At 38.1% G+C, this 144,179-nt stretch overlaps 1 non-coding gene across 1 annotated transcript; it reads left to right on the top strand.

Annotated features, from left to right (window-relative positions):
• Positions 1-77,456: 77,456 nt before the first annotated feature.
• On the top strand, positions 77,457-77,560 carry LOC128287212 (small nucleolar RNA R71). The gene has a single exon (XR_008277908.1). It is a non-coding gene; the product is annotated as a small nucleolar RNA R71 (small nucleolar RNA).
• The last annotated feature ends 66,619 nt before the right edge of the window (positions 77,561-144,179 follow it).

Here is a 144,179-nt window from a genome sequence, read left to right as displayed (position 1 = left end):
TCGGTGGCCCCATGTTTTCGAATCTCGTCGATTGGGGCTTACTTGACCTTATTTGGTCGATTCTCGGAGGTATTGTAGGTCTTGGGGTTGCATTAGTCGGGAATGGAGGTTGTGGAACAGTAGTGTTAGTTCGAATGTATTGGTTGAACCAATCATTCATCACACTATAAAAGGCTTGCCTAGCATTATCATTCGGATTGTTGGCCATAGGTTGAGAGTCCGCCGGCATTGTCCCTTGCGCGGAGCAGCACCACACTCTCCACATCATCAGCTATTGCTCGGTTGGGATCGGGATCCATTGCTATAAACAAACACAAAGTCAAATTGTCAGAAATCACCACACTATCAATTCATCATTTAATGGCATGTATAACTAGACCCCAAACATATCACGGTAGTCCTAGAATCGACTAAACCGTAGCTCTGATACCAATAAAATTGTAACACCCCGAACCCGAGACCATCGCCGGTGTCGAACACGAGGGGTTAACGAGCCAAGTCCTCTTAAAGTACCGACCAATTTGGCATTTCCAGACAGGCTGGAAAACTGCGTCACTATCGCCTTAAAAATCATATCTCGAGTTTCAAAACTCAGAAACTGATTCCGTAAATTTTCCCTGACTTTAGACTCATATATCCTTCCATGGATTTATTTCTAGAATTTTTGGTCTGGCCAATTGGTACAGTTTATTAGTTAAAGTCACCCATGTTACAGAGGTCGACTACACTGACCTTCGCGCGTTACAACTTTGATATCTCCCTGTACAGGGATTTAATACTGGTACCATTTGTTTCTAATGAAACTAGACTCAAAAAGGAATCTGCACATATATGGAATGACTCCTAATTCAATTTGGATAATTCATAGTAAATTTTCAAAGTCGCGACAGGGGACCCAGAAACCGTTCTGGCCCTGTCTCATGAGAACTTCAATATCTCTCGGTATACTGTTCATATGATCATTTCGTTACTTTCATATGGAAGTAGATTCATCAAGGTTTGATTAAATAATTCTTTCACTATTTAATACCATCCCTACAAATTTTGGTGATTTTTCACATTCACGTCACTGCAGCTGGCAGCATCTGTTTTTAAGGTAGGTCTTACCTATTTTGTAGTCTCCATGAACCAACTAGTCTTGCCACACATAGGTTCACCTATGATCATTTTTAGCCATTCCAATGGCTGATCATGTGACCAACACTCCCATTTCCAATCCATAATCACATCATGAAACCATATATATACAAATCACAAATGGTCTAAGTTTGTACTTCACTTTTACGAGCCATTTTCGCATGGCCGTACACATGTACATCACAACATATTTGAACCAACAAGGGGTAGTCCTATACATGCCATTTCAAAGTTCAACCAAAATTATACCAAAATGGGGGCTTTGATAGTGTGGATGACTTCGACTTCAATGATCCCGTATCCGATCGCTAACGAGCAAAATCTATAAAACAGAGAGCCAAAGCAACGGAGTAAGCATTTTTATGCTTAGTAAGTCTCAAGCAATGAAATCGGCTTTAACTAAAGCATTACATTCACATAGCCAAATGAATCATTTCATTAATACACATTCACATAATCATACTTACTTCACACTTCATCATTATATACTTTCACAAGATATCAACCAATTCAATAGCTGAAAATTCGTTAGTCGATTGAACGAATGTTACTCAAACATATCGACTTTTTCAATGCACATGTAAACATACCTTATCCTTTGGGCTTTTCGAGCGCACTAATTAAATTTATTACAGCAACCAACGCCACCTTCAGCCCAAGCTTCTTGAATACAACCGGATATAACCACATGCACGAATGCCTTGGTCTTAGCCCGGATACAACGACTTGCACAAATGCCTTGGTATTAGCCCGGATTTAACAACTTGCACGAATGCCTTCGGTCTTAGCCGGATGTAGTCACTAGCACAATTGCCTTCGGGTCTTAACCCGGATATAATTACTAGCATAAATGTCTTTGGGACTTAGCCCGGATATCATTCAATTGCTCATGCACACATACATCAATAATCATTACACATCCATGTTTCATTTTCACACTAAGGCTCAAACATATCACTAGCATAATCGCCTTCGGGACTTAGCCCGGGTATCATTCAAATACTCATACACACATATATCAATAATCATTACACATCCATATTTCATTTCACATAATTCGAGTAGGGTCATTTCTTGAAGACTTACTTCGGATGTTGTCGAACGGCTTCAACGGCTATTCGGTCACTTTTTCCTTCCCTTTATCCAATCGTGGCCCTCTAAGCTCTTGAGCTTTATGTTAACAAATAAATCGTTTTAGTCGTTTGAATATCAAAGGGGAATCCAAGGTACTTAGCCCTTATAAGGCCACACACACTTACATTCACATACTTGAGCTCAAAAATTTTAACATAGCATCAAGCACTCATATGGCCGATTATACTTAGTCATACTTGCACCAATCAACAATAAATTTCAAGGTTTTTCACACCATATATGTACTAGGCCGAATGTACATGCAAGTTTCTCAAACATTCTTCAACAATTTCTTCTTTAAACAAACATATTTATCACTTATTTCATAACCAAATCATCATGTGCAAACATATATACACATATAGGTGCAAGGCCAAATTCAAGGTGTTCATAACCCTTCAAAACATAAATTTTAACTATCATGCAAGAAGCATAAACCATGCTCATGTGCCTACCATGGCCGAATACATCACACATCACACCCTTTCAATTTTTGGTCATGGTTAAACAAAGGACTCAATGCCCCACTCAAGAATACTAAAAAGAAATTTCAAGAGTAGTCAATCCATCATTACATGCATCATCAACAAGCTTCACTTTTAGCATGCAATGGCTTTAATACAATATCAACTTTGGCCAAATACCATTTCCATGGCATAACAAGGATTTGAACCATGGCTAACATGAACATCAAGTTAGCAACTAAAACATGCATGAATCTCATGACACAACCTCATACATACCTTAATCTTGATGCAAGTTTAGCCAAATCTCCTTCTAGATCTCTTCTAAACAAAGAAAATGAAGCAAAAATCTCTTCTTCCTCTTAGAATTTTCGCCAAAGGAAGGAGGGAAAAGATGAACAAATTTTTTGTTTTTCTTTCTTAGTTACACGGCAATGGGGGAAAGGATGAGCAATTTTTTGATTTTTTGTTTCTCATCCAACATCATTAATTTTTTATCATTTAATACATCATGCATTAACAAAACATGTTTCAACATGTTTTCTTTGCCCATAAACCATGTCATGGCCGGCCACTAAGCTTCCTTTGGGGAAATTTGACATGCAAATCCTTTATTTTGCATGCATGATCAATTAGTCATCACACATCTCCCCATCATACTTTCAAAGTTTACTACTAGGTCCTTTCTAGTGAAATTTACCTTTATAACTCTAAATCGAAACATCAAAAATGTCACACATGAGCACACACATATTATAGGCATCAAAATAAATTTTAAATTATTTTTATGCCTCGGTTTTGTGGTCCCGAGACCACATTCCGACTAGGGTCAATTTTGGGCTGTCACAGCTTAGGCCCAATGGGCTCGAGTTGATTTGGGCTTTGGATGGGTTTTCTGTATACACTGAGTTTTCCCAAACTCACCCCTTCCTCTTCCATCCTTGCAGGTGAGCCCTAGTTGGTGGACTTGGAGCTGGGCGGGATTCAGAGTGGCCATGAAGATTGATTGCCGATTTTAAATAAGTTTAGCATTTAATTTGGATTATTTTTATTATGCTCAAAGTTGTAATAAGGCTGCTCTTTTTAATTACTTTTATTTTGGGGATTATTAAACTGGTTAGCACTAGGGTTCATTTTATAAAAACTACTTGTTTTAAAAGATCACGATGACGCGCAAAGTAAATGTTTTTTTCAAGAAAATAAATATTTTCAGCAAACGTTTTTCAACCTTAATCATTTTCTTAAAATGAGACATAACCAAACGGTTTTTTTTCCAAAACATACGAGATGTTAGAGTGTGGCAATGGCGGTGTGCATGTCTAGGATTGGATCCGAAGGGAGCTTGGTACTTAAGCAGTCCGACGGACTCACCTCCTCTCCTTCCTGGTTTCCTACCTGGTGCACAGCTTCCATTCACTTTAACCTACTTTTAAAAGTGTCTTTTACAACACCAATTAAGTTTTCCAACTAAGTAATACGGAATGTTTTGAACGCTTCGATGTGGCGCATCAGATCCGGTCATAACGTCTAGGTTGGGTTTGGGGTGTTACATGGGTGGTGTGGCTTTTCCTAGGGAGTGATCCAAGGAAGACTTGTTAGTATTTCGTAGGTGTTCATTATTTATTTACGTATTTGGGAATAAGGCAATATGGTAGACCTTTTTATAGCCATGTTAGCTCTGAACATTTTGCTGGTTAATGCTTTTGTTTATGAGGTTTATGAGTTATTAATATGCTTAGATTCATAAACATTGATGATGGCATGATGCCTCTTGCTTGGACACATTTCTGACATTTTGAACTAGTAAATTTAGCTGCTTGGATGATTTTTGTCGAAGTATTTGATGCATGATGTTTAGAAACTAAAATGGAATGGACTAAATACTTTTGTATGCCGTATTTTTATGGCTGAAGTAGAGGTATCGATAATTAGGTTTTAAAAATGACACCTTTGTCTTCTGAAACGTGTAGGAAAGTTAGAATAGAGATTTGGTATTGATACCTTTGCTCAAATGTCGATGCTTGGGGTAAATATATTGATAATCTATGACAGGTATCGATAATTTTCAACACTATGATTTTTGAGCAAGAAATAGAATGCAAGTTTGGTACCGATTGTCTGGGTCGTATCAATACCACTCAAAGAAAATATTTATACCTTAAGGTCAATAACGATACTTACGTGTTTTAATTTGAAAATTTTCTAAGTGGTCCAAATGCTTGAATTTTTAACACGGTTAATTACATTGATATATGTCAGCATGATTTAATGATTATTAATGTATGCATGACTCAAAACCAGTGCAAATGCGAAGAATAATGTGTCGGCTTTAATAAAGTGAACAGTATAATGTACAAGTAGTGAGATAGTGGTGTGGCATCCTGATATTTGGGCTCGGCGACTGGGCCAAGTATAGAGTGTTACATGAACCCTATCATTCTTAGACCTATATCCACCCACCAACTTGCGAAGGAAAGTACTACTTCTACTAACCTTCCTCTCAGCTTCATCATGATAAAATATTTTTTTTTAAAAAATAAAAATAGATAAGGGCCATTTTGTATCTTGGATCAATTATTGTCGCCACATCCATTAGACCATTAACACCAATCCAGTACTTGTTGTATTTTTCTAGCATTACTTGTGCCATTTTCTTTATATAATCATAAGGAGATGAAAGCTAATTAGATATAGCAAGTTTAAGAGTACATATTTTTGGAAAATAAATATTAGCAGTGGGAAATCTTAAATTAGAGAAGTCAAGAGTGGTAATACTAAACACATCCAATTTTTCACATATTTTCTCTACCTTTTTTACAATCTTCAATGCTTGGTGGATTCTTATAAAGGTTATCTCGACCACTCAAAACAATAAACACTTCCCTATAGTTCATAGCAACTATAAGCATTTCAAAAGTAGAATTCCACCGAGTCTTGCAAGTGCCAATTTTTTTTTCTTTTTTTGTAGTTAAGAACTAATTGCCTAGCTACTTATTCAAACTTTTAGATCCTTTTATTAGAAGCATTCCAAAATAAAACACTATCCCTAATTCTTTGGACGCCATTAGCTACAATAACACTTATCCCATCCTAAATAATTAGATTTAATATATGAGCACAACAACGCATATGAAGAAACTGATCGTGCAAAATAAGGGAACCATAAGGAAACTCTCCATGCAAAATATTTATCATTGCATCATTAGTCGTACAACTGTCAACAGTGATAGCAAACAATCTAAGATTAAGATTCTAAGATTGGATGCATTCTTTCAAAGTGTCAGCAAGTACCTCAGCAGTGTGAAGGCTGGGACATAAAAAAAACCTATCATATGCAATAAATAAAAGGTTACTAAACCAGCTAAAAAAGATCTATCCCTAACAGATTTAAAAAGAATGTAATACCTTATGATTCGACTTTGTAATCTCCAAGCATTATCAATAAAATGTGCAATGACAACCATATAGTGTTTTCTTTGGTTATTTGCACTCCACATATTAGTAGTTAGGGCAATTCGACTCTTTGCTTTTCTCAACAATGTATTGATATTTTTAGAAACATATCTTTGCATGATGTCTTTCTTAGTTGTATTTCGACTTGGTACTTTGAAGCCTAGTTGAAGTGTCTTAGAATACTTTCTAAAACCATAGTGCTCAACCATGCTAATGGGGTACTCATGCAAAATAATCATTTCTGCCAAGATTCTTCTCCCATCCTCTTGGTGGAACTCATGTTATCAAGGTCAATGTGTCACGTTTGTCAATAGGATTAGCCTTTACACCAAGCAGTCTAGTTTGTTGTATATCTTGATATATTCTTTTTGGACAATTTTTTAAATGATCTTTTAAGTGGGTTGTAACAGTCCGGTTTTGACCCTAGTTGGAATAGTGGTTTCGAGACCACATATCCGAGTTTGAAAAATATTTTAATATTATTTTATGTGTCTATGATATGAGAATTTGCATCTGTGAAATTTCTGTGATTTAATTTGTCTGTTTCTGTGCCTAATTATGAAAAAGAATTAAATCGCGAAAAGTGTAAAACTTGAGTGCTAGATGATAAAACACCTATTCGGCTTGGCTTTTAAAATAAAGGTCCTTGCATGTCAATTGTACCATTTGTTTAAATGGTGGACAATTATGGGCATTAGTGGATGGAAATTTATGTTTTATTAACAAGGGTAAAATGGTAAAATGGTTAATAATGTTAATTAAAAAAATGAAAACAAAACAAAGATGGCCTTATTCTCATGCATGTTAACCGAAAATCAGCAAATGAAAGAAAGGTTTGAAGCTTTTGTATATTCAGAACTTTGATTGATAAATTAAGGTATGAATTTTCGCCCATTTTTGATAATTTCTACGTTTCTGTGATCGTTGATTTGTGTTCTTCAAAGCCCATGTTCGAATTTCTATTTCTGTTAAAGATTTCAGGAAATGCCATTATTGATATCATGAGTTTTGTAATGTTTTTGGATGAATTATGAAGGCTTGTTAGATGGGTTATATGTTTTATTCTTGAATTTTTAATGAAATGAGCTAATTGGGCTAATTTGTGAATTAAACATGTTGTATGGGCTTATATGGAAGCCATGTATATTTGGCCAAGTTACAGTCTTGTTGAATTTGTTATATTTGTGAATTTGTGAAAAATAGACTATACTGTCAAAATTTGAATTTATAGGGGCTAAATTGTAAAGTGCCCTAAATATGTATTCATGGACTATTTTGAAAGAAATATATGATTGAATGGGTGAATTTGAATTGTATTAGATCAAAAACAAAGAAAATCAGACTTAGATCGAGGGAAGTCCAAAGTAGTAGAATAGTCGACTCATTTCGTCTGAAATCCATACGAGGTAAGTCAAACTACACTTATGTGTTAAGTTGATTAAATTTTGAGTTTATAAATTGTTATCTACATTGGATGGCCTTGAAAGCCTGATAAAAGAATGTTGGTATTAATCTGAATTATCGTGTAAGACCGTGTCTGGGACACAGGCATCGATTTGAAATTTACATGTAAGACCATGTCTGGGACATCGGCATCGTATCTGATTTCGTATAAGATGTAACACCCCAAACCCGAGACCATCGCCGGTGTCGGACCCGAGGGTTAACAAACCAAGTTCACATGTTTTTGCCCACCAATTTGACATTTCCAGTCAGGCTGGAAAACTGCGTCACTGTCGCCTTAAAAATCATATCTCGAGTTTCAAAACTCAGAAACTGGTTTCGTAAATTTTCCCTGAATTTAGACTCATATATACATCCATGGATTTATTTCTAGGATTTTGGTCGGGCCAATTGGTACAGTTTATTAGTTAAAGTTACCCAAGTTACAGGGATCGACTGCTCTGACCTTCGTGCGGTATAACTTGAATATCTCTCTGCACAGGGCTTTAATGCTGGTGTCGTTTGTATCTAATGAAACTAGACTCAAAATGGAATCTGTACATATAATGTATATCTCCTAATTCTTTTTGGATAATTTATAGTGAATTTTAAAGTTGCGACAGGGAACCCAGAAACCATTCTGGCCCTGTCTCACAATAGCTTTAATATCTCTTAACCTGTAACTCCTATGACCGTTTCGTTTCTTCCATATGAAAATAGACTCATCAAGGTTCATTTACATAGCTTATTCACTATTTGATTCCATTCCTATGAATTATGGTGATTTTTCACATTCACGCCACTGCAGCTGGCAGCATCTGTTTTAAGGTAGGACTTACCTATTTGGTAGTCTCCATGATTCAACTAATCTTGCCATACATAGGTTCATATATGATCATTTTAACCATGCCAATGGCTGATCATATGACCAACATTCCCATTTCCAAACCATAGCCACCTCATGACCCCAAATATATATACATACAACCCACAATAAGTCTAAGTTCATGCTCCCTTTTGAGCCATTTTCGCATGGCCATACAAACTTACATTACAACGTATTTAACAAACAAGAGGTAGTCCTATACATGCCATCTCAAGTTCAACCAAAATTTATACCAAAATGGAGGCTTGATAGTGTGGATGACTTCGACTTCAACGATCCCAAATCCGATTGCCTCGAGCGAAATCTAGAAAACTAAGAGCCAAAGCAACGGGTAAGCATTTTTATGCTTAGTAAGTCTCAAGGAATATAATGAACTATAATTTACAGCAATACATTCACATAGCCAAATGCATCATTTCATTAATACACATTCTTACTTCATACTTCATCATTGTATAAGTTCGCAAAGCATCAATCAATTCAATAACTGAAATTCATTAGTCGATTGAGCGAATGTTGCTCAAACACGCCGACTTTCCAATGCACATATAACGTACCTTATCCTTTGGGCTGTCCGAGTGTACTAATTAAATTCATTTCAGCAACCAACACTCACCTCCAGCCCAAGATTCTTCGAATATAACCGGATATAATCACGCACAAATGCCTTCGGTCTTAGCCCGGATAGAATAACTCGCACGAATGCCTTCGCCTTAGCCCGGATATAACCACTAGCACAATTGCCTTCGGTCTTAACCCGGATATAATTTCCAGCATAATTGTCTTGGGCTTAGCCCGATATCATTCAATTTCTCATGCACACATACATCAATAATCATTGGACATACATATTTCATTTTCAGTTACTAAGGCTCAAACACAATTAATATCATTAGCATATTCGCTTTGGGACTTAGCCCGGTGGAATTCAAATACTCATACACACATAATCAATAATCATACACATCCATATTTCATCTCACATAATTCAAGTAAGGTCACTTCTTGAGGACTTACCTCGGATGTTGTCGAACGGCTTTTTTTCGGCTATTCGATCACCTTTTCCTTCCCCTTGTCCAATTGTGGCCCTCTTAGCTCTTGAGCTAATTCAAACAAATTCAATTTATTAAAACCTCATTGTGCTTGCTTATGGCCGAATATGACAAGGATTTTAAATGGTCATATGGCCACTCTTTAGCTTGAATACACAATGGTCATGCACAATTTATACTACATCAAGCAATTCAATACAATTTATTTGAGCATCAAGGAAATGCTAAGGCCTTCAATAGGCTACCCAAGGCCGAATATTCATGTACATGTTGAGGTCAATTTTGCACTTAATACCTCACAAAAACAGCATGCAATCTACTAATTTATGCTTTGCACATTGTGGCCCAAAACTTATAATATAGCATCAAGCACTTATATGTGTGCTAGGCAATTGTGCTTGCAATTTCACAAGCATTCTTCCACATTTTCTTCTTTAAATCAATATATTCATCACTTAGTTCATAACCAAACATAATGTGCAATCATATATATGCATATATGAGCATGGCGAATTTTCAAGGTGTCCATAGCCATCCAAAACACAAACTTTTAACTAACATGCAAGAAGCATGAATCATGCTCAAGAATGCATCATGGCCAAGTATGACAATCATGCTCCTTTTCAACTTTAATCATGATAAAACAAAGAGAAAACTCAAAATCTTACTCATGAGTAGAAAATCCATCATTGCATGCATCATCATCAAGCTTCACACTTAGCATGCAATGGCTTTATCACTATAACAACTTTGGCCAAATACCATTTCCATGGCATACCAAAGATTTGAGCCATGGCTAACATGCACATCAAGTTAGCAACCAAAACATGCATGAAACTCCCAACACAACCTCATACATACCTTAATCTTGATGCAAACTTAGCCAAATCTCCTTCTAGATCTCTTCCAAACCAAGCATGAAGCAAAAAAAATCCTCCTTCTTCCTTAGTTTTGGCTCAAAGAAAGGATGAACAAAATTTTTTTCTTTCCTTCTCTACAACTCACGGCAATGGGGTATGCCACTCTCTCACACACATTTTTTTTTCATTCTTTTCTTACCCATGCTTATTTGTTTACTATTTCTCCCTAATGCCCAACAAAACATGTTTCATGACATGTTTGACCCATATTTCTTTGTCATGGCGGCCATTACTTGTAGAAAGGGGAATTTGACATGCAAGTCCATTATTTTGCATGCATGCTTTAATTAGTCATCACCTATTTCCTATCGTACTTTCAAAGTTCACTACTAAGTCCTTTCTTATAATTTAGCACCTAATTAATAAAAATCGAGACACGAAATATTTACGCGTACCAATTCCACATACAATAAGTACGGAATATAACACTTAATTATTCTTGTGACTCAGTTTAGTGGTCCCAAACCACTCTCCGACTAGGGTCACATTCGGGTGTCACAACTCTCCCCACTCAAGAGATTTTCGTCCCTAAAAGCTTACCGGTAAATAGGTTCGGATATCGCTCTCTCATTGAGTTCTCGGTCTCCCAAGTAGCTTCTTCTATCCCGTGCTTGAGCCATAACACTTTCACTAGCGGAACCCGCTTGTTTCGCAACTCTTTCACTTCTCGTGATAGGATACGAATTGGTTCTTCCTCATAACTCATATTAGCTTGAATTTCAATTTCTGATGGACTAATCACGTGCGATGGATCGGATCTATAACGTCGAAGCATCGAAACGTGGAAGACATCGTGAACCTTTTGAGTTCGGGGCAAAATCAAACGATATGCCACCGGACCGACTCGCTCGATATCTCATATGGCCCAATGAACCTCGGGCTCAACTTGCCCTTACTACCGAACTCGAGTATTTTTTCCAAGGCGATACCTTGAGGAACACTTTATCACCCACGATACTCGATATCCTTACGCTTCATATCCGCGCGACTTACTTCTCGACGATCGAAGGCTATCTTCAAACTTTCACGGATTACTTTCACTTTCGCTCGGCATCCCTAATCAAATCCACCCGAAAATCTTGCTTTCACCAAGCTCGGTCCAAAACAATGGTGTACGGCATTTACGCCTCGTACAAAGCCTCGTAGGGTGCCATCTTAATACTCGATTGAAAGTTTGTTGTTGTGTTAATTCAATCAACGGCAAATACCGCTTCCCATGAACCACTAAACTCGAGGACGCAACATCTTAACATATCCTCAAGTATCCGAATTACCCGCCGGATTGACCATCGGTTTGGGGGTGGAAGGCGGTCTTGAAATGCAACTTGGTACCCAAAGCTTCTTGCAACTTTTTCCAAAACCGCGAGGTAAATCTCGGATCTCTATCCGACACGATAGAAATAGGCACCCGTGTAATTTCACAACTGAGAAACGTACAATTCGCTAATTTGTCCATTGAAAAATCCGACGTCACGGGGACAAAGTGGGCCGACTTAGTCAATCGATCTACCACGACCCAAACCGCATCCTTCTTACTTGTCGACAATGGCGGTCCGGATACAAAGTCCATTGTGACTCGATCCCATTTCCACTCGGGTATCGTGATTGGTCAAGTAATCTCAAGGCACCGATGTTCCGCTTTCACTTGTTGACATATTAAACATCTTGAAACAAAGTCGAGATGTCTCGCTTCATACCATGCCACCAAAATCGACGTTTCAAATCATTGTACATCTTCGTACTCCCCGGGTGGATTGCCATTCGGCTACAATGGGCTTCATTCAGAATTATCGAAATGAGTTCCGAATTCTTTGGGACACACAGACGACTTTTGAACCTCAAACAATCGTCATCGTCGATTTGAAACTCCGAGTCCTTGTTCGAACACACGCAGCCGCTTTGCAACCAACTCGTCATCGACTTTCTCGAGCTTCTCGAATTTGGTGTGTCAATAATGGTTTGGCTTTCATTTCAGCCACTAACACACCGTCGGATCGGATAGACAAGTGCACATTCATCGCTCGTAAAGTGAATAACGATTTACGACTCAAGGCATCCGCAACTACATTCGCCTTTCCCGGTGATAGTCAATGATCACTCATAATCCTTTAACAGCTCGAGCCAACGTCTTTGTCGCAGATTTAAGTCTCGTTGGGTCATCAAATACTTGAGACTTTTGTGATCCGAGTATACATGGCACCTTTCACCAAATAAGTAATGTCGCCAAATCTTTAAGGCGAATACGATGGCGGCCAATTCGAGATCATGAGTCGGATAATTTTTCTCATGTGGCTTTAATTGCCTCGACGCATAGGCCACAACTCGACCTTCTTGCATTAATACGCAACCTAACCCAAGTAGAGAGGCGTCGCTATAGATGACAAACTCCTTGCGGACTCGGGTTGCACTAGAATTGGGGCTTCATCAAATAAGTTTTCGAGTTGATCGAAGCTTTTTGGCATTTCTCCGTCCATTCGAACTTAACATCCTTTTGGAGTAGCCGTCATCGGCGTGGCTATCGTTGAGAAGCCTTTACAAATCGTCGGTAGTAACCAAGCCCCAAAAAGCTTGAACCTCGGTAATATTTCTGAGGCTTCCAATTTAGTATGGCTGAAATTTTATTCGGTCGACTCGAATACCCGATCTGAATACCACATGACCCAAGAAGCTTACCTCTCTTAACCGAACTCACACTTGCTTGAACTTAGCATATAATTGCTTGTCTCGTAAAATTTGCAGACTAACCGCAGTGTTCAAGATGTTCGGTCTCATTTCTTGAATAGACCAAGATGTCATCAATGAACACGACTACGAATCGATCCAAATATGGTCTAAAGATTCGATTCATTAAATCCATAAATACCGCGAGGGCATTAGTGAGCCCAAACGGCATCACCAGAACTCATAGTGACCATATCTCGCTCAAGGCGCCTTGGGCACGCCTCAATCTCGGATTCGCAATTGATAGTAGCCCGATCTCAAATCTATTTTCGAGAACACCGAGGCTCCTTCAGCTTGATCGAACAAGTCATCAATACGTGGCAACGGATATTTGTTCTTTATCGTCGCTTTGTTAAGTCGACGATAGTCGATGCATAGTCGCATGGTTCCATCCTTCTTCTTCACGAACAACACCGCGCACCCCAAGGCGAAAAACTCGGGCGAGCAAAACCTCTATCCACCAATTCTTGCAACCGAAGTTTTCAACTCCTTCAATTCCGTTGGTGCCATACGATACGGAGCTATCGAAATTGGGGTGGTACCGGTACCAATTCGATGCCAAATTCTATTTCTCGACAGTGGTAAACCCGCAATTCTTCTGGAAAACATCCGGTATTCACAAACCACGGGCACATATTCGGGTTTCTTCTCGATTCCTTGTCATCGAGTGCGTGACGCAAGGTACGCCGCACCCTTTTCTTACATATTTCGGGCCAACATCGCGATATTACGGTGGCAACCCTTTAAGTCCGTGGACTCAACCCGAATTATTTCATTATTCGCGCACCTCAAATCGATAGTCTTGCTCTTGCAATTTACAACCGCATCGCATGGTCAACCAATCCAAACCAAGAATAACATCGAACTCATCGAATGGCAAAAGCATTAAGTCCGCCGGAAAACAAGAACCTCGGAACACTAGGGGACTTTTCTTGCACACTTTGTTAACAAGCACGTAATGACCCAAGGGGTTTGACACCGAATTACAAACTCGAGAGACTCAATGGGCAAAGTCTTCTTTGGATGCTAAGGTTTCACATATATAAGAATGGGTAGAACCAGGGTCAATCAAAGCAATTACATTTGTATTGAAAAGAGTGAAAGTACCGGTAATAACATCCGGAGAGGCATCCTCCTCGTGCGCGTATGGCATAAGTCCTAGCAGAGCACGAGCCTCGGATCGATGGTAGCATCTCTAGATCCTCTCGACCGCCACCGACATTGCCCATATTTCTAGGTGGCCTACCTCGGCGATGGTAGCACCCGGGTTTGCACTCGACTTGCATTCTGCTCATGCATCCTCGGGCAATCCTTCATAAAATGGTCGGCCGATCCACACTTATAGCGGGAGCTATCACGAAACCAACAGCTCCCGAATGCCATTTGCCACAATGTGGACACTCCGTCCTCTCTGGCGATCATTTCCGCCACCGGCAATCGAGGTGACTCGTGTGGTCACAGGGGGTCGATCGCGTCCTCGTCTAGAAAATCCCGAAACGCCTCTAGACCGGCTCGCATCATCTCGAAATCTCTTCGATGCTTGTTGAAGAGACTTTCCCGAGGACCTCTTCCGGAATTCTCCAATCCCCACATCAGCTTTTTGTTTCTCCTTTCTAAGCTCTTCGGCTTTACAAGCTCGCTCAACAAGTACTACGAACTCTCGTATCTCGAGAATGCCAACAAACATCCTTATATCATCATTCAGCCCATCCTCGAAGCGTTTGCACATAATAGCTTCGGACGAAATGCATTCTCGCAGTCTGGCTAAGCCTCACAAACTTTCGTTCAGTAGTCAGAACGGACATAGAACCTTGCTTAAGATCCAGAACTCCTCCGCTTTTGGTCGATGAATCTCGATCGATATACTTTTTTCTAACTCGGTTAGAAAGAATTCCCAAGTCACTTGCTCTCTAGGCACCACGTAGTCGAGTACTCCACCAATAGTAGGCGGACTCGCGTAGCAAGGAGATGGTACACTTTAAGCACTCATCGGTGTACTGAGATAGCTCATCAAGCACCCGGATAGTGTTATCTAACCATAATTCAGCTCGCTTCGGCATCATCATCATCCGTAGCCTTAAATTCAGTGGCCCCATGTTTTCGAATCCTATCGATTGGGGCTTACCCGACCTTATTGGGTCACCACACCGGAGGTATTGTAGGTGCGGGGTTGCATTCGCCGGGAATGGAGGTGGTGGAACAACCGTGTTGGTTCGAATGTATTGATTAAACCATTCGCTCATCACACTATAAAAGGCTTGCTTAGCCTCGTCATTAGGATTGCTGGCCATAGGTTGAGAGTCCGCCGGCCGCTGTCCCTTGCGCGGAGCAGCGCCACACTCTCCACATCATCAGCTATCGCTTTCGGTTGGGATCGGGATCCATTGCTATAAACAAACATGAAGTCAAATTGTCGAATTCATCACACTATCGATTCATCATTTAATGGCATGTATAGCTAGACCCCAAACACATCACGGTAGTCCTAGAATCGACTAAACCGTGGCTCGATACCAATAAAATTGTAACACCCCAAACCCGAGACCATCGCGGTGTCGGACCCGAGGGTTAACAAACCAAGTTCACATGTTTTTGCCCACCAATTTGACATTTCCAGTCAGGCTGGAAAACTGCGTCACTGTCGCCTTAAAATCATATCTCGAGTTTCAAAACTCGGAAACTGGTTTCGTAAATTTTCCCTGAATTTAGACTCATATATACATCCATGGATTTATTTCTAGGATTTTTGGTCGGGCCAATTGGTACAGTTTATTAGTTAAAGTTACCCAAGTTACAGGGATCGACTGCTCTGACCTTCGTGCGGTATAACTTGAATATCTCTCTGCACAGGGCTTTAATGCTGGTGTCGTTTGTATCTAATGAAACTAGACTCAAAATGGAATCTGTACATATAAGGTATATCTCCTAATTCTTTTTGGATAATTTATAGTGAATTTTAAAGTTGCGACAGGGAACCCAGAAACCATTCTGGCCCTGTCTCACAATAGCTTTAATATCTCTTAACCTGTAACTCCTATGACCGTTTCGTTTCTTCCATATGAAAATAGACTCATCAAGGTTCATTTACATAGCTTATTCACTATTTGATTCCATTCCTATGAATTATGGTGATTTTTCACATTCACGCCACTGCAGCTGGCAGCATCTGTTTTAAGGTAGGACTTACCTATTTGGTAGTCTCCATGATTCAACTAATCTTGCCATACATAGGTTCATATATGATCATTTTAACCATGCCAATGGCTGATCATATGACCAACATTCCCATTTCCAAACCATAGCCACCTCATGACCCCAAATATATATACATACAACCCACAATAAGTCTAAGTTCATGCTCCCTTTTCGAGCCATTTTCGCATGGCCATACAAACTTACATTACAACGTATTTAACAAACAAGAGGTAGTCCTATACATGCCATCTCAAGTTCAACCAAAATTTATACCAAAATGGAGGCTTGATAGTGTGGATGACTTCGACTTCAACGATCCCAAATCCGATTGCCTCGAGCGAAATCTAGAAAACTAAGAGCCAAAGCAACGGGTAAGCATTTTATGCTTAGTAAGTCTCAAGGAATATAATGAACTATAATTTACAGCAATACATTCACATAGCCAAATGCATCATTTCATTAATACACATTCTTACTTCATACTTCATCATTGTATAAGTTCGCAAAGCATCAATCAATTCAATAACTGAAATTCATTAGTCGATTGAGCGAATGTTGCTCAAACACGCCGACTTTCCAATGCACATATAACGTACCTTATCCTTTGGGCTGTCCGAGTGTACTAATTAAATTCATTTCAGCAACCAACACTCACCTCCAGCCCAAGATTCTTCGAATATAACCGGATATAATCACGTGCACAAATGCCTTCGGTCTTAGCCCGGATAGAATAACTCGCATACGAATGCCTTCGCCTTAGCCCGGATATAACCACTAGCACAATTGCCTTCGGTCTTAACCCGGATATAATTTCCAGCATAATTGCCTTCGGCTTAGCCCGGATATCATTCAATTTCTCATGCACACATACATCAATAATCATTGGACATACATATTTCATTTTCGTTACTAAGGCTCAAACACAATTAATATCATTAGCATATTCGCCTTGGGACTTAGCCCGGTGGAATTCAAATACTCATACACACATAATCAATAATCATACACATCCATATTTCATCTCACATAATTCAAGTAAGGTCACTTCTTGAGGACTTACCTCGGATGTTGTCGAACGGCTTTTTTCGGCTATTCGATCACCTTTTCCTTCCCTTGTCCAATTGTGGCCCTCTTAGCTCTTGAGCTAATTCAAACAAATTCAATTTATTAAAACCTCATTGTGCTTGCTTATGGCGAATATGACAAGGATTTTAAATGGTCATATGGCCACTCTTTAGCTTGAATACACAATGGTCATGCACAATTTATACTACATCAAGCAATTCAATACAATTTATTTGAGCATCAAGGAAATGCTAAGGCCTTCAATAGGCTACCCAAGGCGAATATTCATGTACATGTTGAGGTCAATTTTGCACTTAATACCTCACAAAAACAGCATGCAATCTACTAATTTATGCTTTGCACATTGTGGCCCAAAACTTATAATATAGCATCAAGCACTTATATGTGTGCTAGGTCGAATTGTGCTTGCAATTTCACAAGCATTCTTCCACATTTTCTTCTTTAAATCAATATATTCATCACTTAGTTCATAACCAAACATAATGTGCAATCATATATATGCATATATGAGCATGGCCAATTTTCAAGGTGTCCATAGCCATCCAAAACACAAACTTTTAACTAACATGCAAGAAGCATGAATCATGCTCAAGAATGCATCATGGCCAAGTATGACAATCATGCTCCTTTTCAACTTTAATCATGATAAAACAAAGAGAAAACTCAAAATCTTACTCATGAGTAGAAAATCCATCATTGCATGCATCATCATCAAGCTTCACACTTAGCATGCAATGGCTTTATCACTATAACAACTTTGGCCAAATACCATTTCCATGGCATACCAAAGATTTGAGCCATGGCTAACATGCACATCAAGTTAGCAACCAAAACATGCATGAAACTCCCAACACAACCTCATACATACCTTAATCTTGATGCAAACTTAGCCAAATCTCCTTCTAGATCTCTTCCAAACCAAGCATGAAGCAAAAAAAATCCTCCTTCTTCCTTAGTTTTGGCTCAAAGAAAGGATGAACAAAATTTTTTTCTTTCCTTCTCTACAACTCACGGCAATGGGGTATGCCACTCTCTCACACACATTTTTTTTTCATTCTTTTCTTACCCATGCTTATTTGTTTACTATTTCTCCCTAATGCCCAACAAAACATGTTTCATGACATGTTTGACCCATATTTCTTTGTCATGGCGGCCATTACTTGTAGAAAGGGGAATTTGACATGCAAGTCCATTATTTTGCATGCATGCTTTAATTAGTCATCACCTATTTCCCTATCGTACTTTCAAAGTTCACTACTAAGTCCTTTCTTATAATTTAGCACCTAATTAATAAAAATCGAGACACGAAATATTTACGCGTACCAATTCCACATACAATAAGTACGGAATATAACACTTAATTATTCTTGTGACTCGGTTTCGTGGTCCCGAAACCACTCTCCGACTAGGGTCACATTCGGGGTGTCACATAAGACCCTGTCTGGGACAGAGGCATCGATACTGAATTACATGTAAGACCACGTCTGGGACGTTGGCATTATACTCGTTTATGAATATTTGTATCGTTTCTGAACCGTCTGATGTCACAGTATGAGATATGAAAATGAACATGTGAAATGTGTAGTCTATACAGGTATGTTTGTATCGTACTTAATTTCTGAATATGAAAGACTCTGTTTCTGTGAAGTAGGTTCGGAATCATGGAAACGAATATAATATGCATACAAGCAAATGAGCATGGTTAAGTTTATCAACAACTCTGAGAAATGGCTATGAATTCTTATTGTTGTTTTGAAATAAATATATATGCTTTAGTAATTAGACCATTTGTGTTTGGCTTAGTAAGCTCTTCGTAGCTTACTCTGTGTGATTTTTGTCTATATTTCAGTTGTAGTAGCTATTGAAGGGTTGGGGATAGTCGAAGATCGTCACCACACTATTGAACTCATTTGGTACTCTTGAAGTGTAAATATTGCTAAGTATGACATGTATAGGCTAGAATGTCTATGCATTAAGTTTTGAATTGTATAAAAGTTTTGCCATTTGAATTGGCTAGCAAATGATATGTTTGTGTATTGTTTTGGTGTATATGGTAATGTGCCATGTTCTAATGTGTTTTGGTCATATTTGAGTATGGAATTGGTTGGAAATGTTAGTATAATTGTTGTATATTAATACTTGTAGGATTGGAACCATATGTGGTGGCAAATTGGCTTAAATCAAGCCTGCATTGTACCACACAGCTAGGGAACACAGGCGTGCCTTGTGGCCGTGTGAAAAATTCAGTAGCTACCTAAATTTTACACAGTCATTGCACACGGCCATGTTTGTTGGCCGTGTTAAAAAGTTAGTATAGGACCTCTTTTTGGCACGGTTGGAGCACATGGGCGCGCCTTGTGCCCGTGTGAGTCACACGGCCTAGTCACACGTGTCAGTTTTGAAAAGTTTGATTAAGTTATGAATATTCTGAAAGGGTTCGGTTTAGTTCCGACCTTCTTTAAATGTTTCAAGTTTCGTAGACCATTTTAATGGATGAATTATTGATGAATGCAAATGTATTAATGTTATATGATATCTGTAAAGCTGTGTTGTTCGGAAATGCTCTGTCTGTTCGGTGACACCCCTTACCTATTCCGGAGACGGTTACAGGATAGGGGTGTTACATTTTATTGGTATCAGAGCCATGGTTTAGTCGATTCTAGGACTACCATAGCGTGTGTGAGTCTAGCTATACATGCCATATGTCTGAAACTGTGATAGTGTGATGAATCTTGACATTTGAAATGTACTTTAATATAACAATGGATCCCAATAGAGCCATAGCTGACGATGTTGAGAGTAATGCGCTTGCTCCCGTGCAGGGGACGGTGTAAGATGATTCTCGACCTGCTAGAGCAGCCGTGATAGCGAGGCTAAGCAAGCCTTCTATCAGATGATGAATGATTGGTTCACCCAATATATTAGAACCAATCCGGCTGTTCAACAACCTCCACCCCTGGTTAATCCTTTTCAAATTCTTGTTATGACTTCCATGAATCCAGTTCAGTCAAGTAGACCACCAGTTGACAATATTAGGAAGTATGGGGCTGAAGAATTCTGAGCTACAACAAATGATGACGCTGAAAGAGCCGAATTCTGGTTAGAGAATACGATACAGGTGTTTGATGAAATGTCTTTGAATCCGGAGGAATGTGTTAAATGTGCCGTTTCACTTTTGAGAGATACGGCGTACCATTAGTGGAAAACTTTAATATCTATGGTTCCGAGCGAATGGGTTATCTGGGATTTCTTCCAAGCTGAATTTCGAAAGAAATACATTAGTTAGAGATTTATTGATTAGAAACGTAAAGAGTTTCTCGAGCTTAAACAGGGTCGAATGTCTGTCACTGAATATGAAAGGGAATTTGTGAAATTGAGCCAATATGCTCGGGAATGTGTATCAAATGAAGCAATAATGTGCAAAAGATATGAAGATGGATTAAACGAAGATATCTGTCTGCTAGTGGGGATTTTGGAGATTAAAAAAATGGTAGTGCTCGTTGAGCGAGCATGTAAAGATGAAGAATTAAGCCAAGAAAAAAGAAAAGCTGATTCTGAAGCTAGAGATGCTAAAAAGAGATCTTCGAGTAAATCATTTCAGTCTGGACTAAAGAAATTCCGAGATGATCAGAACCATTCAAATACTAATGTGGGACATTCTAATTGAGATCGAGCTAGATCGTATTTAAACACCAGAGCCCCTGTTACTTCTGTTGCAAGTGTTGGAAATGTTCGATCTGAGAAACCTGAGTGTAAACATTGTGGTAAAAGACATCTGAGAAATTGTAGATTGAATGACCGAGCCTGTTTTCGATATGGATCCCTGGATCATTTTGTAAGAGATTGTTCTGAACCTACTGAGCAAGAGAATGTACAGAATCCGAGATAGAGTAACACCTCAACTAGAGGTAGACTTTCCAGAAACACGAGAAATACAAGTGGTGATCAAAGAGCTACTAGGGATACTGCTGTTAGACCTGAGGCCAGAGCACCTACTAGGGCCTATACAATCCGAGCTCATGAGGAAGCCTCGTCTCCAAACATGATTATTGGTACTTTCACTCTTTATGATACTTTTGTGATTGCATTGATAGACCCTGGCTCAACGCATTCTTATATCTGTACGAATTTAGTGCGTAGTAAGACTTCGCCTGTAGAGTCTACTAAATTTGTAATTAAAGTATCGAACCCTTTAGGCAAGAGTGTTTTAGTTGATAAAGTCTGCAAGAACTGTCATTAATGATTTGAGATACCTCTTTTCCTGCTGATCTGATGCTATTGCCTTTCGATGAATTTGATATAATTTTGGGGATGGACTGGTTAACATTGCACGATGCTATTGTGAATTGTAAAAGAAAAGTCATTGACTTAAGGTGTAAAATGATGAGATAATTCGAATTGAGTCTAGTGATCTAAACGGGATACTAGCTGTGATATCTGCAATGAAAGCACAGAATTATGTAAAGAAATGTTATGAAGCCTACTTAGCTTATGTGTTAGATTTGAAAGTGGATGACAAGAAAATTGAATCGGTGCCCGTGGTCTGTGAATTCCCTGATGTGTTTCCTGAGGAACTACCTGGTTTGCCTCCGAATCGAGAAGTCGAGTTTTCATTGAATTGGTACCTGGTACTACTCTAATATCGATAGCTCCGTATAGAATGGCTCTGACTGAACTAAAAGAATTAAAATCTCAGTTGCAAGAATTAACCGGTCAAGGATTTGCTAGACTGAGTTTCTCACTTTGGGGTGCTCCTGTTCTGTTCGTGAGAAAGAAAAATGGCACAATAAGAATGTGTATTGATTACTGTTAACTTAATAAAGTGACTGTAAAGAACAAATACCCTCTACCCAGGATCGATGACTTATTCGATCAATTGAAAGTGCTAATGTTTTTTCAAAGATAGATTTGAGATCGAGTTACTATCAGTTGCGAGTAAAGGACTTTGATATTCTAAAAACTGCTTTTACAACAAGGTACGGGCATTATGAATTTTTAGTTATGCCTTTTGGATTAACGAATGCACTTGCTATCTTTATGGATTTGATTAATAGAATTTTCAAACCGTATTTAGATCAATTTGTTGTTGTATTTATTGATGACATATTGATTTATTCATGTAATGAATCTGAACACGCTGAGCATTTGAGGATAGTGCTACAGACACTATGAGATAGACAGTTGTATGTAAAGTTTAGTAAGTTTGAATTCTGGTTGCAAGAAGTTAGTTTTTTGGGTCATATTGTATCAGCCTCTGGTATCTGAGTTGATCCGAGCAAAATTTCAGCTATTATAGATTGGAAACCTCCAAGAAATTTATCTAAAGTCAGTAGTTTTCTGGGACTTGCTGGTTACTATAGAAGATTTGTGAAAGGTTTTTCGATGATTGCTACTCCATTGACGAAATTGCTCCAAAAGATGTGAAGTTTGAGTGGTCAGAAAAGTGTCAGAACAGTTTTGATCAGTTGAAAACTTTGTTGACTGAAGCTCCGGTATTAGTACAACCTGAATTGGGTAAAAAATTTATAATTTACAGCGATGCTTCGTTGATTGGTCTGGGATGTGTGCTAATGCAAGAAGGTAAAGTCATTGCTTATGCTTCAAGACAGTTGAAGCAACATGAAAAGAACTATCTGACACACGATCTTGAGTTAGTTGCTATTGTGTTTGCTCTGAAAATTTGGCGTCACTATCTGTTTGGCGAGAAATGTCATGTGTTTTCTGATCATAAAAGTCTGAAGTATTTAATGACGCTAAACGATTTGAATCTGTGATAGAGAAGATGGTTGGAATTGTTAAAAGACTACGAGCTAGTTATTGATTATCATCTAGGAAAAGTAAATGTTGTTGTTGATGCTTTAAGTCAAAAATCATTGTTTTCTTTGCGTAAAATGAACGCTCATTTGAATCTATCTGATGATGGTTCATTTTAGCAGAACTGAAAGCAAAACCCTTGTTTATACAACAGATCTGTTAGGCTCAGAAATCTGACAATGAATTGATAGTTAAACGAACTCTGTGTGATTCTGAATTCTAGGTTGATGTTAATGATTGTTTGAGATTTAGAGATAGACTCTATATTCCAAGAAATCCAAAGTTAATTCAGTTGATTTTGAGTGAGGCTCACAGTAGTAGATTCTCTGTACATCCGGGGAGTACAAAAATGTATAACGACTTAAAGCAATTATACTGGTGGCCAGGAATGAAAAGAGATATTTTTGATTTTGTTTCTAAATGTTTGATCTGTCAACAAGTTAAAGCTGAACATCAGGTACCATCAGGTCTGTTGCAACCGATTTTGATTTCGAAATGGAAATGGTATCGAGTGACCATGGATTTTGTTTCGGGTGTACCCCTGTCTCCAAAAAAGAAAGATACAATTTGGGTTGCAGTTGATCGTTTGACGAAATCAGCTCATTTTATTCCAATTCGGTTTAATTATTCACTTGATAAGTTAGCTGAGCTTTATATTTCTGATATTGTAAGACTGCATGGTGTACCATTATCGATTGTGTCAAATAGGGATCCGAGATTTACATCGCGATTCTGGAAGAAATTGCAAGATGCTCTGGGTACTATATTGCATTTCAGTATTGCTTTTCATCCGCAAACAGATGGTCAATCTGAGTGGATTATTCAGATACTCGAGGATATGTTGAGATGTTGCATTCTTAAGTTTGAAGGTGCATGGGAACAATCTCTACCTTTAATTGAATTTGCTTATAATAATAGTTTTCAATCGAGCATTAATGTAACACCACAAACCCTTCCTCGACGTTACAGCCGAATCCGGTGTGTCACATTACCTACCACTAACCAAGTTACCTAGTTTACTAAAGTTTGGGTGAGCTTTGCAAAAACAATTAAGGAAGTTTTAAGAGAAATGTTTGATTCACTAGTGTGAGTCCTATCCATTATCGATTGTTAAGGGTTTAGAAAAACATGACTTTTGTTGCACCTTGAAAAGTTTCATTTTGAAGACGTTTGATTGACGTGTCGGTTTGAAACAAGTAATTTTTGATAAACCCAGAGTTAACCAATTTCAAGGAATCAATTTAAGTGATGTGAATCTCAAGTCGAAAACGATTAAAATAATTTAAAAACCCAAAATAAAAATAATTGAGCGGCCTTATTACAACTTTAACCAAAATAGAAATAATCAAAAATAAATGCGAAATTTAAAAGGAAGCTACTTGAAACTAATTTAAAACCGAAATTTAATCTTCGTGGCCACTCAAATCCCTTGCCTCAAGCCCACCAACTAGGGCTCACCGCAAGGATGGAAGAAAAGAGGCGAGTTTGGAAAACTCAAGTATATGGAAAACCCATCCAAAGCCCAAGTCACTCAAGCCCATTGGGCCTAGGCCTTATTCAGATAACCACTGCATCGGGTCAAGCCCTTTTCGTATCATTTATAAACGGGCCTTAGCCCTTTTCAATAACAAGATGGCCCGTAGGCCCATTTCGAATCGAATGACATATTCGTGTATGCAAGCCCAACCTAGCCTATAACCAATGCTACACTCCACCTGTACCAGCCCTCCACTCCATGTGGGGAATAGCTCAACCCACCTAGCCCTACACTCCACAGTTGCAGCATAGCTACTCAAATATCAGTAAGTTGAGGTAAAGCCTCCAATACGTGGTCAAGCCACTTTCAGTACTTCCTCCATCAATAACCCAGTCCCATGCATCAGATAATAATAACATGGCATGTAGTAAATAGTAACAGTCAAACATGCATTCAGGTCAACCTTAACCCTTAGGGTATATCAGTAATTTTGCTCCTAGGGGTAAAACTGTAAACTTTCCACCTATAAAGGTATTTCAGTACTTTTATCAGTTTTAAGGGTTCTCATGAATGTTATGGTCCTTACTAGCCCATTTGTCATCGCAGTAATTTATTTATCTCGATTTCACAATTTTAGCCATTGGGCCCTAAAACCCCTAATGTGCCCCTACAGTGTCCATTAGCAATTTAAGCCCATTTAATTTAAGTTTTATGACCGCCATCGGTTTAAGCGCTTTTGATTCTACAACTAATGTAACATACTTATTGCCTATTTTTTTATATTCTATATTTTTTTATTATTACCCGTATGGGCCCGTAAGCCCATTGGGCCCAGTTTTAGCCTATCAAGGCCCAATTACTGAAGGGCGCGAAATTTCACACATGACTAACTTACCACTTTTCGATTTCAGATCTAATGATTTCTAAACGTCTTGTGAGCACTCGCACACTTACAAGCCCACGAAATGCCAGAATTTCGGTATTTCGACTTTTGCCGAATTGAACTATGAGAGGGTGTTCCATACACACCTATTTGTGACGACTGCTACTGAGATCCTTTACGATGTCCTACAATTAATTACCACAATTCTTAGATTGTAACCCACAACAACCAATCCCAATATTCAGCAACCCATATTCGAACCATGCCCTTAAAGCCTTTAGAATCTTACCTTTTTGCCGAAAACCGACGAATAGATCTAAGTCTAGTTGTTCCAAAGATCCAAGCCCCTGATCAAACCTCTAGAAGACACTAATCACCAAAAGAAATCGTCGGTTAAAGACCCTTAAAGCCCTATGCCCAAATCGACAGCCTCCCTAGATTTTAGGGACTTCGGCTTTTCTAAATTGTAAAATAAGACTAGATCTGAGGTGATGAGCACTTACCACTTATTCTTCTTTGATTTCTACGCAGATCTGATGCAGATCTATCCTCTAAACGATAGTAGAACTCGAATCTAGGAGATCTAACGTTTCGGCTAGAAGTTCCTAAATCTATGGTATTTCGGCTTTTTGAGTGATGAAGAAGATGACGATTTGAGGCTATAACTTTGAAGTAATGTTGCCTACAGATACTAAGGGTTTAGAGAAGATGAAAGTTCATCAAAAGAACAAAAATAACTGAAGGATTTTGGCTTGGAGTAATCGGCACAAGAAGTGAGTTTTTAGGATTTCGGCTTTTATGGCAATCGGCTATGGATGTTTTATGGAGGATGGGATTGACAGAGGAGGTGAGAAAGGTGGTCAGAAGGTTTCGGCTAGAAGAAAAAGAAAAAAGGAAGAAAGAAAATGGAGGAAGAAGAGAGGAAGAAAAAATCGGCACCAAGGAGAAGGAATTTGCGTTTTCGGCTTTTGTGAGAACCCAGAAAGGATGAATGACAGTGAAAGCTTTTAGGTGGCTAACCCTAATTCTCCAAGACAGAAAAAGAAAAGAACCTAACCCTAATATCAACTAAAACAATCAGCCCAACCTCCCTAAGGCCCTTACCGAAATTCACTTAAGTGATCACATGCCCGGCACAGGCCTAAAATTAAAAAGTAACAACATGCCTACCTTGCAACTTGAACCCTGGACCTTTAATTCCTTCCCAGACGCCCTTTTTGTTTTTTAGGTACTTAGTGGCTCCACCTTGACACTTTACCAAGGCCTTATTTGTGTCGTAATTTACGAAGTTCTTCTTAAAAGCCCACTTAACCAAGTCTCCTATTCACTTAAAATCCAACCTTGATATTTTACCGTGTTTAACTTAGGCTTGGGCCTTCTAAAGGCCCACTAACACATTTAAACACAATTCCAATATTCAAAACACCAAAATTTCAAAATTTACCAAAAATCGCAGAAACCCAAAAAATCCCAAAAATCAAGGCGTTACAACTCTACCCCCTTAAAAATAATTTCGGCCTCGAAATTTACCTGATCCAAAATAATTGAGGGTATTGTTGACGCATAGTCTCTTCTAACTCCCAAGTAGCCTCTTCCCTTCCATGCTTACGCCACAGTACTTTCACCAACGGAACTGACTTCCTTCTTAAAACTTTAACCTCTCGATCTAAAATTTGCACGGGTTCCTCCTCAAAGGTCAAATCAGTCTTTACTTCAATCTCCTCCACTGGCACAACATGTGAAGGACCCGAGCGATATCGTCTCAACATGGACACATGAAAGACGTCATGGATTCTGTCCAACTCCGGTGGTAACTCTAGCTGATATGCTACTGGCCCTACCCATTTAAGAACCCGATAAGGCCCTATAAACCGCGGACTCAGTTTGCCTTTCTCTTCAAGAAAATCATATCCCCAACAGCGAACTCAATCTCTTTACGCTTTAGATCTGCATACGACTTCTTTCTATCAGATGCCTCCTTTAATCGATCTCTTATCAACTTAACCTTACTTTCAGTATCTGCCACTAATTTCGGTCCAAGCACTTGTCGTTCACCCAACTCCATCCAACAGGTAGGCGTACGACATCTTCGCCTATAAAGTGCCTCATAGGGAGCCATCTGAATACTTGCTTCGTAGTTGTTGTTGTACGCAAACTCCGCCAATGGCAAGTAGTCCTCCCAACTACCATGAAAATCGATGATACAACCTCTTAACATATCCTCCAAAACTTGAATAATCCTTTCCGACTATCCATCTGTCTGAGGGTGAAAAGCAGTACTGAAACCCAATCATGTACCCAACGCCTCCTGCAACTTCTGCCAGAACCGAGATGTAAACCTAGGGTCTTGATCAGAAATAATAGACACTGGCACCCCATGTAGTCGCACTATCTCCGCCACATACAACTCGGCCAACTTTTGCAGTGAGTAATCAGTACCCACACAGAATCTTTCTTGGTGGGTGACAAAGGTAGCCCACTCACGAAGTCCACAGTTACTCTCTCCCACTTCTATAGTGGAATTTTCACCAGTTGTAGCAATCCAGAAGGCAATTGGTGCTCGGCCTTAACTTGCTAGCACATCAGACATTTCCCAACCAATTCAGTCACCTCTCGTTTTAGTCCAGGCCACTAGTACACCTCTCGTAAGTCTCGATATAACTTATTTCCTCCAGGATGCATAGCACAAAGTCTACCATGGACCTCTTTTAGAATTGACCGCCTCGATTCAGGGTCTTTCGTAATACAAACTCTTCCACGGAAGCACAGAACTCCATCAGTATTTAGTCCAAAATCCTCATTCTCACCATTCTTAACTTGCCGAAACCGAAGAACTAACGAATCATCCTTCAACTATTTTTCTTTAATCTATTCAGTCCAAGTAGGCCTCACTTGTAATCCTGCCAACAGACTTCCATCTTCGAACAGACTCAAACGTGCAAACAAGGCTCTCAAATCAGCAACAACCCTTCGACTTAAAGCACCAGCCACCACATTAGCCTTACCTGGTGGTACTCAATCGAATAGTCGTAATCTTTAAGCAACTCTATCCATCTTCATTGCCTAAGGTTTAACTCCTTCTGAGTCAACACATACTTTAGGCTCTTATGGTCTGTGTATATAATACACTTTCCTCCATATAAGTAATGTCTCCAGATTTTCAACGCGAAGATCACTGCTGCTAGCTCTAAATCGTGCGTAGGGTAGTTCGCTTCATGAGGCTTAAGCTGTCGCGAAGCATAAGCGGTCACCTTACCCTCTGGCATCAGTACGCATCCTAACCCCACATGCGACGCATCGTTGTACACAGTGAAGTCCTTCCTAGACTCTGGTTGAATCAACACTAGCGCCTCAGTCAATACCTTTTTCAACTGGTCAAAAGCTTTCTCCTGTTTTTCAGCCCAGACAAATGCTACTCCTTTCCTTAATAGTTTTGTCAATGGCGTAGCAATCAGAGAAAATCCCTCTACAAACATTCTGTAATAGCCTGGAAGACCCAGATAACTTCGAATTTTTGATACTAACTTCGGTGGTTTCCATTCCAAAACTGCCTCAATTTTCCGAGGATCCACTCTAATTCCTTCGGCAGAAACCACATGACCTAGAAAAGTCACTTCTCGCAACCAGAATTCACACTTACTAAACTTTGCATAAAGTTGCTTCTCTCTCAGCACTTGCAGCACAATACGTAGATGCTCATCATGCTTCTCCTCAGTTTCCGAATATACCAAAATATCATCAATAAAAATGACCACGAATCGGTCCAGGTAAGGTTGGAATACTCAATTTATCAAATCCATGAAAGTTGCACGTATGTTCGTCAACCCAAACGGCATAACCAGAAACTCGTAATGACCATATCGAGTTCTGAATGCTGTCTTATGAATATCCACTTCCTTTACCCTTAGCTGATGGTATCCAGATCGAAAGTCAATCTTGGAAAATACCAAAGCTCCTTTAAGTTGGTCAAATAGATCGTCAATTCTACGCAGTGGGTATTTGTTCTTTATCGTCAATTAGTTCAACTGGCGATAATCGATGCACATACGCATCGTCTCGTCCTTTTTCTTCACAAACAGGACCGGTGCTCCCCATGGAGACACACTCGGTCTAATGAAGCCTCTATCCAACAACTCTTGGATTTGAGCTTTTAGTTCCATTAACTCCTTCGGTGCCATCCTATAGGGTGTGATGGACACTGAAGCTGTTCCAGGCAGCAAATTGATTCCAAACTCGACTTCTCAATTCGGAGGTAATCTAGGAAGCTCTTCTGGGAAAACATCTCAGAATTCTCTCTATTAGCCTCGATCGTCTCCACAATGATCCTTAGTTTCACTTGGCTTACAAAAGCCAAATATGCCTCACATCCCTTACGATCGGTTTCTCAAATTTCAAAGCCGATACTACATTGGACAAGTAATCTCTTCGTTTTCCAATAATCATTACCTCTTCATCCTCGACAGTCCTTAACACCATCCTCTTAGTTGCACAATCCAGAGTTGCCCTATGCTTGGTCAACCAGTCCATCCCTAAAATCAAATCGAATTCTCCAAACGATAACTCCATCAAGTCTCCACAGAAAATCCTACCTTGAGTCTCTAAAGGCACCTCCCTAAAGAGTTTCTCTACCTTAACTGAGTGACCTAAAGGACTTATCATAGTTACCCCACACACAGTCTCCTCAAAGTGTACACCCAATGCCCCAGAAATGTCACATGCAACATATGAATGAGTTGACCCCACATCTATCAGAGCAGTATAAGGTACGCCAGAGATAAAAAACATACCAGTTATGACATCAAGTGCGTCACCCTTTTCGCGGCGATGAGCAGTATATACCAAAGTTGGCTGACGAGCCTCAGCATTAACAGCACCCCTGCTAGGTGCCCCACGTCCACAGCCATTGCCACCGTGACCTTGTCCACGACCTTTCGGTGGCGGCGGTCCACCTCGCGCTGGTTGCACAGCCCTTTGTTCAGCCACTTGAGTCTGGGCTGGCCTCCTAGGACAATCCCTGATCCTATGTTCCTTTGACCCACAATGAAGACAAGCCCGAGTATGCTTCCAGCATTCCCCCAGATGCACTCTGCCACAATCTCCACAAGCTTGTGGTCTAACTGCGTTCACCGGAACTACTCGAACTGGTTCTTCCATCCTAGCTCTCTTAACATTTTGGTTTACAGCACCAGCTGGTCCAGCATCCCTCCTGAATCGGTTTTGATCCCTATCGCGGTTCTTTCATTCAGCTTGCTTCACCTCTTCGGCTATCTTAGCCTTCTCTACCAGTGCAGCAAAATCGCGCTCTCTCTGCGAAGCTATCAGCACCCTTAATTCATCCCTGAGGCCATCCTCAAAATGAACACTGCGCTCATATTCAGTGGAGACAATGCCACTAGCGTAACGGCTTAATCGCAGAAACTCTGCCTCATATTCAACAACGGTCTTACTACCCTGGGTCAGGTTCAGGAATTCCTTTCTTCGTGCATCCACATAGCTAGCCCTGACATATTTTTCCTTGAAGGACTGCTTGAACAACTCCCATGTTACCCTCTCACTGGGTACCTCTCTCACGTTGATCCACCATCGACACGCCTCGTCCGTAAAGCAACGACATCGCTCCTTTTAACTTCGCTTCATCGAGAAGTCAAGGTCATCCATAATTCGTTCCGTGGCTTCCAGCCAGTACTCAGCCACATTTGGGGCTACTACAGATACGCCCCTAAAAACCTCCGCTCTGTTGGCCCGGAGTGGCTCAGAAATAGACCCCCTATTCACGGGCCCGACATTAGCTCCGGACATCCTTTCCAAAACTCTCAACATGGCCTGGAACAAAGCGTTGTCCCCTGCGACCCAATCATACGGCCCATTAGCATCCACCGGTGGTGGTCATGCCTCACCAGCTGGCATATGTTCAGAAGACAAAGATCCAGCTTAAGTACTACCTCAACCTCGACCACGGCCTCTTTCCCGTTTACTGTTTATGAATTTTATGACATTAGTTTACTGTTTCAATTGTTTATTACAGAATATCTTATGAACAGATAAAGTTTCAGAGTTTTTCTCGTGCAATCGCAGTTAAGCTGCTGTCTTAATTTCCTATGGCTTAGTTTTCCCTACAGTCTCAGTTTTGTAGCCTTAATACTACCTTATCTATAGTACTATATCTAAGGCTCAGTACTATCTACAGTATTATTTTTAGTACAGTACAGTATATATAGAGCAGAAAGATACTTACAGACTTGGTGCCGGGGATTCAGTGTTCCACCTTATCAGATTTCAGACAAACTCAGAAGATTTAGGCCTCTTTAAAATCTATTTTTCAAACATTTTATTTAAAGAAACCAAGTTTTGAAGATTATCTCCTTTAACCAGAAAATTTATTTTAAAAAGTTAGATTTTTCCAAAAAACACTTTTTGGGCTTAAAGTTTTGAAAACATTTTTGGACCTGATCCACAGCCGAGTTGTTGCAACCGAGCTCTAATACCACTAAATATAACACCATAAACCCATCTTAGACGTTACGGTCGAATCCGGTGTGTCACATTACCTACCACTAACCAAGTTACCTAATTTACTAAAGTTTGGGTGAGCTTTGCAAAAACCATTAATGAAGTTTTAAGAGAAATGTTCCGATTCACTAGTGTGAGTCCTATCAATTATCGATTGTTAAGGGTCTAGAAAAATGTGACTTTTGTTGCACCTTGAAAAGTTTCGTTTTGAAGACGTTTCATTGTCGTGTCGGTTTGAAACAAGTAATTTTTGATAAACCCAGAGTTAACCAATTTCAAGGAATCAATTTAAGTGATGTGAATCTCAAGTCGAAAATGATTAAAGTAATTTAAAAACCCAAAATAAAAATAATAGAGCGGCCTTATTACAACTTTAACCAAAATAGAAATAATCAAAAATAAATACGAAATTTAAAAGGAAGCTACTTGAAACTTATTTAAAACCAGAAATTTAATCTCCGTGGCCACTCTGAATCCCACCCAGCTCCAAGCCCACCAACTAGGGCTCACCTGCAAGGATGGAAGAGAAAGGGGGTGAGTGATGCGATCGCGCCCCATGGTTCAGCTAATTCGAGCAAGGATTCTATGGTGCTACCACAAGGTCCTGTCACTCGAGCTCGAGCCAAGAAGTTTAAAGAGTCTATCACAGCTTTTGTAGCTCAACTTTGGAATGAAACGCTATTAGGACACTCCGAGAAAGTCGATTCCAGCTCCTTGAACTCACCATGTAACTACTGCAAGTCCATTTCACTCATCGAGTTCACCACCAGCTCAAGCAAGTTCCCATTCAACTCAAACCAGCTCACTAGCTTGGAATCAGCTCACTTCAGCCTCCCACTGGGTCCACTCACTACCACTCATGAGTCCAAGCCCACTCGATTTTTAGTTCATGAGTTGAATTCTAGCTCATGAAGACTACTCGACTTCATTTGACTGCTATTAAATTTTTTAATAAGTTCATTAATTAGTTAATTAATAAACCACATATTAAATTTAGTTCACATTAGTTTTATTAAATATGTCTTAAAAGTGTTTATTGATGATAATTAATTTGTCATAACCAATTTAATGTTTACATTTGTGTTCACATTAGCTTGAATTAATTTTGCTCACATTTTCTTGTAGAAACTCAATGGACATATGGAGCATGAAGCAACATGTCTTTTTGGAGGTGCATGTACGGTTAAGAGCTTTGAATCTCCTAGGTGCATGTTCGGCTAAGTGCATGTATGGCCACATTCAATGTGTTCAAGGTTCATGAATGTTTCCATTCATGTATGGTGTGCTACTTCTTCATTTTCCAAGTGACTATTCGGCTAAAATGAGGCTTCCCATTACTTCCTACATGTGGCCGAATATCTCCCTCCATGAACCTTAAAATTCCGTTCACATTACGTTCACATGGCATGCCCTTTCAATTCAAAGTCCTCACACCTATGGACTCTTCAAGAATCGGCATTCACACTTAATTTGGCTCATGAAGTCTCCTCAATTAATTCCCAACTTTTCACCAAACAACATGAATTGATTGCCTCAATTACTCAAGTTGGTCGAACCTAACTAATGTCCAAGGGAGTTTCTCATTCATGATTCATTTCCTTAAGCATGAAGAACCTTCAAGACATCTCCACCATAGCCGAATCTGGTCATGAACATCAAAGGACTTCTTTCTAGAATTTTCAAGATGAATTCATGAGACTTTTACTTAATTATTAAGTATGTAAAGTGCCTATTCGGTTAGCTAGTCTTTAAGCTATAAATACTTGCTATTTTTCTTTATAAAAAAACTTTTGGACTTATGTTAATATTATGCTGCCAAAATTGTGAGGCAAAACTTTTCTCAAATTTCGTTCAAAGATTCGATTGGCTTCCTAGCGTTCTAGTTGTGTCAACCGTTGTTCTTTGTCGAAACTGAACTTATCACTACTCGTAGTGTGGCGTTCAAACATACCGAGGTTCCTATCTTGTTAGATAGTCGGTCGAGGTTTTTCCTTTACCAAACCCAAACCGAACTAAAAGAGCCTATAAACAACGGGTCGATACCAAATCGGTATTAGTTCTTGTTTACACTTTTTTTTCAACCCCATTTCTCCATTTACCAAATTGTACCTAAACCGGCCATTCCATTCGTACCATTTCATAATATGATAAACCGACCATTCCATTTGTACCTAAACCCTTTTCAGAATATGATAAACTGGGTCTTAGTCCCTTTTCAAATAACAAGATGGCTCAGAGGCCCATTCCGTAACGTAATGTACATATTCGTGTATACAAGCCCAACCACCTATAACCAACCGCTACACTCCAATTGCATCAACCTCCACTCCATGTGGGAATAGCTCAACCCACCTGTGCCTACACTCCACAGCTTGCAAAGATAGTCGCCAGATATCGATAAGTTGAGGCAAAGACTCTAGTATGTAGTCAAGCAACTTTCAGTACTTCCTCTATCAATAACCCAGTCCCATGCATCAGATAATAATAACATGGAATGTAGTAAATAGTAACAGTCAAACATGCATTCAGGTCAACCTTAACCTTAGGGGTATATCAATAATTTTGCTCCTAGGGGTAAAATTGTAAACTTTCCACCTATAAAGGTATTTCAGTACTTTTATTAGTTTTAAGGGTTCTCATGAATGTTACAGTCCATACTAGCCCATTTGTCATCACAATAATTTATTTATCCCGATTTCACAATTTTAGCCATTGGGCCCTAAAACCTCAATGGGCCCTACAGTGTCCATTAGCAATTTAAGCCTATTTAATTCAAGTTTTATGACCAGTTTACCGGTTTAAGCAATTTCGATTCTACAGTCTAACAGAACATATTATAGCCTATTTTTTTTATATTATACATTTTTTTTATTATTACCCGTATGGGCCCGTAAGCCCATTGGGCCCAATTTTAGCCTATCGAGGCTCAATTACCGAAGGGCACGAAATTTCACACACGACTAACTTACCACTTTTCAATTTCAGATCTAATGATTTCTAAACGTCTTGTGAGCACTCGCACACTCACAAGCCCACGAAATGCCAGAATTTCGACATTTCGGCTTTTGCCGAATTGAACTATAAGAGGGTGTTCGATACACACCTGTTTCATGACAACTGTTACTGAGATCCCTTATGATGTCCTACAATTGATTACCACAATTCTTAGATTGTAACCCACAACAACCAATCCCAATATTTAGCAACCCATATTCAAACCATGCCCCTAAAGCCTTTAGAATCTTACCTTTTTGTCGAAAAGCGACGACTAGATCTAATTCTAGTTGTTCCAAAGATCCAAGCCCTCGATCAAACCTCTAGAAGACACTAATCACCAAAAGAAATCGTCGGTTAAAGACCCTTAAAGCCTTATGCCCAAATCGACAGCCTCCCTAGATTTTAGGGACTTCGGCTTTTCTAAATTGTAAAATAAGACTAGATCTGAGGTGAAGAGCACTTACCATTTATTCCTCTTTGATTTATACGTAGATCTGATACAGATCTATCCTCTAAATGATAGTAGAACTTGAATCCAGGAGATCTGAAGTTTCGGCTATAAGTCCCTAAATCTATGGTATTTCAGCTTTTTGAGTGATGAAGAAGATGATGATTTAAGGCTATAACTTTGAAGTAATGTTGCCAACAGATATTAAGGGTTTAGAGAAGATGAAAGTTGATCAAAAGAACAAAAATAACAAAAGGATTTTGGCTTGGAGTAATCGGCACAAGAAGTGAGTTTTCGAGATTTCGACTTTTATGGCAATCAGCTATGGAGGTTTTGTGGAGGATGAGATTGACAGAGGAGGTGAGTAAGGTGATTAGAAGGTTTTTACTAGAAGAAAAAGCAAAAAGGAAGAAAGAAAATGGAGGAAGAAGAGAGGAAGAAAAAATCGGCACTAAGGAGAAGGAATTTGCGTTTTCGATTTTTGTGTGAATTCAGAAAGGATGAATGACAGTGAAAGCTTTCAGGTGGCTAACCCTAATTCTCCAAGATAGAAAAAGAAAAGAACCTAACCCTAATATCAACTAAAACAATCGGCTCAACCTCCCTACGGCCCTTGCCGAAATTCACTTAAGTGATCACATGCCCGACACATGCCTAAAATTAAAAAGTAACAATATGCCTACCTTGCAACTTCAACCCTAGACCTTTAATTTCTTCCCAGACACCCTTTTTCTTTTTTAGGAACTTAGTGGCGCCACCTTGCCACTTTACCAAGGCCTTATTTGTGTCGTAATTTACGAAGTTCTTCATAAAAGCCCACTTAACCAAGTCTCCTATTCACTTAAAATCCAACCTTGATATTTTACCATGTTTAACTTAGGCTTGGGCCTTCTAAAGGCCCACTAACACATTTAAACACAATTCCAATATTCAGAACACCAAAATTTCAAAATTTACCAAAAATCACAGAAACTCGAAAAATCTCGAAAATTAGGGCGTTACAATTAAAATGGCACCGTATGAAGCCTTATATGGTAGAAATTGTAGAACTCTATTATACTGGTCTAAGCTCAGTGAGAATAAGATTTATGGGGTTGATCTGATAAAAGAAACAGAACATAAAGTGAAAATAATCTGAGATAGTTTGAAAGCTGCCTCTGATCGTCAGAAATCTTATGTGGATTTAAAACGAAAGCATATTGAATATGTGATTGGTGATAAAGTGTTTCTGAAAGTATCTCTATGGAAGAAACTGTTCCGATTCGGTAAAAAGGGCAAGTTGGGCCCGAGGTTCATCGGACCGTATAAAAACATTGAGTGAGTTGGGGTGGTTGCTTATAGATTAAGATTACCGTCTGAGTTATAAAAGATTCACAATGTATTTCACGTATCGATGCTTCGACGATATAGATCTGATCCTTCGCATGTAATTTCTCCGTCTGATATTAAAATCCATTCAGATATGACATACGAAGAAAAGCTAATTCGTATTCTGTCTCGTGAGATTAAAGAATTACGTAATAAGAGAATTCCGTTAGTCAAAGTACTGTGGCATAGACACGGAGTAGAAGAGGCTACATGGGAGCATGAAAATGCAATAAAACAATAATATCCGAATTTACTTAACGGTAAGATTTTCGGGGACGAAAATCCCTAAAGGGGGAGAATTGTAATAGTCTGGTTTTGACCCTAGTCGGAATAGTGGTTTTGGGACCATAAATTTGAGTCTGAAAAATATTTTAATATTATTTTCTGTGTCTACGATATGAGAATTTGCATCTGTGAAATTTCTGTGATTTGATTTGTCTGTTTATGTGCTTAATTTTGAAAGAGGATTAAATCGCGAAAAGTGCAAAACTTGAGTGCTAGATGATAAAACACCTATTCGGCTTGGCTTTTAAAATAAAGGTCCTTGCATGTCAATTGTACCATTTGTTTAAATGGTGGACAATTATGGGCAATAGTAGATGGAAATTTATGTTCTATTAACAAGGGCAAAATGGGAAAATAGATAATAATGTTAATTAAAAAATGAAAAAAAAACAAAGATGGCCTTATTCTCATGCATGTTAACCGAAAATTAGCAAATGAAAGAAAGGTTTGAAGCTTTTGTATATTCGGCACTTTGATTGATACATTAAGGTATGAATTTTTGCCCTTTTTTATAATTTCTATGTTTCTGTGATCGTTGCTTTGTGTTCTTCAAAGCCCATGTTCGAATTTCTATTTCTGTTAAAGATTTCATGAAATTCCATTGTTGATATCATGAGTTTTGTGATGTTTTTAGATGAATTATGAAGGCTTGTTAGATGGGTTATATGTTTTATTCTTGAATTTTTGATGAAATGAGCTAATTGAGCTAATTTGTGAAAATGAGGTTTTAAAGGATTAATTTGTGAATTAAACATGTTGTATGGGCTTATATGGAAGCCATGTATATTTGGCCAAGTTATAGTCTTGGTGAATTTGGTATATTTGTGAATTTGTGAAAAATGGACTAAACTGTCAAAATCTGAATTTATAGGGGCTAAATTGTAAAGTGCCCTAAATATGTATTCATGGACTATTTTGAAAGAAATATATGATTGAATGGTTGAATTTGAACTATATTAGATCAAGAACAAAGAAAATCAGACTTAGATCGAGGGAAGTCCAAAGTAGTCGAATAGTCGACTCATTTTTGTCCGAAATCCGTACGAGGTAAGTCAAACTACACTTATGTGTTAAGTTGATTAAATTCTGTGTTTATAAATTGTTATCTACATTGGACAGCCTTGAAAGCGTGATAAAAGAATATTGGTATTAATCTGAATTATCGTGTAAGACCGTGTCTAGGATAGGCATCGATTTGAAATTTACGTGTAAGACCATGTCTGGGACATAGGCATCGTATCTGATTTCGTATAAGACCCTGTCTGGGATAGAGGCATCGATACTAAATTACATGTAAGACCATGTCTGGGACGTTGGCATTATGCTCGTTTATGAATATTTGTATCGTTTCTTAACCGTCTGAAGTCAAAGTATGAGATATGAAAATGAACATGTGAAATATGTAGTCTATATAGCTATGTTTGTATCGTACTTAATTTCTGAATATGAAAGACTCTATTTCTGGGAAGTAGGTTCAGAATCATGGAAATGAATATAATATGCATACAAGCAAATGAGCATGGTTAAGTTTATGAACAACTCTGAGAAATGGCTATGAATTCTTATTGTTGTTTTGAAATAAATATATATGCTTTAGTAATTAGACCATTTGTGTTTGGCTTAGTAAGCTCTTCGTAGCTTACTCTATGTGATTTCTGTCTATATTTCAGTTTTCGTAGCTACTGAAGGCTCAGGGATAGTCGAGGATCGTCACCACACTATCAAACTCATTTGGTACTCTTGAAGTGTAAATATTGCTAAGTATGGCATGTATAGGCTAGAATGTCTATGTATTAAGTTTTGAATTGTATAAAAGTTTTGCCATTTGAATTGGCTAGCAAATGATATGTTTGTGTATTGTTTTGGTGTATGTGGTAATGTGCCAAGTTCTAATGTGTTTTGGTCATATTTGAACATGGAATTGGTTGGAAATGTTAGTATAATTGTTGCATATTAATACTTGTAGGATTGGAACCATATGTGGTGGAAAATTGGCTTAAACCAAGCCTGCATTGTGCCACATGGCCTGGGAACACGGGTATGCCTTGTGGCCGTGTGAAAAAGTCAGTAGCTACCTAAATTTTACACAGTCATGGCACACGGCCTTGTCTGTTGGCAGTGTTAAAAAGTCAGTATAGGACCTCTTTTTGGCACAGTTGGGTACATGGGCGTGCTTTGTGCCCGTGTGAGTCACACGGCCTAGTCACACAGGCGTGTCACTTTGTCAGTTTTGAAAAGTTTGATTAAGTTCTGAAAATTCTAAAAGGGTTTGATTTAGTCCCGACCTTCCTTAAATGTATGTTTTAGGTCTCATAGACCATTTTAATGGATGAATTGTTGATGAATGCAAATGTATTAATGTTATATGATATTTGTGAAGCTGTGTTGTTCGGAAATGCTCTGTTTGTCCGGTGACACCCTTTACCTATTCTAACGATGGTCACGGGATAGGGGTGTTACATGGTTTGTTCCAGCTTTTCTTCTATCAATAAGAAGCTTGGAACAATGGTTGCACTCGGCTTTTATGGCATCACCAACTCGCTTTCTTGTGAAATCAGTTCAAACTGATGGTGTATGTCTATTAGTTAAAGGTAGAATAAAAGGATCCTTTAAATCACTATCTACTGGGCTTTCGTCATCATCCAATAAAATCAGAGTACAACTCGTCGAAGTCGATGGTTTTGAAGGGGTGGCAGCATTAGCATCTAGACCGACCAGTTCTTTGAACAAAACACCACTCAATTGAACAAAACAAAATAATAACTAACATAGAAAAAAAACAAGAACAAAACAAACAAAATCACTTAATTGAACAAAACAAAAAAATTTTAATGTAATGACTCCATATTGGAAAACCATATTTGGGAAACATGACGGAAAATAAATTTAGAGAAAAACCAAAGTTTAAAAAAGAATTCCAAAATAATAACTTTGTTGTGATATCAAATAAAAACTTAATCAAAATTATACCTTTTCGACTCATCTAGGATGAATGCTTCGACCGAGTAGGGTTTAGGGTTTATGGTTTATGTTTAGGTTTTAGGGTTTGAGGGTGTCAATTAAGAAAAAGTTTAAGGGCTCAAACCCAAAAACCCATAAACATTGAGGGTATTTACGACAATTATGGCTATTGTAAATTGCGAACTTAAGTACTATGTGAACTATTGATGTTTAGAGAACCTATATTATTGTATGCAAACTTATGTTATTTGTTTTTTGTGAACTCCTAAGTCTTTTACTGTTGACATACGAAAATTTCCTTTGATATTTTGTAAAGCTTGCATGCTTATATTTTTTGTATGAAATAATTTTACTGTAGTGTTATACTTTAACACATTATTTGTTGTTAGAAAGTGGTGTGTTAGAGGTTAGGTCAGGAGTTAATAGAAAGTCACTTTGGTGGCTAATGTGCGAATTCGGGTTGATATACTTGGTTGGATTTAGAATGTTACAATGTGTCATGCCATAGGTAGGATGTGGCTCGACACAACAATGAATTAAATCATTCCTAGGCTAAAATGGGTGTGTCATGCCCTGGAGTAGTTGTGTGACTACATGGGTTTAATTTGGTCTCTCCAAGACTTGTAGAAGTTCATCGGTTGTTCGTACATGTACCCTACAAACGTCTAGCTCCTCTGTTTTCATCGAAAACATGTTTCGTATGTATTCTGAACATGGTAAAATATAACACCCTAACCCGGCCCGGACGTTATGGCCAGATTTGACGTGTCACATTGAAGTGTTTTAGTGAAAACCGTGTTTTCATTAAAAATCCTTCTTAAAATAAAAGAAAATCTTAATTATAAAAAAAAAAACTCCTTTCAATCACTTGTTCAAAACATATGATTTGATGAAAATAAGCCACATTAAAAATTTAGTTGCAGAAACGTAGAAAAGACATACTATAGTTTAAGAAACCATGTTCAACTTCTTATAATTACATCACATAAAAATAATAATCCAAATAATAACAAAATGGAAGGCCTTATTACAATCCAGTCTGTAATCACTTTATAATCAAAGACTTATATGCTTTAAATGAAATAAACAAAAGTCCAAATTGTCTTGCTAGCTGGCCACCCAGAGTCCCTCCAAACATCGAACCTCCTACTGAGCATCACCTGAAAATAAAATAAAAGAGGGGGTGAGTTTTTGCAAACTCAGCGTGTACAACCCTTGATGAAAAACAAGCATTCAAAAATCATCATGCATCAAACATGTAATGCAATCCCATCCCAGTAATCCATCCGCTACACACCAGCTCCGTCCCCCATCACACCATGTGGGGATATAAATATTGACCCACCTAGGCCACACACCAATGGTAGCCCGATTGCGGAACTACCTTCATTTACATATTGGGCTTTAAAAGCCGTTGGTGGATCCAAGATTGTCAGGAAACCATGCGATCCTCATATACTTCCTCCATTCCATAGTTCCCACCCCATATGCAACCTAAGCAGAACATCATATGTATGCATGTCACATCCATAAAACTTACATTCAACAACTAGAGGTATTTTGGTCATTTTCGCCCTTAGGGGAATTTCAATAAATTTTTCTTAGTTATGGTTTTCACTTACCTTGACCCGCTAACAAGTCCCGTGAGCTAAGATGAACGAATACTATGCACTAGGTAGGATTCCAGAGAAGAGGAGGTGGGTCATTTAGATCGCTTAAGTACCATGCTCTCCCTAGACCCAGTCCTAGACATGCATATACCTGTTGCCACACCTTAACCCTTTGACTTGTCCACGATCGTAATATATTAATTAAGTCCTATGTAGTTATCAAATACTTGGCCCAAAACCCCTGACAATGCCCAAACAAATTCACATACCTGTATCTGGCCCATTAAGCCCAATCATATTCATATGGCCCATTAGGCCCAAATCATCTGCATATGGCCCATTAGGCCCAAATCACATTTATATGGCGCATTAGGCCCAGTCACATTCATATTCATGCTCACATACAAATTCCTATCACATAGCATCAATATTCAGTTTTTGCCTACTATGGGCCCAACAGCCCATCGAGCCCATTTTGGCCCGTATGGCCAAATCACAACCCAAGTCCATAGAATCGCCCGTGGGTCTCAGGCAACCTATTGGTGTCCCCCTTACGAGTGTTCGCGCACTCGCAAGACTATCATAGCCAAACATTCGGCTTTTCGGCATTTCGACTTTTGCCAATTCATAGTGTGTGTGCAGTGTATGTACACACCTGGTAAGCAAACGTGCTGTAATTCCCTTAGTCCCCAACCTACAAACGATATCACCCTTCAATTAATTGCATGCTTAATAAATATCTTATACTAAAACCGAAACCTCACCTTTCACCTTACCTTGCGCAACAAGTATAACAACCACTTCTTTAATCACTAACCACGAGCAACTCCTAGATCTGCAACAATCTTAACTATTAAAACCAGGATAATAGGTGACTCATATCCAACACAAGTCCCTTTACCTTAACTATGACCATTCGGCCAACTAAGATTAAGAGTACTCACCAAAGTCTCTCACCTGAAAAGCAAATCGGCAGGGATCCAAAAACTGAAATTCGATACATATTCTTACCCAAAAACCGATTAGAAGAAGTGAGAACAATAATCGATACCTTAGCAAAAACTGACTAGAATAGCAAACACTTACACTAGATTCGGTCAAAGAGTATTCGACCCTTGGAAGATTTGGCTATTCGGCTTTCAAACTTGGTATGATGAACAAGGTTTATTTGGAACCAAGGGAATAAAGAAGAAATCGGCACAAGAAAAGAAACAAGGAAGCAATGTTTTGGCTTTTTGGATCTTGAAGAGAATAGGGTTTTCGGTAACAAAGTGGAAGAGATTTTGGCATTAGCCTGACAGCCTTGCATTCGACACCTATTTATAGCCCTTATAGTCGAATTGCCTGACCCTCAATTCCCCATTTGGCTCTATCACTTCCCCCTTCTCATCTCCTCATTTTTCTCCCTGATAACCCTTTGATTCTTTCCTCAAATTTCTCTTCTGATCACTCCCCTTAGAGTCCATCTGCACGCCACTTCCAACCTTCTAGAAGGCCAAAATTAAACTTCTAAAAATACTAAGCTAGGATTCGAACCTTGGATCTCCTTGCTAGCCACTAACGCCACCTCCCTACACTCTAAGTGGTGTCACTTAGCCACTCTTCCACAAGGCTTTTTGATGTCATTTTTCCCTATCTTTATTTAAAAGCCCAACTACTTGCCAACAAGGTCCTTTTAATAATTAAACTATAATTTCATTTACTCCCTAAGTTCGAACTCAAACCTTAATTAAGACCTACTATAATTATCACTTGGCTAGGAACACAAAGCACAATTTTTATCAAAACAGAAAACAAAGAAAGTTTGGGATTTCGAGATTTTTGTATTTTGGAATTTTTGGGGCGTTACAACTCTACCCCCTAAAAGAAATTTCGTCTTCGAAATTTCCAACTACTAACACAGACTACCACACCACACTTCCACTATGCACTCTAATTCAAACTTAGGTAAATAGCACACTATGGGTAAGTACATACCATTATTCGCCTCTGGAGCGTCTCCATCCTCTTGACGACGTGCTGCATAGACCAAAGCTGGTTGCCTCACCTCAGCATGACCAGTAGCTCTGCCTGGTGCTCCACGACCCAAACCATTTCCACCCCTGGCCTGATAACGGCCACTAGGCGATAGTTGACCACCCCTCGGTGGTTGTACACCACTCGGTCCATGACTGGCACTTGAGCTGACATTCTAGGGCAATTCATGATCCTATGCTCCATAGATCCACAAGCTAGACAAGCTCCTGTCCTCTTCCAACATTCGCCTACATGACCTTTCCCACAATCAGCACAAAGTGGCACCCCTAGATTAACAGCAAGGGGACCTTCTCTATCTGGCCCATGAACTCTGGCTCTAGCCCTAGGCATCTGTCCAACACCAGGAGTCTTAGCCTCCCTTTTACTCTTACTCCTTTCTTTTTTTCGATTTAGGTGCTCTGTGCGCTTCACCTCCTCTGCTATATTTGCTTTTTCCACCAACTATGAGAAAAATTGTAACACCCCGAACCCGAGACCATTGCCGGTGTCGGACACGAGGGGTTAATAAGTCAAGTCCACATATTTTGCCCACCAATTTGACATTTCCAGTCGGGCTGGAAAACTGCATCACCGTCGCCTTAAAAATCATATCTCGAGTTTCAAAACTTGGAAACTGGTTTCGTAAATTTTCCCTGAATTTAGACTCATATATCCATCCATGGATTTATTTCTAGAATTTTTGGTCGGGCCAATTGGTACAGTTTATTAGTTAAAGTCACCCATGTTACAGGGATCGACTGCTCTGACCTTCGCGCGTTATAACTTGAATATCTCACTGTACAGGGCTGTAATACTGGTGCCGTTTGTTTCTAATGAAACTAGACTCAAAATGGAATCTGTACATATAATGAATGACTCCTAATTCTTTCTGGATAATTTATAGTAAATTTTTAAAGTTGCGACAGGGGACCCAGAAACCGTTCTGGCCCTGTCTCACAATAGCTTTAATATCTCTTAACATGTAACTCCTACGACCATTTCGTTTCTTCCATATGAAAATAGACTCATCAAGGTTCATTTACATAGCTTAGTCACTATTTAATACCATTCCTACAAATTTTGGTGATTTTTCACATTCACGTCACTGCAGCTGGCAGCATCTATTTTTAAGGTAGGTCTTACCTATTTTGTAGTCTGCATGAACCAACTAGTCTTGCCATACATAGGTTCACATATGATCATTTTAACCATGCCAATGGCTGATCATGTGACCATCATTCCCATTTCCAATCCATAGTCACATCATGACACCATATATATATAGACAAACCGCAAATAGTCTAAGTTGATACTTCACTTTTACGAGCCATTTTCGCATGGCCGTACACATATACATCACAACATATTTAAACCAACAAGGGGTAGTCCTATACATGCCATTCCAAAGTTCAACCAAAAATTTATACCAAAATAGAGGCGTTGATAGTGTGCGTGACTTCGACTTTATTGATCCCGAATCCGATTGCTATCGAGCGAAATCTATAAAACAGAGAGCCAAAGCAACGGGGTAAGCATTTTTATGCTTAGTAAGTCTCAAGGAATATAATCAGCTTTGATTAAAGCAATACATTCACATAACCAAATACATCATTCCATTAATACTCATTCACATAGTCATTCTTACTTCACACTTCATCATTATATACTTTCACAAAGTATCGATCAATTCAATAGCTGAAATTCATTAGTCGATTGAGCGAATGTTGCTCAAACATGTCGACTTTCCAATGCACATATAAACGTACCTTATTCTTTGGGCTTTTGAGCGTACTAATTGAATTTATTACAGCAACCAACACTCACCTCCAGCCCAAGATTCTTCGAATATAACTGGATATAACCACGTGCACAAATGCCTTGGTCTTAGCCCGGATAGAATGTCTCGCACGAATGCCTTGGTCTTAGCCCGGATGTAGCCACTAGCGCAATTGCCTTGGTCTTAACCGGATATAATTTCCAGCATAATTGTCTTCGGCTTAGCCCGGATATCATTCAATTTCTCATGCACACATACATCAATAATCATTGGACATACATATTTCATTTTCACACTAAGGCTCAAACACAATTGTAATCACTAGCATAATCGCCTTGGGACTTAGCCCGGTATTATTCAATACTCATACACACATAAATCAATAATCAATACATCCATATTTCATTCCACATAATTCAAGTAAGGTCACTTCTTGAGGACTTACCTCGGATGTTGTCGAACGGCTTTTACGGCTATTCGATCACTTTTTCCTTCCCTTGTCCAATTGTGGCCCTCTTAGCTCTTGAGCTAATTCAAACAAATTCAATTTATTAAAACCTCATTGTGCTAGCTTATGGCGAATATGACAAGGAGTTTAAATGGTCATATGGCCACTCTTTCGCTTGAATACAAAATGGTCATGCACATTTTATACTACATCAAGCAATTCAATACAATTTATTCGAGCATCAAGGAAAAGCTAAGGCCTTCAATAGGCTACCCAAGGCCGAATATTCATGTACATGTTGAGGCCAATTATGCACTTAATACCTCACAAAAACAGCATGCATTTTACTAGTTAATGCTTTGCATATTGTAGCTCAAAACTTATAATATAGCATCAAGCACTCATATGTGTGCTAGGCCAATGTGCTTGCAATTTCACAATCATTCTTCAACATCTTCTTCTTTAAACAAACATATTCATCACTTAATTCATAACCAAAACATCATGTGCAAACATATATATACATATATGAGCATGGCGAATTTCAAGGTGTCCATAGCCATCCAAAACACAAATTTTAACTAACATGCAAGAAGCATGAACCATGCTCATGAATGCATCATGGCGAATATGACAATCATGCCCTTTTCAACTTCAATCATGATTAAACAAAAGAAAACTCAAAATCTTACTCAAGAGTAGACAATCCATCATTGCATGCATCATCATCAAGCTTCACACTTAGCATGCAATGGCTTTATCACCATAACAACTTTGGCCAAATACCATTTCCATGGCATAACAAAGATTTGAGCCATGGCTAACATGCACATCAAGTTAGCAACCAAAACATGCATGAAACTCCTAACACAATCTCATACATACCTTAATCTTGATGCAAACTTAGCCAAATCTCCTTCTAGATCTCTTCCAAACCAAGCATGAAGCAAAAATCCTCCCCCTTTTTCCTTAGTATTTTTGGCCAAGAAGTGAAAATGGATGAAGACAACAATTTTTTTCTTCCTTCTTTCTCAACTCACGGCAAGGGGGAATGCTACTCTCTCACACACATTTTTTTTCATTCTTTTCTTACCCATGCTTATTTGTTTATTATTTCTCCCTAATGCCCAACAAAACATGTTTCATGACATGTTTAGCCCATATCTCTTTGTCATGGCCGCCATCACTTGTAAAAGGGAATTTGACATGCAAGTCCATTATTTTGCATGCATGCTTTAATTAGTCATCACACATTTCCTATCGTACTTTCAAAGTTCACTACTAAGTCCTTTCTAGTGGAATTCACCTTTATAACACTAAATCAATCATCATAAAATGTCATACATGAGCACACACATATTATAGGCATCAAAATAAATTTTTAATTATTTTTATGCCTCGGTTTTATGGTCCCGAGACCACATTCCGACTAGGGTCAATTTTGGGCTGTCACAACTCTCCCCCACTTAAGAAATTTTCGTCCCAAAATCTTACCGTAAATAGGTTTGGATATCGCTCTTTCATAGAGTTCTCGGTCTCCCAAGTAGCTTCTTCTATCCCGTGCTTGAACCATAACACTTTCACTAGCGGAACCCGCTTGTTTCGCAACTCTTTCACTTCTCGTGATAGGATACGAATCGGTTCTTCCTCATAACTCATATTAGCTTGAATTTCAATTTCGATGGACTAATCACGTGCGATGGATCGGATCTATAGCGTCAAGCATCAAACATGAAAGACATCGTGAACCTTTTTGAGTTTAGGGGCAAAATCAAACGATATGCCACCGGACCGACTTCGCTTCGGATATCTCATATGGCCCAATGAACCTCGGGCTCAGCTTGCCCTTACGGCCGAATCGAGTATCTTTTTCCAAGGCGATACCTTGAGAAACACTTTATCACCCACCGATACTCGATATCCTTACGCTTCAGATCCGCAGACGACTTCGACGATCGGAGGTCGTCTTCGACTTTCACGGATTACTTTCGTTTTCATTCAAGATCTCTAATCAAATCCACCGAAGATCTTGCTTTCACCAAGCTCAATCAAAACAATGGTGTACGGCATTTACGACCGTCTGAGCCTCGTAGGGTGCCATCTTAATACTTGATTGAAAGTCGTTGTTGTGTTTAATTCAATCAACGGCAAATACCGCTCCCATGAACCACTAAACTCGAGGACGCAACATCTCAACATATCCTCAAGTATCTCGAATTATCCGCTTGGATTGACCATCGGTTTGGGGGTGAAAGGCGGTGCTGAAATGCAACTTGGTACCCAAAGCTTCTTGCAACTTTTTCCAAAATCGCGAGGTAAATCTCGGATCTCTATCCGACACGATGGAAATAGGCACCCGTGTAATCTCACAACTGAGAAACGCATAATTCGCTAGTTTGTCCATTGAAAAATCCGTGCGACGGGGACAAAGTGAGCCGACTTAGTCGATCTATCTACCACGACCCAAACCGCATCCTTCTTACTTGTCGACAATGGCGGTCCGGATACAAAGTCCATTGTGACTCGATCCCATTTCCACTCGGGTATCGTGATTGGTCAAGTAATCCAAGGCACCGATGTTCCGCTTTCACTTGTTGACATATTAAACATCTCAAACAAAGTCGAGATGTCTCGCTTCATACCATGCCACCAAACCGACGTTTCAAATCGTTGTACATCTTCGCACTCCCGGTGGATTTCCATTCGGCTACAATGGGCTTCATTTAGAATTATCGAAATGAGTTCCGAATTCTTTGGAACACACAGACGACCTTTGAACCTCAAACAATCGTCATCATCGATTTGAAACTCCGAATCCTTGTTCGAACACACTCATCCGCTTTGCACCAACTCGTCGTCGACTTTCTCGAGCTTCTCGAATTTGATGTGTCAATACTTGGTTTGGCTTTCAATTCAGCCACTAACACATTGTCGGATCGAATGCATAAGTGCACATTCATCGCCGTAAAGTGAATAATGATTTACAACTCAAGGCATCCGCAACCACATTCGCCTTTCCCGTGATAGTCAATGACCGCCTCATAATCCTTTAACAGCTCGAGCCAACGTCTTTGTCGCAGATTTAAGTCTCTTTGGGTCATCAAATATTTGAGACTTTTGTGATCCGAGTACACATGGCACCTTTCACAAAATAAGTAATGTCGCCAAATCTTTAAGGCGAATACGATGGCGGCCAATTCGAGATCATGGGTCGGATAATTTTTCTCATGTGGCTTTAATTGCCTCAACGCATAGGCCACAACTCGACCTTCTTGCATCAATACGCAACCTAACCCAAGGAGGAGGCGCCACTATAGATGACAAACTCTTTGCCGATTCGGGTTGTACTAAAATTGGGGCTTCACCAAATAAGTTTTCATTGATTGAAACTTTTTGGCATTTCTCCGTCCATTCAACTTAACATCCTTTTGGAGTAGCCACATCGGCGTGGCTATCGTTGAGAAGCCTTTACAAATCGTCGGTAATAACCTAAGCCCCAAAAGCTTGAACCTCAAGAATACTTCTCTGAGGCTTCCAATTAAGTATGGCTAAAATTTTATTCAGTCGACTCGAATACCCGATGCAGATACCACATGACCCAAGAAGCTAACCTCTTAACCGTAACTCACACTTGCTGAACTTAGCATATAATTGCGATCCGTAAAATTTGCAGCACTAACCGCAGGTGTTCAAAGATGTTCGGTCTCATTTCTTGAATAGACCAAGATGTCATCAATGAACACGACTACGAATCGATCCAAATATGGTTTGAAGATCCGATTCATTAAATCCATAAATACCGCAGGGGCATTAGTGAGCCCAAACGGCATCACTAGGAACTCATAGTGACCATATCTCATTCTGAAGGCAGTCTTGGGTACGTCCGAATCTCGGATTCGCAATTGATTATAGCCCGATCTCAAATCTATTTTCGAGAACACCGAGGCTCCTTCGCTTGATCGAACAAGTCATCGATACGTGGCAACGGATATTTGTTCTTTATCGTCGCTTTATTAAGTTGACGATAGTCGATGCACAGCCGCATGGTTCCATCCTTCTTCTTCACGAACAACACTGGCGCACCCCAAGGCGAAAAACTCAAGCGAGCAAAACCTCTATCCACCAATTCTTGCAACCGAGCTTTCAACTCCTTTAATTCCGTTGGTGCCATACGATACGGAGCTATCAAAATTGAGTGGTACCGGTACCAACTCGATGCCAAATTCTATTTCCGAACAGTGGTAAACCCGCAATTCTTCGTGGAAAACATCCGGTATTCACAAACCACGGCATCGATTCGGTTTCTTTTCGATTCCTTTTCATCGAGCACGACGCAAGGTACGCCGCACCCTTTTCTTACATATTTCCGCCAACATTGCGATATTACAAATGGCAACCCTTTAAGTCCGTAGGCTCAACCCGAATTATCTCGTTATTCGCAAGACCTCAAATCGATAGTCTTGCTTTTGCAATTTACAACCGCATCGTGCATGGTCAACCAATCCAAACCAAGAATAACGTCAATTCATCGAATGGCAAAAGCATCAAGTCCGCCGAAAACAAGAACCTCGGAACACTAGGGGACTTTTCTTGCACACTTTGTTGACAAGCACGTAATGACCCAAGGGGTTTGACACCGAATTACAAACTCAAGAGACTCAATAGGCAAAGTCTTACTTGGATGCTAAGGTTTCACATATATAAGAATGAGTAGAACCAGGTCAATCAAAGCAATCACATTAGTATTGAAAAGAGTGAAAGTACCGTAATGACATCCGGAGAGGCAAGATCCTCACGCGCGCAGATGGCATAAGTCCTTGCAGAACACGAGCCTCGGATCGATGGTAGCATCTCTAGATCCTCTCGACCGCCACCGTCATTGCCCATATTTCTAGGTGGCCTACCTCGGCGAAGGTAGCACCCGGTTTCCACTCGACTTACATTCTGCTCATGCATCCTCGGGCAATCCTTCATAAAGTGGTCGGCCGACCCACACTTATAGCGGAGCGATCATGAAACCAACACTCCCCGAATGCCATTTGCCACAATGTGGACACTCCGCCTCTCTCGGCGATCATTTCCACCATCATGGCGATCAAGTGACTCGTGTGGTCACGGGGTCGATCGCGTCCTCGTCTAGAAAAGCCCGAAATGCCTCTAGACCGCTCACATCATCTCGAAATCTCTTCGATGCTTGTTGAAGAGACTTTCCGAGGACCTCTTTCGAATTCTCCGGTTCCCACATCAGTTTTTGTTTCTCCTTTCTAAGCTCTTCGCTTTACAAGCTCGCTCAACAAGTACTACGAACTCTCGATCTCGAGAATGCCAACGAACATCCTTATATCATCATTCAGCCCATCCTCGGCGCCATACATAATAGCTTCGGACGAAATGCATTCTTGCGCGACGGCTAAGCCTCACAAACTTTCGCTCGTAGTCAGTAACGGACATAGAACCTTGCTTAAGATCAAGAAATTCCTTCGCTTTTGGTCGATGAATCTCTGATCGATATACTTTTTTCTAACTCGGTTTGAAAGAATTCCCAAGTCACTTGCTCTCTAGGCACCACAGTCGAGTACTCCACCAATAGTAGGCGGACTCACGTAGCAAGGAGATGGTACACTTTAAGCACTCATCGGGTGTACAGGATAGCTCATCGAGCACCCGGATAGTGTTATCCAACCAAAATTCAGCTCGCCTGGCATCATCATCATCCGTAGCCTTAAATTCAAGGGCCCCATGTTTTCAATCCTATCGATTGGGGCTTACTTGACCTTATTTGGTCACCAACGGAGGTATTGTAGGTGCGGGGTTGCATTTGTCGGGAATGGAGGTTGTGGAACAGCCGTGTTAGTTCGAATGTATTGGTTAAACCATTCGCTCATCACACTATAAAAGGCTTGCCTAGCCTCATCATTCGGATTGTCGGCCATAGGTTGTGAGTCCGCCATTGTCCTTGCGCGGAGCAGCGCCACACTCTCCACATCATCACTATCGCTTCGGTTGGGATCGGATCCATTACTATAAACAACCACAAAGTCAAATTGTCGAAATCACCACACTATCGATTCATCATTTAATGGCATGTATAGCTAGACCCCAAACACATCACGGTAGTCCTAGAATCGACTAAACCGTGGCTCGATACCAATAAAATTGTAACACCCGAACCCGAGACCATTGCTTGGTTTATGGACACGAGGGTTAATAAGTCAAGTCCACATATTTTGCCCACTAATTTGACATTTCCAATGGCTGGAAAAGCTGCGTCACCGTCGCCTTAAAAATCATATCTCGAGTTTCAAAACTCGTAAACCGGTTTCAGAATTTTCCCACAATTTAGACTCATATATCCATCCATGGATTTATTTCTAGAATTTTTGGTCAGCCAATTGGTACAGTTTATTAGTTAAAGTCACCCATGTTACGTGTATCGATCGCTCGACCTTCGCGTTACAACTTGAATATCTCACTGTATATATAAGGCATGACTCCTAATTCTTTCTCGATAATTTATAGTAAATTTTTAAAGTTATGACAGGGACCCGAAACCGCTTCGCCCTGTCTCACAATAGCTTTAATATCTCTTACCATGTAACTCCTACGACCATTTCGCTTCTTCCATATGAAAATAGACTCATCAAGGTTCATTTACATAGCTTAGTCACTATTTAATACCATTCCTACAAATTTTGGTGATTTTTCACATTCACGCCATCTGCAATGGCAAGATCTGCTTTTAAGGTAGGTCTTACCTATTTTGTAGTCTGCATGAACCAACTAGTCTTGCCATACATAGGTTCACATATGATCATTTTAACCATGCCAATGGCTGATCATGTGACCATCATTCCCATTTCCAATCCATAGTCACATCATGACACCATATATATATAGACAAACCGCAAATAGTCTAAGTTGATACTTCACTTTTACGAGCCATTTTCGCATGGCCGTACACATATACATCACAACATATTTAAACCAACAAGGGGTAGTCCTATACATGCCATTCCAAAGTTCAACCAATAATTTATACCAAAATAGAGGCGTTGATAGTGTGGGTGACTTCGACTTTATTGATCCCGAATCTGATTGCTATCGAGCGAAATCTATAAAACAGAGAGCCAAAGCAACGGGGTAAGCATTTTTATGCTTAGTAAGTCTCAAGGAATATAATCAGCTTTAATTAAAGCAATACATTCACATAACCAAATACATCATTCCATTAATACTCATTCACATAGTCATTCTTACTTCACACTTCATCATTATATACTTTCACAAAGTATCGATCAATTCAATAGCTGAAATTCATTAGTCGATTGAGCGAATGTTGCTCAAACATGTCGACTTTCCAATGCACATATAAACGCACCTTATTCTTTGGGCTTTTTGAGCGCATTAATTGAATTTATTACAGCAACCAACACTCACCTCCAGCCCAAGATTCTTCGAATATAATGGATATAACCACGCACAAATGCCTTCGGTCTTAGCCCGGATAGAATGTCTCGCACGAATGCCTTGGTCTTAGCCCGGATGTAGCCACTAGCGAATTGCCTTCGGTCTTAACCCGGATATAATTTCCAGATAATTGTCTTCTGGCTTAGCCCGATATCATTCAATTTCTCATGCACACATACATCAATAATCATTGGACATACATATTTCATTTTCGTTACTAAGGCTCAAACACAATTGTAATCACTAGCATAATCGCCTTTCGGGACTTAGCCCGGTATTATTCAATACTCATACACACATAAATCAATAATCAATACATCCATATTTCATTCCACATAATTCAAGTAAGGTCACTTCTTGAGGACTTACCTCGGATGTTGTCGAACGGCTTTTACTGGCTATTCGATCACTTTTTCCTTCCCTTGTCCAATTGTGGCCCTCTTAGCTCTTGAGCTAATTCAAACAAATTCAATTTATTAAAACCTCATTGTGCTAGCTTATGGCGAATATGACAAGGAGTTTAAATGGTCATATGGCCACTCTTTAGCTTGAATACACAATGGTCATGCACATTTTATACTACATCAAGCAATTCAATACAATTTATTCGAGCATCAAGGAAAAGCTAAGGCCTTCAATAGGCTACCCAAGGCCGAATATTCATGTACATGTTGAGGCCAATTATGCACTTAATACCTCACAAAAACAGCATGCATTTTACTAGTTAATGCTTTGCATATTGTAGCTCAAAACTTATAATATAGCATCAAGCACTCATATGTGTGCTAGGCGAATGTGCTTGCAATTTCACAATCATTCTTCAACATCTTCTTCTTTAAACAAACATATTCATCACTTAATTCATAACCAAAACATCATGTGCAAACATATATATACATATATGAGCATGGCTGAATTTCAAGGTGTCCATAGCCATCCAAAACACAAATTTTAACTAACATGCAAGAAGCATGAACCATGCTCATGAATGCATCATGGCGAATATGACAATCATGCCCTTTTCAACTTCAATCATGATTAAACAAAAGAAAACTCAAAATCTTACTCAAGAGTAGACAATCCATCATTGCATGCATCATCATCAAGCTTCACACTTAGCATGCAATGGCTTTATCACCATAACAACTTTGGCCAAATACCATTTCCATGGCATAACAAAGATTTGAGCCATGGCTAACATGCACATCAAGTTAGCAACCAAAACATGCATGAAACTCCTAACACAACCTCATACATACCTTAATCTTGATGCAAACTTAGCCAAATCTCCTTCTAGATCTCTTCCAAACCAAGCATGAAGCAAAAATCCTCCCTCTTTTTCCTTAGTATTTTTGGCCAAGAAGTGAAAATGGATGAACACAACAATTTTTTTTTTCTTCCTTCTTTCTCAACTCATGGCAAGGGGGGGGAATGCCACTCTCTCACACACATTTTTTTTTCATTCTTTTCTTACCCATGCTTATTTGTTTATTATTTCTCCCTAATGCCCAACAAAACATGTTTCATGACATGTTTAGCCCATATCTCTTTGTCATGGCCGGCCATCACTTGTAAAAAGGGGAATTTGACATGCAAGTCCATTATTTTGCATGCATGCTTTAATTAGTCATCACACATTTCCCTATCGTACTTTCAAAGTTCACTACTAAGTCCTTTCTAGTGGAATTCACCTTTATAACACTAAATCAATCATCATAAAATGTCATACATGAGCACACACATATTATAGGCATCAAAATAAATTTTTAATTATTTTTATGCCTCGGTTTTATGGTCCCGAGACCACATTCCGACTAGGGTCAATTTTGGGCTGTCACAAAAATCGCTCCCTTTGTGGAGCTATCAAAACCCTGAGGCTATCTCTTAGTCCATCCACAAACCTAACGCAACGCTCATAGTCTGTTGCCACCATAACTCTTGCATACCTACTAAAGCGCAGAAATTCAACCTCATACTTTGCCACCGATTTGTTTCCCTGGGTCAAGTTCAGAAACTCCTTCCTTCTAGCATCCACATAACTCGCTCTTACATACTTCCCTTAGAATGCAGCTTTAAAAAACTCCGAAGTGACCCGCTCCGGTTGGCTGCCCTCTTTCACTGTCAGCCACCACTAGTAAGCTTCCTCCCTAAACAGTGAGACTGCCCTTTCAGCTTTTGTTCTGATGAACAGTCCAAGTCCTACATTATCCTTTCTGTGGCCTCCAACCCATATTCAGCCACGTTAGGAGCCACACCAGCCACGCCCTTAAAGATCTCAGCCCCATTTGATCGAAGTCGTTCTAGAATGGACCCCCGATTTCCCGTGCCATTATTAGGCCTAGTGACCCTCTCCAAAATCCTTAGCATTGCTTGCGATAATGCATCTTCTCCCGCGGTCCGATCATACGGCCCAGTTCCAGCTACGGGTGAGGTCAGGCCTCTTCTACTCCAACATTGGGCATATTGCCCAATACCGACGATTCAGCCCTCACACTTTCGCGGCCTCAGCCACAGCCTCTTGCACCTGTTCTAGCACTCATCGTCGATTCACATATTTTCTGGATTAAAAATTTTATGAAGTTTTAGTTAGTTTCAATAATTAACCTGATGTTTTATGGAAGTACATAAAGAGAAGATTGTTTTTGAAAATCCTCTATAGCTTCAATTTTCTGCGGGCTTTGGTTCCATTCTAACAACATCATCTAGAGTAGCCCTCTAACTGTTTACTGTATAATAATTTAAACAAATTTAAGAGTAAAAGTACTTACTTGGTTCGACGTCGGAGACTCGGTGTGCCGCTCAGCAAGATTTCCTTTTTTCCAAAACATTGTGATCCAATCAAAAATATTTTTTTTAAAACACAAAAAGAAACCAAGTAATAAGGCTCAATTCACTGCCCGAGTTTTGCAACTTGGGCTCTGATACCACTAAATGTAACACCCCAACCCGGCCCAAACGTTATGGCCGAATTCAGCGTGTTACATTGAAGTGTTTTAGCAAAAATCGTGTTTTCATTGAAAATCCTTCTTAAAATAAAAGAAAATCTTAATTATTAAAAAAAACTCCTTTCAATCACTTGTTCAAAACATATGATTTGATGAAAAAAATTTAGTTGCGAAAAAGTAGAAAAGACATACTATAGTTTAAGAAACCATATTCAACTTGTTATAATTACATCACATAAAAATAATAATCCAAATAATAACAAAATGGAAGGCCTTATTACAATCCAGCCTGTAATAACTTTATAATCAAAGACTTATATGCTTTAAAATGAAAAAAAAAACAAGTCCAAATTGTCTTGCTAGCTGGCCACCCAGAGTCCCTCCAAATATCGAACCTCCTACTGAGCATCACCTGAAAATAAAATAAAAGAGGGGGTGAGTTTTCACAAACTCAGTGTGTACAACCCTCGATGAAAAACAAGCATTCAAAAATCATCATGCATCAAACATGCAATGCAATCCCATCCCAATAATCCATCCGCTACACACCAGCTCCGTCCCCCATTACACCATGTGGGGATATAAATCCAGCCCACACACCAATGGTAGCCCCGTTGCGAAAATACCTTCATTTACATATTGGGCTTTAAAAGGCGTCGGTGGATCCACGATTGTCAAGCAACCATGTGATCCTCATATACTTCCTCCGTTCTATAGTGCCCACCCCATATGCAACCTAAACAGAACATCATATGTATGCATGTCACATCCATAAAACTTACATTCAACACCTAGGGGTATTTTGGTCATTTTTGACCTTAGGGGCATTTCGATAATTTTCCCTTAATTATGGTTTTCACTTACCTTGACCCGCTAACAAGTCTCGCGAGCTAAGATGAACAAATACTATGTACCAGATAGGATTCCAGAGAAGAGGAGGTGGGTCATTCAGACCGCTTAAGTACCAAGCTCTCCCTAGACCCAGTCCTAGACATGCATATACTCGTTGCCACACCTTAACCCTTTAACTTGTCCACGGTCACAAAATATTAATTAAGTCTTATGTAGTTATCATATTCTTGGCCCAAAACCCCTTACAACGCCCTAACAAATTCACATTCTTGTATCTGGCCCATTAAGCCCAATCATATTCATATCGCCTATTAGGCCCAAATCACCTGTATATGGCCCATTAGGCCCAAATCACATTTATATGGCCCGTTAGGCCCAGTCACATTCATATTCATGCTCACATACAAATTCCTATCACATAGCATCAATATTCAGTTTTTGCCTGTTATGGGCCCAACAGCCCATCGGGCCTATTTAGCCCATCCGGCCCTTATGGCCAAATCACAACCCAAGTTCGCGAAATCGCCCATGGATCTCAGGCAACCTATTGGTCTCCCCCTTACGAGTTTTTGCGCACTCGCATGACTACCCTGTAGCCAAACTTTTGACTTTTTGGCTTTTCGGCTTTTGCCAATTCATAATGTGTGTGCAGTGTATGTACACACTTGGTAAGAAAATGTACTGCGATTCCCTTAGTGCCCAACCTACAAACGATATCACCTTTCAATTAATTTCATGCTTCATAAATATCTTATACTAAAACTAAAACCTCACCTTTCACCTTACCTTGCGCGACAAGTATAATAACCCCTTCTTTAATCACTAACCACGAGCAACTCCTAGATCTGCATCAATCTTAACTATTAAAACCAGGATAATAGGTGACTCGTATCCAACACAAGTCCCTTTACCTTAACTATGACCATTCGACCAACTAAGATTGAGAGTACTCACCAAAGTCTTTCACCTGAAGAGCAAATTGGTAGGGATCCAAAAACTGAAATTCGATACCTATTCCTACCCAAAAAATGATTAGAAGATGTGAGGAACAATAATCGATACCTTAGCAAAAACTGATGGGAAGAGAAAACACTTACACTAGATCCGGTCAAAGAGTATTCGACCCTTGGAAGATTCAGCTTTTCGGCTTTCAAACTGGGTATGATGAACAAGGTTTATTTGGCACCAAGGGAATCATGAAGAAATCGGCACAAGAAAAGAAAGAAGGAAGCAAGGGTTTTCAGCTTTTTGGATCTTGAAGAGAATAGGGTTTTCGGTAACAAGGTGGAAGAGATTTCGGCATTAGCCTGACAGCCCTGCATTCGGCACCTATTTATAGCTCTTATAGCCAAATTGCCTAACCCTCAATTCCCCATTCGGCTCCATCACTTCCCCCTTCCCATCGCTTCATTTATCTCCCTAATAACCCCTTGATCCTTTCCTCAAATTTCTCTTCTGATCACTCCTCTTGGAGTCCATCTTCACGCCACTTCCAACCTTCTGGAAGGCCAAAATTAAACCTCTAAAAATACTAAGCTAGGATTCGAACCTTGGATTTCCTTGTTAGCCACTAACGCCACAACCCTACACTCTAAGTGGAGTCACTTAGCCACTCTTCTATAAGGCTTTTTGATGCCATTTTTCCCTATCTTTATTTAAAATCCCAACTACTTGCCAACAAGGTCCTTTTAATAACTAAACTATAATTTCATTTACCCCTTAAATTCAAACTCAGACCTCAATTAAGACCTACTATAATTATCACTTGGCTAGGAACATAAAACACAATTTTTATCAAAACCAAAAACAAAGAAAGTTCGGGATTTCGAGACTTTTTGGTTTCAGGATTTTTGGGGCATTACATAAAAAGTCTAATTCCTAAATCTAAAAAATTAAAAACAAATTAATATACAATATTTACAAATTAATCAGAATCGAAGGTTTGAAATTTATGTCACACTACCGGACTTGTCTGGTAATTCCTTGACTTTACCATATACTTCAGATGTCGGTCTCCCCCGTCTCAGCTCTTTCACTTGTTCCTTCTTCCATCAGAGTCTCCCCATTTTTTTCTATTCTTTCATAATCTGATTTCCTACACCAACACAACTAAAGTGACATCTTCGATTGAGGCCGCTAGGAATTAAATTAAGTCAAGCGTAACACTCATCCCTAGCTAATCTCTCACTATGGGAATCATGGCCATATTTGAGCACTTCATCATTGATCTTTATGATTAGCTTATTTGGCTCAAGATCAATTCCTGAATTAGAAGTGGCCAAAAATGGCCTACCCAATAGAATATAGATTTCTCGATCTCCCCTGAAGTCAAGAACTACAAAGTCGACAGGAATTATAAATCCCTGTACCCCAACCAATACATCTTCAAGTAAACCTTTTTGGTGCACTAAGGATCTGTTGACAAGTTGTAGCATTCTTGAGGCATTTTTAATATTCCCGAGTCCGAGTGTCCGATAGATCGATAGGGGCATTAAATTTATAGTATCCCCTTAATCGCAAAAGGCTATGCTAAAATATCGATCCCTTATCTCTATTGGGATTGTGAAACTTCCTGGATCTTTTAACTCTAAAGATATCTTCTTTTCAATTAGCGCGTTACACGAGGTATCAATGTCAATTTTCTTGTCTTTTTTCCTTTTCATATGCCTTTTCATAATTTCATTTAAGTACTTGGCATATTTTGAAATTTTATCAATAAGTTCTAATAGAAACAAATTGACATTGAGAGATTTAAATAAATTAAGAAAACTTATAAAATCTATCTCGTCCTTCTTTTTCTTATCATCTAGTGGCATTAGGAATGGTACCTTCGTTGTGCTCAATTCCCAACTCTCTAAGGGTTGTTCTCTGTGTTGCTTGAGGGTTCTGGCCATTTTTTTTTCAATCATCGAAATTAATTGGTTCATTTGGCCGTAGATATTATCCATTCAAGATTTGATTCATCCACATGTAGCTTGGACTTATCGAATGCTTGTCTTCATTGTTTGCATCTTGACTGCCTCCTGACGTACTAAAGTCCAGAGTATGAATACTGCAACTTAAGATATGAAATTGAGGGGTGCCCACAAGTGTACGAGTCAAGTTGTAATATAGTTTTTACATCGAAGTAGGTCAGAGGTACTCACGGAAGGGGTACACGTGGCTGCGGTAAAGGCCGTGGAAGTGCTGGGGCTAGGTCTCCAGCATCGGGCCACATGTCTAACGATGAGGCTAGGGAGGCATCGACTGCACCAGTAATTGAGACAGGGGTCAGGGTAGGTCCGCCAACTTCGAGTAGCGATAACCCAGAGCTTGGTACTGAGGCGCTAACACGGTTAGTAAGGGAAGTGCTATAGGAAGTTAAGGAGATTGGTGAAACACTTCGGGCTAGTTGTGTGGACTGTAAGAAGAAGAGAGATCGCAGTTCTCTAGGGCTGGAGCCTCGTTCTATGAAGCATGTTAAAACACGTCCAAACTTTTTGACTTGTGAGTATTACAGAAAACGTCATCCGGGTGAATGCTGAAGGAAGTCAGGAGCATGTCTCAGATGCGGGTCTAAAGAACATCGAGCTCGGGATTGCAAAATTACCTTTAATTCAGGTATGTTTTGTTTAAGTGTGATGATTTGGACAGATAAATTGTATAAGTGTAATGTTTGTCTGTTTCAGTGGTTAAGTGTTTTGTGTGTGTGTAAGAGGTTTCAAGTTCGAGTTAAAGTGTGTTAGTGTCATTGGGATCAGAGTGGGCAATGGAAGCGTAATGGTGTAGCCTGAATGGTGCAACTATTTTGATAGTTGGAAATTTCAAGGACAAATTTTCTTTAAGGAGGAGTGAATTGTAATGCCACAAATTTGGGCCTAGAAGAAATGGGCTTCGAGTATCGGAACAATTGGAATCTAGTTGTGCAAGAAAATTTCACAAATGGATTGTCTACTGTAATGGCTATGTGATTTGGGTGTATTTGGGAGTGTTTGGGAAGTCCTGTGTTCAAGCTCCAGCTTTTGCAGAATTTTTGATTTTGCTCTTAAAAGAATTTGGATATTGGCACATGGGCTTTATAAATAATTGTGTTTGTTTTATGTCACAAAAAGCCTTGTGGCTTAGTGGCAAGTAGCGTGTGGAGCATCTGAAAGGGCATGGGTTCAAATCCCAGGTAATGCAAAAGGGATTTTATTCTATGTCTTTGTGGCGTGAGAGGTGGATTTTGATTCAAACTCTGCAGAGGTGGTTGGAGACTTGGTAAAAAAAGATTTGAATGAAGGTTGGTAGGGATTTGGAGGAGGAAAAGGTGGAGAGATAAAGGGGAGAAAATCATGGAGTTTAGGTGAGAATGTGTTGGCTGAATTTGACTCTTTGGGATGTGTATTCGGCACTTTGGGGGAGCACTTTGGGAACTTCTCTTTTCCTTTGGTTGTGCCGAATTAGTATAGGAACAATAGGGTTTTTTTTCATTTTTTTTCGGTAGCATTTCTCTTGAGCTTTTGTTTCCTTATTTTGTTTTTGGTATGTTTCTAACCATTCGGGTCTTTCTTCTTTCAACTTTATTTCTCGATTGTTTTGCCAAATACAGGATAGCATGTGCCAAATTCTCTTTTGAAACCTTTCCTTTTATTCTTCACATTTTCTCTCTACGAATTTGGCAATCTTCTTCTCCTTTTTCTAAACCGAATACCTTATACCTTGAATCTCACTCTTGGTGCTTGACCGAATATGCTATCTCTGGATCATCTCTGCTTCCATCTCTCCCTCTCTTCTTAAGTAATAGCCGAATAGCTTGTTTTCTCCTCACTCCTTCTAAAACTCTGACAAGCCGATCACAACATAGACCGTCTCATACTTTCATGTTGTCACTCCATTTTTATTGCGAATCTGTCATTACCCTTTCTCTTTGTTTCCAAGCTGAATATTGGTGGTAGGAAATTAGGTTGTGTTTTTGTTACTTTACGGTTTTCCTTTCTAGGATTATCGTTACTTCTATCTAATGATCTTCTTTCGGTTTACACTCTTAGATCAAACGCAATACTCCACTCACGTGTGCCGCCCCTTAAGTCAGTATTCTGTTCTGAGGGATACGGAAAGTTGTCCTCTGTCTTGCTCAAGTTATTACTAATGGGTGTAAACTACATTCTTAATCAACCCTCTAACGAGATTTTTTATTATGCAGTTAGTGGTCAATCAACAATTGTGGGAGTCTAGCCAAGCGATTGAAGGGTTTAAGGTTACACTCCTGTTTATCAAGGTTAATGGTATGGACAGTATAGAGATTCAGGGTTTCTGAATCTTGTTATTATCGATTTAAGGGCTGATTGAATATTTGGATTGAATCTAGGTTGGTGCTTTTGGAATTTCGCAAGGGGTCACTAGAAGGTGTGTAATCGTACACCCAATTTTGCTACTGTCAAAACGTTGGATAAAGGTGTGTATTCCCACACTATGTTACAGTGAATAAGCAAAAGCCGAAAACACAAAAAGCTAAAACTTCAGCATTTGATGCCTTACCAGCGTGCGAACGCTCGTGTGGTAAACTGAGCCCACAAATCATGGGCGAAGACTGTAGAGGCCACCACGAGCGTTCTCGTGGGCTTCGGCCGTTATGGGCCTCGTTGGTCTGAGTAATGGGCCTTGGCCCATTTACACCGTTATGATCGTTTAGGTTATCGGTGTCACTCGAATCGACTGTAGACCTTCAAAGAGGTCGTTATCTGAGCTAAAACCCAAAAATAGGTAAAATGATTGCAATACCCCTTAAGGGTAAAATGACCACACTACCCCTGTAAGGTAAAATGATCGTAATGCCCCTAGAGGGTAAAATGACAGTAATTCCCTTGTAGGGTACCTGTATGGTAAAATGACGATTATGCCCTTTTGTTCCATATGACAGATGTGCTTACAATTTACATATATGATTGTACTGAGTATGACTTTGCATGCACGTAATATTCATGACATGACATACTGCATGGGGTTGGGATTTTGATATGGAGGCAGTATTGTACTGGTGACTATGTCACATTCATCACATCGGTGGCTTTGCCACATTTATCGCTTTCAGCACTATCTTTGCATTATTATCTTGGCGCTTTTGTTCTGGCCGGTGTCTTTGGTGGGTGGGTCGATTTATATCCCCACATGGTGTGTTGGTTGGTACGGGTGGTGTGCTGGCTGGATTTGGGTGGGATGCATTATTGCATTACACTGTACTGATACTGTATTAGGCTTAGGCCCACACTATTATTGTATAGGGCTAAGGCCCAGACTATACTGATACTGAATAGGGCTCGGGCCCAGACTGTTACTGCAAGCACTGTTTACTGTTTGACTGATAGGGGCCTACATACTGAGTTTTCGTAAACTCACCCTTTTCTTTTCAACTGTACAGCTAATCCCAAGCCTTAGACGATTTGGTGCTACAAGGGACTTGGAGGTGGCAACACGACTACTGTGTCTTGCATTTGACTTTATTTAATTTAGATTTCACTTTTGGGTTTTTAATTTTGTAATAAGCCCGTTCATGGGTTTTAATTTTTAATTGGTCTTTGGATTATATATTTTTAAACTGCTAGTCTAGGTAAAGACGAGTTTTTGAAACAATTACTTTTTTCTAAAACACGCGTTTAAAACTTCATCGACTTAAAAAGCTTTTGCATTTTTTAAATCAATTTAATATAACACTGATGGTTAATAAGGTAAATGTTTTGATGAGAACTTTCATTAATTAATAATAAAATGAATTAAATTCAGTAACAAATTTTTACCAAAAGGATCAATTTTCAAAAAACACTCCGACGTGACACGCCAAATTTGGCCATAACGTCTAGGCCGGGTTTGGGGTGTTACATATGGAATTCAAGAGTAGGAAGCATGAAAACAGTTTCAGGCATAAAAGTAGTTTGGCATATCGTATTGTTCTCTATTCTCCCCCTTAATAACTCTTGCCCGCTCATCACCTTATTTCTCATTTTCTCACATTTCTTATTTCTCCGTGTAGGAAGTCACAGCAAAATAAAGTAAGTATGGCTAGCTCACGAGTTTTTGTACTAATGATTGAGGTTCTAATTTTGTGACTTTGTCACATTTGACTTTTTCAATACATCTCATTCACAATGCTTTTCTTTTTCATTGCTCGAGTACTTTTTCTACTTGTTTCGTCTTTTTTTTTTTACTTTTCTTTTGTTTCACACATATTGGCTAACCGATAATCACTATATCACACTGTTTCTTCCTATTTCACTCTGATCTTTACAAAATCCGCCATGATGTATCTACTTATCATTCAATACATATGGCTAGACGTCTAAATTCGTGCAATTTTGGGACCAAAGAAAAAGGTAAGTACAAATTGATATTTTGGCTCGGTTTTTTTATAAAGGTTCATCAATAAGTGTTTTCTACTCAAAATAGGTACTAATGTTCGATGAATAGTGTTTGCTTTTTGGCTCTAAGTTATTCCAAACAATGCCTCAAGTCAGCCCTGGGTATCTCAATATTCACAAATTTAATCAATCAAATAATCACAAAATTTCACTATTTTTTATACATACTAGCATGCTCGTTTCCCTGTATTTTGCATGTCATTTGGTATATTTAATTACTTAATGCTTATTTACAGTGTAATAAATAGAACTTAGTAGTCTAATAACCAAAAATTTAAAATCATTCACTATCATACTAAATATATAGTAAATAAAATCAACCTATATACGTACTCCTAACAAATCACCTGTATTTCTATAAGCTCAAGCATACTTTAATAAAAAAAATAAAAGAAGAGGCATGAAAACAAAATAATAAAATGCAAAATTTCCTATGTTACCCTCTACACACTTTAGATAACACATTGCCCCTAATATGCGACCTTATAGTTAAGGAAATAAGTTACCCAATTGATCGTAACATCATCATAGTCTTATGGTGGGTGCTCCCTTCCTTGTTTGTTGAAAGCTCAAACATGTTGTGCTTCTTTTGTCTAAGGTTCCTGCATAGAAAACTTTTGAAAATAGAAAAAATATTAATCTATTGTTAATCCTATTTCTAAAAAAATAAAACTATCCCAATTACGATTTACAATCCAAAAATTAAAATTAAAAGTTCAATCAATCCTCCTCCTCCTCCTAAGAATCAATCTCATACCCCTCCTCTTCAGCTTCCTTATCATCACTATCTTCCCTTTCATTGTCGTCTTGGTCTTTTGCTTCATGATGGGAATGCATTGGACAAAATATATTTAGTGGATAGTTTGGTACTCTCATGTTGTTCTTCTGTGTAAATTCTTGAAGAACTAAGTCTATCTCTTGCATCTATCTTATCATCCATTCCATCACTAAAATGCCACTCTTGCCTATTTCTTTTCAAGATGTTGGTTCTGCTTTTCATTTAAGTGAAGCTAGGACGTCTATCTTTTCCTTTCGGCATTTGTTCCAATCCTTTATTTGCTTATGTTGAAGCTTCATATATTGCTTATATAATGAATCTCATATGAGACTCTTGGATGGCTTCATGAATCACTCAGTAGTTATCATTGGAACTCTGGCCTTTCTGTGCAAAGCTGTCACTAAGTGGGCGAAGAAAACCTCCACTTTTTTATCACTAATGCAACGCTTCATATAATGACAGAATCATGTCCTGATGCACACTTTTTCCTTCTACAAAATTGCATATAACAAAATTGCTCGAAAAGTATTGACATTGGAGACATTTAAAGCGGGAGTGCATAAAAATTTTATCCATATCTTTGCAGAAGGCAACATAATTGCTTAATTAAAGGACATGGGGATATCAGTAACAGTGCACTGTTTCTATTCACCCCTACCTTCTGTTAAATAGTTTATAATGTTATTCATATTAATATCTCTAAAATATTTTAAATCATTTTCTCCCACAAAATTAGATTCATAATATGAAGCGTTATAAAATTCACAAATTGCTCTAGGGGTGACAAGTATTTCATTCCCTCTTACTGGTGTGGTTTCCCATGTGGCACCCTCTAGTGTCTTAGATTCTTGATCCCTAAATGATGCATAGATTCTTGTACTACTGGAATCACAGTAGATTCTTTAAGGGTTACGCAAAAGCGTTCCCATCTATGGTATTGAACCAATGACCATATTTCCTTACATAGAATCATCTATAGCTCAAACCCTCGTTGTGGTATAAACATCTTTCCCTAATGTTCTAAAAAGAAATTTTTGATGTTTGGGTTTGGAAAGTTTGACGGGTTTCCAACCACCGATGGTTTGGGTTCACCAGTTCTTCTAGATTTTGAACTAGAAGAACTAACTAGATATCAAGTATTAAAATAAAATAGTAAAATTCTAAGTTGGAACTTTTAACCTTGACTTGAAAGCTTGTTAATCCTTTCTAAGGTTGTTCCAAATTCCTTTGTGAATGCAAAGTGTTTTAACCTTTACTTAATAAACACACAATGAGAGGGAAGAAAAAATTTTGCAACAAAATAAGAAGAAAAGATAAAAGATATTTTAGGGTTTGAGAGGTTTCGATAGATATAAGTTAAGGAGAGTTTAAAACTTAATTAGAGGAGTTTTTAGGTTAAAATTTTGGTATTTTAAAGTTAAAAATCGGGTTAAAACAAGGGTTACGTCGCCAGGTTACGCAACGGGTCGGGTTGACCTTGTAGAAATTTGTAGTGATATTGCGACATTGAGGTTCCATGTCGTGACACCTCTACAAGATACTGATGTCACGACATCGGGGTTGCATGTCGTGACACCTCTGCAAGATAATGATGTTGCAACATCGGGTTTGATGTCGCGAGACACTTTGAATTTTTTGAACTCTGGTGTAAATTAGTTTCTTTGTCATGACACAGAGGTCCTGTTTTGCGACATCGAGCTGAGTTACTCAATTCCTTAAACCTGTGAGTGGTGTCGTGACATGGAAGGTCTGTGTGGTGACACCGACTCTGTTTCAGCCCCTCTTCTCAAATTTCAAAGTGTTTGGATTAAATTTTTAGATAATTTAAACAAAATTAAATCCTAGACTACCTATAAGTCTATTAAAATACAATAATATACAAATGTTTATCTTAAAAAAATCAAGTATTGTTGTCGGATTCATCTGTTAGCTCCATCAGTGTATACATGGATGCGCTCTTGGTTGTGTTTCTGCCCATATTGGTACAGCATCCATCGTGCCACTACACCTTACTTCATTTATCCTGCTCCTTAAATTTTCTTTTTTGACCTCAACTTATGACAAAAATACATTTTCTGGTTCAATGTAATTAGGGATTTTTATAAATATCTCAAAACATTGTTTCCCTAATTTTTCCTTGTTTCTCTCATTCTGTTGATGACCACATTTGAAAATTTTAGTCTCACCATTGATTTTCATGATTACCTAGTAGTTTTTTAAGTCAATGGTAGACCCCAACATGGCTAAAAATGACCTACCTAATAGAATAGGGATGATACGATCGTGCCACATAATGTACTAGCTCGAGCAAGGATTCATTGGAGCTACCACAAGGACCCATCACATGAGCTCAAGCCAAGCAATTTAAGGAGGCCATTTCGGCCTTAGTCAACCAAGTGTGGGGTGAAGTATTGGTTGGACAAATTGAAAGAGCTTGGGCTAGCTCAACAAGGACTCCTTGCAACCTCTTGCAAGTCAATCTTAGCTCATATTCAGCTTCAAAAGCTCAACTTAGATCAATGAGCTCATTTGTTTGTTTTATAGTTTATTTTAATTCACCCATTTTAGTTGCTAGAATAAGATAAATGCATTTAGTTAATTTAGTTAGTATTAACTTAAGTAATAAATTAGTGTTAATAATTTGTCTTTAATTTGAACATATTAAATTAGAGTGTTAAATGTGTCTTGGCTGCTGCTAAATTAAATTAGTGTCATAGCTAATACTTATTTTTAATGCGTCCTAGCTTAGTACAAATTAAATTTGTCCTAGCTGAATTGAGCATATTATGGCTGCCGAATTTAATTTATCTTAACATTGACCTTGGCTGAATTTAATTATTGTAGATACATGCATGGCCGGCCATAAAAAGGGTGTGCTATTGATTGCCATTCCCCAAGCACTTGTTCGGTGAGTGCAAGAGCCAAAATTGAGCTGATTTTTCTTCTTCCAAGCTGCTGGTTCCTTTTCCTTAAGCTTGCTTAAATGAATTCATATTGCTGGAAATTCTTTTCACAACTAAAGGCTAATTAGTTTTGAGTTTTCACATTCAAAGTGGCTGCTCACCTGCTCCGTTCACACTACAAGTCTTTTGGAGTAATCTAAGCAGCCTATTTAAGCAAGTGTCTTTTTGGCAATCCAAGGCACCTCATGCATTACTTTGGTCGAACTTGTCTAGAAGAAATTAGCTCCATTCAACTTTTTCCAGCTCCCAAATTAATTTCAATTATTTCAACTGATTGGGACCAGCAAAAGACTTAACCATTGGCATCCCCAAGCTATTGGAAGCTTCAAGAATATTGCTAGAAACTTTCCAAGAAATTTTAGCTTATTTAAGCTGAAAACAGATGTCTAATTAGCTACCCTATGATGACCATTCAGCTAGCTTAAGTCCAGCACTATAAATATACAACTCATTTCTTTTTTTTAGAACTTTTGTCAGTTTGAATGAAACTATATTATATTTGTGAGATTATCTTCTCTCAAATTTCGTTCTTAGACTTTGTTGGCTTATTTGTTGTCAGTGGCGTCAACCTTAGTATTTCTTTTTTGAACTTATCACTCTACTCGAGTGTGGCGTTCAACCCAATCTATACCTTCAGTTCTTACTTTGTTAGGTAACGGGTCAAGGTCCTTTTCTTCCTTCATCAAACCACCTTAAGCCATATAAGTCCCTGGTCAACACTCTTCCTAGTATTGGTTTATTCTTTCCACTTAAGTACTAATTCTATTTCACCTATCTATCGAATTATGTATTTTAATTTGTTTGTTCGCCGAACCAAATCAATATATACTTAGCCCATTTTGAACCTAAATTCCAGCTCCCATCTTCATATTTAACAAATACCTTCAAAGCTTGCAAATTGGAATGATACTTCTACGTTCAATGATCGGGAAATTAAACGACTCAACTCATCATATCAAGGTGAGTTTGTATCATTTGGCATTAGAGCCTGCAAAAATGAGAACTACAGACGTTCTAGCCATCCCGAAATAGTTTGTAAAAAGAAGTTCAAAAAAAATTCATAAAAATTATTATTTCGTGTATTAAAAGTGCATTGTAATTATATATATTGAAAAAAAAAGAAGATTCGAAATTATTAAAAAAAAGAAGAAAGTGATTGAAAGTTTGTTTTCATTGTTTGTAATCCCAATCAACAAATCCCTTTTTATTCACTTTACTACCCTAACGCCACACTCCTACCGAATTTTATTTTTTTCAGCCTACCCTACACCTTCTTCATCAATCCCTTGCAAACTGTTTGAAGCCGACCCCAAGACTTCGATAAAGCTTCAACAAGTCTTTTAATGAAATCACGAGAGAAGAACGAGTGGAAAAAGACACGAGTGTGTGAGCACATTAAAGCAGAGGTAAAAGAAAAAAAGAGTGCAAACAGGAATGTAAGTGTCACATGTTCTTTCTTTCTGAGTGAAGTGTGAGGTTTAATAATTTTCCATGTCAAGGAGCCCAGAACGAAACATGGCAGATTGAACCAAAAGGCAACCTGTTCGAAACGTACCAAACTTAAATCTTCAAGCCTTGTTCGCGAAGTGGAACAGCTATTTGATCGAAACCTCGAACCCATTCAAGAGCGATTATAACAAGTCGAAGAGCGAGGCCAACGGGAGAGGACGCCCCAAGGTCCACAAAGAAACCGATGCCGGTAAAGAATTCAAGAAGATGAGTTATACGACCCTAGTGAAGCCAAAAGTGATCAACAGTGCAACTTAAATGACCGGCGAAGGGGGCGATAAGACTGTGGTCAAAGAGAACGAGGTCACATAAATGATGATCTTAGAAACATCAAGCTTTCAATTCCACCTTTCCAAGGCTGATCCGATCCAAAAGCCTATCTTGAGTGGGAGAAAAAGATCGAACTAGTGTTCGAGTGCCATAACTACTCTAAGACTAAAAAGGTGAAGTTGGTAGCGATTGAATTCTCTAACTATGCGATGATATGGTGGGACCAATTAACTACGAGCCAACGAAGGAACGGAGAACCCCCAATACGTACATGGGCCAAAATGAAATCAGTGATGCATCGAAGGTTCATACCCTCATATTACCATCGCGAGCTTTATCAAAAGCTCCAAAACCTTACTCAAGGCACGAGGAGCGTGGAGGATTACTATAAAGAAATGGAGATTACGATGATAAGAATGGATGTCCAAGAAGAAGATGAAGTAACCATGGCGCATTTCTTGGCGGGTCTCAACCGAGACGTTGCTAATATTGTGGAGTTGCAACACTACGTCGAGGTGGTGGACATGGTGCACATGGCCATCAAAGTAGAAAAGCAATTAAAGTGAAAAGCCATTGTTCGAGGCTACTCCACCGTGAGTACTTCAAAGTGGAGCCAAGACGTTGGGAAAAGCACTCCAACGAACCATGCTAAAGAGACGACAATGCTACCAAAATTAACCAAGCCATTGGATGAATCTAGCAAAGGCAAGGCAGTCAAGAGTTCCTCCAACCGTTCAAGGGACATCAAGTGCTTCAAATGCCTTGAGAGGGACCATATCACGAGTCAGTTCCCAAATCGAAGCACTATGGTGGTGTGCACGAATTGCGAGATCGAGTCAGAAGACAAGGTTGAAAATGAGTCTAAACCGACATCCGACGAGGAGGAAGAAGTAGAACATGCTATAGACGGTGAGCTTCTTGTTGTTAAACAAAGTCTTAGTCTCCAAAGTGTGGAAGATGAGCAACAAAGAGAAAACATCTTCCATACCTAGTGCCAAGTCCAAGGGAAGATCTGTAGCGTCATCATCGGTAGTGGAAGTTGCATGAACATGGTGAACACTCTCATGGTGGAGAAACTTGGCTTGCCAACCACCAAGCGCCCGAGCCCATATAAACTTCAATGGCTCAATGATGGCTGTGAACCAAAGGTGACAAAGCAAGTATTGTATCCTTCACCATTGGAAAATATGTGGATGAAGTACTTTACGATGTTGTCCCCATGCACACGGGTCATTTGTTGCTTGGACACCAGTGGCAGTTTGATAGACGAGTTCTCTATGATAGGTATACCAATACGTATACGTTCAAGCATACGAGAAAGAATATGACGTTAGCACTGTTAACACTGAAGCAAGTCTACAGGATCAAAAGAAATTAAAAAGTTCTATAGATTGAATGAGAGAAAGAGAAAAGAGTGAAAATGTAAAAGAAAAGAAAAATGAGAAAAAAAGAGGAAAAAAGATAAAAGAGAGTGAAAAGAAAATGACAAGAGAAAAAGAAGAAAAGGAAAATGAATGTGAGAAAGTGAGCGTGTTTGCAAAAGCGAGTGACGTACGGAAGGCTTTGATGTTAAGATATTCCCTCCTTCTGCTCATGTACAAGGAAAACTTGTTATCTACTAAGAAACTTCCTGAAAACCTACCCTCTTCTATTATGTCTCTTTTTCAAGATTTTCAAGATGTATTCCTGAAAAAAACTCAGAGTGGGCTGCCACCCCTTTGCGGAACCAAGCATCAAATCGATTTCGTGCCTGGAGCTATTATTCCGAACCGACCAATGTATAGATTGAATACTGAAGAGACTAAGGAACTCCAACGGCAAATCAATGAGTTGATGGAGAAAGGCTACATTTGCGAGAGCCTTAGCCCTTGTGTTGTGTCCGTCTTGTTGGTGTCAAAGAAAGACAGAACGTTGTGAATGTGCGTAGACTGCTGAGTCATGAACAAGCTTACTATTAAGTACCGTCATCCAATACCTTGCTTAGATGACATGCTTGATGAATTGAGTGGTGCCAAGTTATTTTCAAAAATCGATCTTAAAAGTGGCTACCATCAAATTTGCATGCGAGAAGGTGACGAATGGAAAATTGCCTTCAAGACAAAACACGGTTTGTACAAGTGGTTGGTCATGCTGTTTGGCCTAACCAACACTCTTAGCACTTTCATGAGACTTATGAATTACGTGTTAAGGTCTTTCATTGGTAAGTTCTGTGTCGTATATTTTAATAACATTCTCATATATAGCAAGACGTTGGAAGACCATATGATTCACCTTAAATTTGTGTTGGAAGTTTTATGAAAAGAAACACTTTATGATAACCTTAAGAAATGCACTTTTTGTTCTGACAAAGTTGTTTTTCTAGGTTTTGTATTTAGCTCGAAGGGACTAGAAGTGGACCAAGAAAAGGTAAAGGCTATTCAAGAGTGGCCGAGACCTACGAGCATTAGCCAAGTTTGAAGCTTCCATGGTTTGGCAAGCTCTTATCGGTGTTTTGTGCCTAACTTCATCACTATAGCTGCACCTTTGACAAGTGTGATTAAAAAGAATTTAGCTTTCCATTGGGCTAAAGAACAACAAAAAGCTTTTATTTTAATTAAAGATTGTCTTACTAAAGCTCCTTTACTTATATTACCCGATTTTACTAAAACATTTGAAATTGAATGTGATGCTTCAGGTGTCAGAATCGAGGTTATGCTAATCCAAGATGGAAGGCCTGTGGCATATTTCAGTGAGAAGTTAAATGGGGCTGCGCCTAACTACCCCATTTATGACAAAGAAATGTACGTACTCATCCGAGCTCTTGAGAAGTGACAGCACTGCCAATGGCCAAAGGGGTTCGTGATCCACTCTGATCACGAAGTGTTGAAACACATCAAGGGCCAGCATAAGCTAAATAAACATCATCCGAAGTGGGTCAAGTATCTTAAGTCATTTCCATACGTCATCAAGTATAAGAAAGGTAAAGATAATATTGTGGCTGATGCGCTTTCGAGAAGGTATGCTTTATTATAGTCTCTTGAATCTAAATTGATTGGATTTTCATACTTGAAAGATTTGTATGCCAATGATGAATATTTTGGTGAAATATATGCTGCTTGCGAGAATTCTTCTGTTGAGAAATTTTATAGGTGCAAAGGCTTCCTTTTCAAGTAAGGAAAGTTATGTACTACTCAAGGTTCCATTCGAAACTTACTCGTGCACGAGGCGCATAGTAAGGGACTCATGGGTCATTTTGGAATAAGTAAAAATCTATCAACACTCTAAGAACACTTCTATTGGCCTAAAATGCAGAGGGCTGTTGAACGAGTCTATGAGCGATGTGTGACGTGTAAGAAAGCCAAATCCAAGATTCAGCTGCAAGGCCTTTACACTCCATTTCCAATTCCCGAAGGCCCTTGGATGATATATCCATGGACTTTGTCCTTGGTTTTCCTAAAACAAACACGGGGAAGGATTCCATCTTTGTTGTTATTGATCGATTCTCGAAAACGTCTCATTTTATTGCATGTACGAAAACTGACGATGCTGTTCATGTTGCTAATCTTTTCTTTAGGGAGGTTGTTCGATTGCATGGCATCTCGTGAACCATAGTTTTCGATCAAGACGCGAAGTTCCTAAGTCATTTTTGGTGCTCGTTTTGGGCTACACTCGAAACCAAGTTGTTGTTCTCAACAACTTGCCACCCCCAAATAGAAGGTCAAATGGAGGTGGTCAACCGCATTCTATCTACACTACTTCTAGCCATCATCTGGAAGAACTTGAAGTCATGGGAGGATTGCTTACCTCATATTGAGTTTGCTTACAACCGATCCGTTCATTCAGCTTCTAAATATTCACCCTTTGAAATAGTTTATGGCTTTAATCTGTTAACTCCATTGGATTTGATACCTTTGCCTAACGATCAATTAATTCATTCTGACGCTAGGAAAAAGGCTGATTTTGTCAATGAGTTGCATCAAAAGGTTCGGGCTAATATTGAAGTAAGAACCAAGATTTATGTCCAACGGGCGAACAAAGGTCAAAAGTGAGTGATTTTTGAACTCCAAGACTGGGTTTGGGTTCACAGACGCAAGGAACAATTCCCAGCCCAATGTAGGTCCAAGTTGTTGCCTCAAGGAGATGGACCTTTTCAAGTCCTTGAACAAATTAACAAAAATTCCTACCGACTTGACTTACCGGGTGTGTATAACCTAAGTATGAGCTTTAATGTTTCTAATTTATCTCCCTTTGATACAAATTCTAACTTGAGGACAAGTCGCTTAAAAGAAGGGGATGATATGATCATGCCTCAGAATGTACCTAGCTCGAGCAAGGATTCGTTAGAGCTGCCACAACGACCCATCACACGAGCTTGAGCCAAACAATATAAGGAGGCCATTTCAGCCTTAGTCAACCAAGTGTGGGGTGAAGCATTGGCTGGACAAATTGCAAGAGTGTGGACCAGCTCAATAAGGACTTCTTGCAACCTCTTGCAAGTTAATCTCAGCTCATATTCAGCTCCAAGAGCTGCGTTCAGCTCAACTTAGCTCAATGAGCTCATTTGTTCATTTTATAGTTTATTTTAATTCACCCATTTTAGTTGATGGAATAAGATAAATGCATTTAGTTAATCTAGTTAGTATTAACTTAAGTAATAAATAAGTGTTAATAATTTGTCTTTAATTTGAACATATTAAATTAGAGTGTTAAATGTGTCTTGGCTGCTGCTAAATTAAATTAGTTCCATAGCTAATACTTATTTTTAATGCGTCCTAACTTAGTACAAATTAAATTATAGCTGAATTAAATTTTTTCTAGCTGAATTGAGCATATTATGGCTGCCGAATTTAATTTGTCTTAACATTGACCTTGGCTGAATTTAATTGTTGTAGATACATGCATGGCTTGCCATAAAAAGGGTGTGCTGCTGATTGCCATTCCCCAAGAACTTGTTCGGTGAGTGCAAGAGCCAAAAGTGAGCTGATTTTTCTTCTTCCAAGCTGCTGGATCCTCTTCCCTAAGCTTGCTTAAATGAATTCATATTGCTGGAAATTCTTTTCACACCTAAGGCTGATCAGTTTTGTGTTTTCACATTCAAAGTGGCTGCTCACTTGCTCCGTTCACACTACAAGTCTTTCAGAGTAATCTAAGCAGCCCATTTAAGCAAGTGTCTTTTCGGCAACCCAAGGCACCTCATGCATTACCTTGGCCATTCGGCTAGCTTAAGTCCAGCACTATAAATATGTAGCTCATTGCTTTGTTTTAGAACTTTTGTCAATTTGAATGAAACTATATTATATTTGTGAGATTATCTTCTCTCAAATTTCGTTCTTAGACTTTGTTGGCTTACCTGTTGTCAGTGGCGTCAACCTTAGTCTTTCTTTTCCGAACTTATCACTCTACTCGAGTGTGGCGTTCAACCCAATCTATACCTTTGGTTCTTACTTTTGTTAGGTAATGGGTCAAGGTCCTTTTCTTCCTTCATCAAACCACCTTAAGCCATATAAGTCCCAGGTCAACACTCTTTCTAGTATTGGTTCGTTCTTGCCACTTAAGTACGAATTGTATTTCACCTATCTATCAAACTATCTATTTTAATTCCTTTGTTAGACAAACCAAATCAATATATACTTAGCTTATTTTGAACCTAAATTCCAGCTCCCATCTTCATATTTAACAAATACCTTCAAAGCTTGCAAATTGGAACGATACTTCTACGTTTGACGATCGGGCAATTAAACTACTTAACTCATCATACCGAGGTGAGTTCATATCAAGGGATATCACAGTCTTCCTCAAAATCCAAAATTACGAAATGGACTGGGATTATAAAATTGCGCACCTTAACCAACACATCTTCAAGTACTCCTTTTGGTTGTACCAAAAATCTATCAAATAACTATAGTGTAATGTGCGTAGTTTTAAGTTCCCTTAACCTGAGTTTTTCATATATCAATAAGGGCATTAAATTGATATTGGATCCTAAATCACAAAAAGCCTAACTAAAGGGCATATCCCTTATCTCTATAAGAATTGTAAAACTCCCTAGGTCTTTTAGTTTTAGGGGAATCTGTTTAGAAATTATTGCACTACATGATGCATCTATGTTAACTTGCTCTCCTATTTTAATTTTCCTATGCCTAGATATGATTTCTTTTAAATACTTTGTGTATTTAGGAACTTTTCAATTAATTCAATTAAAGGTAAGTTAACATTCATAGATTTGAACAAGTTTAGAAAACTTACAAATTCTACCTCATCTAATTTTTGCTTATCTTCTAACCATGAGGGGAATGGTAACTTAGCTAATGCAGGTTCTTTGTTCAGCTCAACTTCTGGTTCAGCTATTAGCTCGGTTACTTTTTCTGTTTTAGGTTTAGTATTAGCATTTTGAGAGCCTTCTTTTTTAAGGTCATCGGTATCCTCCTTGTTCTCTTGAGTTGGGTTTTCTAGGATATTCAATACTTTACCCAATGGAGTGTGATCGTCTTTATATATACCTTCGCTTCTCTCTGAGGATTGTTTTTGGTATTACTTAGGATACCGGTGCCAATTTCACTTTCGATATCTCTCATCATGCTCATTAATTGGCTTATCTGACCTTTAAGCTTAGTCAATGTTTTAGATGTTTGGGTGCACTCAGACTGCACCTATTTCACTTTTGTCCCCATTGACTGCATCTCTCCCTCAATTCGATCTAAGCGTTGACCACATACAGTATGGTCATTCTAGTTGGCTCTCTCTAAACTTCTGTAAATATAGAGGTTTGTAAGTTGTATTTTTAACAGGGCTAGAATTGTTACCTCCTACTGGGTTTTCACTCTATCTCAGGTTTGGGTTATCTCTCCAATGAGGTTGTAAGTGTTTGAATAAGGGTTTTCACCCCTATTCCCAATATAAATCACCTTCTCAGTTGAGCTATCAAAATAATGGCTAAGAGTTTATCTCTACCAAATTTTGAAGACGTACTGGATGTGGACTCTATTCAGTTAAGTCTGTCCAAAATTTGTTGGTACTTGTCATCTTCCTGGATAGCTTTTACCGTGGATGGTCTCTGGCCATAAGTAAATCTTTCATTTGGCCATTGGTAGGAATCCATTTCCATGTTTTCTATTAGATCATATGCATCCTTGTATGCTCTGTTCATCAAGGCTCCTCTTGTAACTCCATCAAGCCCTGGTCTCGCGTGTGTGTCCAACCCGTTATAGAACATCTGCAATCTCAACCATTTAGGTAGACTATGATATGAACATTGGATCATCATCTTAAAAAATTCCCAAGCTTCGTGAAAGCTTTTTCCTTCTAGTTGCTAAAATGTAGCAATCTCCCTCCTTAGTTGGACTGTTTTGCTAATAGGAAAAAACTTGTGTAGAAACTTCTCCACCAGTTCATTCCATGTCGTGATAGATCTCTGTGCCTGCGAGTTTAACCAAACAAAAGCATTATTAATTAAGGAGAAGGGGAACATCCAAAGACAAATAGTGTCATTAGTGACCACATAAATTTAAATGTGTCAGAAAGCTGGAGAAACCATTTTAAGTGTTAGTTTGGGTCCTCCGGCATAGTTCATAGAACTGCAGATTATTCTGGAACATCTGCATCATGGCCAATTTGATCTTGAAATTATTCATTGTAATGGTTAGTCTTGTGATACTGCCTTGTACCATATCTAGAGTACGTAACGCATAGTCCCTTAAAGTTCGCTCTTCTCGTTTCATCTGCAGGTTTAACGATAGTTGTGGTGGTGGGAATAAATCTTGTATGTTAGCCTCGTTAAATTGGTCGAATGATGGCTTTTCTCATGGTAGGTTGCCCACTGCAGGTGGTTGATTTCGCATCTGCTGTTGCTGCTGTCGACGGTTTCTATAGATTAATCTTTCTAGATCAACGGGTGGCTCTATAGGTGTTTCCCTACTTCGAGTCATACATTGAAACTACAAAGAAAAATTAAAAACATCAATAAGAATAAAACTCGTATCTATAATTTCGAATTTTCCTAATTATTCTATTAAAATGAAAAAATTAAAATTTATCTAGTAATGTTGCCTCCTCAACAATGGTGCCAACAACTTGACCGCCTTCGGAAGTTCTAACATCCAAAGTGTGAATAATACAACTTAAGATATGAAATTGAGGCGGTGTCCGCAAGTATACGAGTTAAGTTGTAACATAGTTTTTACAACGAAGTAGGTGTCTAATATGAGGTTCGTACCCTAGGGAGGCGAGTGCTAAATTAATATTAATCTAAACATAAATAGATCTATTTGTTACTTTAGATAAATTATATTACTAAAAAAACATAAAGTAAAGAATTTAGGTTTTATCAGAATGGAATAAAACATGCATAAAATAATGAAAACGAAAAAATAATGTGTAATTCAACCAAATCTAAGAATGGGTGATTAGCTCGCTTCGATGATCATAACTAATTCCTATTTTGGGTTTCTACTCAATAAACTAGTCGTTACCCTAGTAGGATCTCTCAATCTTCCACTAAACTAACGAGTCAACAAGAACTACTTATCTCTTGACCTCGCAGTCCAAACTAGATTGGGGTAAGAGGAATAGGCAACATCAATTTTGGGTTAATTCCCACCTAGACGACTTCCTAGGGTTGTTAGGGCTAAGGTTTAAGTTCTTCCTATCCCAAACAGTTGATCCGTTAAGAAAACTCTACATAGAAATTACATAATCACACTTCCACTCACTAATCCACCATAAGAGGATTAGTTCCTCATGGATTTCATAAACAATGTAAACTTGATAAATAAAGCAAACATGAAGGACAAATCAATAATAAAAGTTAAAGAAGAAATCTTGATCGTATTGATTGATTGAAGCGCAAAAATCCACAAAGTGTTTGCCATAATCCACAAATCAGATTCTCCGAATATCACAAACGAAAAGAAACTGAAAAAAATCTTAAGTCTAAAAAGAATACAAACTAAAAACTAAATTGAAAGAAAAATTATAAATTACTGAAAAGGTCCCCCTTTAACTGTTTAATGAGTCTATTTATGATGTTAGGGTGGTCGTCGTCCTTAGCCCTCAGTCGACTGATGTTTTTACGTTAATTTTCATTGTGCAGACCAAAACACCCTTATCTTGTTAATGCTTTCACGTACAAGGTCGATGTTGCAATATTCACTACCTATGTTGTGACACTGAAAGTAGTTTGCTTAGCTCAGGCTTAGCTTCAGGGGTGTCTCGCGACATCCACTAGCTATGTTGCAACACCAAAGGCAGACTTGGTATTTCAGCATTCTATTCATTATGTTGCGGCATTGAACTCCTTGTGTTGCAACATTGCAACCAACCTTGAGTTCCTGTGCCTTTGAATGGTGTCCTACACATTTACTAAGTATGTTAGTCTTCCCTTAGGCCTCCTTCGACCCTTGTGGTCATAAAATGGCTCAATTAAACTTTTTATTACTTGAAAACTAATATTGGAAAAACTAAATAAAATATAATAAAATTTCCCATATTCAAGCTCCCTAAGTATGAAAACTAATTTAATTTGCTACAATGAATTGCGGTAGGACACATCTCTCCCTCTAGTCGATCAAATCTTTGACCACATGCAACATGATCATTTCCTACAAATCATTGTTGCAATGGTGGAGGTTGGTATGGAGGGTTCAATTGGGGTTGTGCTTTATTTGCGCCTCATTGATTACCTCCCCACTTGAAGTTCAAATAATCCCTCCAACCTTGGTTATAAGTATTTGAGTAGGGATCTCAACCCCTATTATTTACGTAGCCCACCTTTTCAGTTTGGTCTTCAGAATAAGGCTTTGTTCTTGTCGGCTTGATAGGCGTATTCAAACTGTTAATCTTTTCAAGGATTCATTGAAATCTATCATCTTCATTCTCTTTGTTCATCGCTTTCATCATCTGAGGCTTAGATTTGTACATACACCTTTAATTGGGCCACATGTATGAGTTTATGGCCATGTCTTCAATAATTTTATAAGCTTTTTTATGTGTATAGAACATGAGAGATTCCTCAGATGCTTCGTCTAAGCTAGACTTGAAATGTCTGTCAACACCATTATAAAATATTTTGATCTAGAGCCATGCTTGCAGTCCATTATAAGGGCATTTCCTTAGTATCGTCTTAAATCTATCTCACGTCTCACACGAGGAATCACCTTCAAATTGTTTAAAATAGGTAATTTATTGCCTTAACTGAATAGTTCAATTAATTGAGAAAATTTTGTAAAGAAAATTTTTTGCTAGATCGTTGCATGTGGTAATGGAACTCGATTCTAGTGAATCCAACCAATCAACTACATTATCGCATAGGGAGAACAGGAATAATTGAAGACATATGACATTGTCAGATACCCTATTGTATTTGAAGGTATCACATAGTTGAAGAAACCACTTTAGTTTTTTATTTGGGTCTTCAACCATGTTCCCTTTGAACTGCAGTGTATTTTGTGTCATCTAAATAATGGTCATTTTTAGCTCAAAATTATTTGAGTTAATAGTTGTCCATTCTATGCTTCCTCGCACCGCATCTAGTGTAAGGCATACTCACACAATGTCCATTGAGCCATTAGGACTTCTTCTCGATTACTTCTTTGTTGCTCTTGTGGCTCCTCAAACAATAGATTTTCCTAAGGTAAATTATTTGCTATAGGAGGATCGGTGTTCATCACTTGTCAATTATGCCTAAGAATTTTCTTCGGATCTAGGTTATGTTTAATTAAAGAGTTGGAGCTTCGATTCATAAATGACCTGAAAAGAAAACAAGGATGAAAATGAAAATAAATAAACAAAAATTAAAAATCCTATCTATAGGTCCTAACGTTCCTACTTATCTTATTAATTGTAAAAAATATTTTCACAATTTATCGTCGAAACCTCCCTGGCAATGACTCCAATGAATTGACTGCCTATAAACGAGTTATTTTTTATAGTTAAAATATAATGCCAAAAATATAGTAATTAAGAATGGCGATGTCCGCAAGTGTACGAGTCAAATTGTAATATAGTTTAGTACCCAAAAAAATACCTTAGAAGTATTTCGAGGATAGTATCCAAGGGATGATGGGATAAATAATGAATACAATATAATAAATCTAAATAGTACTAATTAATTCCCATATTACAATAAACCATAAAATAGATTAAGGAGATAAAAATAAATAAATAACAAAAATAAACAAACGAACTAAATCAATTAACCAATCTGGAAGATTAACTCGCTTCAAGGTTTGTAACTAACTTTGGATTAGGGTTTTAAGGTGGATTAGCTATCGAGTAACCAATTATTACCTCTCGATCTCTAATAAACTAATTGATTGATTAATACTTGCTTATCTCCCAACCACACTTTCTCAACAAGGATAAATTATGATTTACTCAGTTTGGCTTATCTCTCAACCTTGTCTAGCCTATAATAACTTCCAAGGGTTATCAATCCTAGTGGTTTAAGTACACATAACTCATACCAATTAATCCCTTTCGGGAAACCCTAAATCATCTGTTAGTCACATTCTTATCCACTCAATAATCTCCCCTAAGGGATTTAGCAACTCATGTTGTTCATAATCTCAATCTCAAATTAAGAATTCATGTAAAAAACATGTCAATTTAGAAGAAAAAAAAAAGAGATTTAAATAATCGTGGATTGAATGTCAAATGGGCTACGAAGTAGCAAATCTCTTGGTTAGAATAAATAAATAAATTGAATGCAAAAGAAAATACAATAAAATACTTGAATTCAATAAATAAACTCTTAAATCAAAACTGATCTCAAGAAGAAAAACAAAAGAGTATTGAAAAGTAGAAAAGAAAAAAAGCTAGATTAGTTGCTAAACTACTAGGGTTTTTTAAGGTGTCTAGAACAACTTAGTTACATCAAACCCCGAATCTCTTATTTATAGAAGTGTTGGCAACCCAAATTAGGTTTTCAGCACATCTTAGGTCTTCGTATAAATTTGATTGCGCAGACGAAAATAATCCTGAATTACTTGGGTAGGAAGTTGACTTGTCGCACCACACCGCTTGTGTGGCGTGACATGACCCTCAATTCTAGCCTTAGTCATTTGTTTTGTACTTTGACATCTGCTGTGTCTAAGAAACTTACCTAATACTCTTTTAGCCTTTAACTCTTCTAGTTCACGTTTGGTTAGTTCTCAACCAGCTTTCCTTTCAATTTAACTAGTACAACCACATTAGTCACTAAGGGAATTGTGCCTTCTGGTTTGGCTTCATACCTTATAACCATCCTTTTCATAATCATAACTTTTGATTCACTTATCATCATAATTTGACTAAGAATCTTTGTCTACTTCCATATCAAAGTTCGCTCATTCTATACATTGAAAACTGTATTTGGGCGACTACTACTACTTGGTCAACCATCCCTTCCTATGATTCCTTAACCATTCCTATTACAAAGAACCGTATAAACAGAAAACTCTTGGTTCGCTTATTTTATAAGCCAAGATAGGACATTTTTAGGAGGAAACCCTACTTAGATTATCGTACTTCTTTATAACTAGGCGCCACTATTCCTTAATTCATCATACCTAATTTTCCTCAAGGTTAGCTAGAAGCTTTGTTCCTTTAGAATTCGCTAGACCAGAACTTCATTTCAGAAATTTTTTACTTCCCTAAACAACACCCAGACACTAGGACTTCACTGGGCGGGGCGTTGCTGGTGCTAAGGTGTTCTCTAAGATTGACCTAAGGTCTTGATACTATTAATTAAAAGTGAAGGAAACAGATGTTCCAAAGACTACATTTAGGACTCAGTATGGTTACTACAAGTTACTAGTGATGCCTTTCGGTCTTACGAATGGTCCAGCTACTTCTTTGGACCTAATGAATCGGGTTTTCTAGCCTTATCTTGATCATTTTTTTGTGGTCATTATCAAATACATCTTGATCTACTCTAAGTTAGAAGCTGAACAAAATGAGCACTTGAAAGTTGTTCTACATATTCTTGTGAGAAAAAAGTTTTATGCTAAGTTTCTACAGATTTTTCGTGAGAAAAAGTTTTATGCTAAATTGAGTAAGTGTGAGTGCTGGCCCAATGAAGTGATGTTTTTAGGTCACATGGTATCATCTAAGGGTATCCGTGTTGATCCCAAAAAAATTTAAGCTATTTTGGACTAGAAACAAACTAAGAACGTCAATGAAATTCAGAGGTTCCTTAGACTAGCTAGATATTACAGGAGGTTTGTGGAAGGGTTTTCCTTGATTGTAGCTCATATGACCAAATTGTTGCAGAAAAGTGAACCTTTCAATTGGATTGAGGAGCAACAAGATAGTTTCGGGAAACTTAAGTCCGTGTTAACTCAAGCACCTGTTCTAATCCACCTTGTGTCTAGAAAAGACTATGTCGTATTTAGTGATGTGTCTCATACCAGTCTTGGTTGCATTTTGATGCAAGACGGTAAGATTGTGGTCTACGCCTTAGACAACTTAAGCCACATGAACGCAATTATCCAACTCACAACCTTAAGTTGGCAGTTGTTGTTTTTGCCCTTAAGATTTGGATGCATTATCTATATGGTGAGAAGTATATCATTTACATGGATCACAAGAGTCTTAAGTATCTTCTCACCAAAAGGAGTTAAACTTGAGGTAAAGGAGATGGATAGAATTGCTCAAGATTATGACTGTACCATTGAGTACCATTTGAGAAAGGCGAACATTGTGGCTGATGCATTAGTAGAAAGTCCATGACTGATTTGAGAGCTATGTTCGCTAAGTTGACCTTGATTGGATATAGAGGTTTGCTTGCGAAGTTGCAAGAGAGACCTACTTTAATGGATGAGATTTGGTCGAAGAAATCTCTTGATGCATCTCCTACACCTCAGTTTAGATAGATTGAGGAGGGTAAGACTACAGATTTTAGGCTTAATTCTGAAGGAGATTTGAAATTTTGTGGGAGATACTGTGTGCCTAATGATCGAGATTTGAGACAATCTATTCTTTAAGAAGCGCATAGTAGCTTATACTGTAACAATCCATTTCCAGTGGTGTGGGAAAAAGTGGTTTCGGGACCATAAAATCTGATGAGTAAGTTCGTAATAATTATCATTTAATTTGTATGCTTCAATTATAGTTTGATATCGAGTTTTGATTTGGTGAATTTTATGTTGATTGAATAAATAGTTAAGTATAAGTGGTTGTCCCAAAAGTTAAGTGGTTTCAGGAACTAAGGTATTGAGACCTCATTTTAGAAAAATGAGCTCGTAAATTTTTATTATATTAGTAGTTGATAGTTCAATTCGAAAATTTTATTGTTTGGCTTCTTAATTAAAGAAAAGGACTAAATTGTGAATGTTGTAAAATTTAGTTATATTTTAATTTTTAGTGACTAGATGGTTTAAATCACATAATTGGAATGTTTTAAATGGAAATCATACCATTCTTATTTGGCATGGACGGTTAAGGCATGAAAACTGCTAAAAATGTATGCTTAATTGAAGGGTAATTTTGTAATTAAATAAATTTAACTTAATTAAAATAAAGTAAAAAAAATAAGGCATCATCTTCCTTAGTAAAAAAATAAGGCATCATCTTCCTTAGTGTTTCGTACCACCAAAATTTAGAACAGAAAAAATCACCATAACCATGTTCACCTTCGGCCTCACCTAGTTTGATGCATGTAAGCATTTTTCTCATTTTTGTCTTGTAAAAATTATGTTTTTGTAATTATTGTAGCTTAATCTAGCTAACCCAGGGATTAATTTGTAAAACTGTTAAAGGTTTTTGAATGTAGCATTTATTAATTCTAGGTATTTTTGAAGTTAAATGATGAATTTTAGTCTTGGTTGATGTTTAGGATTATTTTGTAAAGTGATTTTCGTTAGTTTTTAGTTAAAAGATTAAATTGATAAAATATTAAAATTCAAATAGAATTTTTTTGAATTGTGAATAACTAGGGACTATACTAGTTTAGAAAGAAATTCAGCTAGCATAGAAAATTATAAAATTTTGATGAATTTGGAATTTCGGGTTTAGGGACTAAATTGTGAGAAATGTAAAAGTTCAAGGAAAATGTGTAAATAATGAAAACTTAAGGGTCACATGCATAGAAATAGTTTGATATGTATGGGAATTTAATAACTTGAATTTAATTACTATATATGTGACGGCCTTAATTTGACCCTAGTCGGGAAGTAGTTTCAGGACCACAAAACCGAGTAACGAAAATAATTAAATGTTATATTCTATGTTCATTATATGTGAAAGTGCATGTGTGAAAGTATTGTGCCTTAATTTTGTCATTTGAATTTGGAATTAGCTAAAAAGGACTTGTTTGAAAAACTTTGAAAATGTGATAGGTGAATGTTCAAGTGATTAATTTTATAAATTACTAAAGTAGAGGATTTGCATGTCTATTTTACCACTTTATTTAAGTGTACGGTAGTGGGTTGGTTTAATGCATCATGTGCATAATAATAATAATAAATTATAAACTTAAATTGTGGTATAAAATAATATATGTTATTTTATAACATAAAAATGTGGTGATGAAAACAAAGTGGAGCTTTATTTTTTTTCTATCATTTAGCCGAACTAAAGAAAATAAAAAGAAGAAGTGAAGCTCTTGCATATTTGGTCATTTGGGGGAGATAAATTCAAGGTAAGTTCATGGTAGTTTGGTTGAAAATTCATGTTTTTGAGTTCCTCTCTTGGTTCTACTTTAAACCCATGAATTAATTTGTTAAATGTTGGTTAATTGTGCATTCGGTCATGATAGGAAATTGCAAAAATTTTGTATTTGATGATAGAAATTGATGAATGAAAGTTTGATGGACTATAATGTTAAAATCCATGTGATTGTAAGTTTATAAGTTTAAATTTTGAAATTTGAACTATGTGTGGCTCAATTGCTTGGAATGGGCATTCCGCTATAGTATGAAATGCAAAGAAATTTTGATGTTGGATGTTTTAAATGATTTAGATAGTTATAAATTAAGTTTGAAGCTTGGTAAAATTGAATAATTGTGGCTTAATTGTTTAATGGCAATTGGCTATTATGGTGAAATGCAAAGTTAATATTTAGTTGCTAGTATTTATATGTGTGTTAGCCGAATTTGAACTCGAATAATGATTTGAGCAAATGTTGAGTATTAAAATGTTAGATCGATTGAAATTAAATCATGAATATGAAATGAGAAGCATAGGTGAAGATGTCATATGTGTATGTGTGTATTCGGTCATGGTGAAAGGTTATATGAATTATGTGAAATACCATTTAGATATGAATGACGAAAGTAACTGTGGTTATGAAATGGTACAATGGCTGAATTCGGTTGAATTAAAGTTGACACTGAAGTATTTAAATGCCTATGTCATATATGAGAGTAAGGGTAAAACCATCGTAAATTATCAATAAGGGTGGGCTATGTGTGGAACCATCTTATAATTGCTAATTTGAACAGTTGTATGCAAATCATTGAGCATGATGTATTGTATTGAGATTATGCTTAAGTAAAATTATAGATATGTGATGAAATTGATTGGTGATATACATGTTTAAATAATATGAATGCAAAGAGTTGTGAAAGAGTAAATTTGTAGTAAATCTGCTTGGGACAGCAGCAGTAATGTGATTTTAGAAAATCACTATAAATTGTGGGAGTTGAGTTAGAAGCTGAATAAATTATGTAATTAAAGATTAATGAGTCTAGTTTCAAATGAAATCAACGAGAACATTTTTTGAAATCTGTACAATGAGAAATTTGATTCGTAGTGAAGAGTGGTCAGATTAGTCAAACAGTGAAACAGGGGAAACTTTAAGAAAAATCTGGTATTGATTGGCCAAACCAAAAATTCTGAAAATTTTATGGATAGAAGATATATGAGTCTATTTTCAGGAAAAATTAACGGAAATTGATTTGGAGTTTCTTAGCTCCATTTATAAATAATTTAGTGACTGTTGCTCAGGAAGACAACTTGTAGTGAATTTGTGATTATGTGGTAAACATTGATAAAAATTGTTAATGAGTTGCTTATTGTTTTCTTATAAACTTACTATGATCTATATGTGTGAAAGTCGAATATATATTATATTTTTTGAAGTAATGCTTGAATAGTCGAATAATGACTAGTTTAAAATTGTTGAATTTAAGCTCAAGAGCATAGAGGAGCAAATTTGGATAAGGGGAAAGCTAAAGTAGTTGAATAGTCGACCCGTAGTTGTTCAGAAATACTCAAGGTAAGTTTTAAGTATTTAAACATAAGTTATTTTTGAATGAATCATGATATGTCATGAGAATTTAGCCATACCTTTAGCATATATACATATATATATATATACATGTATAAAGTCAAATGGTAAGCATGAAAGTGAAATAAGGATATTTGTTATGATCATATTGCCGTAAGTTATATTCATGAGATGGAAGATATGTAATGGTAAATTAAGAAGCAATAGTGTGATAGTTATTAAGTGATTATACGTGAATGAAGTCTAAGTGGACTAATGTGATTAACTTGTGTGAAATGCATAAATACAAGAAGTGTATATGTTATGATTTTGTGAAATTTATATTCGAGTTATTATTCGGGCCTATGGCTCAGCAAGCTTTTAGTTGGTGAAATTGTTTCGGGCCATGAGCCTAGCAGGCATAATGCCGATGAATGAGTTTCGGACTTAATGTCTAGCAGGCCTCGTGCCGATGATAAATTTAGGTTTATACCTAGCAGGCCTCGTGCCGGTGATAAGTTTAGGTTTATACCTAGCAGGTTAATTGCCAGTGAAATAATAAAAGTCTATGAATATGAGATTTATGCTATACGGCATCTAGATTCGTTCGATAGATTAAATTGTCCAGGTACGTATAAATTGTTTATGCATATGAGGATAATGTGAATTAAATTATGAAGTGAAACGAGAAGTATATGAAATGTGGTTGTGTATATTTATATTCGGCCATTATGAATTTAGTACATGAAAGTATATGTTATATATATATGATTATGATCATTGAAATTATATGTGAATGCAGTGATGTGAATTAATTTTATAAAGTCGAATCAAAGAATTACTTCGAGTCATTTAGATGGTGTGATTATGTAATTCGAACTTTGAAGAAATGATAAGTCAATGAAATGGATTTAATGTGGCTATGTATATTCGGCTAATTAGTGTTGCATTTTGAATATGTTATATGAGAATAATGTGCATAAATAAGTTTTGTTGTTTAAAATACTTAAGACTTACTAAGCTTAATTGCTTACTGTGAATGTTTTATGTTTGTCCTATTTTATAGATCTTGTTTGAAAGCTACGAGCTCGGGGATTTCAAGTCCAAAGTCATCCACACTATCGTCACTGTTTTGGTACTTTTTGATAGTTTATATTTTGAAAGATGGCATGTAGAGGCTTAGCTCTCTTTTGAAACAAGTTATATTTTGAAATTGTAAATATTCTAACCATGCGAAAATGGCTTGCTTAATTCCTAAACATGAGTATATGGTTCAATGGACTTATATGTCGATTATTTTGAAATTTATTAGTTATTTTAATTTGGTTAAAATTCGTTTGTGGTTGAAAGATCAAAGAAACTATATTTTATGCATGATTGATTATGAATGGTTAGTCTGATCTGTCTTCTGATAGGTAATACCTTGTGAATCTATTCCGGCGATGGATGAGGGTCATAGGGTGTTACAATATAGATCAAAAACCGAGTCAAAAACATAATAACTGAGGAAAATAAAAAATTAAGGAGTAGTCCCTATAAAGAAACTAGTAGTGGATAGTAGGTAAGTTCATAGTATAAATAAATATATGTATTTATTTATAACTTGTGTTAGTATGTTTTAGTTCAATTGTAATTGATGTTGCATGACATTATTAAGTTCTTAATTTTAAAATACTTACAAATGAGTACAAGTGAAAAAATGGATATATGATATTGTTAATCCTTTAGGATAATATGGTTATATGATATTGAAATGAATTTAGCCGATTGATACTGTAACATCCCAAAATAGGGCCTAGTCAAAATAGTAGTTTTTGAACCACAAATCTGACATCAAAATATTTATTTTATGATTATTACGAGGCTTAGAATATGAGAATATGCATGTGTTAAAGTTTCATGAAGGAATTCTTTGAGTTAGTGCCCAATTGGAAAATTAGGGACTAAATTGAATAAATTGCACAACTTAGATTCTTGAAGCAATTTGCATGAAATTACTTTAGATTATAAATGAGAAGGTCTTGGGGAGCAATTTGCCCAATTTCTAAGTTTTTGGACAAAAATGGGCTTGCATGGATGAAATTTCAAAGAAAGGGCTTAAGGGCATTTTGGTCATTTGTCATATTAATGAAATAAAATGGGAAAAAGAAGGAAAAAATCAGCCATTCTTCTCCCTTGACCAGCCAAAATTTCTAAGCCACCATAGCTAGGGTTTCCAAGCTTTTCAAGCTCATTAGTAAGTGCTCTCAAGCCCCGTTTTTAATGTTCACTATAATTTTCAGATCCCGTAGCTTACTCTCTCTATTTCTACCCATATTTCATGCTAGGGTTCATGTTTAAAAATTTAACCATGCATGATTTACTTGTATTTTGATGTTTTATGGAGGAATATGAAAGTTTGATGTGTGTTAAACAACTTTTCCTAAGTGATTTTCATGAAAAAACCCTAAAGGGACCTTTTTGCAAAAGTTGTAAAATGTGTGGTAGAAATGTGAAAATAATGGAAAATGTGGGCTACCATAAGAGGGAAAAGTGTTCGGCTAGGCTTGAGTAAGGTATAAATTGCATGTGTTTCATTATACGAGCCTCGAGACTAAATCGGAAAAATGTGAAAGGTTAGGGACAAAACGGTCATTTGGACCGGGGCTAGAATTTAGACTTGAGATGTATAATGTGGAGTGTTAATGATCTATTTTTATTGTTATAGACCGAGCAACAAATTCTGGAGGTCGATCGAGGAAAATGAAAGGTTTCGGAATAACTGAAACACGACACTGAAACGAATACCAGGTAAGTTCGGATAACTTAAAGTAAACACTCAATGTGCCTAATTATATGATTTATGAATGCATGATGATTGCATTTATTAATAACATGAAATTTTATGAAATGCATGTTTAAGTATGAATTGTGATAAATGTCTCGGTTGAGGTTAAAAATGGAATTTGATGGATAAACCATGATTGACATGTGTAATGAGATCCTGCATGTGTTGCAGTAAGGATTTAGCCTGGACCGGTAATCCGTTGATCTCATTTATAAAAGGATCTAGCCCGGACGAGTATTACTTTGAATTGTCAAGCCTCCCGAAGAATATGTGTGCGTTATGGATTTAGCCCGAATGAGTAATCAGATTAGGATCTAAATTTATCCTGGACTGGTAATTCAGATCCGAGCTCAATAAAGGTGTTTGTCGTTATAAAGGATTTAGCTTGGACTGGTAATCCCGCAATGAGATGTGAGGTTCGCGGGAGTGCATACTTGAAATGATCATTCATACAAATTGACGGTTAATGGGTATTCCATCGAGACTTCCTAGAAACTCAACGAGATTAACATGACTTATATGTACAAAATGAGATGTTGAATGATGAGCTCATCTAAGATAACTTTCATAGTGCATTGTTATATGACTAACTCATTGATTGAGTGTATGTGATAGGGAAGTCATCCTATGCTCATTGAATTTATTACCCAATTTGATTGCATGCTAATTACTTGGTAAGTTTACTTTCTGGTTATTTGAGCTTACTAAGAATGAAAATGCTTACCCCTCTCTTTCCCTGTCTCTCACAGAGCTCAAGGACTCATAAAGATTGGAAGACGGTTGGAGAGTTAGCATACTATCAAATAGATCAGCTTTGGTATAAAGACATTTTCGATTTGTTCAATGGCATGTATAGGTCTTTTGAGTATTTTGTTATATGTGTCATTTGATTTGCCAAATGAAGGCATGTAAAGATAAATCTATCTTTCTGTATATGGCCATAGAGATCGGCTTGTTTTGAAGTAGGTTATGACCTACAAAATTTTCATTCATGTTTATAATCATATGCAATGGTTGAATTCCAATTGGCAATGAGTCACAAGAACGAGCCAATCTTGAATGTATTAAAGATGGGAAATAACCTAGCATGTATGAAACCAATGATATGAGGTTTCCATGCAATAAGTTTTTGCAAAGACTGTTTATAAAAGTATAATCATGTTTTACTTTGTATTTAATAATCATTATGTATAAGTGATAAAAAGGGGTGACCAAAGGCTTGGAAAATAGCCTATTAAGGTCCACACAGTTGGGCACACGGGCGTGTGTCTAGGCCGTGTGTAATACACGGGACACACCCATGAGCGTGTGGCATGGCCGTACGTTCCCTACATCTAAAATTGTAAGTCTGTTAAATGAACACGAGCTAGACACATGGGCGTGTGTCTTAGCTATATGAATTTAATAGAATGCTCAAGTCTTGGACACGGGGTGACTGCACGGGCGTGTTCCAAGCCACACGGGTGTGTGACACTTCAAAGTAAGGGAACTTTTCCAAGGTACCCAAAGTTTATCAAATGTTCTCGGTTTTGTCCTACACTACCTCTGGGTATGTTTTAGGTCTCGAAAACCTGTTTAAGGGACAAGATGTACATATTTGAAAAGTTTTTAATTTGGGAGCAACTTGGTGACTCGATTTAATATGTTTATGAACGTGAAATTCTGGTAACGCCTCGAACCCTATCTTGTCGTCGGATACGGGTGAGGGATGTTACATTTTAGTGGTATTAGAGCTACGATTTAGTCGGTTCTAGGACTACCGTAGAGAGTATTGAGGTTTTCTATACATGTCATTATTCTAATATTGATAGTGTGACATCTCCTAATCGTTTAAATTGTTTCGAATATAGTAAATGTCTTCAAATCAAGCACAAGATAAGTCCGAGGGAGCCAAGAGCCATGCTCCAGCTTCCATACAACGAGCTGTATCTAGTAGTAGTAGAAGGCTTATGTCTGAAGGCCAGGAAGAGGCCCGAGCTGCCTTCTTTGATATGATAGAGGAATGGTTCGGGGACTACCTGAGGAATCGCCTCAACATACCAAGACCTCCTCGGCCCCCTAACCAACCTGATGAGGATGTGCCATGAGGTATGGCACCAGTAAGAATTGGTAAGGCCTCTATTGATAAGCTTAAAAAGTATGGGGCTGAAGAATTCAGAGCTAAAGTTGATGATGATACTGAAAGAGTCGAGTTTTGGCTCAAGCATACTACACGAGTGTTAGATGATTTGTTGTGCACACCTGAGGAGTGTTTGAAGTGTGCTGTGTCCCTCCTGAAAGATACTGCGTATCATTGGTGGAAGACTGTATCCTCGGTAGTGCCAAAGGAAAATATCACTTGGGATTTCTTCCAAGCAGAGTTTAGGAAGAAGTACATTAGCCAACAATTTCTAGACTCGAAGCGAAAGGAGTTCTTGGAACTCAAACAAGGGAATAAGACTGTAGCAGAATACGAACAAGAGTTCATGAGGCTAAATCAGTACGCAACTGAATGGGTCCAAACCGAGTCGAAAATGTGTAAAAGCTTCGAGGAAGGTTTGAATGAGGAAATTAAGTTGTTGATTGGGATCCTAAAAATACGGGAGTTTGCCACATTGGCTGATCAAGCCAAGAAGGCCGAGGAGCTTAACAATGAAAGAAAGCGAGCAAAGAAAGAGGCCTGAGTCAGTGCAAGAGGTTAGTGGTAAAACACTCTCGTTTCCCACAAAGAAATCAAGGAGCCAGCATGAACGCTCCATTTCATCAGTAGGATATTCGGGTAGAGCGAGAAGCTATAAACGACGAAGCAAAAAGTCTTCCTCCCCGATGGTAACTAGTGTGGAGAGTGTAGATGAGCAAAAGCTGAAGTGTAAGAGTTGCAACAAATTTCACTTCAGGGAGTGCCAAGTGAAGAGCGGTGCATGTTTCAGATGTGGATCTCTTGACCACTTTCTTAGGGACTGCCTAGAGCCAGTCGAGAAAGAAGTGGAAGTAGCCCCGAAGTTGAGTACTCCCATTTCATGAGATAGACCTCTGATATATCCTGGAAGTGCCAGTGGCAGTCGAGTTGCTGCTAAAGACGCTGCAAAACTAGAGGCTCAAGCTCCGGCAAGAACATATGCGATACACGCCTGAGAGGAAGCCTCTACTCCTGATGTTATCACTGGTACTTTTTCACTTTTCGATACATGTGTTATTGTCTTAATTGACCCAAGGTCGACGCATTCATACATTTGCATGAGGTTGGTATCTAGAATGAACATACTCATTAAGCCTACGGAATTTATTATTAAAGTGTCGAACCCACTAGGCAGTTCAGTCACTGTTGATAAAGTCTATAAGAATTGTCCTTTGACGATTCCGGGTCATTATTTTCTGGCTAATCTTATGTTACCATTTGATGAATTTGATGTAATACTTGGTATGGATTGGTTAGCCCTGCATGATGTAATTGTAAATTGTGGTAGTAAGTATATTAAATTGAGATGCCCGGATGGTGAGATTCTACAAGTTGATTCAAGAGAGTTAGGTACGCCTTCGGTTGTGATCACGGCAATGGCTGCTCAGAGATATATGAGAAAAGGGTATGAAGCCTACCTTGCAATTGTATTGAACACTAAGGAAACAGAGTTGAGATTGAATCTGTGCCTATAGTATGTTTGTACTCAGATGTATTTCCAGAAGAATCGCCCAGATTACCTCCTGAAAGGGAAATAGAATTTGATTTGAGTTGGTTCCAGGGACAACTCCTATTTCAATTGCTTTGTATAGGATGGCACCAACTGAGCTGAGAAAGTTGAAAGCACAGTTGCAAGAGCTGATGGATAAAGGTTTTGTAAGGCCGAGCTTTTCAACTTAGGGTGCTCTCGTTCTATTTGTAAGGAAGAAAGATAGTTCAATGAGGTTATGTATAGATTACCGCCAACTGAACAAGGTAACTATCAAGAATAAGTATCCTTTGCCAAGGATTGATGATTTGTTTGACCAGTTGAAAGGAGCCACCGTGTTCTCTAAGATAGACTTAAGGTCTGGCTATTACCAACTGCGAGTTAAAGAATTGGATGTACCTAAGACAGCCTTTTGGACAAGGTATGGCCATTATGAATTTCTTGTCATATCGTTTGGGCTGACGAATGCACCAGCCATATTTATGGACCTAATGAATAGGATCTTTCGGCCATATTTGGGTAAGTTTGTCATTGTGTTCATTGAAAACATCTTGATTTATTCCAAAGATGAGTCAGAACATGCAAAGCACTTGAGAATTGTGTTGCAGACTTTGTGGGAAAAGCAGTTATATGCTAAGTTTAGCAAAAGTGAGTTTTGGCTTCAGAAAGTTGGATTTTTGGGTCATATTGTTTCGAGTGAATGCATCTGAGTCGATCCAAGTAAGGTCTCTGCTATTGTTGAATGGAAACCACCTAAAAATGTAACCGAGGTTAGAAGCTTCTTGGGTTTAGCCGGTTACTAGCGAAGATTTGTGAAACGATTCTCCATGATAGCAAATCCGATGACGAGATTGCTACAGAAAAATGTTAAGTTTGAATGGATAGAAAAGTGTCAACAAAGTTTTGAGAAGTTAAAGACATCGTTAACTGAAGCTCCTATTTTAGTATTGCCTGAGTCGGGAAAAGAATTTGTAGTCTACAGTGATGCATCCTCAAATGGATTGGGTTGTGTACTTATGCAAGATGGCAAAGTAATAGCCTATGCTTCACGATAGTTGAAGCCGCATGAGAAGAACTATCCTATACACGACCTAGAACTTGCTGTATAACACCCTGATTTTGGGCCTAGTCGGAACGGTGGTTTTGGGACCACAAATCGAATGATGAAAGTTTTATTTTTTATTATATTTTTATGGTCTACGATTTCACGAAATAATTTCATGAAAATTTCATTCGAAAATTTTGACATTCGGGCACTTAATTTAGTCAAAAGGACTAAATCGTAAAAAGTGAAAAAGTTGAGTTCTACATACTAGAGGTGTCCAATTGTTATGAAATTTTAAATTGAGGGTCCTTAAATGGTAATTAGACCATTGGTTAATTGCTGGACAAAAATAGACATGAAATGGGTGTAATAAAATATTTTTAAGTTAGGGGTATTTTGGTAAACTAATAATTAAAAGAATTAAAAAGGGAAATAAGCCAAATTAGCTTTCATCTTCTTCATTCAACCATTTCTACCAGCAGAAACCATGGTTAAGGTTTGTTCAAACTCCCAAGCTCGATTTTAAGTGCTCCTTAGCCCTGTTTTTAAAGTTCTTTACATTTTTGAAATCCCGGTAACTTAGTTAACTTATTCTAGCAATAATTTAACCTAGGGTTTATATTTGGAAAAATACCCATAGGTGAAATATGTTTATTTTGATGTTTTATGGTAGAATATAAAGCTTGAAATTGTGTTAAACAACTTTTACTAAGCAATTTTATGTGAAAACGAGTAAAACGACATAATCAGTAAAAATACCTAATGTTCATAAGTACATATTAGAGTGTGAATTTGATGTTGCTATAGAAGGAAAAAATGATCAGCATTTCATAAAACATAAGAAAATAGGATGACATTTATTTTAAAAGCCTAGGGGCAAAAATGTAATTTTGACAAAGTTTAGGGGCAAATTTGTAATTTTTCCAAAATATGATTTTGGGTCAATTTGAATAATGTGAGTCCTAATTAGGCTATTTTTGTAATGATAGAGCAAGGAAAATTGAAATTTGGGCTAAAATCGGCAAAATACCAAGTTGTGGACAAAATGGTAAAAATGGTCATTTTCGTATACGAGGTAAGTTCGTGTGTTAATAATAATGTAATACCATTCTTAAATTGTAATTTTCTATTGTTATGGCATAAATTGTATGATTTAATATGTTTAGGAGAAGTTGATGAATGGTGTGTATGATATGGAAAATCTGATGCTTGTTGTGTCATGTGAAATTGAATGGCAAATTATTGTTACATGAATTGAATGTTAAATTACTATTACATGGGTTGTATGAATTGCTACACGGTTGTACTTGATGAGATTTCGAAAAGTTTGTACGTAAATAATTTATCGATTTTTTTATTTTATTATATTTGTAACATGTTGGAAAGTGAGGAATTTCCCGGTTAAGCCTTCAGAATAGAAACGATACGAATGATCTATTGTGAGGTCACGTGTGTAGTACTAAGTGCAGGCTACTACGTGTATCGGATAATTGGTTGCATGTGTAGTACTAAGTGCAGGTTACTACGTGTACCGGATAATTGGTCACAAGTGTAGTACTAAGTTCTGGCTACTATGCGTACCAGATAGCCTTGTCTACAAGTGTGAAAATATGTGCAGGCAACTGATTATCAGTTACTATTCCGAAGAGTTCAATGGGAAAATTGATTAAGTAAAAATACATGTCAATATGATTATATGATGAATAAATGTTGGTATATGTTTATGAAAATTATGAGCAATGTGCTTGATATTTGAGTGAACTTCGATAAGACAAAATGGATTAAGTGAAATTATGTAAGAGTGAATTTTAGTAGTAAAACAGTGTTGGACAGCAGCAGTTGTGTGACTTTGAAAATTCACCAAAAATTGTGTAAGTTCAATTAAATTTCAAAAAAGTTATGGAATTAAAGATTAATTAGACTATTTTCATATAAAAGAAACAGGGGGAGCAAAAGAGTTTCATATTATGTGATATTTTAATTTTTGTGAGACAGTGTCAGAATGAATTCGAGATCCCTTGTTCTGACTTAGAAAAATCGTTAAAAATTGTAAAAAAAATAATTATGAGTTATAATTTACATGAATAGAATCCTCGATGAGTCTAATTATAGGAGGAATGGAAACTAACATCATTTGAGTTTTGAAAAATGAGATAAATAATTTTTAGTGAAGAGAGGTCAGAACTGTTGGACAGCAAAATAGGGGAAACTTTAATGAATAAACCGTACTAATTGGCTAAACAAAAAATTATGGAAATTTTATGGGAGAAAGGTATATGAGTCTAATTTCAAGAAAAATTAACAAAACTAAATTTGGAGTTTTGTAGCTTCATATATGAATGATTTAGTAACTGTAACTCGATAAAACAGCTTAAGCTGAACATGTGTAATTGCACAATTATAGTGTTTTATCTTGAAAAGCATGTTAGTAATTGCTTATTAATTTCATATGGACTTACTAAGCATAAAGCTTACACATCCTCTCCGTTTCTTTAGTATTGGCAGGTCAGCTTGGGGTTGGAGATCGTCGGAGGCAAAATCACACTATCAAACTATCATTTTTGGGAGAATTAATTCAAATATTAGAAATATCAAGTGAGTGGCATGTATAGGAAGTTGGTTTGTGATATGTATTATTATTATGACTTTGACCATACGTATCAGTCTGCATTGAGTTATCGTATATGATCATGAGATGTGGTCCTTATCCATTATGGTTTATAAGTTTAATTAATCATGACATGTCCTATGTTTTGATGTGATTAGCTTTGTTTGTTATGCATGATTGGTAATACATCAGGTTAGTTAAATGCAGGTCAGTGGATCATGAATTAAATGGAAATGAGTAATGTTGCCTTGAATATGGATGTTTAATGGACAAATTGGTAACTACATTATGATGGTATAAAATGAGAATAAGATTTAGCATGTCTAGTTCTAGTTAATGTAAGAATGTATATTATATATAGGATGGTAAGCAAATATGTTTAAAGTGAATGACATGTTATTGCATGATTATGGATGTGTAAGTGCTCATTTATGCCACGTTATATGTCTTTAAATATGAGTCTATCCATGTGTTCAAAAAGTTTTGAATTAAATGAAATTTTCTGACCCGATTTTTGTCTATGTGTATGGTTAAGTCTAGTAATCCCTCATACCCTGTTCCGGCCTTGGATACGGGTAAGAGGTGTTACATGTTGCCATTGTTTTTGCTTTAAAAATTTGGAGGCATTATTTATATAGTGAGACTTGCCGCATATTCACCGACCACAAGAGTTTGAAGTATTTGATGACTTAAAAAGAATTAAATTTGAGGCAACAGAGGTGGCTAGAGCTAATCAAAGATTACGAACTGATTATTGACTATCACCCGGGAAAGGCGAATGTGGTCGCTGACGCGTTGAGTATAAAATCCTTGTTTGCATTAAGGGCCATGGATGCTCGTTTGGCATTGCTTGATGATGGTTCAGTCTTGGCTGAGCTAGAGGCTAGGCTGACATTCCTTCAGGAAATCTATGATGCTCAAACTAATGATGATGACTTGCAAGCTAAAAGAACTCAATGTGAGTCAGGTATTGAATCAGATTTTCGAATTGGTTCTGATGGATGTTTGATGTTCAGAAATAGGGTTTGTGTACCCAAAAACAATGAACTTATTAGGAAAATTTTGCAAGAAGCACATAACAGTTGTTTTTCAATTCACCCGGGAAGTACCAAAATGTACAACGATTTGAAGAAAATGTACTGGTGGAACGGCATGAAAATAGATATTTTTGAATTTGTGTCAAAATGCTTGGTATGTCAGCAAGTTAAAGCTGAACATCAAGTGCCTTCAGGTTTGCTATAGCCTGTGATGGTCCCCGAATGGAAGTGGGACAGAGTTACTATGGATTTCATAACAGGATTGCCATTGACTCTGAAGAAGAAAGAGTCGTATGGGTCATAGTAGATAAGTTGACAAAGTCGACACATTTTATTCTGTGAGGACAGATTACTCCCTCGATAGATTGGCCGACTTGTATATTTCTGAGATTGTAAGATTGCATGGGGTACCACTATCGATTATTTCCAACAGAGACCTGGGGTTCACTTTGAGATTCTAGAAGAAATTACAAGAAGCCTTGGGTACGAAGTTAAGCTTTAATACAGCTTTTCACCCTCAAATAGATGGTCAGTCTAAGCGGATGATTCAGATTCTTGAGGATATGTTGCGATGTTGCATCCTTGAATTTCAAGGTAGCTGGGAAAAATATTTGCCGCTAGTAGTATTTGCCTACAACAATAGCTTTCAGACGAGTTTGAAGATGGAACCTTATGAGGCCTCGTATGGCAGGAAGTGCCGAAATCCATTGTACTGGAGAGAACTTAAGGAAAATTAGATTCACGGAGTTGATTTGATTAAAGAAACTGAAGAGAAAGTTAAAGTGATATGAGACTATTTGAAAGCGGCATCAGATAGGCAAAAGTCATATGCTGATCTGAAAAGAAAGGAAATTGAGTTTAAAGTTGGAAATAGAGTATTCTTGAAAGTATCTCTATGGAAAAAAGGTATTGAGATTTGGCCAGAAAGGCAAACTGAGTCCGCGATTTATCGGACCGTACGAGATCATTAAAAGAGTTGGACCGTTAGCCTATCACTTGTCATTGCCACCTGAACTGGAAAAGATTCACGATGTGTTCCACGTATCTATGTTAAGGTGATACCGATCAAACCCCTCTCACGTGATTTTGCCGACTGAGATTGAAATTTGTCCGGACATGACCTATGGAAAGGAACCAGTTAAGATATTGGCTCCTGAGGTTAAATAGCTGAGGGATAAAGATGTGGCCTTAGTAAAAGTTTTATGGAATCGACATGGTATAGAAGAGGCTACATGGGAACCAAAAGAAACTATGAGAAGCCAATATTCGAATCTGTTCACTGGTAAGACTTTCGAGGACGAAAGTCCCTAAGGGGGAGAAATGTAACATCCCAAAATAGGGCCTAGTCAGAAAAACGGTTTCGAGACCACAAATCCGACATCAAATATTTATTTTATGATTATTACGAGGCTTAGAATATAAGAATATGCATGTGTTAAAGTTTCATGAAGGAATTCTTTCAGTAAGTGCCCAATTGGAAAATTAGGGACTAAATTGAATAAATTACAAAACTTGGATTCTAGAAGCAATTTTCATGAAATTGCATTTATTAATAACATGAAATTTTATGAAATGCATGTTTAAGTATGAATTGTGATAAATTTCTCGGTTGAGGTTAAAAAAAGAATTCGATGGATAAACCATGATTGACATGTGTAATGAGGTACTGCATGTGTTGCAGTAAGGATTTAGCCTGGACAGGTAATTCGTTGATCACATTTATAAAAGGATCTAGCCCGGACGGGTGTTCCTTTGAATGGTCGAGCCTCCCGAAGAATATGTGTACATTATGGATTTAGCCTAGATGGGTAATCCGATTAGGATCTAAAATTAGCCTGGACTGGTAATTTAGATCCAAGCTCAATAAAGGTGTTTGTCGTTATAAGGGATTTAGCCTGTACTGGTAATCCCAAAATCACCTTATGAGTTCATTTAATGGAGGATTTAGCCTGAACTAGTAATCCCGCCATGAGATGTGAGGTTCGCGGGAGTGCATACTTGAAAAGGTCATTCATACGAATTGACAGTTAATGGGTATTGCATAGAGACTTCCTAGAAACTCAACGAGATTAACATAACTTATATGTACAAAATGAGATGTTGAATGATGAGCTCATCTAAGATAACTTTCATAGTGCATTGCTATATGACTAACTCATTGATTGAGTGTATGTGATAGGGAAGCCATCCTATGCTCATTGAATTTATTACCCAATTTGATTGCATGCTAATTACTTGGTAAGTTTACTTTCTGGTTATTCGAGCTTTCTAAGCATGAAAATGCTTACCCCTCTCTTTCCCTGTCTCTCACAGAGCTCGAGGACTCGTAAAGATTGGAAGACGGTTGGAGAGTCAGCATACTATCAAATAGATCAGCTTTGGCATAAAGACATTTTCGATTTGTTCAATGGCATGTATAGGTCTTTTAAGTATTTTTTTATATGTGTCATTTGATTTGCCTAATGAAGGCATGTAAAGATAAATCTATGTTTTTTGTATATGGTCATAGAGATCGGCTTGTTTTGAAGTAGGCTATGGCCTACAAAATTTCCATGCATGTTTATAATCATATGGTTGAATTCCAATTGGCAATGAGTCACAAGAACGAGCCAATCTTGAATGTATTAAAGTGGCATGAAAACCCATAAATACAAGATGGGAAATAACCTAGCATGTATGAAACCAATGATATGAGGTTCCCATGCAATAAGTTTTTGCAAAAACTGTTCTTAAAAGTATAATCATGTTTTACATTATATTTAATAATCATTATGTATAAGTGATAAAAAGGGGTGACCAAAGGCTTGGAAAATAGCCTATTAAGGTCCACACGGTTGGGTACACGGGCGTGTGTCTAGGCTGTGTGTAATACACGGGCCACACCCATGGGCGTGTGGCATGGCCGTGCGTTCCCTACATATAAAATTGTAAGTCTGTTAAATGAACACGAGCTAGACACACGGGCGTGTGTCTTGGTCGTGTGAATTTAACAGAATTTTCAAGTCTTGGACACGGGGTGACTACACAGGAGTGTTCCAAGCCACACGGGCGTGTGACACTTCAAAGTAAGGGAAATTTTCCAAGGTTCCCAAAGTTTATCATATGTTCTTGGTTTTGTCCTGCACTGCCTCTAGGTATGTTTTAGGTCTCGAAGACCTGTTTAAGGGACAAGATGTACATATTTGAAAATTTTTTAATTTGGGAGCAACTTGGTGACTCGATTTAATATGTTTATGAACGTGAAATCTCGGTAACACCTCGAACCCTATCCTGGTGTCGAATACGGGTTAGGGGTGTTACAAATACCATATATACGAGTGTGTTTCTGGAAGTGCCTTTTAATTATAATTATGTAAACTCTGTTAACATGCCCGTTTGAACGTAGTAAACGCTTAGGATACGATTTGCATGCCAATAGGGTTTGATCGCGCGCTTGTACTGGTTTGCACTTTGCTGCCTCTGTTTGCACTTCGGTGCCTCTGTTATGCATCATTGATGCCTTTGGTGTGGTGTAGTATCCCAAGTACTCGAGTCAAGTTACTAAAGTTCATCAGGCTATGTATCAAATGACTTAAATCTAGTTTATTTGTTCAATTTTTTTGGGTAATTATATTACCACTAAATGCTAAATGTTTCTATGAAGTTATTGTTTATAAATGTTAATGGTCATACTGAGTAATTGTGGATGACAAATTGGTTATGACTTTTTGGAAGGTATCATTTATGATGTGTTGTGATCTTGCACCTGGATATAAGGAATTAGAAACTTATTGGTCGAGTAAGTTGAATGATATGTATACTATGACTTATTAGGCTTCTTAAGCTTATTTGTTTCATTTGTGTTTCTTTTCTAGTTGGCCTTTTGCGGATTGACCGGACGGATCATTTTAGTGTACACCATCTATCCTTGTTGGTAGTTTTTTTTTTTTTTGTGTGTACCTTTTTGGGATGTAGCATGTATATAGGTGTTTTTTTGTTGATATGTAGAAAGTGTTAAGTTAACTTGTTATAAATAGTTAATGTGGTTGAATTTGGATGTGCACTTATGTTGATTGTGGTCAAATTGATCTTGAGTGCCATATATATATATATATATATATATATATATATATATATGTTAAGTAGGGATGTTTTGAAATAGTAGTTTTGGTTGTGAATGATCATATCTTTGGTAAATCCTTGGTTGATAATTTTGGGCATTGATGCAAACCCGGTTGCATCATGTTATGATGCAACTCGACACCATCGAGATTGGTCTAAGCTTGAGGGGCCCAAGTGCAAGATGAAACATCTCATATGCTTGAATGATTATTGAGCCAATGTTTTTAAGGACTTTTTAATTTAATAAAGTTTTACTTAAATTAATAAGTTTGCATATTTTAATTTGACTTGCACTTTGTGTGTTTTGCATTTAATAAAGTAATATATTATGTAACTTTCATGTTAGTTAAGTATGCATCATAAATAATGACTTGACTTGCATTATGTAACTCCCATGTTAGTTTAAGTCTACATTATTAAATTAAGTCTTACATTAAATAACTCATCGGTTATTTAGTTTGCATTTTAAACCATGCATTTAAGCATCTTAGTTAATTGAATTGTTAGAATAAATGTTTATCTTAAATAATTTAGTTGCTGGAATAATTTATTGATGCATGTGTTTTGAGTTCATTTTTTTAAGTTAAGTGTTTAATTTTTTTTGTGTTTAATAAGTGTTTAGATGTGTTTAATATGTTTGTTTTAATGTGTTTAATTGCAGGTGTCTTTTCAGCTGGAAGCCATTGCATCACAAGGCTATTACAAATTTATTAATGTGACCTTTCAAGTGAATTCCAGTTACATACAAGGGGGAACATTATTCTTCATTAAAAGGAGTTGTTATCATCAATTAAAGGGAGCATTACACATCCTTCAATTCGGCAACAACCTTTTCCATCTTTCATAACCGGTTGTTGATTAAATGATCACTTCATGAGCTTATTTTCCATCCAAGTTGTTGGTGTCTATTCAGTTGGCCAAAGGAGACTTCAAAAGATTTTCCTAAGCATTCAAGTTCATTGATTCAGCTGAATTAAAGTGTATTGAAGATTGGAGTTACTTAGATTCAAAATTTCAAGAGTTTTTGAGCTATATTTCTGTTCATTATTAGTTCATTAAGATAATCACATGTGACCATTTGGCTAGTCTCTTTTAGCACTATAAATAGTCGTAATCAACCTGTTGTAAGAGAACCTTTTTGCTGAATTTATGTTAAAATTGGGTTTTGTGAGTAATCCAATTCTCTTTATTCTTTTGGAACTAATCTGACTTATCAAGCATTGCTTGTGGCGTCTATCCTTTCCATTGTTAACTGAACTTATCACTTTCGAGTGTGGCATTCGTATACCATTGGTTCCTATCACTAATTGATAATGGGTCAAGGTTTATCCTTTGTTGTTTTCCTTAAACCGTAAAACAATCTGTTATTTTTTTCTTTCCGAGTGAACTTGTGAGAATTTGTGGTGAGGTTTGTGTGAGTATAATACTATGTCAATAAGTTTCGAAAGAAATGTGGCAACTAGAGGAGGTGTGCCAGATTTTACACTCCAAACTTTTACACGTGAAATGGAGCATCTATTTGATCAAAAACTCAAACCCATCAAGAAATGATGGGAATGTGTCAAAAAGTGGGGCCATCGAGCAAGATCCCAACGAGAGCAAATTTCTTTGAGTCAAAACACAGAGTTAAGATCTTCACAGAGACAAACTTGCAATGACTATATGGTAATAGACTCATATCAAGATTCTTATTCATCAAGGAAGTCGAGTCGGTATGAAGCAAATTACGACTTTGAAATATTTCAAGGTAACAGACGAGAAAGCACAAAAAATCCTTCGTGTGTGCCAAAGTACTCATCCATAAAGACTCATTCACAAAGAGGTGATTGTAGTTCATATGAAGATGTTTTTCCTTCCTTTGAACAAAAAGTTTGTTGTTCTAATTCATTCGTATCATCTTCATATTACAATGAATGAACGAGGCAAAAAGACAAAGAAAATAGCAGAGAAGAAAGGCAAGAAATGTTGATACAAGAGAAAAGTGAGTGTGTTTCGTACCTGTCCATGAAGATTCAATCTCAAAGAGATGATCATGTTTTGTTTGAAGATTCTTTCTCTCTTTCACAATGAAAGTCTACTCTTTTTGGACCTTTTATATTAACTTTTTCTTGTAACGAAAAGAAGCGAGAAAAAGAAATCGAGAGAAGAAATAAAGACATGGAAGAAAAAGAAAAGGGAATAAAAAGAGTGTGTGAGAAAAGAGAATGAAAAAGAAAACAAAATTGCAAAATCATGTGAGCAAGAAAAGGAAGTTGAAAAAGAAAGAGAGATTGAAGAAAGAAAAGGAAGTGTCCAAGAAAGGAGTATAGTTGTTGAAAAAGAAAGCAAAATAAAGAATGAAAGTGAGTTTTCAACAAAAAAGAGATTGTGGAAAAAGAAAGAGAGCCTGAAAAAGAAACGAGTGGAAAAGGTGAAAGTGAGCAAGAAAACATGAGTAATGTTTCTGCTAACCAACATGCGAGTTGTTCTCGTATTATTTCTTCTTTGAAGGATTCTGGAAATTCAAATGACAAGTTTCAGCTTCATTATCTTTCCAATGAGAGACGATTCCATTTGATAGAAAAAGGTAAGGTTGAATGTCAAATTATTCCACACGTGCTCAAAGGTAAGCAAGGTAAGGAGTCTTTAGTTATTGACTCACGACAACCAAATTTGAATGCTGTTGAGATAAATGTCGATGAGTTAGTTTTCAAAAGATCTTTTCACTGTGTTTTGGTTAATTGTCGTTCGTCTATTATTGCTAATGACTTTGTTTCAACTAATGCCATGAAAAGTTTTCCCCAAGATAAGTTTGATGTTGGCAATTCTGTTGAAGACGTTCGATTAAATTGGCATGAACAAAGTGTGATTGTGTGTGATAAAGATTATTCACATACAAAGTTTGATTTGAATTATTGTCATATTTTGATTGATAGTGATTTTGTGTAACGTAGTGGTACGACGCGTTTACGTATTAATGGGCTTGACATTGGCAAGATTTTTGATGAAGTACGAATAAATTAGCCCGAAAAAAATTTGGGTTTTTGTGATAAAAGGTTGATGTGTCAAATGCATAAACTGCTTGTGTATGATGAAAATTCGAATTTGCTGATTTGTTGTGTAAATTCAACATATTTGTAAGTTTGTTCGAATAAAACTTGAGATATATGATTGTTTCAATTTGTTTTTTGCCTTCATCTTCTTTATTTGGCATGTATGAGTTTTTGATGAAAATGAAATTTCTGTGGCATTGTGACACAAGTGATCAAAATTATGTGTTCAAACCCGGAGTACGTTTCCATAAGTCGATGTTAAGTGAAGATATGAATGTTGCTGGTTTGCAATGTCAAACTTACATTTTTTATTTTGGAGGTTGTCCTATATTTTGGTTTAAAAGATTTAAACATGTTTTGCAAGATTATGTTTCTCAATTGCTACATGATTTTTCTGAGTTGCCAGCCATGACACTTTTTAGTCTACTTGAGAAGGTAAGAAGAATTATTGTATTTGATCCTGGTGATCGTTGGGGATTTGCGAATTGGAATATTGTTAACTCTCGAATACTTAGTGATTCCGATTTGTTATCTTCATTGCAATTTTTGATTCATAACAAAAAGGTAAGGCCGATTTTCATTTTTGATCCCGGCATAGGAACATATGTACAAATTGTGAATAACGATTCCGAAAGTTCCTTCAAGTTCATCATCCATATTGTCACTAATCTTTTTCATTTTCGTGAAGGTGACATTTGGAAATCGATTCCTCCTAATGAGGGAGGGCAAGCGTCTAATCTGTTTCATTTTCGAGACTTGTGTAGTTTTCAAGTTTATGACGATGAAAAATTTTTCGCGAGCAAGTGGCCCGATTTGAGGACAAATCATCTTCAAGAGGGAGGGTATGATGTGAACTCGGTCGTATCATGTTATGACGAAACTCGACGCCATCGAGATTGGTCTAAACTTGAGGGGCCCAAGTGCAAGATGAAACATCTCATAGGCCTGATTAATTATTGGGCCAATGTTTTTAAGGACTTTTTAATTTAATAAAGTTTTATTTAAATTAATAAGTTTGCATATTTTAATTTGACTTGCACTTTGTGTGTTCTGCATTTTATAAAGTAATGCATTATGTAACTTTCATGTTAGTTAAGTAAGCATCATAAATAATGGCTTGTATTATGTAACTCCCATGTTAGTTAAATAAGCATCATCAATAATGACTTGCATTATGTAACTCCCATGTTAGTTTAAGGTTGCATTATTAAATTAAGCCTTGCATTAAATAACTCATCTGTTTATATAGTTTGCATTTTAAACCATGCATTTAAGCATCATAGTTAATTGAGTTGTTGAAATAAATGCTTATCTTAAATAATTTAGTTGCTGGAATAATTTTTTGATGCATGTGTTTTGTTTCATTTATTTAAGTTAAGTGTTTAATTTTTTTTGTGTTTAATAAGTGTTTAGATGTGTTTAATATGTTTGTTTTAATATGTTTAATTGCAAGTGTCTTTCCAGTCGGAAACCGTTACATTAAAGGGCTATTACAAATTGATTAATGTGACTTTTCAAGTGAATTTCAGTTACATACAAGGGGGAACATTATTCTTCATTAAAAGGAGCTATTATCATCAGTTAAAGGGAGCATTACACATCCTTAAATTTGACAGCAGCCTTATCCATCTTCCATAACCGGTTGTTGATTAACTGATCACTTCATGAGCTTAATTTCCATCCAAGTTGCTGATGTCTATTCGGTCGGCCAAAAGAAACTTCAAAAGATTTTCCTAAGCATTCAAGTTCATTGATTCAGCTGAATTAAAGTGTATTGGAGATAGCAGTTACTTAGGTTCAGAATTTCAAGAGTTTTTGAGCTCATTATTAGTTCATTAAGATCATCACATGTGACTATTCACCTAGCCATTTTAACACTATAAATAGGTAATCAGCCTATTGTAAGAGAACCTTTTTGCTGAATTTATGTTAAACTTGAGTTTTGTGAGTTATCCAATTCTCTTTGTTCTTTTGGAACTGATCTAACTTATCAAGCATTGTTTGTGGCGTCTATACTTTCATTTGTTAACCGAACTTATCACTTTCGAGTGTGGCGTTCTATACCTTTGGTTCCTATCACTAATTAATAGTGGGTCAAGGTTTATCCTTTGCTATTTCCCTTAAACCGTAAAACACCTAAGAGCCATTTGAGATCCGGGTCAACAATCCAACATTGTTGGTTCTTTTTTGGCCTTAGTAAATTATTCATTTTCTTTGTTTTAACCACTTTGCTATCTTATTTTTAAAACTCATTTCCTTCTTTCTTCAACCTATTCTTGTTTAAACTTATCTTGTTTTGAAACGAAGAACAACTTACTCAAATTCACGATTAGGCATCTAAATGACTCGAATCATCACCGAGGCAAGTTTGCATCAAATTGGTATCAGAGCTAGCAAATTTGGAGTAAGAATCGACATTTTCAGCATTACGGTATAGTATTTCTTTGAAAAAAATTTGAAATAAAAAAAATTCAGCCTCTCTTCCAATTCAAGGAGTGAATATTAAGTTTTTTAAGTGAAAAAAAATTGTTCAGGTTCTTCATTGCCGAGTTTTTTGAAAATTCTGCTCCCTGCCCAGAAATACCCAATCCACATCCTACCATTCGGCGACACTCTATTCTTTTCATTTCTTGTTTCAAGCCTACCCTTAGTCCTACAACACTCCCTACCAAACCCGAACATTAATCTTACAGGCTGACCCACAACAGGTGCTTCTAAGTTTAAATAGTTCCTTACGAACTCAGAGAGGAGGAGCGAGTGGAAAAAGGCAAAGAGCGTGTGAGTTCATTAGAGAGAAGAAAAAGCCTTTAAAAGAGTGTAAACACAAGTGTGAGTGAAAATCTGTTATTTTTTTTTTCCGAGTGAACTTGTCAAAATTTGTGGTGAGGTTTGTGTGAGTAAAGTACTATGTTAATAAGTTTTGAAAGAAATGTTGTAACTAGAAGAGGAGTGCCAAATTTTACACTCCAAACCTTTACAGGCCAAATGGAGCATCTATTTGATAAAAAACTGAAACCAATCAAGAAACGATTGGAACGAGTCGAAGAGTGGGGGCATCGAGCAAGAGTCCAACGAGAGCAAATTTTTTCAAGTCAAAAGAAGGAGTCAAGATCTTCATAGAGACTTTTGATGACTATGTGGGAAGAGACTCATATCGAGATTCTTATTCATTTAGGAAGTCGAGTTGGTATGAAACAAATTACGAGTTTGAAATATTTAGAGGTAACGAATGAGAAAGCACAAAAAATTCTTTGTGTGCACCAAAGTACTCATCCATAAAGACTCATTCATGAAGAGGTGCTCGTAGTTCATACGAAGATGTTTTTCCTTCTTTTGAACAAAAAGTTTGTTGTTCTAATTCATTCGTATCATCTTCATATTGCAATGAACGAACGAGGTAAAAAGACAAAGAAAATAGCAGAGAAGAAAGGTAAGAAATGTTGATGCGAGAGAAAAGTGTGCGTGTTTCTTACTTGTCCATGAAGAGTCAATTTCGAAGAGATGATCATGTTTTGTATAAAGATTCTTTCTCTCTTTCCCAACGAAAGTCTACTCTTTTTGGGTCTTTGATGTTAACTTCTTCTTGTAACGAAAGGAAGCGAGAAAAAGAAATCGAGAGAAGAAAAAAAGACATGGAAGAAAAAGAAAAGGAAATAAAAAGAGAGTGTGTGAGAAAAGAGAATGAAAAAGAAAAAAAAATTGCAAAATCATGTGAGCAAGAAAAGAAAGTTGAAAAAGAAAGAGAGATTGAAGAAAGAAAAGGAAGAGTACAAGAAATGAGTGTAGTTGTTGAAAAAGAAAGCAAAATAAAGAATAAAAGTGAGTTTTCAACAAAAAAAGAGATTGTGGAAAAAGAAAGAGAGCCCGAAAAAGAAGCGAGTGGAAGAGGTGAAAGTGAGCAAGAAAATGTGAGTAATGTTTTTGCTAACCAACATGCGAGTTGCTCTCGTATTATTTCTTCTTTTCAGGATTCTGGAAATTCAAATGACAAGTCTCAACTTCATTACCTTCCCGATGAGAGACAATTCCATTTGATCGAAAAAGGTAAGGTTGAAGGTGAAATTATTCCACACGTGCTCAAAGGTAAGCAAGGTAAGGAGTCTTTAGTTATTGAATCATGGCAACCAAATCTGAATGCTGTTGAGATAAATGTCGATGAGTTAATTTTCAAAAGATCTCTTCACTATGTTTTGGTTAATTGACGTTCATCTATTATTGTTAATGACTTTGTTTTAACTAATGCCATGAAAATTTTTCCCCAAGATAAGTTTGATGTTGGCAATTCTGTTGAAGAAGTTCGATTAAATCGGCATGAACAAAGTGTGATTTGAATTATTGTCATATTTTGATTGATGGTAATTTTGTGTAACGTAGTGGTACAACGCGTTTACATATTAATGGGCTTGACATTAGCAAGATTTTTGATGAAGTACGAATAAATTAGCCCGAAAAAAATTGGGTTTTTGTGATAAAAGGTTGATGTGTCAAATACATAAACTGCTTGTGTGTGATGAAAATCAGAATCTGCTGATTCCTTGTCTAAATTTCGCATATTTGTGTAAGTTTGTTCGAATAAAACTTAAGATAAATGATTGTTTGAATTTGTTTTTTCCTTCATCTTCTTTATTTGGCATGTATGAGTTTTTGATGAAAATGAAATTTCTGTGGCATTGTGACACAAGTGATCAAAATTATGTGTTCAAACCTGGAGTACGTTTCCATAAGTCAATGTTAAGTAAAGATATGAATGCTACTGGTTTGCAAAGTCAAACTTATATTTTTGATTTCGGAGGTTGTCTTATATTTTGGTTTAAAAGATTTAATCATGTTTTGCAAGATTATGTTTCTCAATTGCTACATGATTTTTCTAAGTTGCCAGCCATAACACTTTTGAGTCAACTTGAGAAGCTAAGAAGAATTATTGTATTTGATCCTGGTGATTCTTGGGGATTTGCCAATTGGAATATTGTTAACTCTCGAAGACTTAGTGATTCTGGTTTGTTGTCTTCATTGCAATTTTTGATTCATGACATAAAGGTAAGGCCGATTTTCATTTTTAATCCCAGCATAGGAACATATGTTCAAATTGTGCATAACGATTCCGAGAGTTCTTTCAAGTTCATCATCGATGCTGTCACTAATCTTTTTCATTTTCGTGAAGGTGACATTTGGAAATCGATTCCTCCAAAAATGGGAGGGCAAGCGTCTAATCTGTTTCATTTTCAAGACTTGTGTAGTTTTCAAGTTTATGACGATAAAAAAATTTTCGCGAGCAAGTGGCCCGATTTAAGGACAAATCGTCCTCAGGAGGGAGGGTATGATGCGAGCCTTGTCACATATGTTATGACGCAACTCGATGCCATCGAGATTGGCCTAAACTTGAGGGGCCCAAGTGCAAGATGAAACATCTCATAGGCCTAATTGATTATTATGCCAATGTTTTTAAGGACTTTTTAATTTAATAAAGTTTTATTTAAATTAATAAGTTTGCATATTTTAATTTGATTTGCACTTTGTGTGTTCTGCATTTAATAAAGTAATGCATTATGTAACTTTCATATTAGTTAAGTATGCATCATAAATAATGACTTGCATTATGTAACTCCCATGTTAGTTTAAGTCTGCATTATTAAATTAAGTCTTGCATTAAATAACTCATCTGTTTTTTTAGTTTGCGTTTTAAACCATGCATTTAAGCATCTTAGTTAATTGAGTTGTTAGATTAAATGCTTATATTAAATAATTTAGTTGCTGGAATAATTTATTGATGCATGTCTTTTGAGTTCATTTATTTAAGTTAAGTGTTTAATGTGTTTTGTGTTTAATAAGTGTTTAATATGTCTATTTTAATGTGTTTAATTGCAGGTGCCTTTTTAGCTGGAAACTGTTACATTAAAGGGTTGTTACAAATTGATTAATGTGACTTTTCAAGTGAATTTCAGTTACATACAAGGGGGAACATTATTCTTCATTAAAAGGAGTTGTTATCATCAATTAAAGGGAGCATTACACATCCTTAAATTTAGCAACATCCTTTCCATCTTCCATAACCGATTATTGTTTAAATGATCACTTCATCAACTTAATTTTCATCCAAGTTGCTGGTGTCTATTCGGTTGGCCAAAGGAGGCTTCAAAAGATTTTCCTAAGCATTCAAGTTCATTGATTTAGTTGAATTAAAGTGTATTGAATATTGGAGTTACTTAGGCTTAGAATTTCAAGAGTTTTTGAGCTTTATTTCAGCTCATTATTAGTTCATTAAGATGATCAGATGTGACTCTTCGGCTAGCCTCTTTTAACACTATAAATAGTTGTAATCAGCCTATTGTAAGATAACCTTTTTACTGAATTTATGTTAAACTTGAGTTTTGTGAGTTATCCAATTCTCTTTGTTTTTTGGAGCTGATCTGACTTATCAAGCATTGCTTGTAGCGTCTATCATTTCAATTGTTAACCGAACTTATCACTTTCGAGTGTGGCGTCCTTATACCTTTAGTTCCTATCACTAATTGATAGTGGGTCAAGGTTTATCCTTTGCTGTTTTCCTTAAACCTTAAAACACCTAAGAGCCATTTGAGATTCGGGTCAACAATCCAATATTATTGGTTCTTTTTCGACCTTAGTAAATTATCCAGTTTCTTTGTTTTAACCACTTTGCTATCTTATTTTTAAAACCCATTTCCTTCTTTTTTCAGCCTATTCTTGTTTAAACATATCTTTTTTTAAAACGAAGAACAACTTTCTCAAATTCACAATTGGGCATCTAAACGACTCGAATCATCACTGAGGTGAGTTCGTATCAGGCATGAATGGCTACCTTATGATAAAGCTTATTACCTAATTGTAACTTTGTTCTTGAATTGAATTGGTGTGTGAATTGTGATGCCTTTTGGTGGCATATTGGTTTAACATAGGATGGATGAATATTTTTCATGTAATTAGTGTTTTGATTGTACTTTTAACCGTGTGAAAAAGGCTAGATATGGTGCTTGAATTGGCTTGATTTAGGGGTTAAAGTGGAGCTCACGGCCTGGGACACGGGCTATCACACGACCATGTGCCACGCATGATCACCCCATACGACCGTGTGTATTTATTATTTTAGGTGCAGGTTTCACATAATCTTATGCACAGTCTATGACACGACCGTGTGTCTCAAGTCAATTTGTGGCACGGTCTGGCACACAGCCTACAACACAGTCGTGTGACCCAACTTTGAATACACACACAGTTTCGCACAAGGCATACGACACAGCTGCATAGCCTTATTTTGAATACTCACATAGGCAGACACATGGGTTGGGACATGGTCGTGTGTCCAGACATTGAATTTTCACATGGTCTGAGCTATGTCACACGACCTGGCCATACAGCCGTGCGACCTCCATTTTCCCAATTTTTTATGTTTTTCCAAAATGTTCTAATTTGTTTTGATTTGATCCCAAATTGTTCCTAAACTATTTTTAGGGCCCCGTAGGCTCGATTCAAGGTCCATAAGTGTAGTTTGTGCCATGATTAGATTCAATTTATATATATTATTATTTAATTGTGTAATTTTTTATGTTGGATGGTTAAATGTTTTATTTTGCTTAATAGTACTCTGTAACCTTAATCCAGCAACAAAGACAAGATAGAGGTGTTACACATACACTATGCATCTTGAAGGGAATAAGATGTATCGAGATTTAAAGGAACAGAATTGGTGGACAAGTCTTAAGCGTGAGGTAATCGAGTTTGTAGGTAAGTGTTTGACATGCTAGCAAGTCAAGGTTGAGCATCAGTTCCCCTCTGGTTTATTATAGCCTATTCAAACTCCTCAGTGGAAGTGGGAACGTGTGACTATGGACTTCATTAATAAGTTTCCTTTAACACCTACTAAGAAGGATACAGTCTGGGTAATTGTGGATAGACTGACTATGTCAACACATTTTCTGTCTATTCGTACTAATTAATCATTGCAGAAGTTGGTGAGATTGTATATTTCTGAGATTGTGAGACTTTATGGAGTAACAATATCTATCATTTCCAATAGGGATCCTCGATTTACATCTCGATTTTGGAAGAAGTTACATGAGGCTTTAGGTACTTGGTGTAACACCCCTTACCAGTACCCAAGACTAGGACAAAGTACGAGGCGTTACCAGACACATACTCAGAAATTTTAAAAAAAATACAGGTTATAAAATTTATTCTAATTTAAAACCAATCAAACAACATCATAGTGACCATATTATGGACCTACAAGTTCGAAAACATACATTAAAATCGATCCGGGACTAAACCGAGAACTATTGAAAATTTTAGTAAAATTCTTAGGGTTATGCCTCACACGCCCGTGTGGAGGCAAAGCACACGCTCGTGTGCTTAGGGGCACGCCCGTGTCCCTTGTCCGTGTTGAATTATTTGAATTTATTTTTCATTTCGAACCTACATGGGGTTTCACACGACCAAGCACACGCCTGTTTCCATGGCCCGTGTCCCTCACACGGCCTAGACACGCCAGTGTCCAAAAACCTAGACATTCTATTATCATGTCATCATTCATTTTGAGGCACACGCCACTATGCTTAGGCCGTGTCCACCACACGATTGAGACACACGACTGTGTCTCTACTCGTGTGTTTACTACCACGCAAACTGACCTAAAATTTTTGGTGCAAGGGACACACGGCCAGGCAACACACCCATGGGGCTAGCCGTGTGTCACACACGGCCTAGACACATGCCCGTGTGTCTACCTGTGTGACCTTAAAGACTTTGGTCACCCTCTATCACCCATACACACTTAAAGACTTCAATGGTATTTAACATGGCCTAATTATACTCTTAAACAACCATGGTATAACCTCATCTCATCGATTTAATACATGCTAAATTATCCTTTTTGTATTAGGGATTAACATGGCACATTTTAAATTTTACCCTTAGGCCATATTATAACCATATACCATTATATGCTATGTCCACTCTCAAGTTATTAGGTCCCATTTCAATCATCCAACCATGATAACCCTCATCATCATATCTTATGAAACATTTAAATATAAACATGCATCATTAGTAGGTTAACAACCTACATCAATATGAGCCATATCTCATGGCTATATACAAAGAATAAGTATACCATTTAAGCCTTTACATTGGCTAGCCAAATGACACATATAAAAAAATAACCAAAAACCCTATTCATGTCATTAAACAAAATAAAAGTATCTATATACCAAAGCGGGACAAGTCGATAGTGTGTTGATTCTCCAACTATCTTCCAATCTTCACGAGTCCACGAGCTCTATAAGACAGGGAAAAGAGAATGGGGTAAGCACTTATATGCTTAGTAAGTCCGAATAACTGGAAAGTAAACTTACCAGTTAATTAACATACAACCATATTTAGGCAATGTAACACCCCGAACCCGAGACCATTGCCGGTGTCGGACACGAGGGGTTAACAAGCCAAGTTCACATGGTTTGCCCACCAATTTGACATTTCCAGTCAGGCTGGAAGACTGCATCACCGTCGCCTTAAAAATCATATCTCGAGTTTCAAAACTCAGAAACTGGTTTCGTAAATTTTCCCTGAATTTAGACTCATATATCCATCCATGGATTTATTTCTAGAATTTTTGGATGGGCCAATTGGTACAGTTTATTAGTTAAAGTCACCCATGTTACAGGGATCGACAGCTCTGACCTTCGCGCGGTATAACTTGAATATCTCTCTGTACAGGGATTTAATGCTTGTTTCGTTTGTTTCTAATGAAACTAGACTCAAAATGGAATCTGTACATATAAGGTATGTCGCCTAATTCTTTCTGGATAATTTATAGTAAATTTTTAAACTTGCGACAGGGAACCCAGAAACCGTTCTGGCCCTGTCTCACAATAGCATTAATATCTCTTAACATGTAACTCCTATGACCATTTCGTTTCTTCCATATGAAAATAGACTCATCAAGGTTCATTTACATAGCTTATTCACTATTTAATTCCATTTCTCCGAATTTTGGTGATTTTTCACATTCACGTCACTGCAGCTGGCAGCATCTGTTTTAAGGTAGGTCTTACCTATTTGGTAGTCTCCATGAACCAACTAGTCTTTGCCATACATAGGTTCATATATGATCATTTTAACCATGCCAATGGCTGATCATATGACCAACATTCCCATTTCCAAGCCATAGCCACATCATGACACCAAATATATACATACAAACCACAATTATTCTAAGTTCATGTTCCTTTTCGAGCCATTTTCGCATGGCCGTACATACTTACATCACCACATATTTAACAAACAAGGGTAGTCCTATACATGCCATTTCAAGTTCAACCAAGAATTTATACCAAAATGGGGGCTTGATAGTGTGGATGACTTCGACTTCAACGATCCCGAATCCGATTGCTATCGAGTGAAATCTAGAAAACGAGAGCCAAAGCGGTGAGTAAGCATTTTATGCTTAGTAAGTCTCAAGGAATATAATCAACTCTAATTACAGCAATACATTCACATAGTTAAATGCATCATTTCATTAATGCGCATTCACATAATCATACTTACTTTACCATCCCAACTCTTATGTTCATACACAAATAACGGCTTCATTAAGGCCGATAACTCGCTCCATCATAGGAGCGGATATTCATACGCTCTTACTCCTAGCACGCAGCACACACCGCACTTACCTTATCATTGGGAAATTTCACAAGTGCATTAGCTGAAATTTTCCAGCAAGCTCATAATTTTCAAATCACATACCTTCGAGTTTATCCGGATGTCGGTACTCGTTCAATCGCCTTGGGACATAGCCGGTTATGGTAACCCGCACCAAGGCCAACGGACTTTACCGGATATCACGATTTGCACAAATGCCTTGGGTCTTAGCCCGGATTTAACAACTTGCACGAATGCCTTGGTCTTAGCCCGGATATAGCTACTAGCACAATTGCCTTGGGTCTTAACCGGATATAAATTTCAGCATAATTGTCTTGGGGCTTAGCCGGATATCATTCAATTTCTCATGCACACATACATCAATAATCATTGGACATACATATTTCATTTTCGTTACTAAGGCTCAAACACAATTATAATCATTAGCATATTCGCCTTGGGACTTAGCCGGTGGAATTCAAATACTCATACACACATGATCAATAATCATACACATCCATGTTTCATCTTACATAATTCAAGTAAGATCACTTCTTGAGGACTTACCTCGGATGTTGTCGAACGGCTTTTTCGCTATTCGATCACCTTTTCCTTCCCTTGTCCAATTGTGGCCCTCTTAGCTCTTGAGCTAATTCAAACAAATTCAATTTATTAAAACCTCATTGTGCTTGCTTATGGCCGAATATGACAAGGATTTTAAATGGTCATATGGCCACTCTTTAGCTTGAATACACAATGGTCATGCACATTTTATACTACATCAAGCAATTCAATACAATTTATTTGAGCATCAAGGAAATGCTAAGGCCTTCAATAGGCTACCCAAGGCGAATATTCATGTACATGTTGAGGCCAATTATGCACTTAATACCTCACAAAAACAGCATGCATTTTACTAGTTAATGCTTTGCATATTGTGGCTCAAAACTTATAATATAGCATCAAGCACTTATATGTGTGCTAGGCGAATTGGGCTTGAAATTTCACAATTATTCTTCAACATCTTCTTCTTTAAACCAACTTATTCATCACTTACTTCATAGCCAAAACATCATGTGCAAACATATATATACAATATGAGCATGGCGAATTTTCAAGGTGTCCATAGCCATCCAAAATACAAATTTTAACTAACATGCAAGAAGCATGAACCATGCTCATGAATGGCCGAATATGACAATCATGCTCCTTTTCAACTTCAATCATGATAAATCAAAAGAAGGCTCAAAATCTTGCTCAAGAGTAGACAATCCATCATTGCATGCATCATCATCAAGCTTCACACTTAGCATGCAATGGCTTTATCACCATAACAACTTTGGCCAAATACCATTTCCATGGCTTAACAAAGATTTGAGCCATGGCTAACATGCACATCAAGTTAGCAACCAAAACATGCATGAAACTCCTAACACAACCTCATACATACCTTAATCTTGATGCAAACTTGGCCAAATCTCCTTCTAGATCTCTTCCAAACCAAGCATGAAGCAAAAATCCTCCTTCTTCCTTAGTTTTGGCTCAAAGAAAGGATGAACAAAATTTTTTCTTTCCTTCTCTACAACTCACGGCAATGGGGGATTACCACACTCACACACATTTTTTTTTCATTTTTTATCACCCATACACCTTTGTTTATTATTTCACCCTAATGCACCAACAAAACATGTTTCATGACATGTTTAGCCCATCCTCCTTGTCATGGCCGGCCACCACCTATAAAGGGGAATTTGACATGCAAGTCCATTATTTTGCATGCATGCTTTAATTAGTCATCACACATTTCCTATCATACTTTCAAAGTTCATTACTAAGTCCTTTCTTGTGGAATTCACCCTTATAACACTAAATCAATCATCATAAAATGTCATACATGAGCACACACATATTATAGGCATCAAAATAAATTTTAATTATTTTTATGCCTCGATTTTGTGGTCCCGAGACCACCTTCCGACTAGGGTCAATTTTGGGTGTCACAACTCTCCCCACTTAAGAAATTTTCGTCCCGAAAATCTTACCGTAAATAGGTTTGGATATCGCTCTTTCATAGAGTTCTCGGTCTCCCAAGTAGCTTCTTCTATCTCGTGCTTGAGCCATAACACTTTTACTAGCGGAACCCGCTTGTTTCACAACTCTTTCACTTCGTGATAGGATACGAATCGGTTCTTCCTCATAACTCATATTAGCTTGAATTTCAATTTCTGATGGACTAATCACGTGCGATGGATCGGATCTATAGCGTCGAAGCATCGAAACGTGAAAGACATCGTGAACCTTTTCGAGTTTAGGGGGCAAAGTCAAACGATATGCCACTGGATCGACTCGCCGGATATCTCATATGGCCCAACGAACCTCGGGCTCAACTTGCCCTTACGGCCGAATCGAGTATCTTTTCCAAGGCGATACCTTGAGGAACACTTTATCACCCACGATACTCGATATCCTTACGCTTCAGATCCGCGTCGACTTACTTCGACGATCGGAGGTTATCTTCGACTTTCACGGATTACTTTCACTTCTGCTCAGCATCCCTAATCAAATCCACCGAAAATCTTACTTTCACCGAGCTCATCCAAAACAATGGTGTACGGCATTTACGACCGTACAAGGCCTCGTAGGGTGCCATTTTAATACTTGATTGAAAGTTTGTTGTGTTTAATTCAATCAACGGCAAATACCGCTCCATGAACCACTAAACTCGAGGACGCAACATCTTAACATATCCTCAAGTATCTGAATTATCTGCTCGGATTGACCATCGGTTTGGGGGTGAAAGGCGGTGCTGAAATGCAACTTGGTACCCAAAGCTTCTTGCAACTTTTTCCAAAATCGCGAGGTAAATCTCGGATCTCTATCCGACACGATGGAAATAGGCACCCCATGTAATCTCACAATCTGAGAAACGTACAATTCCGCTAATTTGTCCATTGAAAAATCCGTACGTACAAGGACAAAGTGGGTCGACTTAGTCAATCGATCTACCACGACCCAAACCGCATCCTTCTTACTTGCTGACAATGGCAGTCCGGATACAAAGTCCATTGTGACTCGATCCCATTTCCACTCGGGTATCGTGATTGGCTGAAGTAATCCTGAAGGCACCTGATGTTCCGCTTTCACTTGTTGACATATTAAACATCTTGAAACAAAGTCGAGATGTCTCACTTCATACCATGCCACCAAAACCGACGTTTCAAATCATTGTACATCTTCGTACTCCCGGGTGGATTGCCATTCGGCTACAATGGGCTTCATTCGAATTATCGAAATGAGTTCAATTCTTTGGGACACACCGACGACTTTTGAACCTCAAACAATCGTCATCGTCGATTTGAAACTCCGAGTCCTTGTTCGAACACACGCAGCCGTTTTGCAACCAACTCGTTGTCGACTTTACGAGCTTCTCGAATTTGGTGTGTCAATAATGGTTTGGCTTTCAATTCAGCCACTAACACAATTGTCGGATCGGACGAGACAAGTGCACATTCATCGCTCAGAAAGTGAATAACGATTTACGACTCAAGGCATCCGCAACCATATTCGCCTTTCCCGTGATAGTCAATGATCACTCATAATCCTTTAACATTTCGAGCCAACGTCTTTGTCGCAGATTTAAGTCTCTTTGGGTCATCAAATATTTGAGACTTTTGTGATCCGAGTATACATGGCACCTTTCACCAAATAAGTAATGTCGCCAAATCTTTAAAGCGAATACGATGGCGGCCACTCGAGATCATGAGTCGGATAATTTTTCTCATGTGGCTTTAATTGCCTCGACGCATAGGCCACAACTCGACCTTCTTGCATTAATACGCAACCTAACCCAAGTAGAGAGGCGTCGCTATAGATGACAAACTCCTTGCGGACTCGGGTTGCACTAGAATTGGGGCTTCACCAAATAAGTTTTCAGTTGATCGAAACTTTTTGGCATTTCTCCGTCCATTCGAACTTAATGTCCTTTTGGAGTAGCCGTCATCGGCGTGGCTATCGTTGAGAAGCCTTTTACAAATCGTCGGTAATAACCTAAAGCCCCAAAAAGTCGAACCTCGATAATATTTCTGGAGGCTTCCAATTAAGTATGGCTGAAATTTTATTCGGTCGACTCGAATACCCGATGCAGATACCACATGACCCAAGAAGCTAACCTCTCTTAACCGAACTCACACTTGCTTGGACTTAGCATATAATTGCTTGTCCGTAAAATTTGCAAAGACTAACCGCAGTGTTCAGCATGTTCGGTCTCATTTCTTGAATAGACCAAGATGTCATCAATGAACATGACTACTGAATCGATCCAAATATGGTCTAAAGATCCGATTCATTAAATCCATAAATACCGTAGGGCATTAGTGAGCCCAAACGGCATCACTAGGAACTCATAGTGACCATATCTCGCTTAAGGCGGTCTTGGGCACGTCCGAATCTCGGATTCGCAATTGATAGTAGCCCGATCTCAAATCTATTTTCGAGAACACCGAGGCTCCCTTGAGTTGATCGAACAAGTCGTCAATACGTGGCAGCGGATATTTGTTCTTTATCGTCGCTTTATTAAGTCGACGATAGTCGATCTACGACCGCATGGTTCCATCCTTCTTTTCACGAACAACACCGGCACACCCTAAGGCGAAAAACTCGGGCGAGCAAAACCTCTATCCACCAATTCTTGCAATCGAGCTTCCAACTCCTTTAATTCCGTTGGTGCCATACGATCACGGAGCTATCGAAATTGAGTGGTACCGGTACCAATTCGATGCCAAATTCTATTTCGAGCAATTGGTAAACCCGCAATTCTTGAGGAAAACATCCGGTATTCACAAACCACGGCACAGATTCGGGTTTCTTTTCGATTCCTTGTCATCGAAAGCACGTCGCCGTGTGCGCTTCGCACTCTTTTCTTACATATTTTCGGCCAACATTGCTGATATTACGGTGGCAACCCCTTTAAGTCCGTAGACTTAACCCGAATTATCTCGTTATTCGCGCACCTCAAATCGATAGTCTTGCTTTTGCAATTTACGACCGCATCGTGCATGGTCAACCCATCCAAACCAAGAATAACGTCGAATTCATCGAGCGGCAAAAGCATCAAGTCCGCGGAAACAAGAACCTCGGAACACTAGGAGACTTTTCTTGCACACTTTGTTGACAAGCACGTAATGACCCAAGGGTTTGACACCGAATTACAAACTCGGTAGACTCAATAGGCAAAGTCTTCTTTGGATGCTAAGGTTTCACATATATAAGATTGAGTAGAACCAGGGTCAATCAACGCAATCACTTTAGTATTGAAAAGGGTGAAAGCACCGTAATGACATCCGGAGGCGGCATCCTCGCGTGCGGCGTATGGCATAAGTCCTCGCAGAGCACGAGCCTCGGATCGATGGTAGCATCTCTAGATCCTCTCGACCGCCAACGACATTGCCCATATTTCTAGGTGGCCTACCTCGAAGCGGTGGTAGCACCCGAGTTTCCACTCGACTCACATTCTGCTCAAGCTTCCTCGGGCAATCCTTCCTAAAGTGGTCGGCCGATCCACACTTATAGCGGGAGTGATCACGAAACCAACAGCTCCCGAATGCCATTTGCCACAATGTTGACACTCCGCCCTCTCTCGGCGATCATTTCCACCATGGCGATCGAAGTGACTCGTGTGGTCACAGGGGTCGATCGCGTCCTCGTCTAAAAAGCCCAAAGCGCCTCTAGACCGGTTCACATCATCTCGAAATCTCTTGATTGCTGTTGAAGAGACTTTCCGAGGACCTCTTCGAAATTCTCCGGTTCCCACATCACTTTTTGTTTCTCCTTTCTAAGCTCTTCGACTTTACAAGCTCGCTCAACAAGTACTACGATCTCTCGTATTTCGAGAATGCCAACGAACATCCTTATATCATCATTCAGCCCATCCTCGAAGCATTTACACATGATAGCTTCGGACGAAATGCATTCTCGCGTGTATCGGCTAAGCCTCACAAATTTTCGTTCATAGTCGGTAACCGACATAGAACCTTGCTTAAGATCAAGAAATTCCCAAGTCACTTGCTCTCTAGGTACCACAAGTCGAGTACTCCACCAATAGTAGGTGGAATCACGTAGCAAGGAGATGGTACACTTTAAGCATTCATCGGTGTACAAGATAGCTCATCGAGCACCGGATAGTGTTGTCCAACCAAATTCAGCTCGTTCGGCATCATCATCATCCGTAGCTTTAAATTCAGTGGCCCCATGTTTTGAATCCTATCGATGGGGCTTACTTGACCTTATTTGGTCGATTCGGAGGTATTGTAGGTGCGGGGTTGCATTTGTCGGGAATGGAGGTCGTGGGACAGTAGTGTTAGTTCGAATGTATTGATTAAACCATTCGTTCATCACACTATAAAAGGCTTGCCTAGCCTCATCATTCGGATTGCTGGCCATAGGTTGAGAGTCCGCCGGTCTGTCCCTTGTCGCGGAGCAGGCGCCACACTCTCCACATCATCAGCTATTGCTCGGTTGGGATCGGGACCCATTGCTATAAACAAACTCAAAGTCAAATTGTCGAAATCACCACACTATCGATTCATCATTAAATGGCATGTATAGCTAGACCCCAAACACCTCACGGTAGTCCTAGAATCGACTAAACCGTGGCTCGATACCATAAAATTGTAACACCCGAACCCGAGACCATTGCCGTGTCGGACACGAGGGGTTAACAAGCCAAGTTCACATGGTTTGCCCACCAATTTGACATTTCCAGTCAGGCTGGAAGACTGCATCACCGTCGCCTTAAAAATCATATCTCGAGTTTCAAAACTGGAAACTGGTTTCGTAAATTTTCCTGAATTTAGACTCATATATCCATCCATGGATTTATTTCTAGAATTTTTGGATGGGCCAATTGGTACAGTTTATTAGTTAAAGTCACCCATGTTACAGGGATCGACTGCTCTGACCTTCACGCGGTATAACTTGAATATCTCTCTGTACAGGGATTTAATGCTTGTTTCGTTTGTTTCTAATGAAACTAGACTCAAAATGGAATCTGTACATATAAGGTATGTCGCCTAATTCTTTCTGGATAATTTATAGTAAATTTTTAAATTTGCGACAGGGAACCCAGAAACCGTTCTGGCCCTGTCTCACAATAGCATTAATATCTCTTAACATGTAACTCCTATGACCATTTCGTTTCTTCCATATGAAAATAGACTCATCAAGGTTCATTTACATAGCTTATTCACTATTTAATTCCATTTCTCCGAATTTTGGTGATTTTTCACATTCACGTCACTGCAGCTGGCAGCATCTGTTTTTAAGGTAGGTCTTACCTATTTGGTAGTCTCCATGAACCAACTAGTCTTTGCCATACATAGGTTCATATATGATCATTTTAACCATGCCAATGGCTGATCATATGACCAACATTCCCATTTCCAAGCCATAGCCACATCATGACACCAAATATATACATACAAACCACAATTATTCTAAGTTCATGTTCCTTTTCGAGCCATTTTCGCATGGCCGTACATACTTACATCACCACATATTTAACAAACAAGGGTAGTCCTATACATGCCATTTCAAGTTCAACCAAGAATTTATACCAAAATGGGGGCTTGATAGTGTGGATGACTTGACTTCAACGATCCCGAATCCGATTGCTATCGAGCGAAATCTAGAAAACGAGAGCCAAAGCAATGAGTAAGCATTTTATGCTTAGTAAGTCTCAAGGAATATAATCAACTCTAATTACAGCAATACATTCACATAGTTAAATGCATCATTTCATTAATGCGCATTCACATAATCATACTTACTTTACCATCCCAACTCTTATGTTCATACACAAATAACGGCTTCATTAAGGCCGATAACTCGCTCCATCATAGGAGCGGATATTCATATGTTCTTACTCCTAGCGCCAGCAAAGCACACACCGCACTTACCTTATCATTGGGAAATTTCACAAGTGCATTAGCTGAAATTTTCCAGCAAGCTCATAATTTTCAAATCACATACCTTCGAGTTTATCCGGATGTCGGTACTCGTTCAATCGCCTTGGGACATAGCCCGGTTATGGTAACCCGCACCAAGGCCAACGGGACTTTACCGGATATCACGATTTGCACAAATGCCTTGGTCTTAGCCCGGATTTAACAACTTGCACGAATGCCTTGGTCTTAGCCGGATATAGCTACTAGCACAATTGCCTTGGGTCTTAACCCGGATATAAATTTCAGCATAATTGTCTTGAGGCTTAGCCCGATATCATTCAATTTCTCATGCACACATACATCAATAATCATTGGACATACATATTTCATTTTCGTTATTAAGGCTCAAACACAATTATAATCATTAGCATATTCGCCTTGGGACTTAGCCCGTGGAATTCAAATACTCATACACACATGATCAATAATCATACACATCCATGTTTCATCTTACATAATTCAAGTAAGATCACTTCTTGAGGACTTACCTCGGATGTTGTCGAACGGCTTTTTACTATTCGATCACCTTTTCCTTCCCTTGTCCAATTGTGGCCCTCTTAGCTCTTGAGCTAATTCAAACAAATTCAATTTATTAAAACCTCATTGTGCTTGCTTATGGCGAATATGACAAGGATTTTAAATGGTCATATGGCCACTCTTTAGCTTGAATACACAATGGTCATGCACATTTTATACTACATCAAGCAATTCAATACAATTTATTTGAGCATCAAGGAAATGCTAAGGCCTTCAATAGGCTACCCAAGGCCGAATATTCATGTACATGTTGAGGCCAATTATGCACTTAATACCTCACAAAAACAGCATGCATTTTACTAGTTAATGCTTTGCATATTGTGGCTCAAAACTTATAATATAGCATCAAGCACTTATATGTGTGCTAGGCGAATTGGGCTTGAAATTTCACAATTATTCTTCAACATCTTCTTCTTTAAACCAACTTATTCATCACTTACTTCATAGCCAAAACATCATGTGCAAACATATATATACAATATGAGCATGGCGAATTTTCAAGGTGTCCATAGCCATCCAAAATACAAATTTTAACTAACATGCAAGAAGTATGAACCATGCTCATGAATGGTCGAATATGACAATCATGCTCCTTTTCAACTTCAATCATGATAAATCAAAAGAAGGCTCAAAATCTTGCTCAAGAGTAGACAATCCATCATTGCATGCATCATCATCAAGCTTCACACTTAGCATGCAATGGCTTTATCACCATAACAACTTTGGCCAAATACCATTTCCATGGCTTAACAAAGATTTGAGCCATGGCTAACATGCACATCAAGTTAGCAACCAAAACATGCATGAAACTCCTAACACAACCTCATACATACCTTAATCTTGATGCAAACTTGGCCAAATCTCCTTCTAGATCTCTTCCAAACCAAGCATGAAGCAAAAATCCTCCTTCTTCCTTAGTTTTGGCTCAAAGAAAGGATGAACAAAATTTTTTCTTTCCTTCTCTACAACTCACGGCAATGGGGGATTACCACACTCACACACATTTTTTTTCATTTTTATCACCCATACACCTTTGTTTATTATTTCACCCTAATGCACCAACAAAACATGTTTCATGACATGTTTAGCCCATCCTCCTTGTCATGGCCGGCCACCACCTATAAAAGGGGAATTTGACATGCAAGTCCATTATTTTGCATGCATGCTTTAATTAGTCATCACACATTTCCCTATCATACTTTCAAAGTTCATTACTAAGTCCTTTCTTGTGGAATTCACCCTTATAACACTAAATCAATCATCATAAAATGTCATACATGAGCACACACATATTATAGGCATCAAAATAAATTTTTAATTATTTTTATGCCTCGGTTTTGTGGTCCCGAGACCACCTTCCGACTAGGGTCAATTTTGGGCTGTCACAGGCAATAATTCTAACAAGCATGAAATAGTTTCCCTATCACATGCACTCAATCATCAAGTTAGTCTCATAACAATACATCATGTCATTAGTCTTAGATGAGCTCATCAATTCAATATTTCCATCTCTATTACTCATTTTAATCCCGTTGAATTTATTAGAAATCTCGATGGATAGCTCAATAACCGTCAAGTTATACAAGTAATCATCTCAAGAACGCACTCCCGTGAACCTTACATCTTACAGTGAGATTACGAGTCCAAGCTAAATCCCCCGTAGTAATAACTCATAGAGCAATGTCGGGATTACCAGTCCAGGATAAATCCTTTTTTATGACAATTGCTCTCATAAGCTCAAATCTGAATTGCCAGTCCAAGCTAAATTCATTCCTCAATCGGATTACCCGTCCAGGCTAAATCCTTATTGCACCCATATTCTTAGGGACGCCCGATCACTCAAGGAACACCCGTCCGGGCTAGATCTTTTCTATTTTGAAATCATCAAATTACCCATCCGGGTTAAATCCTTTTTTGCAACACGTGCAAGAACTCATGTCATGTAAGCCATAATTTATCCATCGGATTTCCCTTTCTATTTCAACTGGGGCATTTATCATTCTTTTCAATTACACCACCACATTTCATGGATTTTCATGCAATGAATATCTAAATTTTCATACATTTAAGAACATACATATGTAAGTATATTAAGAGTTTACTTCGGGTTATACGAACTTACCTAGTAGTCGTTTCGGATTCATGTGTCGGTTATTTTGAAACCTTTCGTTTTCCACGGTCAACCTCTGGAATTGGTTCCTCGGGGTTTATATTAGTAAAAATAAATTATTAATACCTCACATTGTTCATTTTTGGCTTAAGACTCACCCCCGGGCAAAATGACCAATTTGCCCCTAACCTTCCACACTTTTACAATTTAGTCCTAAGGCTCTTATAATGAAATGCATGAAATTTCTAAGTTACCCAAGCCTAGCTGAATGATTTTGTTGCCTATAGCAGCCCACATTTTCTTCCATTTCACATTTCTACCCCATATTTATACCTTTTTCAAGTAGGTCCCCTTTTGGTGCTTCTATGAAAAATCACCTAGCAAAAGATGTTTATATAACATCTAACTTTCATAACCCTCCATAAATCATTAAAGAACAACCATCTTATGCATGGTTCAAATTTCCAACATGAACCCTAGCTTGAAATATGGGTAGAAATGGATTGAGCATGTTACGAGGGTTTCAAAAATACGAAGAATGTTGAAAACGGGGCTAGGGAACACTTACTACTGAGCTTGAAATGTTGGAAAACCCTAGCTATGGATACTCCTTCAAATTCGGCAGCATGGAGAAGAAAATGAGTGAATATTTGCTTGATTTTCCCTTTTTTATTTCATTAATTAATGAAATGAGCAAAATGCCCTTCCTTACTAACCTTTCCAAATTTTCCATGCATGCCCATTTTTTTCCAAAAACTTAGAAATTGGGAAAATTATACTTTAAGAAATTTGGCCCTTAATTTCATACAAATTTCTTCTAGAACCCAAGTTTTGCAACTTATTCAATTTGGCCCTTAATTTCCAATTAGACACCTTACACATAGAATTTCTTCATGAAACTCTAACACATGCATATTTTCATATCCTAGACCTCATAATGATCATGAAATAATTATTTTACATCGGATTTTCTGGTCTCGAAACTACTATTTCGACTAGGCCCTATTTCGGGATGTTACACTTGGTTGAACTTTAGCATAACTTTTCACTCACAGCCTAATGAGTAGTCAGAACAAGTTATCGAAATTCTTGAGGACATGTTGAGGTGTTGCGTAATCGATTTTAGTGGTAGCTGGGAGGAGCATTTGCCATTATCAGAGTTTGCTTATAACAACAATTTTCATTCAAGCATTCAGATGGCTCCTTATGAAGCACTATATGATTGCAAATATCGTACACCTCTATGTTGGACTAAGTTGGGGGAAAAGAAGATATTGGGTTCGGATTTCGTACAGGAAACTGAAAATGTTATTAAGCTGATTCAGGATCAATTGAGAATGACATCTGACCGATAGAAATCTTATGCCAACTTGAGGAGGAAAAATGTAGAGTTTAGTGTTGGAGACCAAGTATTTCTTAAAGTATCACCGTGGAAGAAAATATTGAAATTTGGTCGTAAGGGAAAGTTGAGCCCGAGGTTTATTGGACCTTACAAGGTACTTACTAGGTTTGGACTAGTTGCTTATCAGTTAGAGCTACTCCAGAACTAGACCATATTCATGACGTGTTTCACATTTCTATGTTGAGGCAATATTGTTATGATCCATTTCACGTGAATTCGATCAAAAAGGTCAATGCGAGACCAGATTTGTCTTATGAGGAAAAGCCTGTTAAGATTTTAGACTGTGATGTTAAGGAAAATACAGATTCCTCCAGTAAAGGTCTTATGATGAAATCATGGGACAAATGAAGCTACTTGGGAACCTAAGGATGAGATGCGATGACAATATCCTCACCTATTCTTATAAGGTAAATTTTGAGGCTGAAATTTATTTTAAAGAGGGTAGAGTTGTCACATCCCTATTTTTATTATTAATTTTGACAATTCATGAACAAACAAGTAAATAGTCTAATGGTAAGGAGCTTAATTAATCTCCCTAAGATCCTATGTTCAAATCCCTACATCTACATTTTTTTAAAATTTTTGCCATATTAAAATCATTGTCAAACCCCTTTGTGTAGTCTACCACAATTGCCTTATAGGCAAGGATTTCTTTCCCTTTTTAATTAGTCAACCTATCATGAATAGTCTACCTTTTACTCCACATGTTCCCTCACTTTCCCTTATTTACCATTGAAACACTCTTTTCCACATTTTACCTCCCTTACCATTGACCTTGCCGTCCTATGCACCTAGACACCCTAAGTTCCCATTCTGTTTTCATTTTTCAAGTTTTCTCTCCTCTTTTCTCTCTTTTTCTCCTCTTTCAACCACCATTCCTTTGACATTTTGCTACCATACCACCACTGTTGGCCATCATATTATCACCAAATCACCACCACGACACCACAAAGACCTCCCCTTTCTTTCATGCCTCTTCTACACTTCACCACTGTCGCACCATCGTTGTGTTGTCGTTATAGTGCTACACCACCACCACTGTCATTAGTCACCATTTTTCATTGATTTTCATTTTCTCTTCATTTATTTAGTTAAAATTGAATTACTATTTCTCCTATCCTATTTTCATAGATCATTTACGATCTTAACATATTCTTTCATATTTTTTTGGATGAAGCTCTCCTTAGATAATTTTCCTCTATAATCGAACCACTATGGGATCAATGACTCACTTTTTCCTTGGAATAATCATAAGTGATATGTAATGTTATAATATCAATCTTTTCCTTTTCATTTCTTAAGGCTGAAACTAAAATTGGTTTTTGCACACTCATGAAGTGTTCTTTCGAACCACTTGAACCCGTATTATTGCTTTAAGAAAAGTTTACCCTTTTAGAGGATCGATAAGTAAGTTTCCTCACTCGATCTTCGATATGAGACTTATATGAACATTTTAGCATTTTAACGCATGGTACTGATTTGTTAATAAAAATGATTCAAAGTCGAATTTCTTCCCTTCGAATTGGAATCGAAATCGGCATTGTTGGATCTACCAAACAAGGTGTGGATTTAACTTATTAGAAAATTTACATATAGGCTTATCATCAAATAATATATACTCATTTATTTAATATTGAAAACTTGATAAAGATCTCTATAGTTTGAAATATTGATAACACATTATGTATTCAAAAAGAGATGTTAAATCTATAAAAAGTGGGAATACCGAAGTAAGTACTTTGAACTGATCATTTTGTGAACGTATGTTATAATTGATGTGATTTAATGATTGTTGTGAAATTATGTGTACATACCAACTCTCATGATATGTGATTTTATGGCAATGTTGAGAATTCATAATATATATAAATCATGTCACTGTTATGATAATTAAGATATGATTTGCATGTTAAGCATGCTCACTGTACTAATTAAATCTAATTCACCTCTTCAGTATGCCGACTGTATTGATTATGAATTTGATTCACATGTTAAGCATGCCCATTGAAAATATTATTCATATATCCTATCAAATGCATAGGGTTGGGATGATTATGAAAGGAGGAAGACTTTGGAAGTTTTACTGCAATATGGAATGGCTTGACCACAACATGCATGTGACAGCCCAAAATTGACCCTAGTCGGGAGGTGGTTTCGGGACCACAAAACCGAGGCATAAAAATAATTTATAATTTATTTTGATGCCTATAATATGTGTTAATTCATGTGTGACATTTTGATGTTTCGATTTAGAGTTATAAATGTGAATTTCATTAGAAATGACCTAGTAGTAAACTTTGAAAGTATGATGGGGAAAGGTGTGATGACTAGTTGAACATGCATGCAAAAATAAGGATTTGCATGTCAATTTCCCCCAACATGAAGTGGCCGCCATGGCAAGAGTGGATGGGCAAAACATGTCATGAAACATGTTTTGTTGGTGCATTAGGGTGAAATAATAAAATAAATAGCATGGGCAAAGAAAGAAAAAAAAATGGTCTCATCCATGCTCCCCCCCCCCTTGGCCGTGAGTTGAGAGAAAGGAAAAGAAAAAAAATTGGTTCATCCATTCTCATTTTCTTTGGGCTGAAAATTCTAAAAAAGAAGGAAATTTTGCTCCATTTTTAGTTTAGAAGAGATCTAGAAGGAGATTTGGCTATACTTGCATCAAGATTAAGGTATGTTGAGGTTGTGTCATGAGATTCATGCTTGTTTTGGTTGCTAACTTGATGTGCATGTTAGCCATGGTTCAAATCCTTGCTATGCCATGAAAAATGGTATTTGGCCAAGTTGATATTGTGTTAAAGCCATTGCATGCTAAATGTGAAGCTTGTTGATGATGCATGTAATGATGGATTGACTACTCTTGAAATTTCTTTTAGTATTCTTGAGTAGGACATTGAATTCTTTGTTTAACCATGACCGAAGTTGAAAGAGTATGGTTGTGATGTATTCGCCATGGTGCATTCATGAGCATGATTTATGCTTGTTACTTGATTGGTAAAATTTGTGTTTGGATGGGTATGAACCCCTTGAGGTTCGACCTTGCACCTATATGTGTATACATGTTTGCACATGATGTATTGGCATGACATATATACTATTTCAAGGTATATATTTGCTTGTGATGATGTTTGGTTATGAAGTACATGAGAGATGTGTATTGAGCTACAATATGTAATCGTTAGTTAGTAAAATGCATGTTGTTTTTGTGTGGTATTAAGTGCATAATTGGCCTCAACATGGACATGCATATTCGCCACATGAGGGGAAATTGGTGTGCATGCATTCGGTTAGAGGCAAGCATATTGATGCCTATTCTTGGCTTAGAAAATTGACTAAGAGGAATATTAACTAATGTGTTGAGTTCGATTAGTGATTTCGTACATATGCGACTTTGATGCCTAATGAGCATATATATTGGCTAGGTATCTTGAATTCCTCTTCGATGCTCAAATGATAAAACCAATTTATTTGTTAAATTAAGCTCAAGAGCAAAGGGAGCTAAATCGATAAGGGAAGGAAAAAGTCGTCGAATAGCCATCAAATCGTTCGACCACGTCCGAGGTAAGTTTTCGATATCGAAACTTAGATTTTGATTCGATTGAATGAAGTAATAAGCAATCGAAATTGTGCCCTTGTATATGGCCATTAAGCGAAATGATATTTTGATTAAGTAAAATGTGCATAAAAGTTTGTTATGAAATTGAAACAAAGATGTGAATGAATGTGCGAATTGTGATATCCGGCTAAGCTCAAGGCAATTGTGCGACCAGATATCGGGCTAAGCCCAAGGCAATTGTGCAAGCTATGATATCGGGCTAAGCCGAAGGCAATTGTGCGAGTTGTGATATCCGGGTTAAGTCCCGAAGGCGTTTGTCTGGGTTACCATAACCGGGCTATGTCCCAAGGTGTTTTGAACGAGTAGCTATATCCGGATAAACTCCGAAGGTATGTGATTTGAAATTTATAAGCTGCTGGAAAATTTTAGTTAATGCACTTGTGAAATTCCCAACAACAAGGTATGTTTTGTGTGTGCTTTGCACACTATGAGTAAGTGCGTATGAATATTCGCTCTAATGATAAATGAGCTATCGGCATTAACTAGGCCGTTATTTGTGTATGAATATAAGAGTTGGGATTGTGAAGTAAGCATGTCTTTGAGAAATTGTGCATATGAATTATTGTTTAGCTACTTGAATGCTATGCTTTGGTTGTGTGTATATTATGGCTCGAAACTTACTAAGCATAAATTGCTTACTCCGTTTCTTTGTTTCTCTGTTTATAGATTTTGCTCGTTAGCGATCGGATTCAGGATCATAGAAGTTGAAGTCAACCACACTATCAAAGCCCTTTTTGGTACTCCTTTAGTTGAGTTTTGGATATGGCATGTATAGGACCACCCTCGGTTGTTTTTAAGTACTTTGTGATGTATATGTGTGCGCCATGCGAAAATGGTTCGTAAAAGTGGAGTATGGAATTTGACCATATGTGGTTTGTAATTATATTTGGTTTCATGATGTGATTATGGTTTGGAATGAGAGTGTTGGTCACATGATCAGCCATTGGAATGGCTAAATATGATCATATGTGGACCTAAGTATGACTAGACTATAGTTGGTCCATGGGAACTACAATATAGGTAAAGCCTACCTTAAAAACAGAGGCTGCCAGCTGCAGTGACGTGGATGTGAAAAATCACCAAAATTTTTAGGAATGGTTTTAAATAGTGAATAAATTATGTGATTGAACCTTGACGAGTCTATTTTCATATGAAAGTAACGAAACGATCATATGAACAGTATACTGAGAGATATTAAAGTTCTCGTGAGACAGGGCCAGAACGGTTTCTGGGTCCCCTGTCGCGACTTTGAAAATTTACCATAAATTATCCAGAATGAATTAGAAGTCATTCCTTATATGTCCAGATTCCTTTTTCAGTCTAGTTTCATTAGAAACAAACGGCATCAGTAGTGACAACCTGTACAGAGAGATATTCAAGTTGTAACATGTGAAGGTCAGTGTAGTCGACCCCTGTAACATGGGTGACATTAACTAATAAACTGTACCAATTGGCCCGACCAAAAATTCTAGAAAAAAAATCCAGGGATGGATATATGAGTCTAAATTTATGGAAAATTTACGGAATCAGTTTCTGAGTTCTGTAACTCGAGATATGCTTTTTAAGGCAACAGTGACGCAGTTTTCCAGCTTGCCTGGGAATGTCAAGTTGGTCGGTGCTATAAGTGGTTTTGGCTTGTTAACCCTCGTGTCCGACAATCGCAACGGTCTCGGGTTCGGGTGTTACAATTTTATTAGTATCGAGCTACGGTTTAGTCGATCCTAGGACTACCGTGATATGTTTGGGGTCTAGCTATACATGCCATTAAGTGATAATTGATAGTGTGGTGATTTGACATTTTGAAATTTGTGTTTGTTTATAGCCATGGATCCCGATCCCAACCGAGCAATAGCTGATGATGTGGAGAGTGTGGCGCTGCTCCCGCCGCAAGGGACAGCGCCATGCGGACTCTCAACCTATTGCTAGCAATCCGAATGATGAGGCTAAGCAAGCCTTCTATAGCGTGATGAATGATTGGTTCAACCAATACATTCGAACTAACACTATTGTTCCACAACCTCCATTCCCGACTAATGCAACCCCGCACCTAAAATACCTCCCAGAATCGACCAAATAAGGTCAAGTAAGCCCCAATCGATGAAATTCAAAACATGGGGCTACTGAATTTAAAGCTACGGATAGCGACGATGCCGAGCAAGCTGAATTTTGGTTGGACAACACTATCCGGTGCTCGATGAGCTATCATGTACACCGATGAATGCTTAAAGTGTACTATCTCCTTGCTACGTGATTCCGCCTACTATTGGTGGAGTACTCGACTTCACAGTGCCTAGGAGCACGTAACTTGGGAGTTCTTTCTAACCGAGTTCAAAGAAGTATATCGATCAGAGATTTATGGATCAAAAATGGAAGGAATTTCTTGAACTTAAACAAGGTTCCATGTCGGTTACCGACTACGAACGAAAAATTGTAAGGCTTAGCCGGTACGCGCGCGAATGCATTTCTTCAGAAGCTGTGATGTGTAAATGCTTCGAAGATGGACTGAATGATGATATAAAGTCGTATGTTGGCATTTTGGAAATCCGAGAGTTTGTGGCTCTTGTCAAGCGAGTGCAAAGCCAAGGAGCTCAAGATGGAGAAAAGAAAAGTGAAGTGGGAGCAAGGGAGTTTCAGAAGAGGTCTTGGGAAGCCCTTCCACAGTCATCAAAGAAATTTAGAGATGGCTTAGGCGGTCTAGAGACACTTCGGGCTTTTCTAGACGAGACCGCGATCGACCCCTATGGGCACGCTGAGTCACTTGATCGCCGATGTTGGCAATGATCGTCGAGACGAACGGAGTGCCAATATTGTGGCAAATGGCATTCGGGAGTTGTAGACTCGTGACCGCTCTGTTACAAGTGCGGATCGATCGATCATTTCATTAAGGATTGCCCGAGTTTATCCGAACAAAACGTAAATCAAAGTGGGAACCCGGGTGCTACCACAACTCGAGGTAGGCCACCTAGAAATATAGGCAATGCTAGTGGTTTGTGAATACCCGGATGTTTTCCCTGAAGAATTGCCGGGATTACCACCTGTCCGGGAAATAGAGTTTGGCATCGAATTGGTACCTGGTACCACCCCAATTTCAATAGCTCCGTATCGTATGGCACCAACGGAATTAAAGGAGTTGAAAGCTCAATTGCAAGAATTGGTGGATAAAGGTTTTGCTCACCCGAATTTTTCACCTTGGGGTGCACCAGTGTTGTTTGTGAAAAAGAAGGATGGAACCATGAGGCTGTGCATCGACTATCGTCGACTTAATAAAGCGGCGATAAAGAACAAATATCCGTTATCACAGACGATGATTTGTTCGATCAACTCGAAGGAGCTTCGGTGTTCTCGAAAATAGATTTGAGATCGGGCTATTATCGATTCTGAATTCGAGATTCAGACGTACCCAAGATTGCCTTCAGAACGAGATATGGTCACTACGAGTTCCTAGTGATGCCGTTTGGGCTTACTAATGCCCTGCGGTATTTATGGATTTAATGAATCGGATCTTCGCACCATATTTGGATCGGTTCGTAGTCGTGTTCATTGATAACATCTTGGTCTATTCAAGAAATGAGACCGAACATGCTGAACACCGAGGTTAGTCTTTGCAAATTTTACGAATAAGAAATTATATGCTAAGTTCAGCAAGTGTGAGTTCGTTAAGAGAGGTTAGCTTCTTGGGGCATGTGATATCTCAGATCGGTATTCGAGTCGACCGAACAAAATTTCAGCCATACTTAACTGGAAGCCTCCGAAAATATTACCGAGGTTCGAGCTTTTGGGGCTTGCCGGTTATTACCGATGATTTGTAAGAGGTTTCTCGGCGATAGCCACGCCGATGACGGCTTACTCCAAAAGGATGTTAAGTTCAATGGATGGAGAAATGTCAAAAAAAAGTTTCGATCAACTGAAAACTTATTTGATGAAGCCCCAATTCTAGTGCAACCTTAATCGGGCAAAGAGTTTGTTATTTATAGTGACGCATCCCTACTCGGGTTAGGTTGCGTATTGATGCAAGAAGGTCGAGTTGTGGCCTGTCGTCGAGGCAATTAAAGCCACACGAGAAAATTATCCGACCCATGATCTCGAATTGGTCGCCATCGTATTCGCCTTAAAGATATGGCGACATTACTTATTTGGTGAGAAGTGCCATGTGTATCCGGATCACAAAAGTCTCAAATATTTGATGACTCAAAGAGACTTAAATCTGCGACAAAGACGTTGGCTCGAGCTGTTAAAGGATTATGAGCTGGTCATTGACTATCACCCGAAAGGCGAATGTGGTTGCGGATGCCTTAAGTCGTAAATCATTATTCGCTTACGAGTGATGAATGTACACTTGTCTGTTCTACCCGACAATGTGTTAGTAGCTGAATTGAAAGCCAAACCATTATTGATACGTCAAATTCGTGAAGCTCAGAAAGTCGACGATGAGTTGGTTGCAAAACGGGCTGAGTGTGTTCCGAACAAGGACTCAGAATTTCAAATCGATGATGACGATTGTTTGAGGTTCAAAAGTCGTCTGTGTGTTCCAAAGAATTCGGAACTTATTTCGATAATTCTGAACGAAGCCCATTGTAGCCGAATGGCAATCCACCCGGGGAGTACGAAGATGTACAACGATTTGAAATGTCGGTTTTGGTGACATGGTATGAAACGAGACATCTCCGACTTTGTTTTGAGATGTTTAATATGTCAACAAGTGAAAGCGGAACATCAAGTGCCTTCAGATTACTTCACCACCACGATACCCGAGTGGAAATGGGATCGAGTCACAATAGACTTTGTATCCGGACCGCCATTGTCGACAAGTAAGAAGGATGCGATTTGGGTCGTGGTAGATAGATTGACTAAGTTGGCTCACTTTATCCCCGCATGACGCACGGATTTTTCAATGGACAAACTAGCCGAATTGTACATTTCTCGACAGTGAGATTACACGGGTGCCTATTTCCATCGTATCGGATAGAGATTCGAGATTTACCTCGCGATTTTGGAAGAAGTTGCAAGAAGCTTTGGGTACCAAGCTACATTTCAAGACCGCTTTCACCCCCAAACCGATGGTCAATCCGAGCGGATAATTCAGATACTTGAGGATATGTTAAGATGTTGCATCCTCGAGTTCAAGTGGTTCATGGGAACGATATTTGCCTTTGATTGAATTCGCACAACAATAGTTTTCAATCAAGTATTAAGATGCCACCCTACGAGGCTTTGTACGATTAAGTAAATGCCGTACACCATTGTTTTGGACCGAGCTCGGTGAAAGCAAAATTTTCGGGTGGATTTAATTAGAGATGCTGAATGAAAGTGAAAGTAATCCGTGAAAGTTCAAGATAGCCTCCGATCGTCGAAAGTCGACGCAGTTCTCAAACGAAAAGACATCGAGTATCAAGTGGGAGATAAAGTGTTTCTCAAGGTTTCGCTTGGAAAAAGATACTCAGATTCGGCCGTAAGGGCAAGTTGAGCCCGAGGTTCATTGGGCCATATGAGATATCCGTGTGACAGCCCAAAATTGACCCTAGTCGGAATGTGGTTTCGGGACCACAAAACCGAGGCATAAAAATAATTAAAAATTTATTTTGATGCCTATAATATGTGTGTGCTCATGTATGACATTTTATGATGATTGATTTAGTGTTATAAAGGTGAATTCCACTAGAAAGGACTTAGTAGTGAACTTTGAAAGTACGATAGGGAAATGTGTGATGACTAATGAAAGCATGCATGCAAAATAATGGACTTGCATGTCAAATTCCCCTTTTTACAAGTGATGGCCGGCCATGACAAAGAGATATGGGCTAAACATGTCATGAAACATGTTTTGTTGGGCATTAGGGAGAAATAATAAACAAATAAGCATGGGTAAGAAAAGAATGAAAAAAATGTGTGTGGGAGAGTAGCATCCCCCATTGCCGTGCAACCAAGAAGAAAAAACAAAAAATTTGTTCATCCTTGTTCTCTCCTTTTGGCCAAAAATACTAAGAGGAAGAAGGATTTTGCTTCATTTCCTTTGTTTAGAAGAGATCTAGAAGGTGATTTGGCTAAATTTGCATCAAGAGTAAGGTATGTATGAGGTTGTGTTGGGAGTTTCATGCATGTTTTGGTTGCTAATTTGATGTGCATGTTAGCCATGGCTCAAATCTTTGTTATGCCATGGAAATGGCATTTGGCCAAAGTTGTTATGGTGATAAAGCCATTGCATGCTAAGTGTGAAACTTGATGATGATGCATGCAATGATGGATTGTCTACCTATGAGTAAGATTTTGAGCTTTCTTTTGTTTTATCATGATTGAAGTTGAAAAGAAGCATGATTGTCATATTCGCCATGATGCATTCTTGAGCATGATTCATGCTTCTTGCATGTTAGTTAAAATTTGTGTTTTGGATGGCTATGGACACCTTGAAATTGCCATGCTCATATATGCATATATATGATTGCACATTATGTTTTGGTTATGAACTAAGTGATGAATATATTGGTTTAAAGAAGAAGATGTGGAAGAATGCTTGTGAAATTGCAAGCACAATTGCCTAGCACACATGTAGGTGCTTGATGCTATATTATAAGTTTTAAATACAATGTGCAAAGCATTAATTAGTAAATTGCATGCTGTTTTGTGAGGTATTATGCAAAATTAACCTCAACATGTACATGAATATTCGCCTTGGGTAGCCTATTGAAGGCCTTAGCATTTCCTTGATGCTCGAATAAATTGTATTGAATTGCTTGATGTAGTATAAAATGTGCATGACCATTGTGTATTCAAGCTAAAGGGTGGCCATATGACCATTTAAACTCCTTGTCATATTCGCCAAAAGCTAGCACAATGAGGTTTTAATAAATTGAATTTGTTTGAATTAGCTCAAGAGCTTAGAAGACCACAATTGGACAAGGGAAGGAAAAGGTGATCGAATAGCCGAAAAAGCCGTTCGACAACATCCGAGGTAAGTCCTCAAGAAGTGACCCTACTTGAATTGTGTGAAATAAAGTATGGATGTGTATTGATTATTGATTGTGTATGCATGAGTATTTGAATTCTACCCGGCTAAGTCCCGGCGAATATGCTTGTGACTATAATTGCGCTTTGAGCCTTAGTAACGAAAATGAATTATGTATGTCCAATGATAATTGATGTATGTGTTCATGGGAAATTGAATGATATCCGGCTAAATCTAGAAGACAATTATGTTGAAATTATATCCGGTTAAGACCAAGGCAATTGCGCTAGTGGCTACATCCGGCTAAGACCAAGGCATTCGTGCGAGACATTCTATCCGGCTAAGACCAAGGCATTTGTGCACGTGATTATATCCGGTTATATTCAAGAATCTTGGGCTGGAGGTGAGTGTTGGTTGCTGTAATGAATTCAATTAGTACACTCGAAAAGCCCAAAGGATAAGGTACGTTATATGTGCATCGGAAAGTCGACATGTTTGAGCAACATTCGCTCAATCGACTAATGAATTTCAGTTATTGAATTGATTGATACTTTGTGAAATTATATAATGATGAAGTGTGAAGTAAGAATGTGTATAAATGAAATGATGCATATGGCTATGTGAATGTATTGCTGTAATTAGAGTTGATTATATTCCTTGAGACTTACTAAGCATAAAAATGCTTACCCGTTGCTTTGGCTCTCGCTTTTCTAGATTTCGCCGAGGCAATCGGATTTGGGATCGTTGAAGTCAAGTCATCCACACTATCAAGCCTCCATTTTGGTATAAATTTTGGTTGAACTTGAGATGGCATGTATAGGACTACCCTTGCTTGTTAAATATGTTGTAATGTAAGTATGTACGGCCATGCGAAAATGGCTCAAAAGGAAGCATGAACTTAGACTAATTGTGGGTTGTATGTATATATTTGGTGTCATGATGTGGCTATGGCTTGAAATGGGAATGTTGGTCATATGATCAGCCATTGGCATGGTTAAAATGATCATATATGAACCTATGTATGGCAAGACTAGTTTAATCATGGAGACTACCAAATAGGTAAGTCCTACCTTAAAACAGATGCTGCCAGCTGCAGTGGCGTGAATGTGAAAAATCACCAAAATTCATAGGAATGGAATTAAATAGTGAATAAGCTATGTAAATGAACCTTGATGAGTCTATGTTCATATGGAAGAAACGAAATGGTCATAGGAGTTACAGGTTAAGAGATAATAAATCTATTGTGAGACAGGGCCAGAATGGTTTCTGGGTTCCCTGTCGCAACTTTAAAAATTCACTATAAATTATCAAAAAATAATTAGGAGACATAACTTATATGTACAGATTCCATTTTGAGTCTAGTTTCATTAGAAACAAACGAAACCAACATTAAAGCCCTGTACAGAGAGATATTCAAGTTATACCGCGCGAAGGTCAGAGCAGTCGATCCCTGTAACATGGGTAACTTTAACTAATAAACTGTACCAATTGGCCCGACCAAAATCCTAGAAATAAATCCATGGATGGATATATGAGTCTAAATTCAGGAAAATTTATTTAAACCAGTTTCTGAGTTTTGCAACTCGAGATATGATTTTTAAGGCGACAGTGACGCAGTTTTCCAGCCTGACTGGAAATGTCAAATTGGTGGGCAAAACATGTGAACTTGGCTTGTTAACCCCTGTCCCAAGACCGGCGATGGTCTCGGGTTTGGGGTGTTACAATTTTATTGGTATCGAGCCACAGTTTAGTCGATTCTAGGACTACCGTGATGTGTTTGGGGTCTAGCTATACATGCCATTAAATGATGAATCGATAGTGTGATGATTCGACAATTCGACTTTGTGTTTGTTGTAGCAATGGATCCCGATCCCAACCGAGCGATAGCTGATGATGTGGAGAGTGTGGCGCTGCTCCGCGCAAGGGGCAATGGTCATGGACTCTCAACCTATGGCCAGCAATCCTAATGACGAGGCTAGGCAAGCCTTTTATAGTGTGATGAACGAATGGTTTAATCAATACATTCAACCAACACTACTGCTCCACAACCTCCATTCCCGACAAATGCAACCCCGACCTACAATACCTCCGTGATTGACCAAATAAGGTCAAGTAAGCCCCAATCGATAGGATTCAAAACATGGGGCCACTGAATTTAAGGCTACGGATGATGATGATGCCGAAGCGAGCTGAATTTTGGTTAGATAACACTATCCGGTGCTTGATGAGCTATCCTGTACACCGATGAGTGCTTAAAGTGTACCATCTCCTTGTTACGCGAGTCCGCCTACTATTGGTGGAGTACTCGACTTGTGGTGCCTAGAGAGCAAGTGACTTGGGAATTCTTTCAAACCGAGTTCAAAAAAGTATATCACCGAGATTCATCGACCAAAAGCGGAGGGAATTTCTTGATCTTAAGCAAGGTTCTATGTCCGCTATCGACTACGAACGAAAGTTTGTGAGGCTTAGTCAGACGCTGCGAGAATGCATTCGTCCGGCTATTATGTGTAAACGCTTCGAGGATGGGCTGAATGATGATATAAGGATGTTTGTTGGCATTCTCGAGATACGAGAGTTCGTAGTACTTGTTGAGCGAGCTTGTAAAGTCAAGAGCTTAGAAAGGAGAAAAAAAAAGCTGATGTGGGGATTGAGAATTCGAAGAGGTCCTCGGAAAGTCTCTTCAACAAGCATCGAAGAGATTTCGAGATGATGCGAGCCGGTCTAGAGGCGTTTCGGGCTTTTCTAGACGAGGACGCGATCGACCCCCTGACCACACGAGTCACTTGATCGCCATGGTGGAAATGATCGCCGAGAGGGCGGAGTGTCCACATTGTGGCAAATGGCATTCGGGAGCTGTTGGTTTCGTGATCGCTCTGCTATAAGTGTGGATCGGCCGACCACTTTATGAAGGATTGCCCGAGGATGCATGAACAAAATGTAAGTCGAGTGCAAACCCGGTGCTACCATCGCCGAGGTAGGCCACCTAGAAATATGGGCAATGTCATTGGCGGTCGAGAGGATCTAGAGATGCTACCATCGATCCGAGGCTCGTGTTCTGCTAGGACTTATGCCATACGCGCACGCCGAGGATGCTTGCCTCTCCGGATGTTATTACCGTACTTTCACTCTTTTCAATACAAATGTGATTGCTTTGATTGACCCCGGTTCTACTCATTCATATATATGTGAAACCTTGGCATCCAAAGAAGACTTTGCCTATTGAGTCTATCGAGTTTGTAATTCGGTGTCAAACCCTTGGCTCATTACGTGCTTGTTAACAAAGTGTGCAAGAAAAGTCCCCTAGTGTTCCGAGGTTCTTGTTTTCCCGGGACTTAATGCTTTTGCCGCTCGATGAGTTCGATGTTATTCTTGGTTTGGATTGGTTGACCATGCACGATGCGGTTGTAAATTGCAAGAGCAAGACTATCGATTTGAGGTGCGTGAATAATGAAATAGTTCGGTTGAGTCCACGGACTTAAACGGGCCGCCACCGTAATATCGCCGATGTTGGCCTAGAAATATGTAAGAAAAGGGTGCAAAGCATACCTTGCGTACGTGCTCGATGACAAGGAATCGAGAAGAAACCCGAATCTGCGCTCGTGGTTTGTGAATACCCGGATGTTTTCCCAAGAATTGCCGAGTTTACCACCGCTCGGAAATAGAATTTGGCATCGAATTGGTACCGTACCACTCCAATTTCGATAGATCCGTATCGTATGGCACCAACGAATTAAAGGAGTTGAAAGCTCGGTTGCAAGAATTGGTGGATAGAGGTTTTGCTCGCCCGAGTTTTTCGCCTTTGGGTGCGCCTTGTTGTTCGTGAAGAAGAAGGATGGAACCATGCGATCGTAGATCGACTATCGCCGACTTAATAAAGCGACGATAAAGAACAAATATCCGCTGCCACGTATTGATGACTTGTTCGATCAATCAAGGGAGCCTCGGTGTTCTCGAAAATAGATTTGAGATCGGCTACTATCAATTACTTAATCCGAGATTCGGACATGCCCAAGACGCCTTGTAATCGAGATATGGTCACTATGAGTTCCTAGTGATGCCGCTTTGGGCTCACTAATGCCCCTATGGTATTTATGGATTTAATGAATCGGATCTTTAGACCATATTTGGATTGATTTGTAGTCGTGTTCATTGATGACATCTTGGTCTATTCAAGAAATGAGACCGAACATGCTTAACACCTGCGTTAGTGCCGCAAATTTTACGGACAAGCAATTATATGCTAAGTTCAAAGAAAGTGTGAGTTCTGTTAAGAGAGGTTAGCTTCTTGGGTCATGTGGTATTCAGATCGGGTATTCGAGTCGAATTCGAATAAAATTTCAGCCATACTAAATTGGAAGCCTCAGAAATATTATCGAGGTTCAAGCTTTTTGGGGCTTGCTTGGTTATTACCGACGATTTGTAAAAGGCTTCTCAACGATAGCCACGCCGATGACGGTTACTCCAAAAGGATGTTAAGTTCGAATGGACGGAGAAATGCCAAAAAGTTTCGATCAACTGAAAACTTATTTGATCAAGCCCCAATTCTAGTGCAACCCGAGTCCGCAAAGAGTTTGTCATCTATAGCGACGCCTCTCTACTTGGGTTAGGTTGCGATATTAATGCAAGAAGGTCGAGTTGTGGCCTATGCGCCGAGGCAATTAAAGCCACATGAGAAAAATTATCCGACTCATGATCTCGAATCGCCGCCATCGATTCGCCTTAAAGATTTGGCGACATTACTTATTTGGTGAAAGGTGCCATGTATACTCGGATCACAAAAGTCTCAAGTATTTGATGACCCAAAGAGACTTAAATCTGCGACAAAGACGTTGGCTCGAGCTGTTAAAGGATTATGAGCTGATCATTGACTATCACCCGAAAGGCGAATGTGGTTGCGGATGCCTTGAGTCGTAAATCGTTATTCACTTTACGAGCGATGAATGTGCACTTGTCTATCCGATCCGACAAGGTGTTAGTGGCTGAATTGAAAGCCAAACCATTATTGACACACCAAATTCGAGAAGCTCAAAACTCGATGACGAGTTGGTTGCAAAACGGCTGCGTGTGTTCCAACAAGGACTCGGAGTTTCAAATCGACGATGACGATTGTTTGAGGTTCAAAAGTCATCTGTGTGTCCCAAAGAATTGAACTCATTTCGATAATTCAAATGAAGCCCATTGTAGCCGAATGGCAATCCACCCGGAGTACGAAGATGTA

This window comes from Gossypium arboreum, chromosome 13 (assembly GCF_025698485.1).
Source record: "Gossypium arboreum isolate Shixiya-1 chromosome 13, ASM2569848v2, whole genome shotgun sequence".
NCBI lineage: Eukaryota > Viridiplantae > Streptophyta > Magnoliopsida > Malvales > Malvaceae > Gossypium > Gossypium arboreum.
This window is presented reverse-complemented; position numbering and strand designations above follow the sequence as displayed.